This window comes from Arvicola amphibius, chromosome 10 (genome assembly GCF_903992535.2).
Source record: "Arvicola amphibius chromosome 10, mArvAmp1.2, whole genome shotgun sequence".
NCBI lineage: Eukaryota > Metazoa > Chordata > Mammalia > Rodentia > Cricetidae > Arvicola > Arvicola amphibius.
In genome coordinates, this window is record NC_052056.1 from 108,197,001 (window position 1) to 108,341,179 (window position 144,179).

The following is a 144,179-nucleotide window of genomic DNA, read 5'->3' on the forward strand; positions in this document are numbered from 1 at the left end:
TGGGAGGGCAGGAAAGTCTGGCATCACCGGGCACTGAGCCTTGGTATCAGACAGCAACATGAAACAGGGAACAGACTGCCCTAAGTCTTGGTTGGGTGACAAGTCAGAGATGGACTTAGGGCAGAGTCTTCAGCCAGGGTGAGGACAGTGTTTGGTGCCAGAGACTAGGGAAGGCAATGGGAAGGTTAACCGCCTAGCTTGGAGAAAGACTCCAGACAGGTTCTGACTCAGGTGCCATTGTTAAGAGGTGTGGATTAGAGGAGGGGCCTTTACCATGGAGAAATCCTGACTCACTCTGGGCACTTAGATGGCCACGTGACCTCATAATCTGGCACTTAGTGAGAGGTACCAGTGCCCTGAGCCATTTCCTGATGCACAAAACAAATATTTGAGTTTGAAGTGCTGAGGGAAGCTGCAGGATGTTTGGTAGATTTTTTACATTCTCTCTGCTGCATCTAGAAGCCTTTGGGGAGCTTGCTCTGCAGCAGTCAACACAACAACCTTGTTCTGCAGGTAGAACGATCTGGAAGCCAATGACTTCATACATTAAGAATTCCTCCCTGTCTGGCTGTTTTGTTCTGTCTGTGTAATCGGTTCCTAGACAAAATTTTCAAAAGCACTTCTACCCCAGCTGACATACAGCCAGAGGGTGTGTGACTGGGGAATAGCTCCTCCAGCTTCCTCTCGTCCTGATGCTAGACTGGACTTCTGTAGCTCGGGGACGGAAACCAGCAAACGGGGCTGTTGGCAGACATAGGTGCTGGCTCCGTCTCTGCTGCAGGTGATACGTGATCAAGGTGGCTTACTCAGCTTTCCGGAGGCATTGGTTTCTCCACCTGTAAAATTATTCTCAAGGTCAGGTCCCTCGACGCCATGAAGCTTAACTAGGTCCGGAGTCAACTGAGGGCTGGAACGTGTGGACACCTCCAAGTTCCATCTGGGATTGCATCTCCTCCTTAGGAGAGTGAGGGTTGTGGGGGATCGTATCCTTGACTGGAGTAAAGGCGGCCAGGTCTTGGCATCACCTTGACAGTTCATGAACCTTTTATGTAGATTTTGAAAGCACATGCCATGGTGGATTGACAAGAGGGCAGCAGATGTGAGAAGCCATCTCTGAGCCTTAAGAGTCTAAAAAAATGTAAGAGGAGGATGTCTAAGGTGAGCAGAGAGAGAAGGATGCCTGACAACTTAAACCCGCAATTTCTTACAATGGGACATCCATTTATACTCATTTCTACAAAACACCCCGCTCCCTTCTTCCCTCCTTCCTTTCCTCCCCCCACCTGCTCCCTCCCTCCCTCCCTCTCTCCCTCCCTCCCTCCCTCCTTCCCTCCCTCCCTCTCTTTCATCCTTCCTCACTCATAGAATGTTTCTTTTGCCTTGGACATTATCTGCCTTGTCTCAAATTCAAATTACTCCCTCCCCCCATATTGGCACTAGAACTACTAGGTTCAACTTCTGGAGTTCCATAAGTCCAGAGGGAAAACTGAGTCAGCAGAAAGGCCTTGTGTCAGCACTCCAAACTGGCCGCCATGGGGCTAAATTTCTCCAGTCTTGAATTTGGCCAAATTCCCATTGAAATTCAATGCCCGGTAAGGATTAGCAACTTCATACATATAGTTACAGATGGATCTTAAAGGGATAGAGAGCAATGGGCATCTCAATCTCCTAGGCCTTCACTATATTTACTGAGGAACCAGTCAGGTGCCACGGCTCAGGCAGGCACGGGCAGGCCGACTGCTTCCCATATGTGACCTGTCCTAATTCTTTCCCTCTCATGATGGTGGCATCAAGTCCATCTTTCACCGAGGGCTAGAAGGAGAGATGAGAAATGGAGAGTTAGCAGCGCTTGTGTGTCCATCAGTCCCGGCCACTCACTGCTACTTGGGATTTTTATCATGTAGCATTTTATGTGCTGAGTTAACTCTCGGCAAACTTTTTACTATTATGAGAATAAAGGGGGAACCAGAAAGCATTTAAAAATGCTGAGTCATGACCAGAAGCACTTAGAAGGGGTGATTGAGGAGAGCTTAGGGGGTGAGGAGAAATGCTCATTTCTGGAAATTGATGGTGGGGAAAAAATCTGGAAATTGGTCCCCTGCAAAATTATGGTTCCACAAATAAAGGGACAAAGGGGCTAGTGGCAGAAATGATTCAGAAGGACTCTTCATCCTGACTCTACTTGACAGTCCATGGGGATTAAATGGTCAGTGGAGACTCTCCCATTGTAGGATGTAGGACTCAGGAAATGATCATGTTTAGGGGCTTGTAACCCCCGCTTGGCAGGGTCAGCTATTCAGGGTCCTCTGAAGGGGCGCTAACCTGCAAGACATGAGCTGTAAAAGAGGAAGGAGACCAAGCAAGATTCTATTGTCAAGGTCTCCGTTTATTGGGGTGAAAGTTACAGCTTATATACCCTTGAATGGGGTGGAGGTAGGTAGGCAGGAACTCTGCCGGGGTAACTGAAGGTCATCAGCCAGCACCTGGAGTAAGCCGAAGCATGTGATTCATTTACATTGGAGTAAGGGGTGGGTTCCCTTAACAGATGTGATCCATTAGCATTGGAGTAAGGGGTGGGTTCCGTTAACGGATAGCTCTCAAGATAGTGGGATGAGGGGTGGGTTCTCTGTAAACATCCTTAGGACAATGACCTCTGCTATCCCTGTCAGGACGATGTTCCCTGACAAATCTATCCTTAGGAAAATGGTCCCTGACAGGGGCTCCCTGATTATTCTGCTGCACAAGGAGGGTGAAGGGCACTAAAAGATAGGGAGCTCTATTTTCTTTGCCAGCTGAGGAAGTTGGGAGGGAAAATGCTCCAAAGCTGAGAACAGCTAAAGATTTAAATAAGATGTGCTTTTCTTTAACAGTAGGAGGAACCACTGCACGAATGTGTCAAGCTGTGCACTTGGCGTTGTTTGTGTCTGACCGTGACCCCCGAGAAGGACACACTATTATTAGCCATAATTCACAGATAAGGCTTCGAGAAATACAGTTACAGTTGCTCTCCCTAGGCCAACAAATGAGATCTAAGATGGTGGGCGCCGACATCGGGGATGCATGGGGAATGTCAAGGTGAGCGGCATGGAGGTTGACCGTCAGTGCTGCCCTTCCAAGAGGAGTGGCAAGGTCTAAAGCGCCCCACGGCGACTGTCGCAGGACCACACGGTGTGTCAGAGCCACGGGAGTGGGAGAAGGAGTCCGACCAGCCCTCCCAGGATGAACTCTGGATCTTCTGAGACAGTGATGGTCATGAGGTGGAGGTGAGCGAGGGAGTCCCAGGGAGACAGCTTTGGATGCGGGGAACAAACTGAGGATTGGCAAAAAGCCCAGAAGATGGAAGGTTAACAGAAAAAGACAGTGTGGCTCTACAGTTACAAATGCCCTTTCTGCTCTTGCAAAGGACCCTGGTTTAATTCCCAGCACCCACAGCGTAGCTCACAACTGCCTTTAACTCCAGTTCCAGGGGATCTGTTGCCTTCTTCTGGCTTTCAAGGGCACGAGGTACTCACATGTACACATACATACATGTAGGCAAACACTCATTGAGTTTGTTTCTAATTTTAAAAAAAAGCGGGGAGAGGGGAGACTGATGAGATAGATGGTTCAGTGGTTAAGAGCGCTGGTTTTTCTTGCAGAGGGCCACTGTTCTGTTCCCAGTGCCCATGGGTTGTTCACAACCATCTGTAACTCCAGTTCAAGGGATCCAAGGTTTTCTTCTGACATCCAGAGCATCAGGCACACACGTAGCACACATCTATACTATACATGTAGGCAAAACACACACATAAAAGTAAATTTTTAAAAATAATTTTAATTTAAAAATGACTAAATCTTTTTTTTTTAAAGGCCATATGATTAGAAAGGTCAACTGCCGTAAACTGTGGGAGCAGTACTGGGGTTTAGGAGGTGACAATGAACTTCTGCCTATTCCTGAGTCGTGTGTGATCCAGCCAGTGAATTAGGAGGGATGGTAGCAGGCTGAGGACCCATGGGAAGCAAAGCAGGTCAGCCCACTGGGCTCCCAATGACTTCAGGAGGAAAGCAAGGAATCCTGAGACATCAGGAAGGCTCTTTACATCCAGTCCTTGAGGTGTAGGCTTGCAAGGTCCTTCTTTGCACACCGAGAACCGCAGCCCTGGCTCTGTTGTGCCTCTGAACCACCCTCAGGGGTCGGCACTCCTCACCGTGCTCGCCATGGCGATTCTTAAATGGAAAGAGTGCACAGCTGCCGTCTCTCCATGTTTAGGATTCCTATTGTTCATATAATTACTTAGACATTGGACTTTCTCTCGGCGTCTAGGATGACACATGTTACTTGATTCTTTCATTAGCAGGAGAGAACACAGGATGCTGTCCTGGGAATGGCTTCTTTGCATGTCCATACGGTAGAGTATTTCAAAATTTCCACTGGAGAGCTTCCATCAGAACCTGGAATTCTGGGACTGTGCACTTGGACTTAGTGAGACCGTCCCCCACCCTAATTGTTGAGAATTGGCTCTGCAAGGTTGCTCATGGCAAGGCCTGCTCTTGAACCTCCATACCACCACAGTTCTCCCATCAAGGTGGGAGATGTGCCCGGTCCTGGGCTCCTCCTGCTGTGGTCTCAGCCTGGTGCTCTCCATCATCAGGTATATGGCTGGTCATGGCAAAGGGCTCATTCTAGATGCTTCATTTGCCAGCCTTCGAATTTTCTTTCCTGGTCACATTGACTTACAGCAGTCCAAAAGATTAGCCAACTGTTAAATATTTCCCGATTTTGAGACGCTGCCACCAGAGACCTATAGTCACAGACGCACTAAAAACGTCAACCAGGAAGGAACACGGTGGGGCCGTCTGCCAGATCGCATAGCCTAGCATCCACTTCCGGTTGCCTACTGATGACTTAATCATCTTGTGCCTGCCAATGCCTGGGGCACATTAGAGCCACCTGAATCCAGAATAGAGGACCACTGTGACACGGAGAAGGAAGAGTTGCTTCTCTCTGCCTCTGGGGACAAATGTAGGTCCATCACTTGCCATTCTTGTCCCAAGAAGGAAAGTCAATTGGCTCAGAAATGCACATGGAAATTCACCGCTGTCGTCATCTTAATCAGCTAAGATTTGTTTATCTTATGTGTGTATTTTGCCTGTGTGTATTTATGGGTACCGGGTGTGTACCTGGTACCTACACAGGTCATAAGAGAACTGTCAGATCCATCGGAACTGGAGTTACAGGCAGTAGTGAGCCCTCATATGGGTACTAGGAGCCAAACCCAAGTTCTTTGCCAAAGTGGCCAGTGTTCTTAACCAAGAAGTCAACTCTCTGGCCCACACAGGAGCTTCTTAATACTACAAAGTATAATGAAGGAACCAACACTGCCGAGAACTGTCAGCTCTGGGGGCTGCATGAACCTCGTTGGAAAGTCCAAAAGGATCAGTCAGGGGGCACTCTCTGGGGATAGCAGCAGCCACAGTTGGATTATTACCTGAAGTCGAGGTTCTAGATGGGAAATAGTTTCAAGAAGTCTTGAAGCGAGAGAGAAAGCAAGGTCTCCAATGAGTGGGGTTCAAGGTTTGGAGAGAGGAAGGGACATAAACTCTCAGGGTCAACTCAAAAGAGAGCAGCTATCCAAAAGCCCAGCAGTGGAGGAAGAGCCCTGGGCCCTGAGCAAGCCTTTCAATTCCTTGCCAGAAGCACAGTGGCCGTTCTAGGAACAGGCTCTCTGTGTCAACCTGAGGCTGTTTGGTCTTGCAAGAATACCAAGGGTCTGGAGAGCCCTGGTGAGGTTGCTTTCCTGCCTAGAAGGCAGGAGTCCTGCAGACCCTCAGCTGTGTGGCCTTCTCTGGCTCCCAATGCCCAGGCTCTCCACCCCTAACAGCTGAACATAATTAACTAACGGCACAATGAAGAGGCGGTTGTGATATTTATACTCTCAGTGCCTACCTCCAGCCTTTCTGAAAAGCAGCTTCACCAGCTCTCCCTAACAATGAGAAATTGTGAATGGCCATGTCTTTCTAGAAATAAATGTAATTTCAGAAGGAGCATGCCCAGGGAAGCTTTTTTTCCCTGGGCTCCCTGCCTTTTCCAGAAGGCCCTTCAATGGCCCACATAAGAAGAGCCATTGTCAACGATGTTAACATTCTTCATGAAAAAGGGACCTGGGGTTGCATTGGACAAAGGTCTGAATGACTTGCTATTCTGTCCATGAGAATGAAATTTCTTGTTGTCATGGTTACAGTTAACAACTCAACATGACATATATACATACATCAATGACAACATCAGACTTGACCCCACTGTGTCTGAAAAGCAGCTCTGATGCTTGCCATTGGAGGTCCTGCTGGGGTCCTGTGGCCCTGTGCAGCCTTGGGTTTCTGTACATTCATTCTCTTTAGTTACTGGATCTCCCACGTGGCCGGCACTAGGCTGAACTTAGAAATACCACAGTAAATAACTCAGCTCTGCCCATGAAGAGTTTAGACTCTAAAAGGGAAAACAAGACCAATTAGCCTATCCCTGAGTATAAGGACCTGGGGAAGAAGAAGGTTCTGTGACACCAACTCTAATGGCATCCACTATGCAAATGAGCAGGCCTGGCTGTTGGAGCGACAGGAAATGAAGTGAGATGTGCCTCCTTTTCCTGTGGATGTCATAAACTGCTACACCAGTGACTTCATACAGCAGAGTCGTAGGTTGGCATCTGATAAAGGTATCTGTGGGCTAAAATCAAGGGCAAGTTCGAGCTTCTTTTTGGAAGATCCAGAGAACTATCTCCCCCGCCAACAAACACACACACACACACACACACACACACACACACACACTCACTTCCTCGGTCTTCACAGTTTCTCAAGGCTGCCCTTGTGCTTCGGCTCAGGGCTCCTTCCTCCATCTGCATAGTCAGCAAAATTGTGTGTCTCTCTCTGTACATCAGTCTGGCCTTGAATTCATAGAGATCCACCTGCCTCTGCCTCCTCTGCCTCACAAGTGCTGAAGGTTTTAGGATGTAGGATGTGGGCATCTTTGCTCACCATTTGTCCTGCCATCAGACAGAGGAAAGAACTGTCACCATTGGCTGGGCAGTGGTGGCGCACGCCTTTAATGCCAGCACTCGGGAGGCAGAGGCAGAGGCAGGAGGATCTTAGTGAGTTTGAGGCCAGCCTGGTCTACAAGAGCTAGTTCCAGGACAGGCTCCAAAGCTACAGAGAAACCCTGTCTCAAAAAAAAAAAAAAAAAAAAAAAAAAAGAAAGAAAAAAAAGAATTGTCATCTTTGGCACCCGCTCCTTTTCTTCTACAGCATTGGTACTGTTTTAGCTGTATATTTGGCTTGGTTTAGTTTTCCTAACCCTTACCCCTTTTGGTGATCCTGTTCAATACCTGTTGTGGGTGCAGACATGCGCCGGGCCAAGCTGAGGCGTGGGGCCACGGCTGAACCTCTGGATGATGGAATCTGGGGGAGCTGACTCCATTTTATAATCGAGGGTAATTGTTCTAAAAATTATGTTCCCTTGAAACCAGGTTTGGAAGGGGAAACTCACCCTGGCTGGTGCAGCTGTGGAGAGGGAATATGGCGTCTGTACTGGCTATGACTAGACACAGGGCTAGGGGGGAGTCAAAGAGGGCAGTCCACTCCTTGGGCTTCATGTTAGACTCTCAAAAGCAAACAGAGGTTGGTCTGATGGTAGTGGGTCAGTGAGGGCTATGGTTAAGAGCACACACCACTCTTGCAAAGGACCTGAGTTCAAGCCCCAGCACCCACAATGCGCGGCTCACAGCCCCCTGTAGCTCCAGTTCTAGGAAGAGCCAACTTTGGCCTCCATCAGTAGCTGCATTCACATGCACAAGCTACACACGGAATTAAAAACAATAAAAAACTCTTTATTTAAAAAAAAAGGCAGATTGAAAAGCATCTAGGGAGGCCAGGATGAAAAGCTTCTCACTAGACCCCCAGCCTCCACTCTCTCCCCAGTCTAACCTGCTTTCTGCTTCTTCTACAGTGAGCTCCTTTGGCACCACCCATGCGGGGGTGTCACATGCATTGCTGCAGTTCCCAGGCAGATCATCTCTGGTGTGGGGCAGATCCTCAATAAATATTTGCTGCATTAATCAACAGGGCTGAACGACTGCTTTGCATATGGCTCTTGTTCAGAAACCTGCCTTGGCTCCCATTATCCACTTAAAAAAAATCTATTTGTGTCAAATGTTCCTCATCTCCACAGACCCATATTTCACATGTCTAAATCCCCTTGTTCTAAGGCTCCACTAGCTGGGTGGACTGTCATAGCAATGTGGTTTAAAGAGCAGACTTTTATTTTCCTAAAATTGAAGATACAGATGATGGTTGAGGGGCTTGGGTGGGGTCCTAGATTGAAGATACAGATGTTGGTTGAGGGGCTTGGCTGGGGTCCTAGATTGAAGATACAGATGTTGGTTGAGGGGCTTGGCTGGGGTCCTAGATTGAAGATACAGATGTTGGTTGAGGGGTTTGGGTGGCATCCTTCTGAAACCGTGTTTGTAAAGTGCTTGTTTGCTCTCTGTGCTGTAGTGTTTGGATTTGAGGATTTGGGTGAGGTTTGCCCAACTAGTACGTTCTGTATGAATATACCAGAAATCAGAAACACTTCTGGTCCCACATATTCCAGACATAGTGTTACTCAACCAGAACCATCTCTTGATGGAAAACAGTACAATAATGTGTTATTGCATGTGTTTCAATTCAAGGATGATATATTTTTCTAGACAGACCCCCATCTGCAATTTCTCTTCCTTACTATGGATGCTCATCCACCATCTAATGAGTGAATGAAGGCAGTGGCAGATGCCATTACAATATCACTTGAGTATAAGATGAGTTAATAATAAATGCATTCATTTATTGATTTAAAAATGATTCTTAAAAGATAAGGGACCAGGGGGGCTGCAGAGATGGCTCAGCAGCTAAGAGCACTTGCTACTCCTGCAGAGGACCAAGATTTTGTTCCCAGCACCCACATGGCAGTTCGCAGCTGTCTATAACTCCAGTTCTGTAGGTACTAGGCACACATGTGGTGCACATACATACACACATACATGCAAGCACTCATACACAAAAAGTAAAATAAAAATACTTTTTAAAAAACTGGATGCAAATCTGAGGTTAATAAACGCTTTCGGAGAAGGGTAGTAATGTGCGCGAGGAAGGCTGTCTGTCTTGTTCAACAGAGGCACGTGCAATGTGTGTGTGTATGAGAGAAGGGTGTTGAAAACCACATGGCAGACAGAGCTGGTTGTGGCGTCAGCCAGCTGTGTGGCCCCGAAGGACTCACACAACTTTCTCCTCCATCGATTGAAAACAAGAACTACTTCTGCCTGATAGGCTCCTGCGGTCCTTAGACCGCAGTGACAGGCAGACAATAAGCACATGGTGAACAGCAACCAACTATTATTACCCCCGGTGACTTCAGGTATTTTTAGTGTGTCACCCATTAATGGAGTCATTATATCTCACTGAGGTATATGTATATTCATATATTCATATATATGAAAAAAACATAACACTTCATTCAAGAATCCACAGTCAGCACCGGGTACAGCTCTGCACACATTTCCAGACTGTATGCGTTGGGGAAAACAAGGGAGACCATTCACTCCGTAGTTGGGCCTTTGTGAAATATGACAACCTAGTCCTTAATTATTCTTAGAAATGTCAGAACTCCCTGGACAAAATTAGTCTTGACAGTTCAAGGGCTAATTAACTCCAAACCTGGCTTCTTGGGTTGCCTAATTAGCCGTGCTTGGTCACTTAATTTTTTTTTTTTTTTTTTTTTTAGAAATTCTTTTTCTGATCTTGTAGCAGGTAAGGGCACAGTGTGCAACAGACCTGTTTGGGGAAGGGGTTCAGCCAGCCCTCGGGCCCAGTGAGGGTGCCGGTGAGGTGTAGGTGATCTTGAGATGCCAGGGGATAGCTGCAGCCTGTGTGGGATGTCTGGAGACTCATGACAGCCCGTAATGAGTCCTGATGCTTCCCTTCACAAGACTGTCTTCCCCTTCCCCCACCCGTCTCCGATGACAAAATTCTCTACGGGCTCGCTAACCTCATTAAATACAAAACACAAATATGCTAAATGAAAAAAGGCAGATGCAAAAGGCATGCACTGAGTGATTCCATTTACACGAAACAGCCAGTGACAGGGACTAGATTAGAAGGTACCGGTGACTGCAGGAGAGTGGGCGGGGAGGTAGCATCCTTGCTTAGAGGGTGCAGGGCTGGCTTCTGCTTAGTATAGCTCAGCGGCACTCGGCATACACTTAGTACCACTAAATTTATGGGCTTTTTGTGGTAATGGGGATCGAACCTAGGGCTTCGCACACATCAGGCAAGCCCGCTACAGTATGAGCTGTGTCTGTAGCCAAAGTTTGCTTTTTTTTTTTTTTAATTTTGTGATAGGGTCTTTAAATTGCCTACACAGGCCCCCAAACTCTCTCCAAGCATAGCATCCTCTGGTCTCTATTTACACCACAAAGGTCCTGCTGATATACGCGTTTAACTGGGCTAAATGGCTCATTTTATGCTACCTCGTTCTTTTAAAGTTGAAAAGTGTCATGGTTAAGAAGTGGGGTTTTTAAGAAGGCATTAGACTAGCCAGAAACTTTAATCCCAGCACTCAGGCGGCAGAGGCAGGTGGATCTCCACAAGTTCAAGGCCAGCCTGGTTGGCAGAGCTAGTTCTAGCACAGCGAGGGCTGTTACTGTCTCAAAAAACAAAACAAAACAAAAAGACATTAATCCATAAAGGTTCTTCCCTCATGAATAGAACTCAGGCCCTACTAAAAGAGGCTCCATCCAGATGACAATATACTTGTGCTTTAACCTTCTGCTTCCTCCATCCTGGAGGACAGGAGGACAAAGCATCAAGCCTCTAACTTGGGAGTAGAAGGCATCCCTCACTGGTTTTTAAACCTGCCGGGACCTTGGCTGTGGATCTCTCAGCCCATGAGAATGCATTTCTATCTTTCCCAAGTTTTGACAAGTTAGTACACAGGCTGGGGAGGGGCATGGCTCCTTTCTCAAGCATCACCAAGGGGCTGTCCATGTTAGGATCCCTGTGGATGCTTTGGTACCCAAGGATAACAAAGAGGGTTTGCCTAAGTTCTATATCTCGCCTATGCTAGTCCCTCCTATCCTTCTCACATATTCCTGCCACTCTGTAGGACCACAAATCCAGTATTCCATTTTCTGGAGTCTCCCCAATCCACTTCCCCTACTCTTCCAGGAAGGGCTGGCTGCTGCCTCCTTTGTCTCTTTGAACATCAAAGCATTGTAACTCTGCATTCTGCTGTGATTTATTTTCTCTTTATATATCTATATCTATATCTATATATATATATATATTTTAAAAACAGCTAGTGACGGTACATATCATAACACTCACTCCCCAAGGATACATTTCTTAGAATACATGAGTTTGGAGAAATATTAACAGAACAAGAAACACCAGAAACAGATTTTTGTGTCCTCCCAAATCCCCCAGGCCCTGACGGCCACTGCCGTTTTTTTTTCATTTTTTGTCTTTAGTTCTTTTCCAGAATATGCCATTTGAGTGAAGGTATGTGATGTACAGTACATTGTGACTGAGTTTTATTTTCACACGCACCTCCTGCTCTCAACTTGATCTCCAAACATCAGAGATCTTTTTTTTAATCTTACTCAGTAGCAAGCATCATCAGGTGTGGTCCCTAGAGGCCTGTAGCAACACAGTGTGACCAGACATGACAGAGAGGTAATGCTTCCCTAACCCTTCCCCGAGGTGATTGACAAGGAGCAGAATGCAGTGGTCACGTGACTGCTTGGCATCAGCGCCCTCTCACCCCCTACCTGACATGGTCATCGCAGAACCAGTCCCAGGAGGCCACAACCAGGACAATACCTCTTCCATACTGGACTGGGCAGTCTGACTCCAACCTGAGCTCCTTCCTGTTGCCTTTGGGGATCCAGATCAGCCATCCAGTAGCTGCCCTGAGGGTTGCGCATGCGCACTCCATTTATGGCAGACAGGAGCCCGAGGAGTAAGAGAAGCAACAACTGGAATGAATGGGGCCGCTTTATCTCTACTTCACCCACACCCTCCCCTCTCTCCATCTCCCGTGGACAGTCACACCCATCCAGAGGACCCTTTCCTTGCTGTAATTCTAAGTGGTATTCTAAGTAAGAAGCCATGCTCTGTGGCCAGCTGAACTGTTATTCTGTGCTGGATTTTCTAGCTTGTTCTTCCTAAAGGACCCTGGGGACATCTTCACCCCTACCTTACAGTCTTGTAGTTATGGTCTCAGTAACAGCAAAAGTCTGCATGTTCAAGGGGACTTCTTGAAAGGAGCTCCTTGAGGGCCAGGGGCATGCTGAGGCCTCAGTGGTACGGGAACATTGCCAGTTATTAAAGAGGAATGCTTGCGGAGTAAGGGGCACATGGCAAACCAACACCAAATAAACAGCTCTAATTTTTTTAAAAAAATTGTTTTTATTGAGCTATATATTTTTCTCCACTCTCCTCCTTTTCTCTCCCCTCCCCTTCTACCGTCTCCCATGATCCCCATGCTCCCAGTTTACTCAGGAGATCTTGTCTTTTTCTACTTCCCATGTAGATTAGATCCATGTATGTCTCTCTTAGGGTCCTCTTTGTTGTCTAGCTTCTCTGGGATTGTGATTTGTAGGCTGGTTTTTCTTTGCTGATATCTCTTAAACAGATTTGGTGATCACAGCCTGCATCTTAGTTAGGTTTCTGTTGCTCTGATAAAGACCATGACCTAAAGCAATTTGGGGGGTGGGGTGGGGAGGGCTTATTTCAGCTCACATTTCCAGGTGAAGGAAGTCAGGGCAGGAATTCCAGGCAGGAACATGGAGGCAGGAACTGAGTCCGAGAGCATGGAAGGACACGGTTTACTAGCTTGCTTGCCGTGGCTTGCTCAGTCTATGTCCTCCTACATCCCCGGACCACCTACCCTGAGGAGGCACTGCCCACAGTGGGCGTGGTCCTCTCACATCAATGATTAGTCAAGCAAATGACTGACAGGTTTGTCTATAGGCCAGTCTGATGGAGGCATTCATTTTTTCAATTGAGAGTCCATCTTCCCAGATGACTTTAGCTTGTGTCAAGTTAAGAAAAAAAAATCCAGGACAGTCTCCAAGAAAGTTTCCGGTAGTTCTTTTGTCTCATCATGGAGCAATCAGTGCTTCTCCTCCGTGTCCTGATGTAGAGACAAGGGGCAAGGTTCCTCCTTATGGAGTTAACTTTGACTTAATGTGTAGGTGGAGCTCTTTGTTGGGACTGCCAGCGCCCCAATAACACAGAAGCTTATTATCAATTATAAATGTTCTGCCGATAGTTTGCATTTGTTACTAAGTAGCGCTTACAACCTGAATTAACCCATATTTCTTATCTATGTGCTACCATGAGTCTCAGTACCTTTTTTTTTTTTAACATGGCATGTTCATCTTCCTTCTCTCCATGTCTCCTGGCAACTCCACCTTTCTTCTACCCTGCTTCTTTTTTTCCTGCCCACAAGTCCCGCCTAACCTCTTCCTGCCTAGCTATTGGCCATTAGCTCTTTATTAAAGCCATGAGAGCAGCACATCTCTACAGTGTACAAAAGGATTTTTCCGCAGCCTTAATGACTGATACTAAGGTCAAGGGGTTGACGCCTATTGGCAGAACATCATCTGGAGAATGTTAGTGTGGCTGGTAACTATATTTCTTATTGTTGCAACGATTAAGAATTGAATTCCGATTCTGGAGAGATGGCTCAGCAGTTGGGAGCACTTGCTGCTTTTGCAGAGGACCCAGGTTCTGCTTCCAATACCCACACGGCAGTTCACAATCATTTATAACTCTAGTTCAAGAGGATCCGGTGCCCTCTCCTGACCTTTAGGGCCACTGAACACACATGGTGTATATACATACAGGCAAATCACCTCTATACATAAAATAAATTTTTTTAAAGAACTGGAAAAATTTAAAACACTATTGATCTGGGTTGAGTTTTTTGTTTTCTTTTTTGTCTTTTTTTGGCAGAAGTGAATATTGAAAACACAAAGGGAATTAGTATCATGGGGCAGAGATTAAGAATCTATTTCTGGTTACATTTGAAGTGGCACTTCTTTTTAAAAACTCTTATCCCTTGTGTCCTCAATCCAACAGTTGTGGCTTTACTTTTTCTTTTAATTCTCCGTACTGCTTAATGTGCAGAAATAGCAGAATGAGCTGCCTTTAGAACCTCGTGGGTGTTATCACACTGGGGCTTGGCGAGGCCCCAGTCACAGATGCCTGATGGAACTCTGTCCCCTCCTAGTGATGAGCAGCTGACTCCAGGCCCCTTCCTCAAACCACGCTGATTGCAAGTCCGCTCATTAGGTTTCAAGGGTACCAAGGCTAGAAATCCCAGGGGATAACTCCGAAGGCTTCACGGCGGAAGTGAGACATCTTTGAGAGCAACTCGAACCGGAAGAGCAGGAGCAGGCGTCATCAGCGGCTCCCATACACAGGGCTTGGCGCTTTTTGGCTTGTTCAGGGACTGAGCTATCCCACCACTCATCAGACACCCATGGTGTCGCACAGTTTGTTGCTAAGGTCCCTCCCATATCCAGGGGACTAGAGGGAAAGCCTAGGCTTTACAGAAGTGTGAGCCAGAAGAGCTTCCATTTAAGGGGGCGATTTGTGAGAGCAATGAATTTGTTGGCTTCTCTGAGCTTTTATCTTTCTTTCTTTCTTTTTGGTCTGGAATATGGGGTACAGATGAAACTGATGGGTGAAATACCTTACATTAAGGCCTCGTGGAGTACCCGGAAGGCATCACTTCCTCACCAATACAGAGAATAGAGAGCCTGGTCTAAGTGCACTGATGCAGAAGTCAGAGAAGGTCTGAAATATGGAACACCGCCGGGATGTGTGCTGTAGTTTGGAAGGGACCAGAGATGTCAAATGCTGAGGAGAGGGTTCCTAGGGCTCAGTGAGACAGAGGGAGAAACTGATGGGGGTGTCATTTGACACAGACTTGTCTTCCCACTGACCTTTATCTGCGGCTAGCCCATTATGCATCAACCCCCGGTCCTGCCTGATCCAGGTACCCATGGGAGTCCCTCCTCTACAGTACAGAGTTCTTAATTTCCCACCCTCGGCCCAGTCTGGCAGCATTCAGAGACAGGTCTTTCACTCTTCCCCTTGCTCCCCTCTGAGACCTTGACCCTAAAATGCTCCTAGCCAGATGCTCCGAAGTCCACGGTGAGCCAGAAGAGGTGGATCAAGGGAGGGACTGACTCATCAGGTCTCAGAAACGAATTCAAAAGCCATGTTAAGTCCATCTGCCCTCAGGGACGCTGCAGTGCAGAGGGGAATCTGGCCTTCCCAGACTCCTCCTCCACATGAGAGAGAAGCTGGCCATCTGGTGAGGAAGCAAGCCAGATGGGTCAGGTGGTTGAGGGGAGGCTCTGAGAGGCGCCATAGAGATGTGGGTGACTCGGAGCTCCTCATCACATTTGCCCCTGCTGCCCATGGGAGCTCGCTGTTCAATGCTGGGCAAGGGAACATTTTTTATTCTGCTCCTGACTGGGTTCTGCTTTGTGCTTTTGGCTGTTTCACTTCTGAATGCTGGGCCAGCTGTTTAAATGCATGTGTACTGCCAGCTGTGCTCTGCAGAAGCCATAATTGCTCTGAATGTAAAACATGGGAAGAAGCCGGGCGGTGGTGGCGCACGCCTTTAATCCCAGCACTCGGGAGGCAGAGGCAGGCGGATCTCTGTGAGTTCGAGGCCAGCCTGGTCTACAAGAGCTAGTTCCAGGACAGGCTCTAAAAAAGCTGCAGAGAAACCCTGTCTCGAAAAACAAAAAAAAACAAAAAACAAAAAACAAACAAAAAAAAAAAAAAAAAAAAAAAAACATGGGAAGAGACCTTGCTGCATAGTGGCACTCAGAGTGTCCTGATCACGGGACCCTAGAAAGCATTACCTCACTTTGATTAGACCCAAATGAGAGACTCGATCAGAAAATAGAGTATATTTCTGTCTTTCTGCATGTTAAAAGTGCGTGAATAAAGCTCATGAATGTTGAAAAATATACTTGATCATGATAAACTGAGTAAGTGCATGACTGATTGTCTCTCAATATAATCCAATCACATATAGCCAGTGCAGAGAAGCTTTTGGGTCACGCCAGCAATCTTTCAACAGCTCCGACTGGCTCACAGGGTAGCACCAATAGATATTAATTTCCCTGGGGAAATTTTCTTTTGATCATGCTTATTAAACACGGAGTCTTTAGGCGTATGCAGATTCTGAGAATTCATGTTTTACACCTGAAGCCATTCTTTCCCTGTTGTTTAACTCTGACAGTCACCGTGTTTATTACATTTGCTTGAGAAAATTGCCCTCTACTCTCCAGACCTGTGTCTTTGATCGTTTTGGCAAAAGGCAGGCTGTGACATTCCGTTGCTTCTGACACCATCTCTGGGAACTAGACATGGTCCCTCACAGGGAGCCTGCTGCCTTCAGTCCAGAGGTGACCCTGTGAGAGGTCCCTTCACAGATGAGGAGGTTTGAAGTTTGGGTCATTTGGTCTCCTCTAACGCTCCACACTAAAGAGGTTTTCATTTTAGTGGCACCCATAAATGATAACAACTGTTATTCAGAGATCTGTCACAGTCAGAGCTGATCCCTAGGCATCCACCATAACCCCCAAGGCTTGGTGATAGCATGCAACTAGCCAGAGAGAAGGGAGACGGAGGGAGAACCTGACTCCATTCTACACATTACATCCAAGTGTAAGTGCCTGAAACCTCTTCATATATTCAAAAAAAAAGTTTAGAACGCCTGGTGCAAAAGTAGATTAGGTCAGCAGAAACCCCCTGCGTCTGCCAGCTCGTCGTCCGCTGCAAGGCCAAACTAGCAGACTAATGGAAACCTGTTGCATTTGCACGGCCTGGGGAACTCACCTCACACCTGTGGCACCATTTGATCTGGATTGCAGGTAAGATTTGGGGGAGCAGTAACTAGCCTGATGGGAAATTAAGTCTAGATTTGAGGGGCCACCAGTTTAAATCCAAGAATAATCCCAACAGGACTGGGCACACCTTTCATCTCAGCACTTGGAAGACAGAGGCAGGCAGATGTGTGAGTTCGAGGCTAGCCTGGTCTGAACAGGAAGTTGCAAGCCAGGCAGGACTACATAGTGAGACACCATCAAACAAATGAATAACTTAAACAGTGACTGGCATTTAGCTTTCAGTAGGCACCATTCTGTTTGTTTTTGCATCCTCATAGTGTGTGTGTGTGTGTGACAGTTTTGCTTCAGCATTGGTTTAAAGATCAGCAGAGGTTGACAGGGACGATGACTCAGTGGTGCCCAGCTCCCATAGAACAGCTTACATCTGCCCGTAACTCCGGCTCCAGGGGATCTAAACGACCTTTTCTGGGCATCACAAGCATACACAGGTTATGTGTGCAGTGCACATATGTAGATGCACACAATCATTCCCATACGCAGAAAATAAGATAAACCTTAAGGAGGAGAATGACCAGGAGAAGCAGCAGGAAGCCATGGGGAAAGTTCTAGTTAAAAAGGCCAAGGGTGGAGACTGGGCACTTGTCCCCAACCATGTACTGTATGAAGTTGAAGCCGGGGTAACTTTAGGGCATTCGGCACTGTCTTGGCCCCTCTGCAAGGGTCTGTGGTGTAGGATGCTAAGGCATCATCATGTGTTTAGCCATCAGCTTTGCAGATGAACTGTTTCAACTGCTCATTGGCCGCTCTTTAGTAAATAGTGTCATGGATTGAACTATGTCCCCTGGAAAGATTCACTTGCCTCCTCACCCTGCATACCTCCAGATGTGAGCGTATATGGGAATGGAATCTTTGCAGATGCTATCGAACAAATGCTTGCTGGATATGATGGCTAATGTTGACGGTCAACTTGATTGAATCGGGAAGCTTCTCGATTGAGAGGCACAGCCTTGCATGTCTGTGAGGGGAGGACCTACCCTGAATGTGGGCACCACTCATCCATAGGTTAGGGGTATGGGTGGAATAAAAGGGGAGAAGCAGAAATCCATTCCACTGCCTCCTACCTGTCTTGAACTGAGCAGCCTCTGTCACAAAGGTCCAGTGTCACTATGCTCTGCCTCAGCATGGGCCCAAAAGGAACAGAGTCAAGGGATGGACTAAGTCAGGGAAGCCAAGGGCCACACTAAACCCTCTGGGACAAAGGAAGCAAAAAGATCACATTATTTTCCGCAGATATTTGTCTCAGTGGCCCTTGACCCATGCACTAGATTGGGGAGAACCCTGATCCAGCGACTGATGTCCCCACAAGAAGCATCACACTTGTACCCAGACACAGGAGGATACCATGTGGTGACGGGGCAGGGAAGGCCACCAGAGAGACAGGAACAATACATCGAGAAGCCAAGGAGCACCAAAGACTACTGAACAGCAGTCAGAACCTGAGCAAGAAGCATGGGGTGGGTCGACCCTCGTAACCCTGTAGACACAACTGACCCGCCTTCATGGTAAAGGGGGCTGTTATCTCAGAAGGAAACACTTTGATCTGGAGCATCCAGACTTTGGAGCTGTAAGGCAATGAACCTCTGCAGTAAAGCCCCCACATTTACAGTTCTTCGTCACAGGTAGGCCAGCCTCTCTGGAATGAGATGAAGGAGATCGTCTTCAGGTTCCAGGGATGGCAAGTTCTCATAGGACTTTTGGGCCTGCAGCTCTTTGCCTGGGTGATGCATGCTGATTTTGTGCCTGAGTGAGTAGAGATGCTTACACCAGATATTCATCCACTATGCTGAATTTCTTTTCTCTTCTTTTCTTTTCTTTGTCTTTAAGTTTTCTAGGGTCTAGAGAGATGACTCAGTGGTTAAGAGCACTCACTGCCTTTCCAGAGGACCTGGGTTTGGTTCCCGACTTCCATATGGAGGCTCACAACCACCAATAACTCCAGTTTCAGGGGGTCTGGGTCCTCTTCTGGCTTCTGAGGATACTGCAGGCACATAGTACACATATATACAAGCAGGCTCACACACATACGCACACACATAAAATAAAAAAATAATGGATTTTTAAACGTATCTGTGATGTTTTCAAATTATTACGAGATAGATGCTTCCTGTCTTTACACACACACACACACACACACACACACACACACACACACACACAAACTGATCAGTGTTTGCAATTCTCGCTTCTGATTTAATGGTGGCGACTTCAGCCTGTATGACGCCAGTCACTCCCTCCTGGTGCTAACGAGTGGCAGACACACTCTAAGCCAGCTCTCACCGGGAAAGGAAATTACCGTCTGCCTGGCTGATGAGGCCTGTTCTAATTTAAAGGTAATTTGAAGAAGAGTGATCGTTCATCTGTGTAGAGAAAGCCAAGTTCAGACACAATCAGATTCCCTGGAAATCCCACATCTCTGCCGAAGTGGAGAAAACTCCCACCCTGGTGAGTGCTACCCTGAAAGAAGTGGGCATCCATTCACAGCCTGGGGATGGTGTCATGAAGACGCTCAGACGTGGGCCTCAGAGGTGATTGTATTTTAGACTGCATTTTCTCACACAAGCTTCTGACTTGTCTGTATGTCTCTGTGTGTTTTACTTTTACTTTTATTTTATGTATATGACTGTTTTGTCTGCATGTATGTGTGTGTGTGCCATGTTAGTGCCTGGTGCCTGAGGAGACCAGAAGAGGATGTCAGATCTTGGAAGTGGAGTTGCAGTTGCGAGCCACCGTGTGAATGCTGGGAATGGAACCCAGGTCCTCTGAAAGAGCAGCCAGTGCTCCTAACTGTTGAGAAGTCCCACAGTCTGATTTTTTTTTTTATAACAGCAGATTAGAACAAGTTTGGAGTCTCATCCTGAACACAATTCAATGCCACCCTTCAAATCTTCAGTCCTGTCATCATTCATTTTCATTTTTGTGTTACAGGTCGTCACAAACCTAAGAAGAATCAAAAGAAGGCTTTCCTTTTTTTAAAAAAAAAAAAAATTGGGCACTTAAAAGAGTTTATGTTCTCACTGGAGAATAAAGATAATTATCATTCAGATGGAAACGACGGGTTCTAACATCAGCTTAGGAACGAGTCTATACAATCGCATTATCATTTAAATCTGCTTTTAAAACATTTCAATTCTATTTTATAAAACTAATCTGTTTTTAAAAGCCAGAAAAAGAAGGTTTCTGGCACCTTCGTAGCTGAGAATTTTCTGTACCCGAGAAATTAACAGAAGAGATTATTTATTGCAGGTCAATTGACCAGGCAACACGGAAAAAAATAGTCCCTAGATTGTTTCCTGCAGACATGATTTGCAGAGGACGTATGCATGTGTGTCTCTGTGTGTGTATGTCTGTGTGTGTCTCATATGTGTGTGTGTGTGTGTGTCTGTGTGCATGTATGTGTGTGTAACCATTTATACAAATATGCTTGAGCATGGAATCTGAACTGCAAAGCCAACAGAGAAAGCTTCTGGGGTTGACGATTGCTGTTCTTTGCCTTGTTCAGAAAGTGCTTGACCACTGAGCAGCACTGCCGCCATAATTGTGCTACTTGTAGGGAGAGGAAATGAAGGGTTTTGCCCTCTTTTCTACCCCATCTACAGCAATATGGAGTTCTATTATGATGACAAAATATAATTAATTATTAAAAGGATATGTGAGCAAACCTGATGCTACGAAACATGTCTCCAGACAGCTGGGAAACAACCACGGCCGGCAGGACCTGCTGTTACAGTTACCGAGCATGAGGCGTGGCCCAACTTGAGTGAGAAAATGCTCTCACTGGGGCCAAATGACAGGCAAGCAGCAGCAGGCCCTCCAGGCAAAGCCCCAGACCGCCAATGGCCCAAGACCAACCTTCTCAAGGCTAAAGCATCCTAGACTCCAGCCTGGCACCACTTCCTGAGCTGCAAGCTCATTTGTTTTTAATCCTGGTCTGCTTTTGATGTTCAGATGAAATGCTGGGCCTTCTCAGAGCAGGGAAGGCAATGAAGAGCCTGGCTCCCCAGTCTGTCCATCTGGATAGACACACTTTGAATCCAGAGAGCTTCTGGCACCTTCACAGTTGAGGACTTGGTGTGCCCTGAATCAATCAGCAAGGGAGACAGAGATATTTATCATAGGAAATGTAGTCCAGCAGGATGAGAAAGATTAACTTCAGATTGGGGAAAATAGACTTCCTTTCTTAAGGACGTATAAGTTGCTATAGGTAGGCTTAGAGAACGAAAACATTAGTCTTAGTGTTAAAGGGAACCACTAAGGAAGCCCGTGATCCGTCCATCCAGGCATGCCTTCATCATTCATTAATTCACGCCACAACTTGCCAATGTATGCACGAGTTTAAAGCAGTGCTTATCGAAGTCTGGGCCCGGGACCAATAGTGAAGGCATCTCCTGAGAACGTGCTAGAAATGCAGAATTTTAGAATTCTCAGAGTCAGCCTCAGAACTAAGGATCTGAAGGGTAGAGAGGTGGGACCCGGCTATTTGTGTTTGAACAAGTCTCTGATTCCTCTATGGCTGCTCGAGCTCGGGAGCCTGTGTTGTGATGCACAAGTGTGCATAGTGTGTTGAGTGTGTGTGTGTGGGGGGGGGGGGTTACTGACCATAACCTTAGCAAAGACAATGCTGTGGGAGAAGCCCATTGCTCCAGGGAAGCAGTACCTGGAGACCCTGTCCCTACCCGGGGCTTCCCAGAACTTCTCCACTGGAGGCTGCAGCATTCCTATGAGAGCCAGTAACATTCCTACTCAGGTGCCAAAAAGTATGTGGCCTTCTCTAGCCAGTACTGTGTTAATTTGGGCTGTTCCTTCCAATTGGCTTCTAGAATGAAGCAGAAAAGACTCATCTATTTCTTGCTAATGTTCACTGATCAGAATGTTTTTATTTGTGCTCTTATGAAATGGCAAAGGTCCAGTCCTTGGGGCCCAGAATAAGATTGCCAAAGGTGTTCTGGGAACCCCTAATGGTTACCAACAATGTCATCTGATAGGTAGCTTGAGCCATGTGACAAGCTTAGAGCAAACACTTCCTGCTCGCAAGGGCATTCTGTAATTTTCTCTCCCCCCCCCCTTCTCCCTTGCTACACCATCCTTAGTAGAGAAAGTGGTAATTCTGCAAGCCAGCCCTCCTATCAGATTAATGGGCCTGCACACAGCTGTGGGGGAGGCCAGGCTGCCTGGGATGTGAGCTGCCCCCAGAATCTGGGGTCAAAAGCATTTATGCTGCAGTCCAATGTGACACATCTCGGGTGTTTTTTGACTTCTCTGGAGAGGAATGTCCAAAGGGGTGTAACTGAGAGATTAACCACAGCTATGCAGACAACAGCTGTCTGCTTGCTTCATTGCCTCCTAAGGGCTCAGTTCTGGACCCCGTCCAAAGAGCTGCACTTTGGGTAAAGTTATGAAAATGGCTCAGTCGGGGCTGCTTTTGTTGTCTGTATGGTGACCATCCTTAGAGATTGCCCATGGAGGGTCAAGGTGATGTTTGCAATTACCAGACATGTCTTATTTAAGTGATTTGTGTACGTGTGTGCATGAAAGTGCTCGTGTGTGTGTGTGTGTGTGTGTGTGTCTGTGTGTGTATGACTGTAGAGGCTAAAGGCTGATGCCAGTTACCTTCCTTAATCTCTTGATGCCTTATTTTCTGTGACACAGTCTCTCAGTGGACCTGACACTAGCTGGTTCAGCTAGACTAGCCAAGCAGGAAGCCCCAGGGCCCCTCTTATCTCCACCTTCCCAGTGCCAGAATTATAGAGATATGCATTACCATGCCTGACTTTTTTACACGGATGCTAGGACTCAAACTCAGATCCTCGTGCTTTTATGCCAAACATTTTACTGACTGAGCCATCTCCTCAGTCCCTCTTGATTTAAATTCTTTCACCAAAAATGAACACTGACAGCTATTCAGAGGCACTAAAAATAATGCAATTGTTTATGATCACTAGAGATACTTTATCATTATACTAATATATATACATATATATGTATATATACATATATATATATGTGTGTGTATATATATATTTGCAGTACAGAAATAGAAACACAGAAAGGTTAGGTTAGGGTTGTACCTCAAGTAATGCCCAACATTAGAATTTGAACTCAGGCTCTCCTGTCCCAATGTATCTATAAAGCTGAGCTATTAGCATACTGTTAAAATGTGCATACTACCCAAATCATTGTGTAGCTTCAATAGACACCTTATGAAAATTATGCTAATTTACAGAGACAGAAGAGGCAATCCTAAAATTCCTATGGAGCCACAAAAGGCTAAATAGACATAGCAACCTTGAATCAAAGGTACAAAGCAGAAAATGCCGCTCTAACTACACTCAAGATGTACTGGGAATCAATAGCTAACAAAGCGGCAGACTGTGGGTGAAGGAGACATGGATAAGAAGAGAACAGGAGAGGAGAAGAAGAGGGGAGAGAAGGGGAGGGAAAGGGAGGAGAGGGGCATGAAAGAGAGGAAAGGAGAAGGGAGGGGAGGGAAGAGGAGGGACCAAGGAAAACAATCCACACATTTTATTATGGTCAACTGATTTTTGTCCAAGGTGGCAAGAGCACACAACGGGGAAAGGACATTCTGTTCATTAAGTGGCACTGAGGTAAGTGGCCATCCACATGCAGGAGAGTGAAACTGGACCTTTATCTCACCCCCAAACACAGGCGTCAAGTCACCGTGGGTGGAAGGTATGCATTTAAGACCTGAAGCTGGATGTCCAGGAAAAGGGATGCTGGGAAATGCTATAACACTGATCTGGACAATGGCTTTTTTTTCTTTCCTTTTTTTTTGGGGGGGGGGAGGGGTGTTAGGAGCCTAAAGAACATCTACAACAACAAGAAAACAAGCAACTTGACCGAAGAACAGTCTGGACAGACCTTTTAAAAGATAGACACACACCTAGCATGTGTTATAACAGCTACGACCCTCAGCCCGATAGAAGCAGTTTAGTTCGTTGCAGTGGAAGCATTGGGCAGAGATCTCTAGCTCATAACAAACAGGGGGGAGCTGCGCAAGCCCTGAGTGAGTGCCGAAAGAGTGGATGAAGTCCTGAGTGAAAATGTGTCGTTGACAAGGACCAACACCTCGGACCCCTGGGAAGTGACAGAGCTTTCTCCAGGCTGGGCTTGGAATCGGCAAAGCCTTCTTCCAGCCCTTGTGCAATGTTGGTTGGCAGTGCGTGTGAAAAAAACTAGCAACCAGTTTGCTCCTCTCTGAAGGCTACAACCAGAGACTGCTTGCCTCATAGACACCTCCTACTGAGGCTAGCCAACTCCTCCCCCTGTGTTGTGCACAATAAACATGCTCAAGTTCCAGGTTGCTATACAGTTGGTGCTGCTCCAGCAGAGAGACTGCAGCTCACCTCATTCCAGCCTTTCTGTACATGTGTCTGTGTGTCCATCCTTCCTTTATTCCCTTACCACCCCAGTTAGGTTTCTGGGTCCAAATCACACAGGACAAAGCAAAGGACCAAGAAACAGAAAGGCAATGTCTAACTCTGGTATACTGGGTAATGTAAATCTCTTATTATTATTATTCAGGGACTCACAGCTAAGAGTTGGCTTTGAAGAGATGTTGAACTTTGAACTTTTGAATACTGACTTTTGAACCATTAAGACTTAAGGAGATTCTTATGGTTGAACTAGCTGTCTTCTGCTGACTGTGAGCCTTCGATGGGCAGGGGTGGAATGCTATACTTTGAACGTGAAATGCCCCCACTCCCGACTGGCTCAGGCTTAATTCTTGTTTCCCAGCTGGTGGCATGGTTTGAGGAGGCATTGGAGCCCTCGGGAGTTAGACCCTTGCTGGAAGAAGTGAGTCGCGGAGGAGGCTCAGAGGGCTCTGGAACTATTTTCTCTGCCTTCAGTTCTACTGTGAGGTGAACAACCTCTACTGCATGTCTCTGCCACCATGAACTAAAGCTTCGCCAAGCCTTCCCTTCTGGGATAGACTGAAATTCTTTGGAATAATGAACCAAAATAGATGCTTCTGTCAGTATTGTTGAGGCAGCAACGTAAAACCAACTAAAAAAAATGTGGAGAGGCCGGGCGGTGGTGGCGCACGCCTTTAATCCCAGCACTCGGGAGGCAGAGGCAGGCGGATCTCTGAGTTTGAGGCCAGCCTGGTCTACAAGAGCTAGCTCCAGGACAGGCTCTAGAAACTACAGGGAAACCCTGTCTCGAAAAACCAAAAAAAAAAAAAATGTGGAGAGTGGAAAAGTTTGTGCAAAATGATCTGGACATAAATAAATACAATCATTCAAGAATGGAATGTTCCTCAATAAATTAAAAATTGAGCCACCGTATGAACCAGCAACCCTAGTTGGGGTGTATAGGCCACGGTCAGCATGAGACCGGACATCTGCACCCCCATGTGTGCTGCACGACCGCTCATACTGTCAATGGTGAGTTCACCCTACGTGACTTAACAGATGAAGAAAATGTAGCATGCGCACACAACAGAATAGTAGTCAGCCACTAAAAATAAGGAAATCTTGGCATTTGAATGGATGGGCCTTCTTATGGTAGGAGAAATGAGCCAGGCACAGAAAGACAACTGCTTTGTAATATCACTTACTTATGAACTCTTTAAAAATCTGAGCTCAACACTGGGCGTCGGTATCATACACCTTTAATCCCAGCACTCGGGAGGCAGAAATAGGCAGATCTCTGTGAGCTCAAGGCCAGCCTGGTCTACGGAGTCAGCTCCAGGACAGCCAGAGTTGTTACACAGAGAAACACTGTCTCAAATAACCAAACACCAATGAGCAAAACAAGCAAACAAACAAATAAATAAATAAAATCTGAGCTCAAAGAAGCAGATACCAAATGGCCATTGTCAAGTCCTGGATGGGGTAGGAGTCAGAAGACACACCACTTAAGGAGGAAAAAGCTCAAAGATCTACTGCACAACACGATAGCTACTGGCACGCCCTACCTATATCCTTGAAAATTGCTGGAACAGTATATGACGTGTTTTTACTCTTAAGAAGTAATAGATGAGGTAATAGGCCTTCTTTAGCCGTTCTTTAATTTCTACATATTTCAAAATGTTATATCACATGTGACAAATTTGTGTGACTTTTAAAATTAAATTAAAAATAAGTAAATAAGGGCTGAGGAGATGGTTAAGGGCACTCCCAGCACCATTGGCTGTGTAGCTGCCTGTGACCCCAGATCCAGGGGATCCTGAGTCCTCTTCTGGCCTCCTCAAGCACTGAGCGCATGTGTTAAACATACAGACAAATAGGCGCGCACACACACACCACACACACACACACACACACACACACACACACAAATAAACAACAACAACTAACTATTGAAGGGGCCCTTATTGAACAGCACTCAAAGACTTACCAAACTGAGATTGGAGCATCAGATAAAGCAAACTATTTCCAAGAAAGGCCTGGTCATCAGTAGCCGAGAGAAGAGGGAAAAGTTGATGGGGAAAAAGACTTTGCAGCCAACTTTTACAATCCATTCTGTGGGCAGGTTTTCAGATCATGCCCCTGGCCTAGGCAGATGCTGTATCCTCAGTAGCATCCCAGAGGCCTTTGGGCCCAGGGTGCCCAACCTGGAGACTTTGCCTGCCTCACAGGGGACTGCTGCCTGAGGCTGACTCTCAGGGCCACACTGGAATTTGATCCCATCTGTATAAGCATGCTAAAATTAGTGAGAGTTTTGTGTAACTCTGCTCAAGATACCATGGAAAATTGCTCATTTTTTTGTTTCTGGTTATTAGATTTTTCCCCCAGCTATTAAAACTATCCAAGAATTGCTGTTTACTGATTAAAGCCATAATTTCATATTGAGAACATCCTGGATATTCACAGCAATGTGAAGCCCTGTTTCTGTTCATTGAGCTTCCCAAGTGCATCTGCCACAGACTTTATCAGCAGAAGAATGGGGAGTGTGAATGACACGCTCCGTGAGTTTTGAAACAACAGAGTTCATTGGACATTTTGTTATCATTAATCCGGACTTGAGATCACTTCAGTGCATAATGACATCCTAGGTGTACCCTGAAGCACTCGGAACATGTTTTGCCAACAAAATACGATGGAGGGATGGGATATAATGGGTTGGAGGGTAGACATGGAGAGCTGAGAGCTGTATCAGCAGCTTTAGGGTGTCATTCTCCTTTGCTCCTCTGGAAAAGTAATCTTACAAGAGGCCATGTACGCTCACAGAAATTAACTGGTACCTATTATGAGTCTTTTGCAGCAAACATTAAAATGTATTAGAACCTGAACGTGGTCACACACACACACACACACACACACACACACACACCTGTAATCCCAGAACTCTGGATGTTGAGTTGGAGGCCAGCGTGAGCTACATAATGAGAGAGTTTTCCCCTCTACCCCCCAAAACAAACAAACAACAACAAAAAGCACAGACACACACACACACACACACACACACACACACACACACACACACCTGTAATCCCAGAACTCTGGATGTTGAGTTGGAGGCCAGCGTGAGCTACATAAATGAGAGAGTTTTCCCATCTACCCCCCAAAACAAACAAACAACAACAAAAAGTGTGTGCATGCACGCATGCACACACACGCGCACACACACACACACACACACACACACACACACACACACACACACACACACACAAACAAACTGAAGAAGGTGAGATGGGGAAATGGAGGGAACAGCTCCCAAACCTCATTCTTTTAGAGTTTTATAGAGCTTTAACTATGTGACTATGGTTTATGAGGCCACTACCATGTGGGCCTCTGGTCCCCTCTCTTCCCAGAGGTCAGAAGTGAAGGAGGGAAGCCAAAAGGTCTGCTCTTCTTATCAGCAGGGCTGTTCCCCACCCCCACTCCCACACCCAACCCCACCACCAGCTTCCATCCTGGGGTTGTCCAGGAGCTCCTGCTGCCATACAAACGACACTCACCACTTTGTAATTAATTTCCAGGACTTTTGCACTTTTGTACCATGGAACAGGACAAAATCTAGATATATATTTCATATCAAAACTGCAATACGAAATGTCACATCCGCTAAAAGAATGTTTGAAAGCAACCTCTGAGCCCTAAGTCGGTGGCAGATGCTCTTGCAGGGGGGTGCGCCAGTTTGAAGAACAGCGATGAAAGGTGCACAGTGTATCTCCTGAGCACCACCAAGTGTCTCTTGGCAAGAGCAGAGTACCAAAAGGTCTTTTCCTGTTCTCTACAGGATTTCCTTACATTTGCAACCTGGCTGTCATTGATCCTGCATTCTGATTTTTAATTTCTTTTTTTTTTTAAAAAAAATTTTTTTAGTGTGTGTGTGTGTGTGTGTGTGTGTGTGTGTGAACACATGAGTGCAAGTATCTCCAGAGACCGGTAGAGGGCATCAGATCCACTGGAAGTGGAATCCTGAGCCACCCTACATGAGTACATGGATCAAACTCGGGTCTTCTGTAAGGACAATAAATGCTCCCACTGCTGAACCATCTCTTCAATCCCACATACAGGTTTTGTAACACTCTCAGTCCACTGACCCATGTCATGAGTGGAAGAGGCAGATGACACTCTCCCCACTATTCAGAAGAGGCGATGAGGTGTTGGTTCACTGTGGTGAACTGAATCTTTCCCAGCTCCCAAACCCTGCTCTGAAACTCATGCGATAAAATCCTCACTTCCAAGGACGTGGTGTTATGAAGTGGCCCCTTTGGAGGTATAGGTCCTCAGGGCGGCGCTCTTATGACCAGGATTAGTTAGTTCCCTTTAAAAGTTCCTGAGATAGGGTCCTTTTCCCCCTCGAGATCTAGATTGTTAACTTCATTGGGCTCCAATGAGCCTAAGATTAGGAAAGCACACTGGGTGGAGTCGCCATTCCAGAGAAGATTGACTAGGAGGAAAGATACCTCTTTTTCCAGCCAATAAGTTGGACCTTGGATAGACAAAGGCGGGAAAGGAGAAGTCAGGTAGTCCCCCTGGCCACACCCCATCCCCACATCTTCTCTCTGCTTCCTGACCCCAGGATTGAGCTGCTATGCTCACACCACCCCAAAACTGTTACAGACGATAGCTCTGAATCCATGGGCAGAAGTAAACTTTCCCTCTGGCTCTGAATCCATGGGCGGAAGTTGATTTTGTCAGGTGTTTGATCATGGCAGTGATAAAGCAGGCTCACACGTCCTTTCTACACCGTGAAGCCACTAGGAATACAAGCTGTCTACAGACCAGAAGAGAGCCTCACTAGATACTGAATATGGCAAGACCTTCTCCCTGGACTTGCCAGTGTCCATGATTCTGACAAATAAAGTGCTATTGTTTGTAATCCATGCAATCCCTCACACTTCCCCAGATGACCAGCTAGTGAGGTTGTTGACGAGCCAAGTGGCACAGTTGATAAAAGATTCTGCACCTGCCCAATCAAAATAGGAGCAGGGTCCACCTTAGGCCTTTTCTTCCAGCCTAGCTGAGGAAGTAGTGAAATCTGATATTTGGAAGGGAAGGAGCTGCCTTCCATGTGACTCCTACAATCTAAGGCGACTGCCCCAGTGAATTCAGGCTCAAGTGTCTTGGACCTTGGAAACTCATGCTACTTCCAGGGGCTTGTGCTCACTCTAAAGAAATCTGCAGAGGTCTTCCTGAAGCTTTGTATTCACTTAGCTCCAAAACACTTAGTGCCCTGAGGCCTTGCCCAAAGAATTCTCCAAGGAAACAGCAACCAAAGGCATCCTTAATTGTCGTGGAACCCAGACCCACCCCTTCGCTCCAGACTCAGCAGCACTAACGCTGGGCCAGTGTTTCATGACTTAGAGTGCTCGTTCAGCCAACACTTACAGCACTGATAGACACCCAGTCCGTTCATGTGTGACCTCATCACTTCTTCCCAGCAACACCTCAAAGAATGCTATCCTCATGTGAGAATGGGAAGTGAGAGGAATCAAGATACCTATGTAGTGTCAGTGACAGGGCTCAGGATATCTGTCTAATGTCAAACTACCTGCAGGTAGCAGAACCAACATTCTGGTCTAGGGCCTCTAGCCATTGTTCTGAGACTATCCCCTTGAGTTACTTGGCTGTATGGGTGTGGTGACCAGCTGAGAGATCTTGGCTGTGTTATCGTGATCCTAACCTTGACACTAAGAAACTCAGAACAGCGTGACAGAGGAAGGATAAGAAGCAGCCACTTCACTAAGAGCTCACTCAGAAATACGGCTGATAATCTCCTCCAAGCATGGATGACCAGAGCTCACAGTCCTGCGTGTGGTCCCCAGCCCAACAGTACATCTCTGATATGGTCTGATATGGTTCAACTTCATAATAAGCAACAATGGTTATTATGTAACCGGCCTGGCCTATCAGACTGTTTGAAACAATGGACTCCAAAGAAACAGTAATTTTCTAAGGAGGTTAGGTGTTCTCTCTCTCTCTCTCTCTCTCTCTCTCTCTCTCTCTCTCTCTCTGGTTTTTCAAGACATAGCTTCTCTGTGCAGCTCTGGCTAGCCTGGAACTCTCTCTGTAGACCAGGCTGGCCTTGAACTCAGAGATTCACCTGCCTCTGCTTCAAGAGAGATTCAAAGTGTGTACCACCAACAACCTGCTTTACCCAGGAACTTCACACTGGGAAAAGGAAAATGCCCAGCCAGAAGGGAAACTTGTCTGCAAGAAAAAGATTGCTTGGGGTCTTAACAATTTCCCAGATCACCTTACAGGGTGAACATGAAGGCCAGGCAAGAATGGGTAGAGCCACAGCTTGAAGGTGACTGCCCCATGTGCATGTCTGTGGCCCCCTATTGAAACTTTAATCTCACCTCAGAACCCTGAAGATAGACTTGGGGAGTCACTGGGCCTCTTTTTTTTTCTTCCCAAAGTGGCCACAATGACTGAATCTCCCATTTTTTCTTTTTCCACTATTAATTTGCTTCTTTAATAGGTTTATTGAGGATCTGACTTGGGGCACAGAGTTTGACCTCCCCAAGTTTAATAACAATTAGATACATGAGGATCCTCTAGTCTTCTTGTACATATAACGCCTTTGAGTATCACAGTGAAGTTGTAATGTCATAGGATTAGAATCACGTCATTCAGGATGATTGACACAGGGCCCTGAGTCCCTGAAGTTGAAAGATATACTCTAATAGATTTCTATACACTCATTCATATACACATGTGCTTGATCTATCCCTATCTGAGGGAGCCTTGTAAGCTAACAAAAGCCAAACTGCTAAAGTATGACCTGAACTCCTGAACTCCAGTGTTCTCTCTCCAGTTTGCCGGCATCTGGCAACCAGATGACAGGATTTTCCAGCTTCATTCAAGTATGCATGAGGTAGATGATTAATCCGTTAACGAACCCACTCAGCCCTGGCAACGCTGTCGTCCCTGCTACGCAGCCAAGCTTGACCATTCCTGAAACGGATCCAAAGACGCTGAATGCCACTTTTGTCAAATCTCATTGACTCCACAGGCCCTGTGTCATCAGGTTCAGCTCAGTGATTATGAGATAGAATTATTAATGAAATCTGGAGTAAATGCAGACATTGCTCTTCCTTCACCAAAAAGCAGTGTTCCTTAAGACACAATGATAGACATTTTTCTCATCAGAATGAAGGGGGAGGGGAAGTCTTTGGTGGTTTTTCTACATATATATGTCACATACAATATACTATATTGTAGCTAAATATAGCGACTTAATTATATTTAATTCAAAGATACTTTTTTTTTCTGTGACAGGGTTTCTCTGTGCAACAGTCCTAGCTGTCCTGGAATTAACTCTTGTAGAACAGGCTGGCCTTGAACTCATAGAGACCCGCTTGCCCCTGCCTCCAAAGTGCTGGAATTAAAGGCGTGTGCCACCACTACCTGGCTAATCTACAGATACTTTAACAAAAATGTTTTTTATTATGTTACAAATACATATTACTAGTCTTTTAGTGTGTAAATGAATTGTAGCAGAAACTTCCAGTAAGATTTATGAAGACAACACCAATGGTCTATATGTGGCCATGGCTATTAATCTACACAGAACAAAGCAATTTTAAATTCACTTAAGAAAAACAAACAGGGCTAGAGAGATGGCTCCGTGGTTACGAGTGCTTACTGTTCTTGCAGAGGGTGTGGGTTCATTTGCCAGTGCTTACAGCTCCTAACTGCCTGTAACTTCATTTCCAGGGAACCTGGTGACCTCTGGCCTCCTTGGACACCCACATACACATGGTGCACATAAACTCATGCAGGCACACACGTATACACATACCTTTTTTAAAAAAATAAAATAAAAAGGAAAAAATAAAATGCTTAGAATTTTCTTTTTAAAATTTAGTCAGTAAAAGAAAACTAACAAACAGCAATAGATTGTTCATGGAGTTTGCCATTTATATAATAAAACTGATATGACATAAACCCCTTATAAGATGTGGTCTAAAGCTATTACCTTAGTCCAGTGGTTCTCAGCCTTCCAAATGCTGTCATTCTTTAATACAGTTCCTCACGTGGTGATGACCCCCAACCAAAAAACTATTTTGCTGCTCTCTCATAACTGTAATTTTGCTACTATTATGAATCATAATGTACATATCTGATATGTAATGGTGCCGCAACCCGCAGGTTGAGAATCACTGCCTCAAAACAAAACTTCTTGGTTTTCCTGGCTGATAAACTCAGATTTTCAAGTATGTTTTTGGCACGGCCAGATCGCAGCGATATTTGTGACGTATGTGGGGAGTGAAATAGAAGATAAAGAGTTTAGAGGAACTGTAGGTATCGCCGACGCTAATGCTAACCGTAGTGGCTAAGGAGAAGGCTTTCTCTGCCAACAGAGAGGAAACTGTTTTAACTGAGAATAGCTCTCACCCTGAGGGACAAAAGGGAACAAGAATTGGGCAGAATCTCCATGACGTGATAAGGGACCAGGGTAGTTGTTGAGTCTCTTGTTGCCAACGGAAACACTGCAGTTCAGAGCCAGAGGAAACAGCACGCCATCTGCCAGTGCAAAGCATGAGTAGCGGTAGCCCCACAAAGCGGACAATGGACAATGGCGCCTGTCAAAGCCTTCCATAGGCCGTGTTTGGCAAAGGGACTTATTCTGACAAACCGCTTCCACACACGGGCTCAGTGAAATCTGGAGGTCTCTGCTCTGACCCGAACTCCTCTTTCTTTGATTCACAAAGGGAATGAATGCTCAGGATTCCAAACACTATCAATGTGACATGGGCAAGAAATCGGTCAGCAACTGATGTAGCATCCTTTCTGTTGACATTGTTGAGGGGTCAGTAACATCTTTGTCTTTTGAGGGTTTTGAAAATGCAAATGAAGGTCAAGTATGGATTGAGATAAGGAAGTTCTTATGGTCTTGGCAAATCGCACAGACCTAGCATATGGTGGCAAACCACAGAGCAAGCATGTGGTGGCCAAGAGGAAAGTAAACCCTTCAGATGTTTTATTTGCAACTGGTTCAACTTTGAATCTTCACTTTCCATTTCCACATTTGATGTTTAAGACAAAGTCATTGATATGAGACTATGAAGGGTGTGAAGACTTCATCAAAAATGCCTTTTGATGTTAACAATTTCTTTCATATTTTAGAGTTTTCTCCTACGCAAGATTTGGTGGGTTTCATGTCTGTATAGGACAATATCAGCATCACTGGGACTCTTTGGAGCTTCAGCTAATCTCTATGTTTAAGAGAAAGAGAGAGAGAGAAGAAAAGAAGAAAGAAAAAAAGGAAGAAAAAAAGAAAGAAAGCAAGAAAGAAAGAAAGAAAGAAAGGAAGAAAGAAAGGAAGGAGGGGACAAAGAGAAAACAAATTGACAAAAGAAAGAAAGAAATGAAAGAAAGAAGAGAGAAAAAGATTGAATGAACAAAAGAAAGAAAAAATGAATAAAAGAAAGAAAGGAAGAAATGGGGGAGAAGCACAGACTAAAGCAAGCAATGTTTTTAGAATAAAAAGCTTTCTCCTGGTGGTTCTTTTCAGACAATAAATGGTTCAAGCAAAGTAGAAACAAATGCAGAAAAACTAAGATTAAGGAGGAAAAATTATGAAGTCAGAACTGGAATGATATCACTATAGTTTAGCTGCAAGGGAGTCAGGGAATATAAATATTCTGTTTTAGGAAGGCATGGTCCAGAGTATGGGAGGATGTCCAGTTATAGGGAATGCTCACAAAGGACACATGTCCACTACAAGCAGTGATATGATCGTTATGATTTGTTTAGAAAGGATTGGAATGGGAAAAGACTGGATATGAGTGACAAGCTAGGGGCTGATGGCTGTAATGCAGCAATGAGGTCTTGTCTTACATCTGGGAAACACAAGGAAGGGGGAAGCTTCTACAGTCACTAATGACATAGAATGACAACATCCAGCGATGATAGTTGGCGTCACCAACATACACAAGAAGGTTAGGAGTGGGTGCCATTTTGAAGAGGAAAGTTGGGTCTGAGCCATATTCATTTGAGGGGACAGCAGGCCCCTTGAGTAGACAAAGACAGCCTATGATTGGGGAAATTTAGTCACAGAAAATGGAACCAGTGTTGAGAGGATGGAACTTAACACCTGTCTTCTTTCCTCTTAAAAACTGGTTTCTAGCCATCTGCTCTAGTGAGAAGCAAGGCAGAAGCTAAGCAAGAGCCAGGTCTTATCCAAATAATATTCCTGTCTGTGTTGAGCCCTTTTATCTTTCTTTAGATGGTTTCCTATTCTTTCTATAACTTTGGCTTGGGGGGACAGAGATCTAATTGTTTGCATCTAGGTGAGAGGAGGAATATAAATAAGGAACCAAGCTTTGCTTTTATTGCAGTCATTTGTCACCTGGTCAGAGACAACATTAAGTCCTGTTGGTGGTCCAAACAGTCCACATCACACAAGGAAAGTTGCTGCATTTTTTTCATTGGCACAGACCTGTGGAAGGGGAAGGAGGGGCTTGCTCCCTCATACTAAAGTACTTGCTGCTTGCAGTCCCTCCTAACCTATATTACCCTCCTCCGGTCTTTGACAATGGAGCCCACAGAAAGGGGCTTGCCAGAAAGTGAATGGGCTGCTTGTCACCCACAGAGGGTCACCCAGAGTGGTATTTTCTTTTAAATCAAGGGACACTTTTGTTCTGGAGGACAAAACCACGTCAGAGCAGCCTGAGTTGCCCCCACAGAGGAGGATTCTCTGCCACCTCCTCTGCCCTGGACAAGATGACAGGCCTCTCGGAACTGACCACAGCTGAGGTCATTGATACCCCACAAAGGACCCCCAAGCCAGCGCCTCCCTGGAAAGTGGGAGCAATGAGCTCAGCATGACACAATGTCACAGGGACATCCTTTCCTTGGAGAACCTCTGCACGCACTTGTAGATAATACCAGAGTACAGGGTGCCCACACAGCCAAAGACCATGCAAGGGAAGGCTCTTAGCGTGCTTGCCTCTGCATCTCCTCCTCCTCCTTCTCCTCCCTCCCTCCTCTTCCTCCTCCTCTTCTTCATCCTTCTCTCCTCCTACTTCTCTTCTTTCTCCTCCTCCTCCTCCTTCTTTCTCCTCCTCCTCCTTCTTTCTCCTCTTCCTTCTTCCTTCTTCTTTTTCTTTCTCCTTCTTCTTCCTTCTCCTCTTCTTCTGAAAAATAGGAGGCCCTGATCCTGCCCAGAAGGAAGGACACCCTTGTTGTTTAGTCCTCAAGGCTAGTGAGGGCAGCTTCCTATAAAAGAGTTTGGTCTCTATGAGAAATGACACAACAGATTCTGTCTAGTCTTCCTTAGAACTCCCAAAGGATATGGAGAGAAGCAGGGTGCTTAGGATCCTGGGACACCACCACCATGCATTTATTTGAAACAGTTACTAATATGGTTTCTGAGACAAAATCCTTTACACAACCCCAAATGCATAGGATAGCTTGGCAGAGCCTGGCCAGCCAAGAAGAGCCAGGATGAGGGTCTCCCTCCATAGATCGCATGACTGCAGTCGGAGCTGAGAATCAGTGCTGGCATCTTGAAATTGGCTGACATCTGGACTCACTCGCACATGCATTCCTCCGACAACTAAGTACTAAGGTATGCTTCTGGCTCCAATAGGGGATGGTCAAAAACCAGCTTTTCAAGGTCGCTTGAGGGGGCTACAGACTTTCAATATCACAGGTTCACAATCTGTTCTGCAGTGTGTTAACTCCTTCCCCGAATGAAGCATATGGTGGGGGAAGAGGCAGGCTAAGGGCTAACAAAGTATCTGAAAGTTACAGCCAATTGACTGGCAGTTTCCCGTCTGTCCTTTCCTACCCAATACCAGCTAACCCAGGAGATAGATCTGAGGATCGTTTTTGGCAATAGCGCCTGACCTCTTTACCACTGGATGCCACAATAAAACTTGCTTTTTGCAAAAACTAACACCCTTGAATTGGCTTCTCTGCCACTCAGTAGCAAACTCATACATCAGCCCACAAAACTCCACTTTTATGCTTGTCTCTCTGAGAGGACATCTTGCTGCCAGAGGCTCTTATGAATGGTTCTAGATGTAATGACAAATTATCAAAGGGCAGAGCTTGTCCTTCTAAATTCCATCTGGGTTCTAGACTAGCAACTATAATTTTAGATGGGGACATGCACGGAGCAGAAGGACAAAGATGCTGTGGGCTTTGTCCTCAGGGCTGAAGGAAGATACATGGTCACAGAGCACCAAGGGTACTAAATGGGGACAAGGAGACATGGGCTGGCGGTGCTGACACCAGCATGTGTCATTCTGCCCCGAAACTGATAAAGAAGAGTCTGAAACCACCAACCACAGAGAACAGCAACATTCAGCCATGGTGGCTTATACCACTAACAGACATAGGAAAGTTGGGAGCAAGTGCCATGTTGAGTCCTTTCCAGGGACACTAGGAGTCCCCAACAGTAGTGGCACTTGCCTGTCATGTCAATGTACTTGAGGCTAAGACTCAGTGATAGAGAAAACATGTCATGTTTGCTGCAGACACCTGCAAAATCTCCCCAACAGCCCCAGTAGACCCAAGGTCCTGTTCCCTGTCCCTCAGGCACTAGACAAGGCCAAGGAGGAGTCCCTTGTGAGTCTGCAGAAAGTAAGATGGGTCCTGATCTATCTGGTGCAGGCTCTGGCAAAGCTTGTGTTAAAGGATGCTTCAGAGTGACAGTTCTGAGTCACCGGCTGACTGGCTCAAAGATCCTCTAAGACGGAAAAGTGAAATGAGAGAGTCCAGGGGTGGAGCGGGAACAGAAGGCAGGCTCCAGAATGGGGAGCCCTGCTGTGTTGGTTGCATACCAGCTGGAATTACACAAGTGTGTTCTTTACCCCCCAACCCCTAAGCAAACTAAACAAAGGCCACTTCTTGTGTGGTCTAATCCTGTCCTTGGGTGGAGGTTGAATGAGCAAGACAAAAGCCAGGATGACCTGGGCTACTGACCTTCTACCTTATCGCGTGTGCACTGTGCACACGCAGGGTGGTCTGACGGTCTCCAGCCTTCAAGGCAAACCTCGGTGGTCCAAACGTCTATCTGCGCACTTCCCCCTCCCTTCAGTAGAGGTTCCCCTCTTACAGAGGCTAGCTGCAAGCCTGGCCCTTGTGCCTGGCTCTCTGCCCTTGACAGACAGCTAAAGACTGCATCCTAGCATCTGGAGGGATGTCCCACACATCCTCTAAGCCTCACCTCAGCCCAGTTCCTACTAAGGATGGAGACAGGAGCCCAGAGGAGCTAAGAGACTTGTCTACCAACATCTCACCTACAAACAAACAACAACAAAATCTATCTAGCATGACTGGGCCTTTCTGACCTTCCAAAGCATCAGATACAATACTGGCCCCAGTACAGGGTGAGGAAGCTGAGGGGTGGCATTCCTCTTGCCCCCAGGCTTGGCCTTCAAAGGGCACCAGAAACATGAAAAGCAAACAGTCTGGCTTCACAGCCCTCCTTATTGGTCTAGGTGTGTTTCTGCCACAGATAGAAACCGACTGACATTCAAGGCCACTTTTCCCACAAGACCATTTCCGCGTCTTAACTTTGACTGTGTCAAGGAAGTCACCAGAGATCTCGGGATGTGGCCCAGGCTTGTGGAGTTTTGTTGCTGTTTTGTTGTTTTTTTGGTTTGAGGTTTTTTGTTTTGTTTTGTTGCTTTTATTGGTGTGTCTAATGATGTGGATCAAATCCATGCCAACCGCATGCTGAGCCATGGAGCTTCATCCTCAGCTCCCATTCTGCACTTTTTTGCTTGTTTATTTGTTTTTGTTTTTTTGAGACAGGGTTTCTCTGTGTAGCTTTGGAGCCTGCCCTGGAACTCGCTCTGTAGACCAGGCTGGCCTCAAACTCACAGAGATCCGCCTACTCCTGCCATTCTGCATATTTTACCCAGCCCCAGATAGCATCAATGCAGGTGGTCTGCAGGCTCCAGGCTCTTTTTCCTATTATCTCTGCCTGCCCAAGTCATCCTGCCCATCCATCTCCGCACCCACAGCTTCCGACCTGCTGCTAAAAGTACCTTTCTCTCCCCATCTGACTTGTTCCGTGGTGGTGACATTCATTTAACAGTAGCCTCTCCCAGGAATGCATGTATCCATCTATCAGCAGAGCAGCATTTCCCAGGTAAAAACTGAAGCCTACCTGAATAAGTATTTTGAGAATAGATCCGGGAGGTAGCACAGGAGCCTTTATCCTTTCACCAGGCTCCCAAAGGACCCACATAACAGATCCAGGGATTGGGCTACCCAAATCAGTTCTTTGGGGCATTTTCCCCTTCATTACGTGGATACGTTCATTTCCTTGCCAGTCATGTGCATACAAAGAATTGGTTCTTTTATGTCCAGCTCATCCCCAGTGATGACATCATCATCATCATCATCATCATCATCATTAAATAAACTGAAAACCACAGCTTTTTCTTTAAAGGAGATAAAAGATGGTTTATTCTGTAGCCAAAGAGGAGTTTCCATGGTCCCAGGACACAGACCTTTTGTTTTGTTTGATTTTGTTTGATTTTCGTTTTCCAAGGCAGGGTTTTTCTGTGTGGCTCTGGCTGTCTTGAAACTTACTCTGTAGACCAGGCTAACCTCGAACTCCCAGAGATCTGCCTGCCTCTGCTTCCCCAGTGCTGGGATGAAAGGTGAGTGCCGCCGCCGCCACCACCTGACTACTTCATGACGTTTTTGTAGTAACAGAACAAAGGAAGCTATAAAGCAACACATTTTTCAAATACATTGGTGGAAACGCCAGGAAATCGGGACATGGCAAAGTGCGGAAATCTTTGCTATAGGCCTCAGGTGCTATCTGTTGACTTTCATAGCTTTTGGGCTGGTCAAAGCTAGTGGCAAGATGCTGCATGTGACACTCACAAGGATCAGGCACAGAAGTGAGCAGTAAAGGCTATTAAGGTGGCTAAAGATAGCCCACGATCAATTGTAGCAAGACAAGAGACCTCTCTACACCCACTGACGGTCCAGTCAATCAGCCTGATGCCAGCTGATGGTGGGGACATCGGAGATGAATTAAGTTAGTTCCCACTCCTGGTCTTCCTTCTCCTGCCACAGGGAGACAGGGCCAACATGCATTAATCCGAGCCTTTCTGGGAAGAATCCCGTTCCTTTCTGAGTAAACTGATACGAAAAGAGACACAGTAAACTAAATGGTTTTTCTCTCCCAGGTCCTACACCGCTCTAAGATTCGGATAGGAACTGACAACTCCAATGGTTTCCTTTAGCTGTAAGGAATTTCAGAGACCAGGTCTGTGTGGGGTTGCGTTTTCCCTGCCCCCTCCCGACTGCTCTTCCAAAGACAGCCTCACATTGAGAACCAGAAAGGGCTGATTCAGAGCTGACAGCCGCTCCCAGGGTTCCTCCTTCCTAAAGTCCTTGTCAATTGTACTGGTATCTATACAGATAAATGTAAAGACACACCAAGCAGCAAGATCCCAAAGACACTAGGCTATTGTACTGTCCCATTAATTTGGAACAATGAGCAGTTTGGAGCCTGTCTCCAGGCAACAGGCAATGCCAATCACAGTCAGGTGGGATGGGCTGATGAAAACTGGAAGGCAGAGTTCCACTTGGTTATCAGAGAGTCAGAAAAGGTAACTTAGGAGGAGCTCCAGGGTGTTACAAAGTCTTTTAACTGGAAGTGGGCCCTTTAATTATAAAGGTTCTTGCTTTGTTTGCTTTCTTCTTAGTAATTTGCAGATTTGTAACAAAATAAACTTTCTCGTATCTGAATTTTAAAAGACCTCATGGAAAAAAACGAAAAAGAAGCCACGCAGTCTGTCCTCGCTATTCGTGGGTGGGCTCCACATGCAGCTACAGAATGAAAGGCTATGTATATATACCAAGCATGTGTGGCCTTCCCATTGTTTGTCCTTATTCCCTAAATAACACAACTCAGCAGCCATTTATATAGCATGTACTGTAAGTAAAGTACTGGGTACTGCAAGGAGCCAAGAAATGTTTGAAACCTTCAGGAAGACTTGGGTAATTTATATGTTAATACTACACCATTTTATATAAGGAATTTGCGTGTTCACAGATTTTGATACCCTGCAAGTATGGAGTTTGGGGTGAGGGGATGTGGAGTCAAATCCCCAGGACACCAAGGGACAGCTGTGGATGCCAAGGACAACTTATAAATATTTTATTTAGGTATCTATTTTAGTAGCTAAATAGCAACATAAGAGAAAGTGCTGGCCATCCACACTGATGGTCTCAAAATCTTGACCAGCAAACTTGTTCCGTTTGCTCTGATCATCAGGACTGGACACTCTAATAACCTCAAAGCAGTCAAATACAAGAACTGGTCAAAGGATGACTGCCAGTTCCTCCTCCTGCCACACACACGCACTCTGCCTCAGCCTCGCAGCCAGCCTCTCCCTGCCCTTCCTTCTTCTGTTCTTAGCGTGGACCCCTTGTGCCACCTCTCCTTCATGGCCACCTATTTTGGCAGCATTTGTACCGCCTGATGTCAGATTCTCCTTCTGACAGGAAGTATTGGCTTTCCTGGCACATCTGTGCTAAGTCAGGAGAGGAATATTCTTGAGTCCTACAATTGGATGCATAGTCACTAGCCACACGTGGTTTCTTATAGTACTTAAGTTTTAATAACATGTAAAGTCACCTGAGCCACGAAAGTTTGATGGTCACATGTAAATGACATAGAACACACCCATTGGGCCCAAAAAGTTCTGTTGACCAGCCTTGACTTAACTTGCTCACTCCTGCCTCAACCCCAAGGGGCTGAGGATCTTGACCAACATCTTCATTAAATCTCCCCCCAGTAAAAATGCTACAAAACCCAAACCGATGGAGATTGACAGGATCCTGCTAGCGTCTTGAGACAGCTTAAGTGTGGCTCCTTCTGAGGTCTCCACCGTGCCTGCAGCAGCACTCTAGATAATCTACATCGCCAAACACATGGACTCTGAGACCACACATGATGAAGATCTAAATCTTCTTTATTTTCCAACCCAGAAAAGTCTAGAGAAGACAAATGTGATATCCAGCAAGCAAGCAAGCTCAGGCTGCCTAGTACACACAGAAGACAATACTATGGAGAGAGAGAGAGAGAGAGAGAGAGAGAGAGAGAGAGAGAGAGAGAGAGAGAGAGAGAGAGAGACACAGAGACAGAGCCAGAAAGAGAGAGGCTTTGTTTCAGGGTCAACTGGCAGAGAGACCAGAAGATGAAAACTTAGCTTTGTCTATGGGATGGTTTGCCAGCGGGGAAATTGAAAGGAAGGGAGGGAGAGAGGAGATGTTGCTTATTGGTCAGGTGGTCAGAAGAGCATGCTAGCTTCAGCTCTGCACAGGCTCAGAGGGCCATCACACATCTCTGTAGATCTCTTGTTCTCTCTGGGAGGAGTTACTCTGTTTTACTGAGGAGATTTTGAGCTGGTGACATCAAAAGGCCACGGATGGGGTGAACTGGCTTGTTCTGCACACATCCACTGTTGAAGTTGGCTAAAAGCAACCTAAGCGCTTCTATAGTTAAAGAATGTGTGCCCTGGGAATGTCTAGACCTTAACTGATTTCACTAGGAACACTTGACCACCTCATCCGGGAGGTAGAGAGAACATGGGGCCAGGACAAGATATAACCCCTAAGAACAGACTCTCAGGGACTTTCTTCCTCCAAGTAGACCCAATTTCTAAAGGTTTCTGCCACATCCCAATAATGTCATCAATAGATCTACCCATTGATTCAGTCAGAGAACTCGCCATCAAATCATTTCCTAGAAGCCCACCCACTGGCAACTGAGCCTTTAACACAGTAAGCCTTTGGGAAAGGGAGACTCCCTTTCCAAACTCTAACCAACACTATTGTTACGGCCTGGGATGCTCATCACAGGAGTGGGCTTCTGGTGAAAAGATGAATTCAGTCTCCATCCCTCTCTTGGAAGATTCTGCCATGTTCAGATGCAGCAGAAAGATGCAAGACCAAGTTCTCAGCCATTCTAGCTTCCAGGATGAGGAATCAACTAACTCTGTTCTTCAGAAGGTCTGTGATGACCACAGAATACAAACTCGGGACAGTGCCTCATTGAGGAACCCCCAAAGAACAGTGTCCTGCCCAAGACAGAACTTCATTTCTCCCTTGGGAGGTGTTCTAGTTAGCTTTCTATTGCTGTGAAAAGTCACCGACCAGAACCAGACTGGGGAAAGGGGTGTTTGTTTAAATTACGTGACCTGATCACACTCCATCTCTGAAGGCAATGAGGGCAGGAACCTGGAGGAGGACCTGCAGCATGGAGGAGGAGCACTGAACACAGGTGTGCTCCCCTGGCTTGCTTGATTATCTTTCTTACATAACACAGAACCAACCTGCCCAAGAGTGGCACCATCCACAGTGGCCTGTGCTCTCCTGAAACACCCGCTTGATTAAGGAAATGCCTCCCAGACTGCCCTGCCTGACGATTTAGTGGAAACAAGCCTTCAATTGAGATCCACTTTTCTCACATGACCCGAGCACATATCAAGTAGTACAAAATAACAACAATGCACACGTGGAAAGATAAAGCTGGCTTCTGGAAGTAACACGAAGGTTCCTGGTCCTCCGAGATTCAGGACCTAAGATCTGCCCCACAGGAGACAGAAGGATGTGAGACCTGTAGAAGCTGCTCCCTTCCTCTCCCTGCACAGTGCTTAGTCCTATGGCTGTACCTGGCTTCAACAGAGGTTAAAAAGTTTCCTCCTTGTACACACAGGGCAGACATCTAGCGTCCTCGGTCACCTACCTCCTACTAGGCCTAAGGTGCTATGCTCCTCTAAAAAACTACCTACAGACGTAAAAGCAACAGCCCATGCCTGCTGATAATGAGAAGAGAAGGCATTAAGCCGCGGGTTTTATTCACATTGCCAATATTCTTTCCATAACGCTGACTGCCAAGCCCAAATCTCATCTCCCGAATGCTTATTATTTTTTTTACTGTAAGATAAAAGAAAAATTGCTATCAGTAGGCATGGCCGTTACAAATGTTCTTATATATTAAGATAAAGCCCTTGCAAGGCAATAACAAAGCCATAAAGCACTAAAAGCAGGGAATTAGAACATCTAAGTTTACATATAAAAATAACATTAGCTCAGTTGTATTGGCTATGGTATTGTAAATTTCCAATTACTCAGCTAATTGCAGAATCTTAGACAAGGACGTGGGAAATGGGGAAATAGATTAATGTTGGCATGAGAACCCTATTTTTTTAGATTGTAACATTGAAATAACTCCATGTCTTTCATTTTTATGCATAAAAAGGAAGAAAGAGCAGGATGGAAATGCCATCGAGTGATACCCACAGTGACAGAGTCCGTGGGGACTTTGATGCTGGAGACTGCAGAGTCAAGAAAGAACCGGGTCACATCTCACCTGCTGCTAATGCTCTGCTGGGGGTAATGAAACCTCTAAGCTGCAAACAGACATATTTTGCCGTGAATACCTTAAACACACCCAAAGAGCTCTTTTAAATTGGGACTTAGAGGTAACTGACCAGAGTCTCCCTGGCTTTCGTCCCAGTGACTGATGGCGGATCTGATCACAGGGTTCCCGTCTTGTGCCCACAACTTTCTGACCTCCCGTGTAATGGACACCACCAGGACTCATCAGAAACTGCCAGCAGAAAGCCACCTCGTCCATTTTTCTAAGGATCCCTGACACTTCCTGCCACGGGCCATCTCTGTGACTTGGCTCCCTGTGGTCCCTCAAACACTTCTGGTGGCTGACAGCCCCCAATTTCATTCCCCCAAGGGCACAAATTGTACACTTCAGCCAGCACTGTCTATAAAAATGGGGGGAGGGGGCTGAGGCATGGTGAGTCCCTACCCTCAATGGGAAGGTAATTCTATAGCAGAGACTTGTGTCCCCCGGCATCTTCGCTCACCTTTTCCTGTAATAATAGACCCCATTGTTTGATTTTGTTGGTATATTGTTGTTGCTTTATTTATTTGTTTGTTTGTTTGTTTTGTTTTGTTTTTCCGAGACAAGGTTTCTTTGTGTAGCCTCCGTTGTCCGGGAACTCCCTCTGTAGATCAGACTGGTCTGAAACTCACAGAGACCCACCTGCCTCTGCCTCTTAAGTGCTGGGATTGAAGGCATAGGCCACCACCACCCAGCAAGACCCCACTTCTTTTTTTTAAAGCTATGTATGTGGCTATCTCAAGTAAACACCACTGTTGTCGGGTCTTCTGCAATTAAATGTAAGTGCACATGTCTGTCTCTAGCCACTAAGCTATAGATAGAAACAGAAGCAAAACATTATGCCTCCCCCCCTTCCTTTTTTAGCTGTTGATGAGAAGGCAAAGGCAATGGCAGGAGCCCCAGCAGCTATCTTGAGTTAGGAGATGATGTAGAGGATGGAAATTCTACATGAGGTGAGGGGGAAGTTGGAGACTCCCTTGACACCGGCATACTGTAGCTCAGAACTCACCGCTCAGTACTATAGAACAAGGAATTTCCTGATGAAGCCACTGTTAGCATCCTATTAGCTAGAGTCAAGCTTCATCTTAACTATGCTAAAAATGTGCAGACAACCATAGTCCAAGTAGTGATGAGGCGAGTTGTTATTTTATCTTCTGGACCATTTTTTAAAATCTTTCCCACATAAATGCCTGCCTTCTGATGCTCTTGTCTCTGTACCAGCATCCTCCAATGCCTCTTCTGGTCACGGCTATTTCTTTATTTACCCATTTAGTTGCTTGCTTATTTGTATATTTTGGTGCTGGGATCGAGCGCACAGTTTTGTACATGCAGGGTATACTCTGAGCATTGAGCGTTGGTACTTGCATCCAGGCTTACTCATCCTATATCCCCTTGGATTCTGACAGCTGACTGGCTAGCTGATGTGATAAGAACAATTACATTACTATAAATGTGTGTGGGGGGGCTTGCTTCAATGAGTTTGCTTGCAGAATGGCTAACCCAGGCATCTGGCAGGCAATTACTGCTGGGGTTGTCAGGCAAGCAAGTTTCTTGGCATTTGGTACAAGAAATACAGTTCGGCAGGCTGTCAGACAGTGTCGAGCTTACATACAGAACATGTCAGACTCAGTTAGGGATTCCAGATATTTATCTCAACTTTTTCCTTACACTGCTTACCAGCATTGTTTAAAATGGGATACACAGAACTCAGGAAGTGCGGAACTCAGAAGGATTAAATAAGTGGCATGTGTTTTCCTTCATATACAGACTCTCTCTCCTCTCTCTCTCTCTCTCCCTCCCTCCTCTCTTTCTCCCTCCTCTCTCTCTCTCTCTATCTCTCTCTTTCTCTCTCTCTCTCCCCCTCTCCCTCTCCCTCCCTCTTCCTCTCTCTCCCCCTCCCCCTTCCTCTCTCCCTCCCCCTCCCTCCCCCCCTGTGTGTGTGTGTGTGTGTGTGTGTGTGTGTGTGTAATGTGAATAGGAGGAATTGAGAGTGAAAACAGATGTGAACAAACACACACTATACATACACAAGAGCGTCAGTCATATTGAGTCCCATTATTTTGTTACTTAAATTTTTAAAAGATGTATTTATTTTTGTCTTATGTCCGTGCAGTACATGCATACATGCAATGCCTAAAGAGTCCAGAAGAGGGCATCAGATCCTCTGGAACTGGATTATAAGCAGTTGTGAGTCACCGTGCGGGTGCTTGGAATCAAACCCAGGTCTTCTGGAAGAGCAGCCAATGCTGTTAACCATGGAGCCATCTCTCCAGCCCAAACCCCATTATTTTGGACAAAGAACATGTACTAATTAACTGAATGAACAAGTCAATGAGGACAAACGGAAGCTACAGCTGGAAAGCCTTCAAGTTCCCACAAATTTATCATGTGAGTTTTCCTCCACAGACATTAGAAACTGATTGAAAAGAAGGTCCCGTATCCAATATGCATGCAGGACGGTCTTAGCGCCCCCACTGTACCCACCAGACGTCTGTCAACCCCTGTACTCGGGCTTATAACATCCATAAACCACTCTGAAAACAATACTTCCAGACCACCCCTTGCAGCCAGTCCTCCCAAGCCAGTCCTCCCTACCCCTGTGCCTTCTGATTAAGAATTGCGTATCACTAGTAGATGGCACAGCCTCGTGTTTCCTACTTCTTCAAATCTACAAAACCAAAGAGAGTAATACTTACTAAAATGACAGAGTTTGCTTATAGGAATGGCTTTTCTCTAACATCAGAACTCAGGGTAGGCTGACAGGCCACTATACCAGGAAATACCGACTACAGCCCAGATCACCAGACAAACTGAACAAACACACGCCTTTTCTTAGCCTCCACCAGCAACCTCACTTCCAGTAGCAACAGTAATTTGAGCTCATGTCCCAGACCCCAAGGCAACAGCTTGTGAAAGACATGTAACTATAAACCAACTTCCTTAAAGATATCAGCGCCCTGAAACCCCTGCTGACCTTGGAAACCAGGGAAGCCAGCCACATCCACCCCTGCTTCCCCAACTGCCCTAAATCTTATCTTCCTTTCAACACCCCATTGTATCAGCTTCTTCTTCTTCTTTTCTGTTTATTTTTTACCCCGTTACTCTCTACAGTTACAAAGACAGAAACCTGGCAGAAAATAAAAATAAGTTGCTACCCACTATCTGTGTGCGTATATATACAAATAGATGTATATTATAGTATCCATACATAGCACATCAATCTTTACATATATAATAACTTCTCTCATATTCAAATTTACCTGTATATATATGTGTCTGTTTATCTTATTTCCCCCCCTCTTAGTCTTCCCATAAGAAATGTCTGTTAGGGGGAAATCCTGCAGTGGCCTGCCTCTAGATGAAGAGCTAAAGGCTACTGAAGGACCCTGACACCGGAAGAATTCATTTTCTCCAGGGATGAACCTCTAAACTGGCTATCCACTACCAAGTGGCCAGTCCTGCTATCATATCCACACAAGCAACACTAAACAGACTCAGCAGGTTCTATTTAGATATTTATGTATCTATACATAACACACATAAGATAGACACACAAACATATATATGCATATATGCATATATATGAGAAAGAGAGGTCATAATGGGGGGGTGGGTATTAAGGAAAGGACTAGAGAGGAAAGGGAAGGGGGAGGACATAATGTAATTCTATTTTAATTTAAAAAATTATATCACCAATCCCAAACCTTAAAGAAAGAAAGCAAATAATCTTATGTTCAGGAAATAATCTTGTGTTCCTGTTTTCAGCACTTGACTCCGGAGCTCAGCAGGCTAGAATGGCCCTTTCTCGAGGTCCGCGTCTCCAGGCACACAGAGCCGGGATGGGGGTCGGGGGTGGGAAACACACCCGCTGGTGTCATCACTCTTCGAGGCCTTGTGCAAGAGGCTGAGACACCCTCCGCCATGACTGTTAAGGCAGAGGCGTGGTGGATGAGCCAGCCCCAGAGCAATGACAACTGAAACTAATTAGCGATGGTGTCACGTTGTACATCAGACCTTGAGGTCATGACCTACACGGCTAAAAATAGATCCTAGGTTAGTAAGGACCTGGGCAGGCAGGTAAAGATGTAAGAAGCAAGCCCTGTGTGTGTGTGTGGAGGGGGGTGTGTGTGCAGGGTGAGCCAGGCCAACCACAGAGAGTTTTCAAAAGGACTCCAGGAAATTGTGTAGGTGGGAACCGGCTCCTGCCATGGGCCTTTGGTGATTTCACAAGGGGGACTCCGTGTGGGCCCACTTACTGTTTTCTAGGAGCGAGAAAGCCACTCAAGTGGCAAAATAATGACCCTTAGCTCTCAGGACACCCACCTGGGAAAGAGCCTGGAATGTCCTTTGAGATGCATTAAAAAAGAACAGGAGAAGAGGAGACAGGGCCACTAAGACTCTGCTGGAGGGAAAAATGAAGAAGAAATGAGATTTTAATCTTCCTTCTAAGGCACAGTATGCATAATAATGACTCCTTCAAATCTTTTTGTAAGATGAGCAATAATTTAGATGCACTAAAGTCAATATTTAATTACCCATGAGTTCAAATAATTTTCCCTTTGCTAATGTAAAATTCTCACCATTAGGATGAAAAATTCAGTTAAAAGGAGTAAGCTTAGTTTTAAATAAAGGCTGCTTTCAAACATGGTTTAACTTGTTGGGTTCATCAAATCATGGTTTTATGTTAAATAAGACAGAAAATGCCTGGGATATTGGCTCAGAAAATGTTCCTTTATTCTTTCTTCTGAAACAAAATGGTCAGAATTAAGCTCTGACATCTAGAGGTACAAGTCATTGGCCATTCCAAATTTGCCACGAGCTCACTTACCCATACTTTTCTCACTTGGAAAGAAATGGGAATTATTGGAAAATGTTTAGCTTTTAAATTCTGCTGGACCCTTTCCAGAACTCTCGCCTATCTCGGGGTTCTGGGTCAGAACTCATTCTCCTTTGCAGCGTGGAGAGACCAGATGGACTCAGCCAAGATCTCCGATATGCAACTTGGATTTAGCTTCCCATGCCAAGGGGATCTCCGGTGCTGACAAACCAACCTGCAGCCAACACAGTTCCTTAAACACACCTGCTGCCAACATGGTACATGCAATATGCCTGCAGCCAACAGAACTGTAGCCAACACAGCCTGTGCAACACACCTGCAGCCAACAGACCTGCAATCAATACAGTCTGGCAACACACCTGCGGCCAACATGGTACCTGAACACACCTGCAGCCAACAGACCTGCAATCAATACAGTCTGTTAAACACACCTGGAGGCGACACACCTGCTACCAACATGGTACATGCAACGTACCTGCAGCCAACACCGTACATGCAACACACTCACAGTCAATACAGTCTGTTAAACACACCTGGAGGCAACACTCCTGCTGCCAACATGGTACATGCAATACACCTGCAGTCAACAGAACTGCAGCCAACACAGTGCAGTGCAATACAGGGAATATCTGTCTGCCCTTTAGTGACACTGCCACCAATCAGCTGATCTTTGCAGTACTTACAGCAGCTGATCTTCTTTAGCAAGTGGGTAGTGTCTTTGGGCGTTTTGGCCGTTTGCAGGGGACTGCATGCTTGCCCAATGGGAGGCCTTCAGACAAATGCAGGCAAGGCCAATTATTTTAGATGCAATCGAGCTTTCTAGCAAATCCTCTTGCTGCTCCTCTGCAAAGTGAAGGATTCTCTTACAAAGCCAATAATTACTTCCTAATGCCCAGAGTTGGCCATGCTGGAATTCCATCCCCCAGGTTTGCTTAAAATGGGCATTTGCTAATCTAAGGGTTGGTCTCTGAGCTTAATTTTAATTAAAAGAATAAAACCAATCAAGAGAAGAGCGCTCTCGTTGCATTCGTATTTTGGAGGAATTAGTGATAGATGGCTAGAGATGGAAATGTTCTACTGGAAGGGCATTGAAGGTGAGGGATGGGCTGGTGGGTCAGCAAAGCCACCAAGAGTCTGAATGCCTGTGATCGTGGTTAACAGCACGGGCTGCTCTTGGAGGAGACATGGATTCAGTTCCCATAACCCACATGGTGACTCACAACTGTCTATACCTCCAGCTCCAACAGACCCAACATCCTCTTCTGACCTCTGGGGATACCAGGTGGGCACACGGTGCACACATATTTATGCAGACAACTACTCGTACACATAAAGTGAAATAAATATTTTAAGCAAAGACAACAAAACCCCCAGTATTCCACATCTCACCCAGGGATGGCTAATTCAGCAGCTGAGTGATAGCGTGAGCTGGAAAATCTATCTGGCAGGAAGTTACTTAGAGTTGGGCAGTCAAGCACATACCCCTCACCCTACCCCACCCACCCACCCACCCACCCCCATCCCCATTGATGTCCATCAAAACCATTAAGGTGGAAAAAGATGCAATTAGTTGGAGATACACATATCCCCAACCCAGAGAACAGAAAACTAAAAATAAAACCATCTTATCGAGCAGGGCAGGTCTGTGCCCTTTAAACTGATCCTTTGTACTACACATTCCCATGCTCCTGTCCTGTCCTGCTGCCATCAGGCCCTCTAGGGAGGAAAAGGATTCGGCTCTGTCTTTGCTAGACCTTTAAAAGAATGTGGCCCCTTTGTCTAGGGGCTGTTTCTCCTTCACAAAGTGCTGATAGAGTTTCTACAAACTAAAAGAAACCTGATGGTGAGAACACAAAAAGAATTTTCCTTCCCGGATCCAAGATAGGATGCATTGAACATCATTGTCCCAGGAATGAAGGGCATGTCCAGCTGATGGCCTAGACCCAGGATGTTTAAGGGGTTCCTTGCTGGGACCCTACTGTGAGAATTATGAGGAAAAGTAAGCCTGCCCCAATATCTGTCTAAACTGAGGGTTTTAGTTCGATGTTCTTTTAGGTGGTGTGTTTTTAAATGGAAACCTCCGTGCTGACTGCTTAGCTCAACCCAGCTCTTTGAACTTTCCTTTGGGTTTTCTAAACCCTCCATGGGCTGGGCCGCTTGCAGCTGAGCAAGAGGGCATTTTAGGAGATCAATGGCAGGAAATGGGAGGCCTCTGAGCATCTCCAGTGTAAAAGATGTTGTTTCCAGCAATCAGGAGCAAGAGTATTTGAAACGGTTCATTATTTCTGTGACTATGTTAGGACTGCCTCCATTGCTAGAATGCAATGGCTAAGACCATCTTCTAATGAAATCCAGGGAATTCCATGCCACAGAAATAAGACTCAAAAATCAGGCAGGCAAACAGTGGCATCTCCCTGTTGACTGAGGCTTCTGTCCCAACAGGTCCCCCAGCTGTTTAGTCCTAAAGAAATACACAGAGGTCTACATTAATTATAAAACTGATTGGCCTAGTAGCTTCTTATTAACTCTTACAACTTATATTAGCCCATAATACTTATCTGTGTTAGCCACGTGGTTTGGTACCTTTTTCGGGGAGGCAGTCACATCTTGCTTGCTCTGTGTTTGGCTTCCTCTGTGTCTGGGTAACGACTGCAGACTGAAACTTCCCTCTTCCCAAAATTCTCATTGCCCACCTCTAATTCCTGCCTGGTCGCTCCACCTATACTTCCTGCCTAGCTACTGGCCAATTAACGTTTATTTAAAATAAAAGTGACAGGGTACAGATCATTGTCCCACAGCATCTCCCCCTATGTTGCGTCTTCAAAACAGAAATGTTCCTGGCGTGGGAGACACGATGCAGACATAACTTCCGCCCCAGTCCCCAAGAACCTGCTTATGCGACTCCAAAGATATTGTGAAATCTATTTTTAATTTTTATTACATTAATTTATTTATTCATCTGTATATGTGTATATGTATGTGGACATGCACCCCAAGGTACATACATGGGGTGCATATACATACATGTAAGCAAACATTCATATACATAAAATAAAAAATAAATAAATCTTTTTTTAAAAAAAATCACAAATGCAAAAGGCCCACATTTGTATTCAATAAAGTTGAAAGGACATAAAACCAGAAAAGAAAATTCTACCCTGAGACCTGACCCTACCATGACCCCTTCCATTATGCTTATAAACTTATTTTAAATATTGGAGCTCCAGCTGCATGGATAATTTAGCATCTGGCCTTTTTGGCTACTGTCACCATTTGAGAGCATTGAAACCCTTTGTAAACAGCAGTCATGGATGACTGCATGCTATTTCATGGTAAAGCCATGTCACCGTATCTATATTCTTACATACATAACTTGCTCACTTAAAATTGGCAGAATAGTTATGTTTATATTGGTGATGCATATTTTGATTGGGAAATACCCTTCATTCCATCTATCTGCCTTTTCAACTAAAATATATTAAACTTTATTCCTTATTTCAAACATTTTTGCATTTATTTTATGTGTATGAGTTTGCCTGCATGTATATACGTATGGGTGCCATGTGTGCAGCTGCTGCCCTTAGAGACAGAAGAGGGCATCAGATCCCCTAGAACAGGAGTTAAAGAGGGTTCTGAGCCACCGTGTGGGTGCTGGGAGTCAAATCCAGGTCCTCTGCAAGAGCAGTCTGTGCTCTTAACTGCTGAGCTATCTTCCAGCCCCTGTATTTGTTCATTTTAACCAAGTTTTAAGAGATAAATTAATGTCCATGCCATGTCAGCACTGAGGAAGTCTCTGTATTATTATTCATTACATGTGTTTATTTGTAGGTTGTGTATGTGTTCATAGAACTTGCATAAGGCAGCAAGAGGACAATTTTCATTAGGTCCTAGGATGGAACTTTAGTTGTTGGCTTGGCAGCATCTGGCCAGCCCCTAAGGGAGTCTTTCTCCATCCTTTTGGCATTTTGCAAAGGGCTGAGTCAAAGAAGTCCTGTAGGTATCACACAGAAATCCCCAGGGGCTGTGGTGGTCGCCGTCCAGTTCCACGGAGAATAGAAACCAAAAAGTTAACTCAGGAGAAGTAACGCATCACGCTCCCTGCCATGTTGCAATCCACGGCAAACTACAAACGCAATGGCAGTGCCCCCACTGTATCGCTGGTGCCACCGGAACTGCTTAGTGCAATCTATGATGTTCCTACAATGACTGAACTGCCTGACCATGCGTTTCTCAGAACGTGTCCTTCGGCGTCACGTGACTGGACACGGTACACTGCACGCAACGTCAAATGACCATGTATCATTCAAGGTTACACTTTAATAGGAAGTACAAAGTTGTTCTTTAAAATATTATTATTACTTCAGGGAAACGCAGCTGGCTTCGCTCTGGCAACCAACAGCTTAAAGGGGACCGCGGACGGATAGAAGAGAGTTCCAAAGGAAGCTTAAGTACGATTTCAATGGAAGCCCAGCATCCGAGGGGACCCTGTTCTTGAGTGAGGGACTCTAGACTCTACCAGGAACTCTGCCGGAATTGAGACTAGAGCGGAGCTCCGGAGCTCCGGTAGGAATGCTGCTTTCCTGCTGAGGTTAGGATTAGCACAGCCTAGAAGGGGACACAAGAAGATCACGCTTGTCAGAGTCTCGCTGAAATCAGCCCTGGCTGACACGTCAAACAGACCCACCCTCACCTTGGGATCGGCGTCACCAGACCAAATGGAAATATTTTTTCGCCTGTGACTAGATGGTACCTTGCAGACCGGAAAGTCGTTTTCACTGCTGGATTCACACATTCCAGTCATGATGGCCTCCCCTGGAGAAAAGTGCAGAGACTTTGGCCAAGGGGAAAGGGATCATGCTTACGTGGTACTAGAGACAAAGGGAGAGCCCCGGACTCTGCACCCGGGCGGACCTGCAGGCAAAAGTGGTAGTTTAAGCTGGAGTCCCTCATCATGGCTTCAGGTGTTCTGGACATCTCTCAAATGTCAACAAATAGTCTTGAGACGTTACCATTGGCTTTTTTTCTTTCTTTTTCTTTTCTTTCTTTCTTTTTTTTTAATATTACGTATGTCAGCGTTTTGGCTGCATGTATGGCTGTGCAACATGTGCATGTAGTTCCCACAGAGGCCGGAAGAGGGCATCAGACTCCCTGGTACTGGAATGACAGATGGTTGTAGGCTTCTTCTATGTGGGTGCTGGGAACCAAACTCGGGTCCTCTACAAGAGCAGTCAGTGCCATCTCTCCAGCCCCCTCAAAATGGATGATCTTTTAGATTCCATTTTCCTCAGCCCAAACGTGAATTAAAATTCCTCTCTGTAATGGAGAATAGCTATAACCTAGGGCCACCTCCCCCACCCAGGAAAGAGCTAGTCAAAATGTCCCACACTTAAATTTACTTCTGTTTTAGCTTTCCTTGAGGCTTCCTGTCAAGTGGCCATGGTGGTGGTGAAACAAAAATTATACTTCTTTCTTACCCCGTTTTGGTCAAACTATAAATAACTTAATTTTCCTTTGCCAATTTCTGGTTCCTAATTTCTTTCCATACACAATGGGAAACCATGACAGACCTAGCTGCTAGGTAATATTGCTGATCAAGTTTTCTCTGCCTTAAACACACCCAAGTCACCTGTCCTCATCTGCTTCCTTCGGCCCAGTTAGTCATCATTATTTCCTTTATTAAAAAAAGTTAAATTATGAGCCAGGCGTTGTGGTTCGCGCCTTTAATCTCAGCATTCTGGAGGCAGAGGGAGGTGGATCTCTGCTGTAGATTATTATTTTAAGTATGCAAAAGTTGTGCTACGTTTGTTTATGCTGAGGAATATTACTTTAACTGCGTAAAGGTGCGTTACTTTGGTTTATGTTGCATTTGTTTCGCTGTGTAAGAATATGTGTTTAATTATGTAAAGTTGTGTTGCACTTTATTTCTCCTTGCCTGCCTAAGGTACCTGATTGGTCTAATACAGAGCTGAATCGTCAATAGCTGGGCAGGGAAAGGCTAGGTGGGGCCGACCGGCAGAGAGAAAATAGAAGGCAAATTCTAGGCTCACGAGGAACAAAAGAAGATAACAAGGAGAAGAAGGGGAGCGATATGCCCAGGTACAGAGGCCAGGCATCTGCCAGTCGGACATGAGAAGCAGTGCAGATAAAGATACACAGAAAGAAAGAAGTAGTTACTGTCAACCACCATTTTATTCTCGGCTCGGATACACTGACTAGCGGTCATAAATTCTCACTTAGAGTATGGTAAACATCTCCAAGTGCTCATATGTTGATCCAGACATACTGCCTGGCCACTACAGTTTGAATCCAGTGTGTCTCTCAGTGGTTCCGGTGTTAAAGACTTGATCCCTAACACAATCCAACTAAGACTAGGGTGGGATCTTTAAGGGGTTGGGCCCAATGCGAGGCTTTAGGCCAGTGGAGGTGGGTGCTGGAATGATAACGGGACAGCAGATTCTATCTTCTTTTTCCTATGAAATGAGCCTTGTTGCTTCACCGTACACTCCACACTGGGATGTGCTGACTCGCACAGACCAATGGCAAGAGAGTATGGGCTGAGAACTGTGACATCAAAAGCCCAAAGAAACCTTTTCTACTAGGTTTATTGCCTCTGGTATTTATTTCAGGGACAAAAGCTAACAGGCCAGTGCGAACAGCCAATGGCTTCCCTACGCAGGAGTATCAACCCAAACCTTTTGCTAGATTGCAAGGAGCTGCCTGACATGCTGACCTCTGACCTCTCTGGGGGTACCCATGCCCTTCACTCCCACTTTATCAAGCTCCTGCTTCTACAGGCTTCTGCCACATCCTGAGTGCACTGAGCCAGCTACTCAATTCCAATTTTATCCCTTGATGGTGGCTTTACTACTAAAATGTATACTTTTCTTTTTAAAAAAAAATTTAGATTGATTTCATGAGTGTTTGCCTGCATGTATTTAGGTGCACTGTGTGCATGCAGTTCCCACAGAAGCCGGAGGAGGGCGCCAGATCTCCTGAGCTGGAGTTACAGGTGATTGCGAGCTGCCATGTGAGCGCTTGGTCCTCTGCTAGAGCAATAGGAACTCTTAACCACTGAGCCATTACCTCGCTCCACCCTTTTTTATCTTTAGTAGATTTTTTTTTCAGCAACGAGTTTTAAATGACCATTCTTAAATACTTTGTAAAATCCTATCATTTTGCTAAGCCAAGTAATCATACTGTGCTTTTAACTGTGCATCAGGGCATGGGAAGGGAGCAGGTCAGGGTTTCCTTGGGAAGAACACAGTGACTGCCCCACCAGCAGGTTTGCTGGGTGACACTGTAAGCAGTCCTGGCAGAAAGGACAACATTCTACAGAGACATGTGTACCCTTCCCTTTAACTATCAGGGTGCCGAAGCAACAGACCTCGGGGAACTGAAATTCCCTAACAGTCTCTTCGTGGGGGAGGGGAAAGGCTGAGGCCTGCTGCTAGTCAAAAGAGTAACTGGCCTCCTAGAAAGATTCTACACAGTTTGGCTAACTTGTCTGACCACCTTGCAGGCGAGACTGGAACCAAGACAGGTCAATGATGAGTGGGACCCATCTTCGCTTAGGACTGCTTAGCTATCATAATCTTTATTGTATTACACCTGAACTTTATGTTAGATTCCTGAGGATGAACTTGGCAGGAGAGGGAACGTGGGGGGCGGGAGTGGAGTGGTCGTTCACTGGACCTCTTTGCTTAGCCTTCTTCCTGATGTGACCACACTGAATAAATCACTTTTTTTCTGGTTTTTACTATTACACATTTCTTCTACTAAGGATCTACTAAGGATGATGGGCCAAGCATAGCTTGTTATGCTGCCAGGACGCAGCCTCTATCCCAACAGCTTCAGCAACAATCTCACAGGAACTTCACTATCATCCAGGCTCTCTGGACCTCGGATTTCTCCTTCATCTTCCTGTGACTTGTCTTCTCGTCATAGTGTAGCTGTCCCTCTTCAGAGACGCCCTCCCAATTATTCGGTGTAAACTAACCTCCTCCATCGTTGCTTTTGCTGGGCAGGTTAATTAGCACAGCCAATTAGGTTAGCTGAACTAAAAATATAGGCTAATACAAACAAACAAAAATAACAACAACATTTTTTTTAAAGATTAAAAAAAAAATCCCCAGGGCTGGAGAGATGACTCAGTGGTTAAGAGCACTTGCTGCTCTTGCAGGGGATCCTGGTTCAGTTCTCAGCATCTACATGACACCTCACAAGTGTCTCTCCAGTTCTAGGGGATCTGATACCCTCTCCTGACGCTTGAGGTGCCACATGCACACGGCGCACATACATACATGCACGCAAGCCAACACCCATACACATAAAAATAAATATTTTTAAATGTCCTATTTTTATTCCATGGTGAATTATCCCATAAAACTTGGCCCTTTCCAAAACTGGTAGGTCTCTATCCTTGATACAAAAGCTCTGTCACATCTTGCTGTCAGCTAAGAAGTTTTTACAAGAATGAAAATAAACACATCGAGGCTGCTATAAATAAGAAGGGGCACGGAGCCAGTTCAGGGGCATTCCAGCGTTCTGAAAGCACAGAAGTTCACCCAGCAGCTGCTCAGGGGCATCACAGCACACCCTTCACAATGAACTGACTGTGGTTCATAATTAAGAAGTTTCGTTTTGTACTTGGGCCTCCTGGCTCTCATTGTGTGTCAACCTGAGGCTTCACACATCTGAACTCCCGAGGAAAACAAGACAAACACATGCCCATACTCAGATATAATTAGCATTTAATTTTTGGGAAAAGAGGAACATCTCCAACAATAACAACAGAACCCTCCTCAAAGTATTTTTGGGTCCGCAAATTGGCCCCTTCCAAAGGAGCGACCTTATTTATAGTAGGTGAGTCCGTTAATTTAATTACTGTGCAGTGCAAGCCCGGTGAAACCACCACGTCGGGGGTAAAGCACAGTCCATCACCTTTCAATTAGCTCAGTGGGCTGTGCAGAAGAAAACCTGAATGGGAGATATGACAGCATCTCCATTAGAACACTTTTAAGTGGCAAAAGAGCTACTTACTTGTGTCTTCGGGTCTGGGCAAGAGAAGAAAGGGTAAAAAGTCACTGGGTCTGCTGAGTTAGAATGCCAGGAGAAGTGCCAAAACCTGCCATTGTTTTTGGTTCTTTTTTTAAAAAAAATATTAGTGGTGTAATTCATTTTTAAATAAACAATAAACATTGATTACATTTTTTTTTATAAAACTACCTCAAATGCAGAGCCACCGAAGATCATATTTATATAAAGACGGAAACACTTTCCTAGGAAAAAGACAAGCCCAGGAGTGGATTTGATGAATACATCATATCCTTAGAAGAAGAGACGCAAAAGACAGCATTTCACTAGGTTAATAACTTAATTCTGGATCCTGGAAACTTCTTGTCCATTTCGTCCGTCTGCGACAGAGAAACACTTCCAGGCCTGAGGGACCAAATGGGAAGCCTGCGCTCTGAGGTTTTAACTCAACTCTGCATTACTGAGTCAGTACAAATAGCCATATGGCGTTTCTAAAAAGATTTTCATTTTCCTTTCAAGACAGTGTCTCACTCTGTTCTAGACTGTCCCGTAGGACACCATGTACTTCAGTCTGTCCTTGAACCCAAAGAGATCATCTTGCTTCAGCCTCCCCAGGGCCAGGATCACAGGCGTGTACCCCCATGTTCTGCTTGAATGGTATTTCTCCTAACTATGCCCTTCTCCACCATTCTCTGAGGGACAGAGACCTGAGTGTGAACTCCAGGATCTGGAGGGGAGCTGCCTGAGTCTCTAGCTGTCACTTCCGATAGACACACGCACATGTTAGAACAACATGTTTCCTGAGGAGACACAACACACTGTGTTCACTCACCCCAGACATGGAACCCACAACAGACCAAAGTACGGACACCACCGAGTCAAGCTTGGTAAACCAATGAGTTTCGTTGGGCTACTTAACAGGTATAGACATGACTCAAAGACCGCTGCATCACCAAAGCCCACCTGAGCACAGGTGACAGCCACAAAGCTGGGATCCTGAAGCACACTGCACAGCCTGCAGGCAGAGCAACCAGCTGGAGAGTGTCCTTTTCAAGTGACTCTGGCCTAAACCTCTTCCAGGCAGCTTGGCTTCTCCCTGGCAGCTTCTGGCGTCAAAGCCATCTCTGCAGCTCAGTTTCCTTCCATCTGAGGGAACTCTAAGCTTTTATTGCTTACTCTGGCAGGGGGTGGGGCCAGTGAATCTGGTCAGTTTCAGGAACTTCCTGAAGCTATTTTGAGTTGTCTGCCTTCTTGCTTAAGGAGCTTCCTGCAGGATGGAATATTTTAATCTCGGAAGAAACTGTTTTGCAACTGCCTAACACAGGGATATTGCTGAATTGGTTACATGAAACAGTTTGCAAAGCGCCAGGCACTATCAGATATAGGATGGTCACTTGGATCTAGTCAATGTCATCAACGTCCCTTCCTTTTCATCCTACTCCTCTTTTTCTTATTCTTAATTCGTCCTCACCACCTCCATTTTACCAAGACCTCTGCCCCCAACAGTTAGAGGGAGAGAGGCCACTGTTGATTCCCACTGCTTAGCCCCGAAATAATCACACAGAAACTATATTATTTAAAACACTGCTTGGCCAATCACTTAAGCGTATTGCTATCTGGCTCTTACATCTAGATATTAACCCATCTCCGTTATTTTATATTTTACCATAAGGCTTGTGGCCTACCGGCAAGGTTCCACCATCTGTCTCCAGCAGGGCTACATGACTTCTCTCTGACTCAGCCTCCTTTCTCCCAACATTCAGTTTAGTTTTCCCTGCTGAGCTCTGTTCTCCTATAGCTCTGCTATAGGCCCTAAGCAGTTCCTTTATTAACCAATGATATGCACAGCATACATATCCCATATCACCCAACACACACACACACACACACACACACACACACACACACACACGCACACGCACACGCGCGCACACACACACACACACACACACACAAGATGGTAAATCTGTGGTAGAATTCAAGAAGGTTTGCAGGGCACAGTCTAGGCCAGTGGTCCTCTGTTGGAGCACCCTGCATTTATGGTTACAGTCCACCATGTCCAGACAGCTCACACAATGGAGGACATTGGACACCCTTTCTACTAGGACTCCTTCCCTATCTGGATAGGGTCCCTAAGCTTGGAGGCCTGACCTATCTCAGGTGAGACCTTTGACACAGATCCCTGCGGACATTCTCCCTACGCTGCCCATATGATAGGTAGGTATTGTGCACCAGCTATATGGTAGGACCATGCTGTCAAAGGCAAATTAGGTGAAACCCCAGCAACTGTTCCCATCCTATACATTCTCCTCACTCTGGAAGAAACCTGAGCTGTAACACTGAAAACTGTCTCGCAGAAAGGGCAAGCCGTCTGAGCCCTGTTCCCCACCTCTGCTTCCCCTTCCCTCGTGGACAGGTGGCCAAAGATCCTTGATGAAGGAGACCTACAGTTCTCAACCTTCCTAATGCTGCAACTCTTTAATACAGTTCCTCATGGTGCAGTGACCCCCAAATATCAAATTATTTTGTTGCTACTGCATAGCTATAATTTTGCTACTGTTATGAATCATAATGTGAATATTTTGTAGTGAAGAGGCGAGCAGGCCTGCTTTTCATCCCGTCCGGATCCCACATGGTTAGCTTTACACCTGAAATAACAACACACAAATTGTATTCATTTAAACACTGCCTGGCCTCTTACTGGCTAACTCTCACATCTTGCTTAACCCATTTCTAATAATCTGTGTAGCACCACAAGGTGGTGGCTTACGGGGAAAGATTCAGCATGTCTGACCTGGTGGCTGGCTTCATGGCGACTGTCTCACTGCCTTCTTCCTCCCAGCATTCTGTTCTGTCTTCCCCACCTACCTATGTTCTGACCTATCAGGCCAAGCAGTTTTCTTTATTAATTAACCAATGAAAGCAACAAATAGATAGAAGACCCACCTACATTAATATTTGATATGCAGGATATCTGATAAGCAATCCCTATGAAAGGACCATTTGATCCCTCAAAGGGGTTGTGACCCAATAGCTGAGAAGCTCTGTTCTAGGCTCTTTCCTTTTTGCTGAAGCCTCCGAAGCTGCAGGAGGAATGGGAGGTATGCACAGGGCTCAAGCATTGGTTCCCATCCTTGCCCTTGGAATGGGTGTAATTTCTCTTGAAGGAGGTAACTAAGCAGTTCAGAAGTAATCTGAAACATGGGAGCTGAGGACCAGAAGACTGATGGAGAGAGTCAGCATCTGCCCTTGGGTCCTCAGAGGAGAGACAAGGCCGGCGTGGGGACCCATGTCCTTTTACCTCATGTTGGGTGCTGTTCTCCTCAGTTGACTTATTCTTCTGAAGCCTTCATGCCTGAATGTATCTCTCCTCACTATCTTCCATTTCTGTTAGTGTTCAACTTGGATTCAATGCTGCACCCTGAAGTTTCTGGGGTGAAGTGTGATCTGAGCTAGGAGAGGATAATTTGTTAAATGTTAACTATGGAGAGTGGAAATGCCTGGGGCTAAAGTTTTACATCTTCTGATCAGCATAGGATGCTACCTAATATAGCCTTGTGCAAATTGCTCTAGTGTTATAGGGAAACCCCTCATGTTGAATGGTCTATGAACAATAAAGAACCTTTACTCCTAAGTCAGAGGTTGGTTTTGAACCTGTGTGTTTCAGTTTCGAGGTAAATCTAAGCCTCTGTGACTTCTGGTCTGTTGTAGCACTGCTGAGCGTGGGTTCCCTGAATGGTGACATGTGCCTCTTGGCTTTTAAAATAACAGGGTTGGAAAAGGTGGCTCTATGGTCTTGAGCACTGGCTGCTTATGCAGAGGACTTAGGCCTGATTCCCAGCACCCACATGGCAGCTCACAGCAGTTTGTAAGTCCAGTTTCAGGGGATCCAAGACCCTCTCAGAAACTCTGTGGACACCAACTACACACATGGTACACAGATATGCACAGAGACAAAACCCCTAGACAGAGTAAAAATGAAATAATAAAAAAGATCAAACAACAGCAGGGACTAGAGAGATGGTTCCTCAAGACAGCCTACGGTGTAGCATAGGACCCGAGTTTGTCTCCCAATGCCCATGTCTGATGCCACACAATTGCCTGTAACTCCAATTCCAGGGGAATTCGATGTCTCTGGCTTTGGTGATCATATAAACATGTACACAAACCCGCCCGTATATATAATTAAATTTAAAAACAACAGAGAAACACCCAGCCACAATGCTGCCATCTCTTCCATGAGCACCCCACTAAAGTACACTGCTCTTTGTACTTTAATGTCACTTGAGTGTACAATTGGGGTCAGACAGGTGACAATAGAGAAAACAACATAGAAAGGAGCCTTTGGAGAAAAACCTCCCAAGTCTCTGCAGAACTTTGAAAGTGCTAGGCTGTGCCTCCTCCAGGGGCAGAGGTCACCTTTGATCCTCAGTCACAAACAGCAACCTCCCACCCACACCCCATTCCAAGCCCATCCCCACCCTTGCACCTCTACAACCTTATCCTCCACCCCACCCCTCCCCACTTCTGTTTTTCCTGCTTCCCCGAGACAATGCAACGAATGCAATGAAGGAATGCTTTCTTAAAGGACGACGTCAGGAGACTCTCAAAAGATGGGCGAAATAAAAAAAAAAACAAAGAACACACACACACAAAACAAACTCAACCAATTTTTAACACTTTCTTATCTTATCTGTTTAACAATCCAGTTTGCAGTGTCTCCTGAACAGTTACTATTACTTAAACCTTGACAGCAAAGTTGGGCTTTTAGATTCTTTCACATGGTTACCTTATAGGCTAGGATCTAAATATGAGGGAGAGCAGTCAGTTTTTTTTTCTTTCTGAGACTGGCTGATTTTGTTTATCATCACATCTCCACCTTTTTTAAATTATATATTTTATTTTAATGTTTCATCTGCATGTACACGCTTATCCCAGAAGAAGGCATCAGAACCCATACAGATGGGTGTGAATCACCATGTGGTTGGTGGGATTTGAATTCAGGACCTCTGGAAGAGCAGCCAGTGCTCTTAATTACTGATCCATCTCTCCAGCCTATACTATTACACCTTCTAAGCCCATTCATTTTGCTGCAAAGTTTCTGATTTGAGTTTGGAAGCACTGAGGAACTGGCTGTTTTTCACTCTGTTATAACTCTAAAATGTGTCATTGATGCTGAACCAATGTCCTTTCAGATAAAAAACAAATTGCATAATAGCATTTGTCAGATCACTGGGGGAGAGGCTGCTATCATGGATGTGAGCCACATGCAGACCACCAAGCTGGCCAGGGACATCCAATCCTGGGTAGGACCAGCGACGAGTACAGTGTTTGCAATGGGCTGTGGAATTTGCAGATGTGAAAGGTCGCAAGCTTTTGAAGTCAGATCAACAGAGAGGAGGCAGCCGTGAATTGGGACTGGGGTCCTTCATATAGATCATTTGGCCCACAGGATGATGGACATCTGTCAGATAATATTCTTGTATTCTGTGCAATATGTGTATTTATATGTAGGCTCAAGAAAATCTATAATAATGCCATACATATATACGTCTATATTTTAATCAGATTCACTTCCCCATTGCCCTCTCTTGTCTCCTTCCCACTCCCACTGAACCTCTTTTTCCCAATGTGTCTTCTACTCTCGTGTGTGTATATGTGTGTGTGTCTGTGTGTGTATCTGTGAGTATATATGTGTCTTTTTGTATGTCTGTGTGTGTCTGTGTGTATATGTGTGTGTCTACATGTGTGTCTGTATGTACATGTGTGTGTCTGTGTCTGTATTTGTGTGTATGTGTGTGTATGTGTTTGTGTCAATATATATGTATGTTTATCTGTGTTTATGTGTCTCTGTGTGTGTGTGTCTGTGTGTTTGCGTGTGTATATGTTTTTGGTTTTTTGGGGTTTTTTTTTGAGACAGGGTTTCTCTGTGTAGCTTTGGGGCCTGCCTTGGCACTCACTCTATAGACCAGGCTGGCCTCGAACTCAGAGATCCACCTGCCTCTGCCTCCCAAATGCTGGGATTAAAGGCATGCGCCACCACCATCCAGCTATGTGTGTATATGTGTGACTGTGTGTGTGCTTACATATGTGTATGTGTATATGTGTGGGTGTCTATGTCTCTCTCTCTCTCTCTCTCTCTCTCTCTGTGTGTGTGTGTGTTTGTGTGTGTGTGTGTGTGTGTGTGTGTCCCACTGAGGTTAATCAGGGTTTCTTGTGTGAACATAGGTAAGGAGTTCTTTATTGCAACTAACCAGCAGCTACACCACTGAAGAAAAAGTCTTCGCTTTCTCTGGCAACCATTAACTTCCACTAGCTCCCCTGGAAGGTCAGGCCTTGGGGCTATGAACCCTTCTCCCATCTCTGATGGACTGTGGATGGGTCAAAGCTTCAAAAGCAATTATTTTAACATTATAAAGACAGGAAGGAAGGGTTGTGTGTGTGTGTGTGTGTGTGTGTGTGTGTGTGTGCGTGTGTGTGTGTGCGTGCATCTGTCTGTGTGTGTGTCTCAGTTATTATATTCTTGCCTTGCAAGCAGGAGAATCTGAGTTCAAACCTCAGAACCCATATGAAAGGTTAGTGCTATGGCCAATACTTGCAATCCCAGCAATGCAAGGAAGAGATATGGGGATCCTGTGACTCACTGGTCAGCAAGCATAGCCTACCTATTGAGTTCCAGAGAGACAGAGAGAGAGAGAGAGAGAGAGAGAGAGAGAGAGAGAGAGAGAGAGAGAGAGAGAGAGAGAGAGAACTTTCAAGTAGATGTTGTTCCTGGGAACCCACACCCAGGACTGTGACTTCCATACACATGTGCACACACACTTATACACATATATACACATGAACATGTACACACATATACACACACAAATCAAAAAAGGAAAAATCTTTTTAAATAAAGAGAAGCTGTGTAAATTGAAAACGTTTTCTATGTGAAAACTACATTGCCTTATGTTCAACACTTTGCCACAAATTAGTGACCATTCTGTCTGGTACCTGGGACCTCTGACACCCAGACTTAACTAGATAATATGAGCCTGGGTACACAGGAGCACATTATAGGTGGTGATCGATCCCAGAAAAAAAAATGGTGAGAAAAGAAATTAAGGATGAAAAGATAGGTCTGAAATGCAATTGGTCAGCATCGGATATATCAAGAGACAGACTGGGTAGGATGTGGGTGCTGGAGTTGAGCCATGGGAAAATGCTAAGGAAACGGAAGTTGAACAACAAGGTAGAGAGGGAGGCTTAGGATAAATGTGGGCTGCTTTGCTTTGCAATGTGTTGGCTTTGGGATTCCAGCCAGACAACCTCATAAAAGGTCTAGTAGGAAGCCAGGGTGTCTGGCTGAAGCCCAGGGGGCTAGGCTATGCCTGAGTCGTGAAATCAGACAGTGTCAATGAGATATTGGCAGCTTGTGGAGTGGAAGATGTTCAGACTGGCAAAAAGAGGAGAAAAGAAGGGAGGGAGGGAGGAAGGGATGGATGGAATGGGAAGAGTGGACAATTAGCCACATGGATGGAGAACATCCACATTCAGGGTTAGCCACATGGATGGAGAACATCCACATCCAAGGGTCAAGCACAGTTATAGACATTAATGAAAATGAAGGAGAAGGGAGGAAGAGGTGATCTAAAAAACAAGAAAAGGGGGCCCTCATTTAAACCCCATGTCATTCTTAAAAAGATAATCACTGTGATGATTTAACATTTATCTCTCCTGCACCGTGCTGAATGCCTTCCAACCCACTTCTTTTGGCCCTCACAGCAGCCCTATAAAACAGAGTCGATTGGTGGCCATATTTTACAGCCTAGACGCTCACATTTCACCTAGATTCAGTAAATGTGTCCATGGGGCCAGTGAGTGGCAAAGCTGGAATCCATTCCGACTCCAGAGCTCATTCACAGGTGAGGGAGCGGCCCATGATGTCAAGAACTCAGGGCAATGATCCAAGGGTGACAAAATAGGAAAGACGTCCTTGGTATTTGGCAGTTGAGCATCTTAGCTCATGAGCTAAGTGAGAAGTCAGATGCTCCTTGGCATTTGGGGCTCATGGGTAGAGCCTCAAAGCATGGCTTTGACCTTGGCTGTTGCACTGTTCCCGGGGACACCATGCATGTGGGTTTCAGGGTGATCCCTCCTGTATGCCACTGTGCAGAGCTTTGAGTCCCAGAAGAATGCAAGGTGTTTCATCGTGAGTGGTTACAGAATCACCACGGATGCCCAAACCCTCAGATGCTCCCGTACCTCTATAGAATCTCACAGTATTGTCTCGCAAGCTACACACTTCTTCTCATGTACTTTAAGTCATCTGTTATTTATATGTAAGACCTCACATGGTAGAGCTACTGCCCAAGTAGATGTTCTGTGGTACTTAGGGAATCAGACAACACGGGGTTGGGGGGGGAGTGTGCAAATGCAACTCTGCGTTATTTTTCAAATATTTTTCAATGAATATTTGGTTGGCTCCATGAATGTGAAAACCTGGGATATGGAGGGTGGCTGATTGAGAGATTCTTGATGTTAAGGATAGGAACAAGAGCGGAGGAGAGCATCCAGAAGTAAGTTAGTCTGTTTTTTTTTCTTTTTGAGACAGGGCTTCTCTGTAGCTTTGGAGCCTGTCCTGGAACTAACTCTTGTAGACCAGGCTGGCCTCAAACTCACAAAGATCCACCTGCCTCTGCCTCCCGAGTACTGGGATTAAAGGCGTGCGCCACCACCGTCCGGCTGTGTTTGTATTTTTTTTAAAAGACAATTGCAATGTGTTTCCATTCTAGGGAGGAGTCCCCTAGTTTGTGTGGGGTTGAGCCAGCTTGCCCACTTTGCTGGTATATTTATCAATCGTGTTCCCTATTCCTCTACCATTTCCTTGGTTGAATTATGCATTCTACAGTCAACTCTCAGTGGAAGAGCCAGGAGAGAAAGAAAGCAGGCAGTTGTAAGAGAGAGGAAGGCTGGTTTGTTGGGAAAAGTTTCTGAAACAGAGCAGATCTCTAAAGTGAGTAGAGGGGAAGGTTCCCAATGAACTACAACATGTAAGAGTGGATGCCAATGGCCAAGCACATGCTCCGAATCCCTGACTTGATTCTGTCCTCTGTGAAGTGGGCATCTATGGGGCTTTCAGTTTGAATGTACGTTCCCAACCTTGTTTGCTCACTGCTTTAGCCCTGAGCTAATCTTCTCATAATACATTCTTATTGATCTCTACAAGGGAAGGCAGACAGCATGGGTAGAACTGTGCTGGGCTTGAAGGAGTGGGTAAAAACACAGTGTGAGGGGCTGGCTCGGCTGGGGTCTTAGCGCATGTAAAAAGCAGCAGCTTGCTTCATTAAGACGATTCTAACAGTAACTTATTAAACATTTATGTGGGTGCTGGGAATGGAACCTGGGTCCTCTGAAAAAGCAGTCAGGCCCTTAGCCTCTGAGCCATCTCTCCAGACTCAAATTTGTATGTTTTGAAGAAATGATCTATTTTAATATTTTTTTAAATCATTGATTGATGAGGAAAACAAGTAAGTTACCCAGCTTCCGCATCTAGTAAATGTCAACCATGTTTTGAAAGGCAGGCATACACTCTTAGGATATTCTCTCTCTCTCTCTCTCTCTCTCTCTCTCTCTCTCTCTCTCTCTCTCTCTCTCTCTCTCTCTCTCTCTCCTTTAAGTTCATTTCAGGTTCTTTCTTCTCTGTGGCACCAAGTCAAAGGTTGACATCCTGATCAATTAATCATCGCTGAATCTTTCAGAAAAGATGAGCACGTAATCTGATAGGCAGATTCCCGGCAGCCAGACTAGAGGGTGATCAGCTCTTTGTATCACTGCCCCGTGAGCTGATGAGGATCGGTTCTGAGCTGATGTTCCTGTCAGTGAGCTGGAGAAGGTGCATGCTAACTGGGTTATTCAGTCTAGGAAGCATGGTCATGATATCCACACATACACGTGGGCCTTGCCCAGCACGGCCTGACTGGGGAACTGAGTCAGCGGCAACAGAGAGGCCACTCTTTGACTATAGCCGTCTTCCAACTGCCATGACCCCTTGCCAATGGAAAACCTTCAAGAGTAAGCTGGGTTTGGAGAAATGTACCACAATTCTCAATGCAGCTCTTTTAAATGTCAATATAATTTCAGTAGCTTTATTTACTTACATATTGATTTGAGCTCAAGCTGGCCTCAAACTTGTAACCCTCCTATCTCAGCTTCTCAAGCACTGGGGTTATGGAAACTTAGAACTTGGTGTCCCCCTTGGTGACTGCAGAAGAACAGAATTTGAATGGGTGGAATAATGACAGATAATAATTTTATCAACAAAAACATAGAAATAAAACACAAAACTACATACCATGGCCGGGATAGAGTTTATTGGGGCCCAAAAGAAACTAATTACAAGCTTAGTCTTAAGGAGAATTTGTTTGCCTACACTGAAGGGGGTATATTGCTTATACAGAGTCTGAAAATGTCTTGAGAGTTTTACTACTTTTGGCATTAACATGCTTTCATGAAATAGCCTTATAATTGTGGGATGATTGCTTATGACAGTGTAAACCATGAATAATGACCGTCGTGTCTTATGATACTAATTTGGTAGTAAATTCTATACTTGGGGACATATTTGTCATGATTTTTATAAAGCTATGTAATAACTCAACAAATCCATAACACCAAAGGAGTTCCTCTATCTCTGCTTCTCGGGATATCTTAGAGGCAACACATTTTCAGGTGCCTTAAAACTCGCCAAGAAAATGTGACTGCTTCTCAAGAAGTCGTCATTTCCTCATTTGTTGTAAAGAAAAAGATGGAGATGATGTCACTGCTAAGCTTCCTTCCCTAGCAGGCACTGCTGTTCCGGTGACCCCACCGTGTAGACAAAGGTGGGGTCATGTCAGGAAGAAACGCATTGCAGGGCATTGGAATAGGACAAAACACAAGCAATCCTCTTCTAGTTCTGGGTTCTTGGACCACCCAGTTTAAACCATTATGTGTTTGTAAAGGTACCCGTGGCCGCAGCTCAGCGGTCCAAGGAGAATCAAGTCCCATCGCTCTTCCCTCCTCAGTATCTAAAGACAAGACATTGACCTCTTCCTGATACCAGCCAAGTCCCTGGGCCTACTGTCCTTTCCTGAGATCCAGTAGGAGATACAGACCAGGTGAAAATTCGAGCACAATGTCATGAGGGCATGGACGCCACCAGAGGAGTAAGCAGTGGCACTTGGAAGGGCAAGGGAAACAAGGCCAAGCACCCTTGAGGTGCCTGACATTCAGGCATGAGGAGGATGAGTGAACAGATGGCAGGCCAGGAAGAGAAAGCCTGTGCCAAGTCTCAAGGGGTCCTGCAAGTGGTGCGAGCAGGGGAAGTGGCCATTAGGAGTTGGGGTTTACACTGGGGTTAGGAAAGGCTAGAGCAGGGAGGCGACCACGAGGGACAGTGATTCAAATGAGCTGCTTGGGGGTCACTCTCTGAGAGGAATGGGGGGTATCAAAAGGTTTTGAGTGAGGTGGGGACTGTCCTGATAAGCTGGGTGCTCATAGTGGCATGGAGAGAGGCTTCCAAACCCATGGAATTTTTTTTTTTTTTTTTTTTTTTTTTTTTGGTTTTTCGAGACAGGGTTTCCCTGTAGTTTCTAGAGCCTGTCCTGGAACTAGCTCTTGTAGACCAGGCTGGCCTCGAACTCAGAGATCCGCCTGCCTCTGCTTCCCGAGTGCTGGGATTAAAGGCGCGCCTGAGCCACCACCGCCCGGCCCATGGAATCTTTTGTCTCTATGTCTTAGGTCATTGCATAAGCATGAGATGGCTTTACACTTAAATATTTGGAGTGACTCTTAGGCTGGCTCGACTCAGTGAGGAGACTTAAATCTTGGTCTGTGCTAGGTTCTGGGCACCTGTAGACTGGATCGCGTTGAGCAAACTCAGATAGAGGTGGCCCAGGCCATATTCCAAGCCCAGATCCTCCCAACCCCATAGTACATGATATGTCCACTGGATCCCCTCACCCCCAGGCACTGTGGAAGCCTTTCTCTGCATCTTGGGGGCTTGTCTTATTGTCCGAACCTTTTGTAAAAGACAGTGAACAACATCATGAGATGACTACATAAGAAACACTTTGCAGGAGGACGTGGTTCATTTGCCCCTTAATTCTATGTTTGTTTTATTTGCATATGCAAGCATATGTCTGTGGATACCACAGGGGTTTTCTTTAACCACTCTACACCTTTTTAAATATGTGTGTGTGTGATGTGAGTGTATATGTGTGTTTTGTGTCTGTACGTGCATGACATGGAAGTATATGTGTATGTGTGTGTACCCACGTGTGACTCAAGAGTTTATATTCACGCATGTGATATGGAGAGTGTGTGTGTATGTGCATATACATGATTTGTGTGCATGTGTCTGCGTGTATGTGTGCATGTGTGATATACAAGTGTGTGAGTATATATGCATATTCTTGTGATGTTGGTGCCTGCATGCCCTTGCCTGTGTGTGGCCATCAGATCTTTTCTAGCCAGTGTTCATCTTTCCACCTTGTTGAACTATCAACCGTTCCCAACCTGTGTGTTGGGACTATTTGGGGGGTCACCTAAGGCCATTGGAAAACACAGATATTTACATTATGATTCGTAATGGTAGTAAAAATACAGTGATGAAGTAGCAAGGAAAACAATTTTATGGTTGGGGGACATCACAATATGCGAAACTGGATTAAAGGGTCACAGAGAAGCACTATTTTAGATGGTCTCTTCCAGCTTATATAACTCAGGCTAGCTGGCTAGTGAGCTTCCAAGCTGAGTCTCCTACAGACCCTTAAGTGACTATCCATGGGTTCTGAGACTCTGAACTTGGGCCCCTGGGCTTTGTGGGAAATGCTTTTCCATACTGAGCAATCTCCTTACCCTCCTCTTTAGGTTTTGAGATAGAATCTCCAAATCCAGAGATCACCCATTGTAACATGAGGGCTGGCTTTGTTGAGGTTTCTGTCCTGCCTGGTTCCTGCAGCTGGTAAGCCCCAAAGAAAATCACACAGAGGTCTATATTAATGATAAACTGATTGGCCCATTAGCTCAGGCTTCTTGCTAACTCTTATAACTTATATCAACCCATTATTCTTATCTATGTTAGCCTCATGGCTCGGTACCTTTTTCAGCGGGGCAGATCACAACCTGCTTCTTAGGTGGTCTGGGCAGGACTGCAGAAAGAGCTTCCGTCTTCCCAGAATACTCCTGTTCTCATCGCCCCGCCTCTACTTCCTGTCTGGTTGACCTGCCTATACTTCCTGCTGGCCAGTCAGCATTTATTTAAAACATGATTGACAGAATACAGACAATTCTCCCACACCAACCCATTGACTACAGTGGCTGGCTAGAGGGTCTGTCTTTCTTTCTCCCCTGCCCCAGGGTTCTGTGAGTGCAGGTGGTCTAACCCAGGTCCCAGGGATGCTTTCCTGACTGAACTGTCTCCCAATCTAAGTTAAGTCATTCTTTAGATCCAGGTGGCTATCTGGGTCTGGTGGGCGTGTCCGGAAAGGTTCCAGGCCTTTGTGTCTTAGAACAAGAAAGCGACCAGAGAGATAAACTGATGGTCACACAAGCTGGGGCAGATTGTTAGGACCGTGGCAGAGGATGGCGCTGACTGGAGCAGAGCCGCTTAGAAACACAGCAGCTGCACTGGAAGATGGGCTAGAGCTCCCATGCCACACAGCAGAGGCTTTGTGGACCATTTACCCAGCACAAGCTTTTCCGTGAGCGCTCTGTTCGCTGAGCTCCGCGTATTGCTTCACGCATCGCATGTCTGCTCAATGATCTCAAATCTCCACCCAGGCACGTGCAGCTTAGTAGATCATGAGCCACAGGTCACCTTCAGACGCCCTGCAGTGTCTCTGTGACTGTGCCAGTGGCTCCTGCCATTTCTAGGCGGCCCTGGCTGGCAGGTTTTTCTCCTATGCTAATTTTGCAGCCTACTTGTAAGGCCTTCCGGACTTCCTTCTCCACCCTGGTCTCCAGCCTCACTTTCATCCGGTTTCCTTGGGAAGACCAAGAGTGGCTCTGGGATAAGACTTGCTTTAGACCCTACATGGCAGCCGGGGCTGACTTTGTGGAAACGGTTTTTATTGAGATATGACTTCGAGAGTGTTAAATCTCAATGGTGAGAGGGTCTGTCCATAGATGAGCACACAATGCAATATAGCTTATCCATAACGATGAGGGGAAACTTTTCACAGAGTACAACGTGGATGAACCTGCAAGATACTATGCCTAAGGAAAGAGGTCATTCACAAAAGCACTCTTTCCCTTCACAGGAGGCACTGAAATAGAGTTGAAAACCATCATCTAAAGAGAAAGTAGGGAGTGGGGTAGGGGAGTTATTGACTACTGAGTATGGAGATGAAGAGGAAAGAGGAGAGGGGTGGCGGGAATGAGTCCTCCACAATGAATGGACGCAACGTCACAGAGCTGCACGACTAAGGTGGTGATGGTGGTCAGGTGTTTTTATGTGTATATTGCTGCTATTGAAAACTGACTTTGGCTGGACAGTGGTGGCGCATGTCTTTAATCCCAAGCACTTGTGAGGCAGAGGCAGATGGATCTCTGTGAGTTCGAGGCCAGCCTGGTCTACAAGAGCAAGTTTCAGGACAGCCAGGCTGTTACACATAGAAACTCTGTCTTGAAAAACAAAACAAAACAAAACAAAACAACAACAACAAAAAAAAAAACAAGAAAAACTAAGTTCAAAGCCAACCTAGACTACAGAGCAAGTTCTAGGACAGCCAGGGCTACACGGAGACCTTGTTTCAATCACACAAAAAAACAAAACGAAACAAAAACCTTCTAGGGCAAGAGAGATGTCTCCATGGTTAACTGGCTGCTCTTGCAAAGAACCCAGACCCAGGTCCCAGCACCCACATAAGGTGGATCACAGCTGCCTGTAACTTTTTCAGAGGGTCTGATGCCCTTAAACAGCCTCCAAGGGCAGCCATATGCACATGGCACGCACACACAAACACACACACACACACACACCACACACACACACACACACACACACACACACACACACACGAAATTTAAAAGCTTTAAAAAGAACTTCTAAAGTGCCCAGTTCAGTAGTTTCTAGAATGTTCCCAGTTTTGCAAATTTTTGTTTTGTTTTGTTTTGTTTGAGACAAGGTCTTGTTATGTAACCCTGATTGTCCTGTTATTAATATGCAGCCCAGTCTGGCCTCAAACTCAAGGCAATCCTCTTGCCTAGGTCTCTGAAGTGCTGGGATTGCAGGCTGCTCTCACCGTACCCAGCTGTGGCCATTGTCATCGCCTCATTTTCTGACATTTTCTTCATCCCCGTGCCCCTCCAGAAAGCCCTTTCATCTCTACAAACTCGAGAGTGCTATTTTTGACAGACCACGGTGTCATCACAGATTCTTAGGAGGGCCCTTGGAGATGAGGCTCCCCGGCAGAGGTTCGAAAAGACAGAGCAGATCAGCAAAGGCCACGCAACTCATTTGTGGCAGAGTTAGCTCTTTGATTTCTTGTGAGGTTAGATTTCCATGTCAAAAATGCTGTGTCATTCACTTCCTCCCTAGTGATGCTGACAATAGATTCTCACGCAGACCATGTTACCCTTCCCTGCTGTGGACGGTCAGGCTCCTCTCGGCAGGGTCTCCCTTTGTTCTCTACAGCCTGGGTGCCAACAGTAAAGACAGCACAGTCTTTCATGCCTTAATTATGGTGAGAAAGGTTTCTATAAGTTTTGCTGGTAACAATACTTGAGTAATTAGAAATGCAACCAGGCTCAGTGAGTTCACTTTGGAAGGATGTGGCCTTATATAGAAGGGGCAGTGGCAAACAGCATCCTATAGCAGAAATGCCAGTCTTGGGCTCAAAGTAGGGGTCATTATATCCCTGGAAATGGGGCTGGTGGAGGGCTTTGCTTTGTTCTGCCACCTTCTGCCTCTTGCCTTTCAATAGCGCTTAGGTCTGACAGATCTATGCTCAGGGAAACTACGGAAAAAAATAGGTGTGAAATGGGGAATTAACTTTGGCGAGGGTCTTTACATGGTGGAGAAGGGTCCTATGGTTTTTAACCACAGAGAAAGAGAGACCATATTAAAAGAGGCTGTGGCAAATCATGGAACCCACAAATGCTGAAACAGCGAAAGTACGGAAGCCCCGGTGGGTCTGTATTTCTGTGACACAGGCCCCTAGAAGTACACGAAATGTCTTCGGCGGGGCCACTCAAGGGACAGGCAGGTACTCTTGTGTCCTGTGAGTTCCCGTCCGATGAGGAAAAACCTGACTGAGGAGATGGTTATGGGGATGACACAGGCTCCCAGACAAAGAGCTCCCTGAGGATAGGGACCGCATAGCTCCTGGTTGAGCTCTCAGTGGCCCAGGAGTACCTGCGGAGAGAGAGAATGAGTAGCAACAGTTCGCGTCAGAAGATGTGCTGTTATTTACAAAATGACATATGTGCCGTGCGTGAACGAACTCATCTTCAACGGCACTCAGACTTGAGCCCTGGAAGGTAGGCAAGGCTGCTTCACAGGTGAGGTCACACGGCTGGAGGTGGGAGAGGAGGTATCACGTTGAGACTGCCCTTCCAAAAGGCCTGAGATATGAATAAGGATCAACTGGATACCTGTGGTTTCTCTATCCTAATCCTATATCCCTGGTAGACATGTTTTTTGCCTAAATTTCCCAACACCAGCATTATATCGTGCTGTTTTAAACTCATAAGACAATTACATCACTGGGTTAAACAGGGGGTAGGCTGGCAAGTGGGTGAATCCACACGTAGACTTTGCTACAGATCGCGCATTGTAGCATTATTGTGCCCAATACAGTTTCTGGTCATTTGGATTAGATTGTAACTTTATGGCCCTGGGTCTTCGGGAAATGTGTTCAAACATTGCCTCTGCTTCATGAGAGCCTTGTTTCTATTGAACTTTCATGGCCTGATTGTAAATCGATGATTTCTTCAGATCTTCAAACTGTCATGTTGAGGAGATCTAAAGATTCACTCACTCAATAAAAATGGTTTGAGACTGCAGGATGTGGAGAACTTGCAACAATTAAAACGCATGCTCCTGCACCAAGGAGTGTCCTATTTTAACTGTGTCTACGTCGTGCGCGAGGGATTCTCTCCGTGCAAGTTGTTTTCCTCCAAAAAGTCCCATGATCATAGCTTTTCAGGACACTGGTAGAGCCTAACTCCTGGGCAGAGCTGCGAAGCTAAGGCGAAACAAGGGAGCTATCCTATCCTAGCAACTGTTGCTATGCGGGGGCGTGGCGTCGATGCGAGCGGGGACGCCCTTGCGGCCCCTTCCCCTCACCTGCACGAACTACATTTCCCATGATGCTCGGAGAGGGCTCCGTTGTGACGAAGGAAACGGGAGCGGACAGGGAGGGGGGTACAGGGTGGGGGCGCTATTCCCAAGTCGGCTCTTGGGCTCCGGCAGCCTACACAGCCGCCATGTTGGGCTGAGGCGATGACAGGAGGAGGCCAGGGCGTGTGGGATTGAGAAGTGGAGGAGGAGGCGGAGAGTCAGGGCTCTGAGAGGGAGCTGTTCCCTAGCTGAGGGAGGAGCCCCCGGAAGACGCCGCGGAAGGCAGCAGAGCGGAGGCGGCCAGAGCCCGGACGCGATGCAGCCCCAGCCGCGCAGCTGCGCTGAGGCGCCCGCGGCCTGAGCCCCCCGGCGCTGCGCTCGGCTCGACTCGGCCCGGTTCGGCTCGGCTCGGCTCGGCTGCCGGCGAAGTCGATGCCCTTGAGCGCGGCTGCGCGCGGCCCGGTTGTGCGGCCCCGCGGCGCGCGCTGAGCCTCTCGGCGGCCCCGGCCGCCCTCAACCCGGCGCTCGATGTGTAGCCACATAGTTATCTGTACACTTCGTCGCCGGGCTTTAATGAGGACCTGAGTCGCGAGCGCGTGTGAATCACCGCCTGGGCCCGGGAAGGAGGACGGCGCATTTAACCCCCTCCCACCCCGCTCCATGTCCGTGTGTCACTCGGCTCGGTCCACCTGGCGCGGCGGGTCCCGGCGCTGCCACTGCTGCTGACGATCGACTCCCCTCGCGCCTCTCGTCCCAGAACCTCTTGGACTCCCACGTAACTTCTACTTTTTGTTGTTTTTTTTTTTTTGTTTTCCCCTCCTTTTTGGAAAAGCTCAGCGACAGACCGATCAGAACTGTGAAGGGTCTTGATTTCCCGTAGCTCCAGCACTTCTGCTCTTTTTTTTCTTGTTTGTTTTTTTTTTTTTTTTTGTTTGTTTTCTGCGTAAACCTCTGGGCCACTCTCAAAAGGCAAGATGTCCAGTCATGTCCCGGCGGATATGGTAAGTGAACGATAAGTTCTGACGTTCGGATTGCATTGTGGTTTCGAATCTGATTTAATCCGAAAACGACACCGGCGTCGGGGCGAAGTTCCTGAGGTCGGGGGTGGGGGTTTTACGGCACTGGTGTCAAAGCCACCCCGCTTAGCTTGGAGAAGTTGGCACTTCTGGCCCCCTCCCCCTCATTTTTTTATTTTTTATTTATTATTATTTTTAGGAAACATTGGGTTTTGGTGTGGTTTTGCTTTTTTTTTTTTTTTTTTTTTTTTTTTTTTTTTTTTTTTTTTAAACCACAGGGAGTCACTGGCTCGGTTGTTTTCTAAGTCGCCGGAGGCAGGGAAATGCAGCTGGTAGCGAAGGAAATTCGTCTCCGGTTGCTAGAAGGCTCTTTAGGCTTGGATTTAAACGTCTCGGGGAAATATCAGGGCCAGTGTGGGCAGAGCCGGGGACGGGCGCCGTGCTGGATGTCTAGGGCAGGAGGAGGCGATCTCGCTCAGTGACAGACACAATCATTGGGGCAGTGGTGCACACCTGCTACGTTTCAGGGACCGAGGAGCACCTCTTTGGGAAAGTCTTGCAGTGAGCCCTTAGAAAGCTCTGGCCGAACAGTCTGGCCACCCGAGCTATTTAGGATGTTTTTCGAGTTCAGGCTGATCGCATAAAGGACCCCTTTTTATATAGATATCCCAAGGTTTCTTGGTAACAGATATTTAGCAGGGTTGCATTTTAGGGTTTTTTTTGTTTGTTTGTTTGTTTAAGCCAATGAAACATGCTTCTGGAGCCTGGATCACTGGGCGTCGAGAACTGGAAACAAAGTGTTCTTGTTTATTGAGGCTTTCCCCTTCAGTTTCTAAAGGTTAGGGGTGTGAGTGTGCTGACCGACAGTTACTTTGTAGCCCTTCGGTGCTGAGGGGTGGGTTTGTGGGAGTGTGGAATGACACTTTGCAGTCCCCAGGGCATTTAACAGGGAGGTGAATAATCCTGTTCATGAAAGAATTGAAGTTAATGTAATCATGCCCACTTATGTCAAGTTGACATTTAAATGTATGTGTATTAAGTGCAAAACCAAAATTGAACTTTGCTAATGATTACATTTTTAAAATGTCAAATATTTCTATGGGGGTGGGGAGACCTCTTTTACACGTCTTTAAAAGAAAAGGGACCCTAAACTGTATTTTGACCTTGGCTTAAAGACTTTTTGTTTGTTTGATTTTCCACCTAATACCCTATTCTAGTGCAAAGGAACCACTGGGTCTGTCTCCTGGGCGGCCTCACCGCACTCAGCCTTCGCTTCCGGGAGTCTTTAAACTCCGGCTCTGTCCTTTTAGCTGTTCTTCCTTCTTGACGTGCACGGAGGGAAGTCAATGGTCTCTTGCCTGCTAGAGTGGCTGCCACGGTTCCCTTTACACTGTTCTCAAAGTTGCCTGGAGAGGTCTCTGCACCGAACTGCAAATGCTATTTCCCCTGTTGGATGAGTGATCTGTGGGCTCATAGCCTCCGGCAAAGATCTGCTCTTTGTAAAGCCTCCATTTTACATCATCAACACAGTGCTGGCTACACCCACCTGAGTGCCATTTATTCTGTCAGAGAAGTTGTAATGAAATAGATTTGTGTCGTTAAAGCAGTGCCACTACTTTCTTTAGGCCCAGTGACTTAAAAAAAAAAAAAAAAAGCGGGGCGTACAGCATCTGGCACACATTGAGGTGATTTGGGGGAACGCTTTCTTTGAAGGTTGGAAGCTGTGTTGGGACTGGGGGACTGAAGTAGGGGCATGGTTTTATTAATAGCTGCAATTACAAACTATAACTACTTGTCTGTTCGAGATTGTGTGTTAAGGCCCTGATGACTCAGTGGTGCTTTAAGATCCCTGATTAAAGGTGATATGCAAGGGCAAAGCAGTATTATGTAATAAACATAGCATGCCTGATGATGCTCTTCAGAGGTAGCCTGCCGCTGTGCAGACTTCCAGGCTCTAAATGGGTTTTGTGTCTCCCGTTCGTCTTGCTGGAGATATGATTGTGAAGACCTTTTAAACCTCCATCTTACATTACTTCATTTTTACTTTTCCCTCAGAAGTGTCTTTGATTGAAAGTTCCTAGCCTCCCCAACTGGTATGTATGTATGTATGTATGTATGTATGTGATATTAAATACTGGCTTGAAGTTGTTGATTTAGTGTTTCATAGTTAAACTCCCCATGCCAATAACTGACAATTTGAGTTTGCATTAGTGACTTAAAGTGAGGACAGTTTACCACTTTTCAATTTGAAAGCCATCTCTTTACTCCCACAGATACTCCCACAAAGTAACATTTCCTTGCAAACTTACTCTAAATTGACTAGGACAGGAGCTGTCACAGAGCTCTGAACTTGAAACTTGCCAGTGCAGCATCGCCTTTCTATTAGGTGCTGTAATGTGAACCTTTCAAGTGTTGACAGCTTCTCAGTGCTACAAGAAACAAATGTTCTTCTGTTCCTTTACATCTTAATGGTGCTGTCAGCCCTAGGTACATCCTGCCCAGGAAGTGTGGTGGAGCCCCCATGTTAGAACCCCTGCTCTGTTTCATCTGCAGTAATTCCTTCCAGACAGATGATAATTGCTAAATCAATTGACAATTGGGTAGTCTTCTTATGGCTATCATTGTGACTCATTTTGCAACCCATATATTAACACCAGTTCAGATTTTGTAAATAGAATTGTCATTTAAAATTTGCTTTTAAATATTAAGTACGTTTTTGTTTTACTATAGAAACATTTTTATAATCCAAATTTAGAAGAACAAAGTGCCTCTTTAATGAGTACATTTGTTGCACCTTCCATAAAATAATTTGCAAGGAATCACCATTCTGGAGTACACACACACATACTGCGTGTGCACACGTGCACGTTCTAGAAACAAGTGTATTTACAGGAAATGCTGTTTTTTCTTGTCAATAATGATAAAGTTGGGAGTAGTTTACTAATATCTTAGTGTAGCAACCTCTCTGTGGGAAAAAAAGCTGAAAATATTGGAACAGAATTTCATTAGACTGCATCTTATTTAAATGGTAATTCCCCTTATGTTTTTAAAAACTAAGTTCAGTTTGTGGTCTTCCTTGAGCATTAGCCATTATTTATGTTTATGTAGTGACGTGAGCTGCCCCACAAAAAGACATTTACTGTGAAGAGAGGAATGGGGAAGGGATCAGGTGAAGGTGATAACCTCACTCTGGACTGGGAAATGTCTCAGCACGTATGCACATGTACGTAAAAATGTTTCTTCACTTGCAAGACTACTTAGGACTTTGAACTAGAATTATACTTTATTACTTTATGACATCTGTTACATCAAAAACTATCTGCAAACCATCAGTGAGCTGGGTGTGGCAGGCGCTGCCCTTAGTGCAGTGGTCTGGAGGTGAGGCCAGGCAGATCCTATGAGTTCGAGGCCAGCCTGGTCTACATAGTGAGTTTTAGGCCTATGAAGGCTACAATGAGACCCTGTCTCAAAAGCAGAAAGAAAAAGAAACTATCTGCAAAAGAAATTGTATGAGGACAGTGATCTCAGACTGAATCTAACTGCTTGCTAGGTTGATGACAGTTACTGATCAACAGATTGTAGTTTGGGGACAAAGATACCATGACAGTTTTGTCAGTACTTTTCATGTGTTTAATAGAATAATTTAATTGTAATGCTTGTTTTATTTCTTTTATTCACGAAAGAAATATTTTTGGAGCCCTCTAGTGGTCAGGAAATAACTAAAATAAGTTTTCCTTCACTGTGAACTTTGATCAGTTTCCTAAGTTAAAGTGAAATGACTGTGAGGAGGAGCCATGCCTAGAACAAGATCCTGAGAACAGAATTGACTATGGGAAAAGTATCTGAGATAAAATGTCAGACTCTCTCCTGCTTACGGTTCCTTTATTGTTTTCTTTCTCCTGCCACATATAGTGATTTTTTCGATTGAAGGTGAAAGCGACTCAAGCCCAGGAGTCAAATGAGTACAGCTCGCGAGTCCACAGCGTGACTTGATGATAGCGCAGTGAGCAGCATCTCTCTGTGGAGTGCTTCTCTCGGGGTTTACTTGACTGATTCCCAGCTTTTGAGTTGAAATGGATTTTGGTTCATTCTAGGTCCAAGTGGACTTTTCTTTCTCTAAATCATGTCTTTGGAGCTTGTGCTTTTACTTGGTCAGGTGTGGGGACAAGTGTCTTAGATTGTTATGTCTTCCTTGATTTCTAAATCAGATTGGTGTTTAAAACTTTCTGACTCATGGAGTGGTACAGTTTGTTGCCTAGAGAAAAGGAAAAGCATTCTACACCTACTAGTAGATCAGAAGTTTATTGTCTGCTGTGACTAGCACTTTGAATGTGGAAAGCACACTGTTAAATATTAAAGCTTGGATGTCCTTACATTAGTGATAAATGGTGTTGGCCCTTCTAGTCTTCATAATGTGGAGCACATGTGCTTTGGTTTTCAGGTTCATTTTAAAGAGGGGAGGGTCTCGAGACAGGGTTTCTCTGTCTCCTTGACTGTCCTGGAACTCACTGTAGAACAGGGTGCCACCAAGTCACGGAAGCCTACCTCTGCCCCGTAAGTGTTGGGATCAAAGGTGTACCACTGCCACTGGGCTATCAAGTTCTTTTCTTTGGGAGAAGAAATTGAAGTGACCTCAATTCATAATAATGCAGTCAGGCACCCTAGATTGGTGATTTTCCCCCCACTTAGTGAAGGTTGTGTTTTGAAACAGCCAGTGCGATCCTTTTGAGTTGCTGCTTGAATAAAATAGGATGTCATGTACTTTCGTTGTTTTGACTTTTTGAGTCAAGTACTGGCTATGTTGCCCTGGCTGGCTTTACAGTAGTAATCCTCCTGCCTCAGTCTTAGTGCTGTGATTATAATGTGGGCCACAAGCTTGTCTAGCTGAGTTTTGATGGCTTACAGCCAACATTTGAATGCTGTCACTTGTGTTCCGAGTTTGCTGCAGACTCTGTAATTGCCAACTTCTGTATGCAAATGTGAGGCCCTGAGCTTTCTGCCCGTTTTGGATCACTGCTTTATAAAGTGAAGTGAGGCAAGTCAGTCAAGGTCTGAGGCTAAAACGATTAGAACTTGCTGTCCATCTGGATATCTTCTGCCCCACAGTGTAGGTAAGCTTTCCACCTTCCTTCCTCTCTGCTCTCTAGATTAACTGTGAATGGAGTTTGCTGAGGAAAGTATAGGAACTCTTGGATGAGGAGGCCAGTAGGTGCACTATGAAGTGCAGCTGCTCAGAGGGTTTTGTGACTGATCACTACGGCATCTAGTTAATAGAACTGCTGTTGACTTAGTGTTTGAATGACGCAGAGCTTTACTTTCAAAGACTTTGAATCCAAAGTGAGAAAGTCTTACTGCTCTGAAGAATCCAGTGCTGTAGAGAGAACATTCCAAGAGCCTGTATGCTAAAAGGCCTTCTCTGCAAAGAACTCCAGTGAATTTTGACTCATCAGAAGCAAAAGGCAAAACTAGTTTGCAGAAATATAGACTGTCAGGAAAAATGAAATTTTACTAACAATTGCATTAGATAGCTGACTTCTAAGATAAAGTTGGTAACAGCATGGAGACTATGGTGACTTTGTGAGCTAGTAAGTGATGTGCTCTGCTCCTGATCTATGCCTCTTTGTGAGCTAGGGTTTTCATTTTGCCTTAGGACAGCTCTTAACATGTCATCCCAGCCAAAGGGAGGCTGAGGCAGGACAATCACAAATTTGAGCCCATCCTATCTATGTAGCTGTTACTTTCCCTTGATCTCATAACAATCTTAAGCTGTTGGATACTTGTTGTTTACTGAGAGGATTCTTAGTATTTTCATGGTAGCGTATCATTTACAGAGACACGGCATAGACATTCGTAGAGAAATTGTTTGTGCCCACCTGGAAAAGACCACCAGAGATAACATGTAATGAAAGAACTTAGGGTTTGCCTTTGCAGCAAGGACACTGCTTAAGGAACTACAGTCTCTGGAAGAGGGGAGGGACCTGGGCTGTCAGTGCCTGGGGACTCTCACTCAGTACTAGAAGAGAGTAGGGTTGACCATCACGATGCAGGAAGTGGAGGGAGGTTACTAACTGGGTCTTTCAGCATCCTGCTCCAATGGCAGGGAGTAAGGAGGCTGGGGAGACAGTGTTGAAAGTAGGGATCACATCTGGAGGAGACTGCTAGTCATTTTGAGTTGTAGTGTGGCCTTAGAAAACCTCACTGTCTGTTGCTCTTCTGCCTCTTCGTCCTCCAAACTTGCAGTGGGATTATCAACAGAGTTCGTGCTACTTTCTTACACCCTGGGATCAGAGAGGACAAGAAACTTGAGGTCTCATAGCTAGGAGCACTGAGTCTCGATGGGAATTTGGGTCTGATGGCATCAAAATGGACTTTCTGTGCCTTCCCTACCCGGGCAGATACTGCTGAGCTCCTCGGGCACTTTTCCTTCTGACACCTGATTCCTTCCCAGACCGCGCTTCGGATCACTGCTGTTGTTTAGAGTTGAGATGAATTCTGTGTTGTGCAGCATGCTTGGTGACTTTGGGGTTGGCATGAGTTTTTGTTGTTGTTTTTCGAGGACAGGTTTCTCTGTAGCTTTGGAGCCTGTCCTGGAACTAGCTCTTGTAGACCAGGCTGGCCTCGAACTCACACAGATCCGCCTGCCTCTGCCTCCCAAGTGCTGGGATTAAATGTGAGTCAACACCGCTGGGCAGGGTTGACTTGATTTTTGAGCAGCCTGCTGCATCGCTAATTGCTGGACTTGGAGCTTATTTTAAGTATGTTGGCACCTTGAGTCTTATGTTCACATTTGTTACATGGTAGAACTCTTCCTGTATGGTTGCCTGTTGGAATGCTTCATGTATGTAGCACATAGGTTGACATGTGAAGAGCTAAGTGCTACCGAGCCTTTTTCTTCTATCTTCATGCTATATAGTCTCTTATCTACAATGTGGACTGTCTGTTGACTGAGTCAAGCCTACTAGCATTTTTGTGTGGTCTCTCTTCTCTAGGCAGTATTCCATGACTGGATTTTCTTTTTGTAATGACTAGCTTTTGAGGAGAAAATGTTCTTCCTGGTGAAGAAAACTGTTGAAGTTTGGCATTATATTTCAATTTAGTGCTTAATTTAGGCAACACTTCACTATGTCTAGACAAAATGTTCTTATGATATGTTTAATTTCTTTAATAGAGAAGTAAATATTGTCTTAGAAATACTCTTTTTTCATGCAGTCATATTTTATAAACATCATCCATACCAATAAGGATTGAACCATACTGTAATTTTAAACTGATTCTAATAGATGCCAGTTTTTTTTAACTGATTGTATATTCGCAAACCTCACTTTGTTCCATTTCCTGTGGCTGTAAGACTAGAGAACACATGCATGCTGAGGAAGAGGAGGAGAATGGAAGGAGTGGGGAGAGGACCTAGTCCCTTTTTGAAGTCCCCACTTCTCCCAGTGCCCCATTAGTGGATGGAGTTCCTATCCTTGGCTCTTCAGGACACGTTGAGATCACAGCAGGAATTTAAAAGCTGTGGGAAGCGGTAGTATAAGGGCTGTTCCCAAACATGTCTCCTGTCTTGTGAGTAATCCTTAAAATAAAGTTCTTAGGAATGTAGTTACTGTGCCAAAAGACAAGCTAATTTATTGAGTCATTGATGGAGAGGGTACCAATTTCATAATTAAAAAAAATTTTCTAGGCTTCCAGATGATTCTGGCCATTTCACTATGCCTTCTCTCTTCTCACTTCCCTTTGGTTTTTTGTTTTAGACCAGATCTCCAAAGTGTCTGAATAGCCCAGACTCGATCTCCTTGGTTCAGCCTCCTGGGTGCTGGTATTAGAGAGACATGTGCCACCATGACTAGCTGTATTCTCTTTAAAAATACTTTATTTTCAGATTTATTTGTTTTATGTGTGTGTGTATGTACTTGAGGTTACAAGAAGACATTGGATCCCCTGGAACTGGATGTACTGATAGTTATGAATCTGATAGCTGGGAACGGAACCTGGCAAAGTGCTCTTAACTGCTGAGCCATCTCTTCAGCCTCACATCCATCACATCAAATGTTTACAACTTTGTTCATGGAAAAGGTTGATTATCAGTTTTAATGTCTTATGAAAAATCTTTGGGAGATCGAAGTGTCAAGGTTATATTTACCTCATAAGGTGATCTGGGAAATGTTTCTGATTTTTTTTTGGAAGAATTTGTGGGTATTGATTTTATTTCATCTGTAAATGTTCCAAGAAATTCAGCGGAAGGGCCATCTGGGGTTTTCTCTGGAGATTACTGTCCTGTTTCTTCAGCATATGCAGGTCTCTTAGTGTATCAGGTTTTGCTTTTTCAGGGTTCTGACCGTTCACCTCAATTCCACCTCACCTTGAATTTTTTTCAGTATTCTGGTCATTTTGATGACTCCTGCTCTTAAAATCTATTGCTTACTAGTAACTTGTGTTTCCTTATCTTGGTGATTTCAGGAAGCCAATTTAAAGTTCATTTTCTGCTAGTTTCTGTTTGATCTTTTCCCTTCTCCTTTAACAGAATTTACCTTGTTATTCTTAGTCAGTCATTCATTACCAGCCAGTCCCATTTTAGTACATACATTTGTTTATGTAGGAAATCTCTCTCTAAATACAAATTTAGCTAGATCACACAAGTTCAGTCTCTATTCTTTTTATTATTCTTTAATCAAAGTGTATTTAAATTTCAAAAAATAAGTCAGTATGCTTTAAGATTTCCACACTGATGTTTCTGTTGACCTATGAGTTACCTAGAAATGTGTTACATAGCATTTTAACATTGGCAACTTTCTATCTATGTTTTGTTTTTGACACCATGTTTAATGCTGTTATTACCTGGAGCCATTTGTCCTATGATTTCACAGAATGATCATTTGTTGAGGTCTACCTGCTTTGTAGTTTTTGGAACCTGGGTATGATGTACCATAAATATCAACTAAGTCAAATTTATTAATCATGTGTAATCTATTTTATCTGTAAATATACAGATTTTTTTGCTTTGTGATTTTGGGGTTCACACTCTGTAGCTTGCTATTGACTCCCCCCTCAACATTCAGTTGAAAGAAGTACATTACAGTTTCCAGGTTTTATTGACTGTATGCTCTCTCAATCCTCAGACCTTGTCTTGTGCCTGTGAGACTGGGTTATTGGCTGAGAATGCATTCATGGGTGTTCCATTTTCCTGTTGGAGCAGTCTACTTACAGCCTTTGCCATCTTTCCACTTTTATCCTTGGCCTCTACAACTTTCTTTGGCCTTGAAATAAATCTGAATATCATCACCCAGTGGGCTCTCTCTGTTCTAGTGTGATAACTACTAGCGCCTTCTCTGGGTTGGTTTTCCACTCCCACCGTCAGTCCTTCCTATTTCTTGCTTTTTTTGTGTGTGTAAAGTACTTTTCGTTCTCTAGTGTGTCTATCATCAGTTCAATCCTCTTACTGTCTTCACTGCTTACTCCGAAGATGACCATGTTCTTTGCCTTACTGGGACTGGGCTAAAGTTACTGTCTTCAATCCTAGATAATCGAAGGACTTTACTACATCTTAGTCCAGTCTATTCCTCTTTAATTCTTTGCTTTATTTTAAACCCAAAGACGTTGTTGTTGAAATAATAGTAACAGTGGCAATAGCAGTGATGCTGTTGTTTAGAAAGTCAGTACTTAAATTATTCCAGCAATTATACTCTGGGATCTTCATTTTTTTTTCTATGTTTTGCTACATTTGCACATGGGTGATTTTGCTTTCACTTAAAGAAGTCCTTTCAGTGTTGGTTGTATTGTACAAGTCTCCTCTGTGTCTGGCAAACAGTGCATCTTCTTTCATCTTTAAATTTAGGCTCTGTAACAGAGTACCCTCAGCGTAGTCCTAATGCATGTGGCCTGCCTGTGTGCCTCTCATCCCTTTTGTGGCTAGTGTTTCTCTTTGCTGCCTTTGAGATTATTATTTGTCTTTTGTTTTCAGGCTTTATGATCTGTGTAGCGCTGTTTCTGGTAGTTATTTGGCAGTTTGTAGATACCTTCCTTGAGTTTGCCTGTGGCTTGCTACCTTTTGTCACTTGGAAATTTTCCTAGTGTGTGCTCTCCTTTAGTTTTTGAGACAGTCTTTTTGTGTAGCTTTAGGTAGACTTAAATCCATGAGCCACCTGTCTCAGCTGAGTGCCACGTTTATAGGCCTACATTAAGTAATACTAAGTATATTAAGTCTTCTTTCCCCTTTAGACTTGCGTTATATGAATATTGGGTCCTTTCACTGTTTTCATTGTCTCTCCCCCCCACCCCATGTCAATTTGGATATTTTCTGCCAATCTGTCTTATGGTTCATTTATCTTCTCTTTCCAGTACCCAGTTACTCAGTTTTGTATGTGCAGTCCTAAAGCACATGTGGGTTCAGTTTCTCATGATGAGCTCATGTTTTCTTGGGTGCATTACTTGTTGTTATGAAACGTTTCTATGTTCTTCTTTTAATTATCTGTTTGTTTTTCCTTGGATTTTGATGAAAAATTATAGAAAATCTGAATAACAGTCTATTTCTCCAGGTAGGGTCTTATATTCTCACCTAGCAGTTAGAGACACAGTCTCAAGTGCATACATCTGTGACTGATACATGACATGTGGCCAAATTTAGCTTCTTCTGATATCCTCTCTTCTGGTGTGTGGCCCTATTAAGGTCTCAGTTAAAGTTTGGTGTATTTACCTCTTCTTAGTAAAGTCTGAATTTCAAGTATAGTGAGTGAGGCTAGGTGAGAGCCCTTCTTAGCTCACTCGTCCTTCCTTCCTTCTTTCCTTCCTTCCCTTCCTTCCATCCCTTCCTCCCTCCCTCTCTCCTTTCCTTCCTTTCTTTCCTTCTTTCCTTACTTCTTTTTTTTTCCTTTCAATTTTTTTGAGACAGGATTTCTCTGTGTAGTCATGACTATCCTCACTCTGTAGACCAGTCTGTTCTTGAACTCACAGATATCCACCTGCCTCTGCCCCCCAAGTGCTGGGGTTAAAGGTATGGGCCACTAACCATGGGGTCATCTATTTCTGCCTACTTTGGTAGTACAGAATCCCAGATCTTATATTTGTGGGCCAGTAAAATGGATTACGCTCCCTCTGGGGCCTTTCCTAATCATTGGCAAAGGTCTGGAGACGATGGCATCTTCCCATGCCTTTGTGCCTGCCTTCTCTGTCTCTCTGTCTCTCTGTCTCTCTGTCTCTCTGTCTCTCTGTCTCTCTGTCTCTCTCTCTCTCTCTCTCTCTGTGTGTGTGTGTGTGTGTGTGTGTGTGTGTGTATGTGTGTGTGTTCAAAGAGCCAGATTATTGGTGATAGTGATGGTCACAGAATGTTGTAGTTTTCAGTGGAAAGTTAGGTATGATATCACTGGTCCCTTATAGCCAGTCTTCACTGTTTCTTCTGCCAGTCCTTTAAAGTTTTGTTGTGTGTCCGGCTTTGTTTGTTACTAATATAAAGTGATCTCATTTTCTTCCTCATTAATTTGGCAGCAACATATTTAGATGCCACTGTGCTGGGTAGAGCCTATCAGTGATTGGAGCCAATTATTTTCCTCCAAGTCTCTTAAATCAATTCTCTTATGTTGTTCTTACCACCTTTAACCTCCAGGAGACTTCTTTCTGTTATTATATACCTTGCATCATTTCTCTAGGTTTTCTTTTTGAAAGCCTCATTATCTGCTGTTTTGCTTGACAATGACTGGTCTTCATTCACTGGCTAATAGGACTAGGCTCCCTGCCAGGGAAGCATTCAGGTTTAGGCATTTGGGGTTATAGTCCTGTCTCATGTCCTGCGGTTTCCCTGCTTGTCCACAAATCTTGCCCTTTGCTGTTCTGCTTTTCTTTCTTTTCTTTTTTTTATTTCTCTTTCCTCCTTGTAGTCTATTCTTTCCTTTCTGCCTAAAATGTGCCTCTCCTCCTTTGCAGTGTTAGTTTGTCTATAGTGTGACCAGGCATCAGTCACTTAGTACGTCATATGTTGTGAACTGTAATCCAACAGAGACAGTCGGTCAAGGCTGTCTCCTTGGAGCTGTCTCCTCGGAGAGAGAAGAAAAACACCAGAGTGGCAGGATCGTTTTTCCCCTCAGTATAAAGCGCCCGAGGGACAGAACGAACATTCTGCCCAGATATTGGCATCTCTGGTTCTGTTGGTTCAGGGGTATATATGTAGAGAGCAGTAACAGCATCACTTGTTGTGGAAGCCTGCATGAACAAAGTCCAGCCTGCAGGATGAAGGCAGGATCAGGAGTTGATAAAGGATGAGGATGGTGCTCATTGCTCTAGAAGTCAGAGTAGGTACCACAAACGATTGCTCTCAATACAGCTACCTTTATTCTAGCAATTGTAAATATTGCTGTTTGCCCATTAGACAGAGTGTACATATGCACTTTAAGGACAAAGATGCTTACCTTTCTGTACCCTGCCTGTGCCTACCATAGTACTGTTAATCCAGAGATTTGAAGAGAAAGACCACCAACCTAAATTATCATCTTCAAATTAAAACAAGCAACTAATTAAGCAAGCTTTTTTATTCCTGTACAAGGGCTGTTTTCCCCTAAGGCAGGGTTCGGGAGGTCAACATTGGATGTGTGGGAAACAAGGCTTTTTATAGCTCAGGAGTTGGGGGTTTCCAATTGGAGGATTTGGTGGGCAAAATAGGTGGGGTTACAGGAGCAGAACATAAGCATAACAGTTAGTTACAACCACCTCTTGCAAGGTGGTCATAGCAAGGTAGTCATAACCTTTTGAAACTAAGGTCACAAGATGGCCATTACAACTTTTGAAACAAAGACATGATTGCTATTCCTGGAATAGGTAGTACAGAATTATTTGTAGTTAAGGTTACAGGTGGGATAGTGTTCAATCCTTGAGAAACAGGTTTAATCATAAACAGGGGTGGACCTAGTTTGTCTTGATGTCTTTCAAGATGGAGGCAGACTGGTTTATCAGTACCTAGCACAGTGAATACTCAGAAATACTGACTAGCCCTGTCACTAGTTGCCTGAGACCGTTGATCACTTGTCGTTTGGCTAGTGTCGTGGAGGACTGTATTTAGTTAGAGTGGAAATAGGAACATGTAGCTGCTGGCTTCTTTGTTGGACAGGGTAGTAATGTGATTTACACAATTAGCCTTCTCAATGAAGTGAGTGGGCGTCTGACTTTTAAAGTGTTTTTAAGTGTGTGTGTGTGTGTGTGTGTGTGTGTTCGTGTTCTGTGTCACAAAGTTGGGTATTCCATTGTTCTCTGTGGTCAATTTAGTGGCGTAAGGGAGACTCTGTGATGCAGTTGCTGTAATCACATCCATGTCTTGTTAACAGGGTAAGGAAATGGTAAACGTTTCATAGCTTTTTGCTACAGATCCTTTTCAGATCTACATCTCCTTCACATTACTTTCAGCAATTAAATACATATAATTCAGTGAGCAGGTATTGCTGGGCCAGCAAGCACTAGTCTAAGTGGTTTATACATGTTAAGTTTCCTACAGTTCTCTGAGATAACATTACCCTATTTTACAGGCAAGGAAACTGAAAAGAGGTTTTTAAGCAACTTGCTGCTGTGTGATGAAGCCAGGATTGAAACCCAAGCATTGTTTCCAGAACTTGGTAGGACTCAAGGAAGGTGTACTGAACTATCTATTACGATCAGATAGGCAGCATTAAGCTGGGAGTAGTGCTGTCAGCTCTGGCATCTGAGCAAGGAGGACAAGAGCTGAACACTGGGCTGCAGGACATAGTAAGCCCTGTCTGGGAGAAGGAAACCCAAAAAGCAGAGGCAGTGCTCATGTAACACAGAAATGGAACAGCTTCAAGGCTCAGCCTGGGGTCTTTAGCGTGTGGTCAAGTCCACTGCACACGGGACTGTTTTCAGTGCTGTTCATTGTTAAGGCTTTAGGACAACGAGCCAAGAATAGAGTAGAAAATAGCTCACAAGAAAAAAGTTACACATATTTTTAAATATTAAATGCAGTTTCCAGTAATAGGAATCATGAGTGAAAAGCTCATGGTTGCAAAGACTGTGGAACATCTGATCTACTGTAAAGTGGCTGAGGGTCTCTCCCTGAGACTGTTGATCCTCGTGTACCTCATTGTAGGTTACTGACATACTACGGTCACTAGGAACTTTATTAGAACTCCCCCCACAAAGCAAAAAAGCAGGCTGTGTTAGTGCTGTGAGTTAAATAAGAGACCTTGTTAGACTTTATCTAAACATTGGAGACAGAACCTTTTGGGGTTCTTGAAAGACTGACATTTACTTTGTAGTTCTCTATAGAAAAGTTTGGGAGTGGGATGTCCTTGAGTTATCTCCTGTGACAGGTCTCAGATCTTGCTGTCTGTTCCTTGACATTGATGAAGATTGATTATTTGATTATTAATTCTTTGAGTGAAAGCACATCCTTGGGTTCTTTCTGAATAATTTCTAATTTGCCAATATAATTCTTTTCTAACTTTTTTTTTTTTTCAAAAAATGGTGGCCTTTTTGGTGGAAGAATGGTTTTGAAAACTGTGCATAAAAAGAAAGCTAACAAAATGTATGATTATGTAACTATGTTATAGTTATTTTTAAAACATCTATAATTCCTTGAAAAACCAAAAATATAATTCCCTAATCACGCCTTAAAATCATGAACATTAATATTATCAAGAATTTAGATACAAAGCTTATATAGTCACACTTTCTTTTAGCAATTTGAAATGAAGGCTCTGAAAAGTGAAATATTTGAGAATGTCTTTGAGTGGCTTTTGTTTAGGGAACATTGGAAAAGGGGGAGCCTTACAGAGGAAATTTCCAGTTCTTAGGTTTGTATTTAAGTCTGCTGTCTGAGTATGCAAACTGTTACATACTGTTAGTGTTGATCACAAAAATATTTGTTCCATACGTGTTGTATGAAATAAGGACTTTTAAAAGATGGTAACTTTAACAGTTACAGAAATGCGTCATTGTTGAGAAATAGCTCTTGGCCATAGAAATATTCTTAAAATGATTGATTGGCTTTATTTGAGAACTCATTAGGCCTCTGCCATTTTATTGGCAGGAAAAGGAAGGAAGCATACAGTGTTTATACTCTGGTCAAGTGACCTAACCCTCTTTTTTCTCTGCTCTGTAAGAGACTAGCTGTTTCTTAAATAATTGATGTGAAGTATCTCTGAATTCCTGTGGTTTGAAGCTTTATAGATATTAACTTTCTCTTCCTGACTGAAAAGGATGTGTGTGATAGTATCCTTTCCCTCAGTTTAAATTTAGATGTCTTGATCGTGAAGAAGAAAGCCTGTGAGGGGCGATCTGGTCTTGTTCTCTTACTTTCCTTGCTTGCCCAGCTAAGTGGTGGTGTAGTGCAGCTTCTGGGGAGTGCATTTGCATATAAGATGTGCTATCCTGGGGACTCGAAATGAGGGCCTCAGCTACGGTTTCTGAATGAACCACAATAATTTGCTAAACTGGCAGCTGTGGAGGAGGAATTGAACACATGTAATATACAATTCATTCATATATGTATGTGTGGATTTGTATTTAAATATTTCATTAAACAAACTTGATTCTAGTATTGATCTTCTGATGATGTAACTTTAAAAAAGCATCTATAATTATGCTCTACTATAAGGCTTGGGGTACAGATTACATTTTTTAAAATAATTGAAAAATCAGCCCCGTAGCATTGGTTGGGCTTTTGTGTTTGGGGAATCATAGCAAGCAGCCAATAAAACTTGAGTTCTACGTCTTAGAAGACAGGCTAGATGATTCCAGTTTACAGCAATCTCTGCTCTCCAGCAGCAAAACACAGATTCTTGTAACCAGAGTTATAAAATACACTCCTAGACGTTTTCAGAGGTTAACATGGAGTATCCTTTTCCCTTTTCCTTTTGACGTATTTGCTGGTAGTTTAGACAATTAAAAATTCAGCCCATCTCAAGGACTTTGCAGTTTCCTGACAGATAGCTTCTGTGAGAGTGGTTGTTTCCCAAGATAAGTACTCCACAGGTCATGCTGTTTTCCCAACCTCGACAGCATCCCCAAGGCCAAGATAGCGTGAGGAGAAGAAAGGGACTATACACAAAATAGCATAGAAGTAACACTAAAATTCTTTGCTATTGCAGTGTTTACAGAAGGGCCACAGTTCAAATGATTTCATTCATATTTCATTTACATGTCGTTTAGTCTAAGTCAACCCTGCTGACAGTAGGGGGAGGAAATCCAAAAAAAAAAAAAACTTGGCAGGGTTCCCAGCACAGCATCCTCAAAGTGTAGTGGAAATGTCTTAAGTGTCTACCTGGTAAGGACTGGAGTCATCATTGCATAATAAATGATGTCCGTGATGACTCCTCACACAAAAATGGTAACTATGGGAGGATGCTGAAATTACCTACATTATAAATGTGTGTAGATTATCAAACTTGAGGTAGCCCTGGAAAGGAAGGTAAGTCCCTTCCTTTACTGCAGGAAGGAGGGGCTTCTAAGATGTCTTTGGTAGTTTTCTCTTTGGACTGTAACCTGCTTCGCCAGAGTTGTTCAATATTTGGGGAACCCATCTGAAGCCTCCATGTGGGTTTATTTATGTGCAATCTGAGAAGTACACCAAGAATTCCTCCAGATGTTTGTACCCCACAAATGTTACTAGCTGCTGTTTGTGGTTGTAGACTGAGAAAACAGCCTGTGTTTGGGGCTAAAGTGGCCTTTAGATGAACAAAAGTAAAACGAGGCTTTTTGTTTTCTAATTGCACATTGTGAATATTGTTTGGCTTCTGGAGCTTTCAAATTTACTTTTTTCAGGATGTTAACACATTTAATGTCAGAAAGCATGAACTTGGGTACAGGAATTTTTGTGTTAGCATCTTGACTCTATAGTAGATTCATGGCCATTTTAAATGCTTGTGTTTGTCTTATAGCATTCCATCTATAGGATCTCAGAAGTCTGCAGTAGGTTGATTCATCAGGAGCGTTTCCCTCCTTGCCTTCTCTCTCAGCAGCTCCTAAAGAGGAGTCTCCCTTGATCCCTTTTCCTGGGGGTCTGCTGTGCAGTGTGCTACAGTTGACACAGCCCTTATCCTGGGGGTCTGCTGTGCAGTGTGCCACGGTTGACAGCTCTGTTTGGTTCTTAGTCACACTGGAGCAACATTGCAATTGCTCCTGAGCTTAGGGATGGGCCACACCATGTCATCTGGGAGCTAATAATAATGTTCTTTAAATATTTATTCAACATGTATTTAATGGAAGAGGAAGAAATTGATTTTCTTTTAATAACATTTCTATGCAGAAGCAGATGCCTTCCTGAGTCGTTCCTACCTACCAGTGTGGGCCAGTTCTCTAAAACAGGCAAGACAGCTCACAAGACATGACAGCTTTTTTTCCCCTGAAGTAGACATTAACATTGGGTAATAAAATGTATTCTGTAAAGACTGTTTTATTCTGTCTTGGGACTTTGTGTGACTGCCAGCACATGTGCCCAGTTACTACCAGCAGTGCTGCACTGTCCATCATAAAGCTTTCTGTGCAGACAGCAGCCCCTCAAGCCTACTTCACCAAATTTAGGCCATTGCCACAGGGCCTGGCGACGCAGGTGTAGCTCATGAATGTGTCATTCTTGAGTCCTGAGCCTGGTGCAGTGCTTCAGAGAGGATGTGCTCATTCGTGTTCGACTGACTATAAACTATCTTGATCTTTTCTCCTCTGCCCGTGTGCAGTATTTGGCCTGGCACCTCAGAAATGAAATTATCATTGTTTTTCATGATGCACCTGCTGTGTCTCTCGCTGTGTAGAAAATGGTCTCTTTAGGTGAACAACAGGGATTTCTGGTTTATTTTTAGCATTTTTACATTACTGCCATGAATTTCTTTTCTAGATTAAGCTTGCTGTCTGGTAAAATATATTTGTTTTTCTTGATAAAAATCTGTAAGTGAATACAATTTTAGGTAAACACTAAAATACGTAACTGTTGACAAACTTCATTGCTTGTAATATTTGAGGAACTAGGTCACAAAACCTGTAGCAAAATTACATATTCTACTTTTAGAAACATTATAAATGGGACCTCAAAGGTACTATTTTCCCTTAGAGTAGGCCAGTTACTCAGAATAGAAGTTAATCTTCTAGAACACATAGCTACTTTTATAATTCTGAACCTCATTTCATTAGATACTCAGAGAAGTGTCACTAATTCTGTGATGTCTTTTTCCTCTGCTGCTTTCCTCAGGATTCAGAAGGTGGCTCCAATTCACCTCCCCAAGCACACAGGCACTGCGCTGACTGAAGGCTCCTTTATTCTCATTTGAAACAGTGAATTAAAAAATAGCAACTTGATTTAGTGACTACAACTTTTTATGTTTTATCAAAATGTACTTGCCTTTGGCTTACATTGGTTTTTAGTATTTATTCAGATTTTGGTTCCTACTGACAGTAATTTGCTTCTTTGTTTAAAAAAACATATGTGAATTCCCACAAGTTGCTACTGTTGTCTGTTTCCCCAGATGTGCCAAGTACCTTCCTTTCCTAACTTGAAGTCTTCATGGCCTGCAGTATGGTGTTGTACAGTCGCAACTGCCTTCCTTTTCTGACCTTAGAGTTGCCTGAACAAAGGCTTTGTCCAGCTGCTCCCAAGTACCCTCTTCTAGAAGGCTGTGGTTTCCATTGGATCGCTGTGCGTGGTTGTCTGGCTAAAGGCTTGCCTTCCCTGCCACGTGGCCACACAGCATCCACAGTGAATGTGTTGACGGAGGCCTGTGGCTGCTTCTCATTCCGTGTTGCCAGTGTGTCTGTGACAGATGCTACAAAGAACTCCTGAATGGATGATGAATACTTACATTATTTTGAAGACAAATTGATACTGAGTTAAATATGCTGTGTTTTAGTGTTCTTTAGGTAACTGGAATTTTTTTTCAGTGCTGTGAATTGAACACATGCTAGGGAGTGTTCCACACTAACTGTGTCCCAGGCCCTAAAGAAATCTCTTTCCAATTAACTTTTCTGATAGAAAAAAAGATAACTCGTAGCTTGCAGTTTACATCTAGACGTAACTGGGGGTTGGAGCCACTGCTTCCTGCATAATCCAAATACAACTATTTGGTGAGTGGCCTACAAGCTGAGGAGTGAGGGGTGTGGCGTCCTGTGGGCTGACACTCATACAGATGTGTGCAGTAGGACGGTGGGACAGTAGCCACACATTGAGTGTTTAACTGGTCTTTTTCCATCTTAGGGGCCAGTGAGGTCTTAGTGGCTAAGGATGCTTGCCACCACATCTGATGACTTTCGTTTGATCTCTAGGACCCATATGGTAGAAGGAGAACCAACTCCTGAAAGTTCTCTTCTAACCTCCATTTGTACCCTGACATATATGTGCCCTCACATATGCAAAAACATAAATAAGATGTAATTTCTTCAAATTCCTAAGGACTTTGGGAGGTGATTTTAATGGTATAGAGTAAATCATTAATGATTGCCTTGTAAATTGGCATTACATAAATGGCCTTGCAGCACTATACTGTGATCATGGCAGGCATGACTATTAATCACAACTTGTTTACACTGACCCAGGATGGCTTCAGGATCCAATCCTTAATGGAGTAGTTTGTTGTGTTGCTTTTCTGGAAGCTATTATAAGTCAGTAGGAATTGGCAGAGTGTTGAACCCTGTTTTCCAGCCTGGCATTAGGTATTTTCTGAGTCTTTTCCGTTTTGAAAAAGAATGCAAAGGTTAATGAGTCAATCAGTCATTATTTATACATGAAAACTGTCATTAGTGGAATTGTTTTTCTCTACAGCAGTTTATCCATTGGATACCATGTATATAATTTGCTGATATAGGTATGTTTTGAAAGCCCGTAGTTTCTCAAATCTTTACTCTTATACACATATGCAAAATTATAGTGTGTGTGTGTGTGTGTGTGTGTGTGTGTGTGTGTGTGTGCAGGTACAACTGACTCTGTGTGCAGGCAGAGGCCCAGGGCCTCGGAGGATGTGTGGTGTCTTCTGTCAGTCTCTGCTTTCCTTCTTTGAGGCAATCTTCTTTATACCAAAGCTTCTGTTTTTGGCAAGGCTGACAACCAGAAAGACCCCACAGCACTGAGGACACAAGCATGACATGAGCCTATGCTTGACTTGTGATGTGGATGCTGGGCTCTGAACTCAGGTCCTCATGGTTGCACATCTCTCCAGCTACATCTTAACATCTTGAGTGTTAACACTTGTTCCAATCTTTCCATACAGTAAAATATGGGAAGACAGACTTCTGAAAAGAAGTTCTTCTAGTTCTTCTAGTTGCACTAAGTAGGGGAGATTCCGTAGGTAACTTGTTTTGAGAAGATACATACCACACAGCATGTTCCTCAAAGAGAAGGGTGGATCGCTGGGTTGTTTCCAAGGATTTAAATACCTTTAAAAATGCCCTCTATTGTGTAACAGCCCTGTCTGTCCTGGAACTCACTTTGTAGACCAGGCTGGCCTCAAAGTCATAGAGATCTGCCTGCCTCTGCCTCCTGAGTGCTAATATTAAAGGCTTATCCTCAACAATGTAAGATAGAGCTGCAGTGGATATTCCACTTTGAATTCACTGAAGCTGGAGTTTGCCGATGGAAAACAAGGGTAACAATCTTTACCTTGAATAATTATAGGCAACAGTTTCAAACATGGAGTAAACAGTAAATATTATTCCTGCTATTATCACCACCAATTAAAATACATCAAACATTACTAAAATAATGAAGTTTGGTGGATTCTTAAGTAGATCCTAAAACTTGGGGGTTTCTTTACAGCTTATTTGATAAGGTGAGCCTTCAGAAAACATTTTTACTAATTATTTATCAGTAATTTGTAATTGGCATGCCCCTGTTTAAAGAGAGGAGACATTGAACTGTGTTCTTTTTCTACAATGTGTGTCCCCTCGTCTAGGGGTTTTCTCTAACAACTTTCTTTAGTTTCTATGAATCTAGAATATGAAATCACAGGAATGCCAGTTGAATTCAAAACATTACCCAGTAAGAAATTAGAAGAAATCTGTAGGCTAGGTGGTGGTGGCACACACCTTTAATCTCAGCACTTGGGAGGCAGAGGCAGGCAGATCTCTGTGAGTTCAAGGCCAACCTGGTCAACAAAATGAGTTCTGGGACACCGAAGGCTGTTAACACAGAGAAACCCTGTCTTGAAAAAACAGAATAATTTTTAAAAAATAAAAAACTCTGCAAAAGACACCCCGTATCTCCTAAGTAATAGTCTTTATATCTTTGTGTGTTGCAGCAAATGAGACCACTAGAAGCTCTTGCCATCTTTGTATTTTCTAACCATATGTGCTTTGTGAATGCCTATTCATACTGAGATGGTCCAAAGGACCAGTATAGACTCTGTGAAAATGTGGGGTGCTGCTAGCTTCTTAAGAAGACCTTATATGTTTAGTATGGGAACTCACCCACTGAGGCTTGTGGGAGGCCCAGTCTGCCATGGCAATCATGGCGTTTCCCTTTCTCTCTAAATGGCCCCTGGTGATTTTATTGACGTACTTCAGGGAGGACTATCAGCTGGTGCAGCTCTTGTTTGAGTTTTCATGAGGATATTTATTGCCTGTGCTACCACAGATGCTGTGAAGAACTGGCTAATAGTGGGAAGAAGGGTAAAAGGGAGCAAAGAACCAGGAGTCAAATGCATTGTGATTCTGCCCTCGAGGGGTTTGCAGTCTAGTTGTGGAGGTTTAATGTGCATGCCTACTTAATTTGCACTCAGGTTTTCCAGGACTAAATGTATGCTAGACCAGGAGAGTCAGGTAAGAATTAGCATTCTCATGGATACTAATTACACTTCACACACAAATCTAGACTCACAACACTCTGAAGATGTCAGCTTTACAGTAAGTTTCTTATGGTTTTCAGTCTTTCAGTAGACACACTTATATAAGTGTTCCCAAGTGCGTGTGGCTAGTGTGTGATATCAACGTTGGAACAGTGACAGGTCATTGCTTCGCTTACTCCAGCACAGCACAGCGGTTCTTAACCTGGGGTACGCGTCAGATACCTGCACTTCTGTAGCAACGCAGATTCATAACAGTGGCAAAATTACAGTTGTAAAGTAGCAGCAAAATAATTTTATGACTGATTACCACAACTTGGGGAACTGTATTAAAGGGTCACAGCATTAGGAAAATTTTCTAGCATAAGAATCGTTCTTTCTTCACTTTCGCACCCAATGGGAAGAAGTGCATTGGGAGGCTCAGCTAACCCTGTCAGACTGACGGCAGCACACAGTCACAATGACTTCCTTAATGCTGGGTTTCTCTGACCCCACACACAGCTGTGCTGACTGCGAGCATCACGTCTCATCTGATGAGTACCTCACTCTTAGTTTTCTCTCAGCCTCTCTTTATCTGACTGACAGATGAGTTTTTGTGTCTACAGCAAACAATTACAGACCCACAGAAAACAGGAAATAAAATATGGAGAACAAGAAAATACATTAGAAACATTTTCTTCACAGTTTATTTCATAAGATGTGTCTTCAGAAAATATTTTTACTGTTTGTTAGTAATTTGTAATTGCTATGTCACTGTTTGAATAAAAGGCACCAAACCATTTTCTCTTTCTATTGTACATGTTCCCTTACATGATGTTTTTCTGTAATTTCTCTATATCTAGAAAATGAGTTCTGGAGGGTACTAGTTAAATTCAGTGTCCTGTAAGAGGTTACAGTCTGCATATGATACCTCCTCTGCCCTGTAGTGATAGAGTTCAGACCAAGTTATGATCAGATCACTTGTTATTTTTTAAGATTTATTTATTTATTATGCATACAATGTTCTGTTAACATATATACACCAGAAGAGGCACCAGATCTCATTACAGATGGTTGTGAGCCACCATGTGGCTGCTGGGAATTGAACTCAGGACCTCTGGAAGATCAGTCAGTGCTCTTAACCTCTGAGCCATCTCTCCAGCCCCGATCACTTGTTATTTTACCTAAGAGAACTGAGATCCTGGAAGATGGGAACTATTAAAAACATGTATATTCTAGAAAATTCAAAGTGCTTATATGTACAGTTTTATCAGAAAGTGTTTATATGTCTTAAGATTCAAATGAATATCTAATTAGTCAGTGTAATAGACAAGAGAAGTCTATGAATTTCCTTCAGTCAGCAGAGAAGTTTGTGCCAGTATGTATTCGTGAGTATGTGCAAAGTGGGTATGAGTGTGTCCCTGTGTGTGTATGAATAGTTGTTCACAGTGAGTAGCACCCATAGCGAAGGAGTCTTTGAAAGATTTTGTTCATAGCTTTCTTACAGTTGTTGGAAAGTGTGATTCTGACAGTTCCCCTGCAGCTGGTAATCGGGTTCTTGTCTATAGCAGGGAAGACATTGTTTGGGTTCATGGCAGGTACTGGGAACCTCTCTCTTTTAGGGAGGGAGTCATTGACATAACAGCTGTACAACAGCTGGTTTTGAGCAGGCAGGAATCTTCTTTATCCCAACAGGCCTCCTGAATCCTGGAGACACTGTAGCAATCTAAGAATTCCATAGAAAAAGTCCCTAAATTCTGATAGAATTATTTTCTTTCTAGAAAAAGGTCTTTTCCTCCCTGGGAAATTATCAGCCACCTTCTGACAATTTTCAGTTGTTTTCCTTGTAGAAAGTTTCAAGTGTTGCTGGAAGTGGAAGTTACTCTTATGAACCCTCGTGTCACCCACAGCTACAGCAAATGCCCTTAGCCTGCTCACTGTCTCCCTCCCCCTTTTTTGTTTTTAATTTGCTATTTTAAGAAATTTAATCTGTCTTGTCATTTTACCCAGAGTCATCAGATAAAGTAAACAAGTAAAGGTGTCTGTGCCCTCTGCTTTGTTACCACAGTCAGGAGAGTGGACTGCACAGACGAGAGGTCCTAAATCACGGGGTGACTGCAGTTGTTGTCGAGAGTGTCCACTCCATCATACTCAGCAGCATTTGAGGGCTATAGTTTCCACATCTGCGCCAACTCTTATTTTCCTTTCTCTGTGATTTGAGCCGTCCTGGTGTGTTTGCAATGGTTTCTTTTTCCTCATGCTCAGCCATCTCTTCTTCTGCTTCCTACTCTGTGTACTTGGAATGTTAAACAAATATTGGACTGTCTTAGTCAGAGTTACTGTTGCAGTGATGAAACACCATGACCAAAAGCAAGTTGGAGAGGCGATACTTATTTCATTCACAGTTCCATATAATAGTTCATCATCAAAAGCAGTGAGGCCAGGACCCTGGAGGCAGGAGCTGATGCAGAGGCCATGGAGGGGTGCTGTTTACTAGCTTGCTCCTCATAGCTTCTTCAGCCTGCTTTCTTATAGAACCCAGCACCACCAAGTCCAGGGATGGTACCATTCACAATGCGCTGGACCCCCCCCCCCATATATCACTAATTAAGAAAATGTCCTACAGGCTTGCCTGCAGCCTGAATTTATAGATGCATTTTCTCATTGAAGCGCCCTCTTCTCTGAAGACTTGAGTTTGCATCAAGTTGATATGATGGCAGTACAACTATTGATCTTTTCAGTATGGTTTCAATGCTGTGTTTGCTAAAATTTAAGATCTCCTGTGCTCTTAAATTTAGTTTATTACATTGGAAAGAATCTTCAGGTATTTGGGAAGATTTGGTCAGAACATTAAAATATCTGAAAAGGAAATAGAATCTCAGTTTATAATTGTAATTTAAAGTCTAATTACAACTGTGGTACGGGAGAATTGTCTGTATTCTGTCAATCACCTTTTAAATAAATGCTTATTAGCCAGGCAGAAAGTATAGGCTGGTCAACCAGACAGGAAGTAGAGGCGGGGCAATGAGAACAGGAGAATTCTGGGAAGGAGGAAGCCCATTCCTCCCAGTCCAGTCCAGACCACCAAGAAACAGGATGTGATCTGTCCCACTGAAAAAGGTACTGAGCCACATGGCTAACATAGATAAGAATAATGGGTTGATATTAGCTACAAGAGCTAGTAAGTAGCCTTAGCTAATGGGCCAGTCAGTTTATAATCTTATGGAGTCCTCTGTGTGATTTTCTTTGGGGCTTGCTGGCTGTGGGGTACCGGGCGGGACAGAAACCCCAACAAGCCGGCCCTCATGTTACACAACTGTACTTTGGTGTAAGAGGGGAAGTTTCTGGACCCCCAGTGGGACTCTGAAAATCTGATGACCCCTATGAAATGGTGGTACTTGTGCATAACCTAACACATTCTCCATGCAGTGGAATCCCCAGTAGATGCTTGCAACAGCTAATGGGAAATGTATAAATAACTGCTGTGTTCTATTGTTTAGGGAGTAATGACAAGGAAAAATGCCTGAGTATTTAATACAGATGCAGTTTTTTCTGAATATTTTTGGTCTATAGTTGGTTCTGTTCATGGAGGTATGACTAGCTAATCAAAGCCCCGATCAGTGATAACATAACACAGACTGGAATAAACTTAGAGCTAACTTTAAGACGAGGACTATGTCACAGTTTACAACTTTTCTTCTGTAAGTCAGGTTTTAATTTAAAGGACCAAAATTAAGAGAGACTTGGAAGTGACATTTTCTCTGCACAGAGGCAGCCTTGGAGCCCCATTTCTCGTGTTTCCTCTCCTGGGCCAGTTCTGCCGTGCACTTCCATTTGCAGTATCTTTGAGTCTTCCTTCTTTTGTCTTTGCATGGCTGTCGTAAGAGCTAGGGAACAACTCATTTCTTTTGAATTAAAGCGTTAAAGCTATTTCTTTTAGAAACAGACACCTTTCCTACTTAGTATCACTCACATGTACAGAAGTGATCCTAGATACTGATGGTGCATCCTTGCTAGAGACTTTGGAGCAGTTTGGGACAAGTTATTCACTTATAAGTGTGATTTGAAGATACCAACATGATCCAAAAGGGTTATACACCACTTTGAGAGTTTGATTATTCTGAAGCCAATGCAGGCGGAGGTGGCACCCCTCTGTTCTCACAGTGCGCATACATACCCTTTTGCTCTTGCACTTCTGGGTTGGGAGTGGAGGGGGGGGGCAGATTTCTAACTGTGCTGTTGTTCCATCTTAGTCAGAGGGCAAGCCACTGCCTCACATCCTGCTCTTATATGGAGTGGTTCAACTGGAATTGCTGGCCTCAGTTGTCAGCAACTTAAGGGGTCAGTCAGGGAGGGTCTCCCTGCTTCTTTTCACTTGGAGAAGTGTCTTCATGTCTTACTTTTAGCCTTCATTGTAGGCTTTTACAGATGGAGGAACAGTAACAAACCTGCTGCCTCCATTCAGCTCTACTTTAGGATGAATGCTGTTCAGTGCTGCTGAATTTGTCTGTAGCAAGAATGACTTTTTGTTTTGTTTTGTTTTTCAAGACAGGGTTTCTGTGTGTAACAGGCTGTCCTGGAACTCACTTTGTAGACCAGGCTGACCTCAGATTCACAGAGCTCCACCTGCCTCTGTCTCCTGAGTGTTGGGATTAAAGGTGTGCACTATCGCCACGTGACCGCAAGTATAGTTTATGATTCAGGGATCTTTAAGTGATAGTCTAAAGCAGTCACCTCCGCTGACTGGCACCAGTGCTCATACTGGGCAACTCTCTTAGCTCAGGAAGCTTCCACCGAAGCACAGTTTTATGCTGTATTTTTCCCAATGATTGTATTTAATATTACATGGTGACATTGATGCGTCCATTATTCAGTTGTTTCTGTCCTTGTTTGTGTCTTATGAGCCTTCCTGCTGAATAATTTGTTATACTTACCCTGAGGATATTTGGGTTTTAAATTTTAATTAATGATAATAAATAAAACACCATTGTATTAAAGATAGAATTCATGAATGTTCCAGAGACATTAATTAATAAATAAGAGCCTCAATATTAAGAGCCCATGAGGTCATAGCTATCTGGGGCACCACTAAGTGACAGTATCACTAGTCATAGGTTGATGCAAATTGTTCGTGTAAACTGAATAGGACTGCAGAGCTCAGGCAGCGTGAAACAATTGCTTTCTTCATAGCCAGACAGAACATCTTCATAAATAGGAGTGCTTGCTAGCACTGTGGAATAATAAGTTGACAGATGTAATGTAAAGAATTAGATGGTTTTTAAACTTCTCAGAGCAACTTTCTCTATTATCACTGTGGTCTTTGTCAGAGTTTGCATCCTAGAATGCATGTAGAATAGTGAATCTCTTTTTACCTAATCATGCTTAATAGCAAAGTAGTAGAAAAAATTACTTTCTTAGTGATTTCTAGTAGATTACTTTCTTATATATAAGGCATATGTCATTGAACTGTGGACACTGAATCCGGCTGTAATCTCATACCCTGGTCTGTTATTGATTCACCCGTCCAGTCAAAAACTGGTGGTATATGCCTTTAACTCCAGCATTTGGGAGGCAGAAGCAATGATCTCTAAATTCCAGATTAACCCAGCCTACAATGTGACTTCCAAGACAGAAATTCTGTTTGTTTATTTTTTAAAACGTCTTCTCTTTACAGGCAATGACTGTATGGATTATTTAAAATGCATTTCCCCCTATTTTGATCTAATAGCAAGATTTAGTCAAGAAACACTGTGGTCAAAGGCACCTCATCTCCAAAATCCATGGTATAGATGATAATTATGCTTGGTTACCAGAAATAAATTTTTAAGATTGAGTTTTCAAAACTGATAATGCTAAACAAACAAACCAAAAAAACTAAACTTACTTTTTTCTAGATAATAAACCTTTTCTGATACTCATTTCTGTGCATTTCTCCTGGCTTCCTCATACACTTTACACCAAATCTTGGAACTTTGTTAATGATTTTTAAGGGAGTACATTTCTAAACTTCTTTTACAGTAAATAATCCTTTTTCTCTCAGAATTTATTTCTCTGAAGTTTCATGGTTCAGAGAAATGCAAGACTAGATTTTAGTTTGTATGTCACAAATTAAAGAGGTTTGTTTGTTTTGCTTCAGAACTCGTTTTCTTAGAAAACAGTAAGCCCTCTGTGTTACTGACGACTGAGGTCAGGTACTGAGGAAGTCATAGGGGATGGGGAGAGGGCTGGGCCGTAGGTAAGGAGCACCGGAGCAAACCCTCCTCTGGGAGAAACCTGGGGTCTTCATTATGCTTTGCCATTGATGGCTGGCCTCTTAGTTCCCCTATTGTCCAATCTGATGCAGCACTGCGAGCTTGGTGATGATCTGAGTAGGTAGGAAGAGACGGAGACAAAAGGACAGACACCCCAAAGGGAATGGTGTAGACCACCCGATGATGGAACAAAACCAAGACAAATTTAAGGCTGGTTCCTGAGAGCTCTCCCCCATGTCATGCCAGGATTTGCCTGTGTGGCTAGGTGGCTGGAGATGGACTGGAGAAAGTACACCAGTACAACCTGCTAGAATCATTTGGGGAATACACAAGGAAAGCCTCAGTGCCAATTGACAGTATTTGATTTCCTTTCTTGTGATTTCAGACCAACCTACACAAAAAATTGGACTGCTGTGTTTCTCTAAGAGGAGGCAGGCAGGAGAAAGAGAGTTGTCCCCTTTCTGAAGTACATGACAGTGTATGACGGGGGAAAGCCTGTCTTGTCCCCAGGGTCTCTCTACTACCATATTTGTGCTAACTCCCTTCCCCCTACCTTTACTTAGTATCTTCAGTACCTAGCTGTCAGGGACAGCTGTCCTGAATACACAGCCATTCTCTAGTGAACTGTGGGACGTCAGAATCCTGTTTAGGACAAAGGCTTCCTTATATGTCCCTCGCAGAGCAGGTAAGTGTCTCTTACATCTGTTCCTCAGTTGACAGTATATGTAAGAGCCATGCATATTAAAATCAGTTTGAAGCAGCTAGTTGGTGTCCTGTGGGCAGATTTTAAAGGAATAGCCTGTAGTCAGGCTTTAATGCACTGCAGAACCAGAACTTGATTTCAGAAACATATTTTATAAGTTTATAACATTGGGAACTTTTAAATTTTACATTTCCAGTAGTAATTTGCAAGAATTTTCAAGCATTGAGGCTAGAAGAGATATAAAATACTTCTAAGAGGAGGCATAAGAAGAAGTTAGGCTGTTTGACATACTTCCAGGCCTGGGGGGAGTTGTAGACAGGCAGGCCCGCTAACTGGCCAGGCAGCCCAACCTACCCTGAAAGTGCCAGGCCAATGAGACCTGACCTATAAAAGGGAGCAGATTGTATTGTCTTTCCCTGTCCTGCCAGCTCCCAAATAATGACACGGAGACATCCTATTAATTATGAAAGCTTGGCATATAGCCTAAGCTTGGCACCTAAGTAGTTCTTGTAACTTAAGTTAGACCATTTATATTAATCTACATTCTGCCATGTGGCTCATGGCTCTTACCTTTCTTCCTGCACATCCTGCTTGCTCTGCATCTTCTGGTATCTCCCTTGCACACCTTGAATATTTCCTACTTCCTCTCGCTATCTGGAAGTCCCACCTATACCTCCTGCCTAGCTATTGACCATTCCACTTTTTATTAAACCAATCACAGCATTCCATCTTCACACAGTGTACATATCCCAGTATGTGCTGTCTCCCTCTACCCTCCTTCTCTCCCTCTCCCTCCCCCCTTTCTCTCTCTCTTTCACACACACACACACACACACACACACACACACACACACACACACACACACACGAATACCCAAGCCTTATGCACTGTCAATCTTCTCATAGAATTTTAATTTTACCAGAGTTCCCCAAACTTATTTCAAAATAAATGTACATTATAAAGTACTTAAAAGAAGAGTATTTTGTAGTAATGGTTAGAGACTTGCTAGGCTGAATATGGTTGTTACAATGTCCAGAAATCTATGTTGATAGCGAATCAGTACTTACTATGTAACACATTAGATACTTTATTTTGTACTGCATATATAAATTCTAAACTACATATAAAAACCTCTTCTTTATTCTGGCAATAGAAAAATAAATCTACATATGAAAGCAAGTAAGCTAGTCACTGTTACCATCAGTTCATCTTCACGGCTTCATAGCTTCTTGTTTGTGTTGTGATTGGAATTTTTATAAATCAATAAATAGTTGAACAATTCAGGAAATATAAAATACTGTTTGGAATGTGTTCTGGAAGTACACACTCCAAGGAAACATGGTTCTCCACCTTCCTAACGCTGCAACCCTTTAATACAGTTCCTCGTGTTGGGACCTCCAACCACAGAATTATTTTTTTTCCTACTTCTTCACTGTAATTTTGCTACTGTTATGAATTGTAATGTGAATATCTGATATGCCACTCTGAGGAGGTAACGAGCCACAGGTTGAGAACCATTGTTCTAGAAGAACTTGTTAAAGACCTTTCTGATCTTTTATCTCCACTTACAGTAAGCAGATGTTTCTAGAATATGAAACAGGGTACCTCACTGAGTGAGCATCCCACTTTCAGGGCTTAATATGCAACGTATGATTAGAATCTATGTCACCTAAGGTGCTAACAATGTTGAGAAAATCCAATCAGCAGGTGTCAATATGATTAGTCATGACTCTGGGCTTTAGTCTGCCAGAAGGTCAGTGAGTCCACAGGCAGGAACTCGGGTGTATTATATATAGCTTAAATACATTCATAGATATCATGAGTAAATAAACAGCACAAATATTTTTGCTGCTGCTTTTCAATATAATATAAACACTTACTGGGCTTCTCCAGTTCCTCCTTGAAATTCTTTTCATAACATGGTTTTAGTGTTTCATCTGCAGTGATTATACGTTTTGAGACTGGGTTACTTATTATGCCCTCCCCTCTGAAGCGCACAGAAGCAGTTTGGTCGTAGGCAGTGGAGTCTGGCAGAGCTGTGCACTGATATTTAGGTGTGCCCTTGGGGTGGGAAATGCTGAGCATCCCAGGTAAAGGACGACCTGTACGGAGGCTTTGAAGAAAGTAGGACCTTGGCGCTTTCAAGGACTGAGTGAAGATGCCTGTGCTTTAAACAGGAAGAATGAGTGTTTAAATAAAGAATAAAAAGCAGGGCCCTGGGGACCGAGCACTGTGAGGCACTGCCTCTAGCCCTCCCATATCTGTGAAGTGGGGCTGTGGTCTCTCTCTGCTTTGGCAGTGGGCAAGGTGGGGTGGTTAAATACAATGTGAAATGTCCCAGTAAGTGGCACACTGTAGGCTTTTCTGTGCTGTGCTCTACTATGGACTTAACCCATGAATGCCTCTTCTTTGGGTCCTATTAAATCTCACTCAACCAATCCTTACTGAGCAGTTCTACTTTTACGTCCTGGACAGACCTCCTTCCTCTCTTCACTCCTTGGTGTGTTTCTTGTCTTCATGGCTGTGACATCAGGGGCTGGAGAGATGGCCCAGTGTGTAAGCACTTGTACCACTCTTGAAGAGGATGTCTGTTGGGTCCCTCGCACACACACCAGTTGCGTCACAGCTGCTGTAACTCCAGCACCAGGATATCTGATGTCTCTGGCCTCCATGGGCACCAGCACTTGTGTGCACACACCCACATAGACACTCAAGTACATAGAATTAAAATAACTTTTAATCAAGATTAGGAAATTCTACTTTCATACTAAAGTTTTCATGATGCAAGCACAAAACAGTGTGTTCCAGATGTCTGAGTGGATGGGAAATGAGTTTGTTAAATACATAGCTTTCATATTTTAGTACTATAGAAGTATTTGGATAATTTTTATTTTAAATCAATCTTACACTCTCCCTCATTCTTTGTTGCTTTTATAGAAGCATTAGCAAAATTTAAAATCTGCCATTTATTAACCTTCAGTTCTGGAGAAAGGAAAACCACATATCTATTTTCGATTTACTATATTGTCTTAAGTCACTGATACAGGCTTGCATCTTTTTTTCTAAATTAAGTAGTTATTTTAATATAATGTATACTTTTAAAAATACTGTCATCTTCAAGTGGAAATAAGAAAAATAATCAAAATAGATGCATGTTAAATCCCATGTACATGTTTAAGAAATTGGGTACTTGCATTATTTGTTTGATTTTTCACCCAGGCTAGTCTCGACTGGCCCCCTCCCTCCCTCAACAGTAGGCAAGACTAACTGTAGGCACCACTGGCATACCTAAGTGAAGAAGAACCTTTTTATTTTGAAATAATTTAAAACTCACATGCATGTGTAAGAAATAACAAATCCCGGGTCTCCCTAATGGTAACCCTTTCATATCCATGACATCATAACTGGAATCAGATATTGGTAAGATTCACGGAGTGTTCAGACTTGCTATGTCACAGGGATGCGGTAGATGAGTGTATTTAGTTCTGTGTAGCGTTCTCACATGTATTTCTGGGACACTGGCACATCATGACCTAGAGCAGGGAGATGCACAGCTCCCCCTGCCCAATTCCATAGACACAGCTCTCTCCTCAGTCCTCCCCAAAGCTGGCCTGCTCTCCTCTTCCAGTTCTGTCAGTAGAAGAGGTCGTAAGTGAACTCACACAGTGTAGACCTGTGGGGTCCTTCCCTCACCCAGCAGAATTCCCCTGAGCTGTGTTGAGTGCCATTGAAAGTGACTTGCTAAGAGGTCATCTAGGGTCTTTCCACTCACCACTTGGCCATGGCCATTTATCAAAGAATGGTGGCAGGGTACGGCACATGGGTTCTGGAGACCCACAGCACAGAGGCAGCTGTACTTCTCCTAATCTTGTTCCCCAAGGGAAACTTGGGGACATAGCCCAGGCCTTACTGCTTACCCCTTCAGGCTTTCAATCAGGAAGTGTGAATTCCTTTTCTGCTTCCTCTTAAAGGGGATTGTCTACCTCCATAACTGTCTCATTTCCATTGGTCCTCTCTCTAGTCAGATCGTCTTCCATTCTTTGACTCGCCTAATTTTTCTATACTGATCATTTTAAACAAATTATGTGATTAAACCTTAAATGAGGTGTCTCCAAATTTATGTTATCTTAGAGAGGGATGGTGGTTTGAAAGTCTGGGGCCTCTTGTTCCATTGGCCTTGTAGTCAGTGGCTGTGGACCATGAACAGTCACCAGTAGTCACAGTCATTTTGCCTTGCTTTTCCTCAGATGTAGTTTTTCAGCGTGTAGTTCGTCTGGAAGCTCTAAATGCCACCTCTTGGAAATTTCTGGTACATTTTGCTCCATTCATACCAAGTCATTTTGTCCTGATAACCATTTATTCGACATGTGCACAAAGTGTGTTGTGCATAAGCTCTAGAGAAGAGTCTTTACCCTGTTGCCATGTAGAGGACTCTGTTACCTCCAGCGGGTGGTTGTTCCTGAGTAGATTCTTATTACAATACAGGAACGGTTAACTGCTGGCCAGCTTGTGTGCTATGCTCATCTGAGTGGTTGGAATTCAGTATTTTCCTCTGTCGGTGTTAACAACTCCAGACTATCTGGCCGTGTACTAGGCAGGTTACACTTCTGGTGTGGGGCCAAGTTGGCTATATTAATAAATCATTATGTCTTCATTTAGAAGCTGGGTCATATACATGCATGGTAGCATAGAAATGGATTTACTTCGCAGAATATTCATTCAGTGACAGCATGCAGTCTAAGGCATGTCACAAACTCTGAGGAGTACCCATGCATCCAGAGCGCTACCCAGAAGTTATTACTCACCCCTTTGCGCTCTGGAATCAGGAACTCTGAGGCATGGCTTCCTTCATGCCTTCCTTATGATCTTTCCAGTTTGCATCTCCGTGGGGATCCTTAAAGCCAACTGGCTAGGCACCCACACATGCCAGGCACCGCAGGTGCTTCAGGCAGCGAGTTACTTTATGCCTCCCATTTCTTCTTTTGTTTCTAATTTCCTTGACGCAGCCTCCATCAGGTTTAGCTACTTATAACTGTGAGACTGATAAATTCCTGGCCTTGGAGTTGTCATATTCTCTTGCTTCTCTTCTCCAAGATTGAAAAACCATACTTGTGTGGTTTTCCCGAGCCACTCTCGGACTCCTCTAGTTTCAGGTGTTTTCTGAAGGGAAGCAGGATACGAAAGGTATGATTATGGCCTAGACAGGTAAGGAGGGTTAGTAGGGCCATGTAACCAAAAATGTGGGTCCACCCATAAATATCCAAGAAAAGTAATTCTTTTAAGATGGTACCAAACACATGTAAAGGGCAGAAGATTCTAGTATTGTGAATAGATAATAGATAATTGTGAACTGTTGAAAAGTATATTATCAGTTTATTGGCTCATGATGGTGCAAGTTCTAAATGGGAAGTGCTGAGAACATAGTGTGTATTTGTAGAGTAAGTGCGCATGTGTGTGTTGTGGTTTCTTCAGCCAGAATGTCTAATTTAGGCTCGGTGAAGAATCTTGAGAGGACACGAGGAATATTTTATAACTTGGTGTTAAAATGTTACATTTCTATATTCATATGCATAGCTCTTTAAAAAATCAAAACAAAACACTAAAGAGCAATTTGAGTTGACAGCAAAATTAAGAGGAAGACATAGATTTCTCATGTGTATGTGTCCCCTCTACCTTTTAACACCCCCCTCAGTGGGGCAGTGATAGCTTTTTACTTTTCCAGTCTCAAGAAGAATATCTTCTTAGGAAAATGCTGGGGATTAACTAGCAGATTAAGTCTTGTAGATGGCCACCTGAGCTTGCTCCAGTGAGACAGTTTCTGCATAGCACAGTTGAGAGGACCCTGATTTGAATGGTGGGGTCAGAGGTAGTTAAGAGTTTGAAGCATGCCTGAGATTTGACTTGTTGAACATCCCTAAGCTGAGGATCCACAGTCTGAAATGTATTCAGAAAGGTTCAGGTTTAGGGAAGGGATGTTCAGCATGAGCTTCTTTACAATAGTGCAACTCATTTCTTTTCCTATATTAAGAGTTTTAGTCTAAGTTCATTTTTAAAGTAGCTCTAAATTCTTACTGATATATTGAAAGCTTCTCACTGTACCATAGAGTTCCTTTTTCTCTTCTGTTGAGTCCATACAGTTAGAGTACAAATTCTAATTCAGAGCCTAAGTCCACTCTGTCTAAGAATCCAGTTGATTCTGCATTGTTGGTGAGTATCCATTCTCAAGGGTAGATATTCTACAATTTTCAGCATATTTTCTGTGTGGTTAGGTACTAGAGGTGGTGTTGCCGTGGCTGATTTAAAGGGGAAAGCAGGAGTGCAGTCCTGTGGTAGTGCTGATCTGCTAATATTGACTCCGGGACCTAGAGAATTTCTGATTGCTTTAATTTTAAAAAAAGTACATATTAGTAACTGAAGAGGAGAGAAAGTAACCCAGGCCTTGTCACAGTTGCCTTGATGAGTGACATTCTCTGGTCATATATAAAGAAGCCAGGCTAGAATGTCTAATGTTCAGCTTGGGACCAGACCCAACTATTTAGTAAGGCCTTTTTAAAACAAAAGTGTGCATGCGTGCGTGTGTGTGTGTGTGTGTGTGTGCGTGTGTCTGTGTCTGTGTCTGTGTCCATGTCCAGAAAAAGAAGGCATTGAAATCCCTGGAGCTAGAGTCACAGTCAACTCTGAGTCATCTCTCATGGATGTCAGGATTCAAACCTGGGTCCTCTGTGGACCCAGTATGTGCTCTTAACTGCTTAGCTTATGTCCAGCCCCGCTAAAGTCTTTAAAATAGAGATGGGAAGATGTAGGAAACCATACTTATATCTGTGTCTTATAGGGAAACGAGTCGATACAGTGAATTTAACAACAGCAGTAAAATAGTGAACTTTTCAGAATATTTGCTTAGATGGAATACGTATTGGCTTTCGACAAAATCCAAGAGATGCAGAACAAAATTGTTGGATTCTTCTTGTTTGCTTTCTTGTTTAGCACCAGGTCCTCTAAGGCTGATGGTTTTTTTAATTAAGTTTTAAATTAAAGCAAATTCTATAATAGCAGTCATAGTCTGCAGTTTAGTTGTGGATGTTGTTATATATTCGGAAGCATAATGGCTTTGGTTTTCTGTGCATGTACATGTGTATGGGTGTACATGCACCTGTGTGCATGCCAAGGCCAGAGGTCAGTGTCAAGTGTCTTCTTCCATCCTACTCCCTTATTTTTTGAGACAGTCTTTCACTGAGCGCTGACTCACCATTAGCTTAGACTGGCTGGACAGCAGCCCAGGGTCTGAATCTAGGTCCTTATGCTTTTGCAGCAACCAGGCCTTCTCCCCAGGACCCTTGACTTTGGTTTTCTTTTACTCACAATTGTACCTGCGGCATGCTCATTGTAAATAACAGGAAATAAAAGTTATATACCAATTCCTGTTATAAGAACTACTCTGAAAGAATTTATGTAAGTATTTTGACATGAAAGTAGAAGGGGTAAGACTTTTGGAGAGGAAGGAGACCTATTAGAGTTTCAGGGAATGGCAGGAGGTGGGGCAGGGACATTTCAGCAGGAAGCAGAAGAAGAATAAAAAGTATAATGATGTATTATGAAAAATGCCATAATGAAACTCTTACTCTGTCTGGTGACTTAAATAATAATTAAAAATTGAAATGAAAAACCCCAAATGGCACTGGCAACAACTGAGAATGTTGTCAATGAAAACCTGTACAAAGCATCCTGTTTTCAAGTTGAGACATCTATTCAGGGCATCGCCGTCTACTTTCAGATTAATTTGCGCCTCATCTTGGTGAGTGGAAAGACGAAGGAGTTCCTCTTCTCCCCAAACGACTCTGCCTCTGACATTGCGAAGCATGTGTATGACAACTGGCCCATGGGTGAGTGCTGGCTGCTTGGTTCTTTGTCCCCAACTTGCTTGACACGTTTTGAGGAAGTGCTGAGGGCATGAAGCCACTCCCCTAGACTTTGCCTTTCTCACCACAAAGCAGTGAAGGAGCAAGGGATACAGAGGCCATGTTTGCTTTAGTGCCAGCAGAGTGTTCAGTGCACATCCACCTCCATGTGAATCAACTTCATACCAAAACACGGAAAGAGACTTCACCATGGCCGCAGGCCATGTGGGCTCCTCCATGTGTGGCCTATTGAAAAAGAAGCTTGAAACAAACTTGAAACAAAGCTGATCTGGAGTTCATGTTGCATGCCTTCTGTGAAGAAGGTCCAGAAAGAGCGAAATCTTTGCTTTCAGCTCCACCACAGTGAACACTTTGGGGGAGTGTCTGTGGTAGCTCTTCCCTGTCTAGTGATGCTCTGCCTTCAGTAAGTCCTTAGAGTTTGCCCATAACGGTTTCCATGGCATGTGCCATCTGGTACCACTGATTTAGCCCATCTCATTGAACTGTTTCCAGTACAAAAGATTGAACCCAGGACCTTGTGCATGCTAGGCAAGTACCCTATTACCAAGTGGTATCCCTTGCTCCATTTTTTTAGAAAGTCTTGCTAAATTCCCCAGGTTGCCCTCAAACTTGGAATCCTCCTGCTTTAACCTCTCCAGTATCTGGGATTACAAGCATGTGCCACCATACCAAGCATGTATAATATGTTTAGCAAAATCAATTCTAGCCTCTTTTCTGTTTGGATTAAAGTTACCGTCACTAGTCTGTATAACAAAGGAATGCTAGGCCATACATACTCTGTAAACAATGGTTTTAAAGGCAGTGCATGCAGAGTAATTCATACTGAAGCAAAGTGGATCACCTGATCTAGAGGATCCAGTGCAGTCAGAATTCCCAGGAAAAGAGGGGGCCTAGGAGAGGACAGGCATAGCACAGGTGCCTGGAAATGAGTAAGAGTTACTCTCTTGTGCTTGAGTTCCTGGATCAAGGTGATGTTGTCCAGTGCACGCGCATAAGTTGTTTTGAACACTCAACAAAACAAAACCATGGTAGACGCCTGCCTCCTCTCCTCTCCTTCCCATTCCTCTAGACTGTGTCTTTGCTTCCCTTATCTCCTACTGAAAGCAAAACCTAGAGTTAATGAGAAACGTAAATAGGACTTCACAAATCTTCACTAAACGCAGAGCTTCAGTTGTTGCAGCAGCAAGCTGATGGGAACTGCCATTGGAAGCATATCCTGCCTGAGCAGCCGTCTCTGTGAACTGAGATGGTAGTCCGCAGTAGCTACTGGGCCACCCATACTACCACTGGTAGCAGTTTGTCCCAGCTTCCATGTCATGTTGGTCAGTTGGCAAAGACAACATGACAATACATCCCTCAGCACCTAACATAAGGAGCCCTAAGAAAGTCTTTGAGGAACTTGTTACTGCCCTTGAGCCTGCGTTTCAGCAGGTCCAAGCACTGAGACATTGTAACACTCCATTAATTACTGATAACGGAAATCGATTTTCAAATGATAGATTCCTTTAACTAAGACAAGATTTTCCCCAGCTCATTGTCTGGCTGCAGTGCCTGGGCGGTGGACACTCTGGGCCATGGAATGTGACAGTGCACATTCCCCTGCTGTGCTGTGGGCCCCTAACCACTTCATCTCTTTCAGACTGGGAAGAAGAACAGGTGAGCAGCCCGAACATCCTGCGACTCATCTACCAAGGCAGATTTCTACATGGGAACGTCACGTTAGGAGGTAATTGACGTCTTCTTCTGCCATTGTTTATTTTGAATGACAGTGCCTTTGCGTTTACTAAAAAAAGATGACTTGAGAATCAATCTGAGGTCCCCTGCTTTGAGTGTGCCTTCTCCCTGTGAGATGAGCCCTGCCTGCCAGTGTGCGGACCTACTGTGTTCCAGGTGGATCTCGTTGAGCTGTCGGATGATACAGTCTAGATGTGATGCTCCTAAGCTAAAACCTATCACAGACCAGGACACACTTAGGACAGCAGCTTTTCATGTGAATTGGGAAATTGCTTATTGTGTGGGAATGAAGTAAGTAGCTGCTGTGGACACAGTGATCCTCACTCAACACAGGCACTTTGTCTTCTAAGCCTAACTTGAGAGCTGCACTCTCTTCTTCCTCAGGCAGATTGTTCTTATTCATTTGGTTACTGTGTGTTTGTTGAGCTTTTTTATGCATCTGCACTAATAAACCTCGACAGCATTGAATATGACCAGACACCTACCTGCCCCCTCTTCAGGTTGCTCTGTTACATGGGACAATAAAGTCCACTGTAAAAAGACTTGAGGGTTAGAGCTGGTGACTTCAGTGACTGACAGTGGCACGTTAGTGGACTGCTTCTGAGTCTAGGCTCACATGTAGCCTAGTTTGTGACAGGGTTAGATCTGGTCCAAAAACTACTGTAGTCTATAAGAAGTAACTGCCATTTAGATGTAGAATTTATTTGGCTTGTTTCTCTGTTTGTACTTTTGCCTAATTAGATCAACCCTCTGGTGAGAGTTGACTGTTGTTAGCCTCCTGAATGCTTTATGCATCTATTAATGGTGGGGCCATCTTTTATTTGTTTTAATTCCTATTATTCAAACAAGACCTTGAATTAAAATTAATAAATAAAAAAACAAACTGATTGTTGTTTGGATTGACTCTCAACTATGAGTGAGTCTTCATCTCCCTCTGAACATTGGTCTCTTAAGCAGTTTCCGCCAGCCCAGTGTCCCAGCGTCAGGTTAAAGTTCACAGGATTTGTGCTAAAATCAAGATGGTTCATTCATTTTCATTAAATTACAGTTTTAAAACTATTTTTTTAAAAATTATTTTAGAATAATCATCAAAATGACTTTTCTCATTGTGACTATTGTGTGTCACCAGTCTTTTTGGAAGCAAATTAAAGGCCTTGCTGCTTTTGTGATTTAGACAGGTGGTGTGGGGTACAGTAGCCCTTGGTTGGCCAGTGTCACCTGGGACCTGGTTAAGGCCAGATGCTAGCCCTCCACAGTTCGGTGCTGCTGCGTGCTTGCTTGGGCCACATGCTAGCACTCCGCTGGCCGCTTTCTAGGCTGCAGGCTTCTTTTTTTGTCATCTGTACAGCAGTGGCAGGTGTTTTCCAGTATTTTCACAGCTGCTCTGAAAGTGTGAACTTGCTCGGTAACTTGTGAAGTAGATTTAGAACCCATAGCTGCAGATCAAAGGCAGAGGTAATTGTAGTCCTTTTAATAGAATCAAAAATACTTGACAACAGTATTTTTAATTTTTTTATTTTATTGCAATAGGGGACAAGGTCCGGTTTTGAAGGACAGGGAAACTTGATAGAGTCAGTTCTCTTCTCCAGCTTTTCCTGGGATTCAGGATCAAACTCAGATCGGCAGGCTTCTTGCTGAGGTACCTTTGCCTGCTGAGCCATCTCACCAGCTCAGAGAAAAGGACAGCCCAGTTATGGGAAGAGTTGGAGTCCTTGTTGTAGGTGCTGTTCAAGCAGTGGGGGAGGAGAACTTGTGAGGCTCCAGGCAGGTGGATAGCCTTCCCTCTGGGCAGGCAGACATTGGAAGAGGACTGGGCCTGCTCATTCTTTGCCTATCCCCACCCACGTTAAGACCTGGTTTCACTGTGTTGTGCAGCTTAGCCTAGCACTGCTAGGCTCTAGCAACCCTCCTGCCTCAGCTTCTTGAGTAGTCAGACTACAGGTCTGTAAGTAGAGACTGTGCATTCGTTTCCCGGCTGCCCAGACCTGAATAATCACACAAAAACTATATTAAATACACAACTATTTGGCTGAGGCAAATATATGGCTCAGGCATATTCCTAGCTAGCTCTTACATCTTAAATTAACCCATTTCTATTAATCTATGTATCACCATGAGGCTGTGGCCTACTGGTAAGGTTCCAGCATCTTTCTCGTCTGCCATACCATAGGCCAAAGCAGCTTCTTTATTAACCAATGGTAATAAAACATATTCGCAGCGTAGAGAGGGGAATCCCACATTACAGGTCCATACAGCTGGCTCTGTCATTCTGTGAATTTCTGTGATTCACTTAATTTCAAGTTTAAATCTGTGGTCATCAGGTCTCTTTAAACATTCCTGAGTCCCCTTCTTTTGAGTTGTAACCTTGTTAATCACATGGAATTTTACTCTGCTGAAGGAGAGACATGATGATAGCTCCGCTGAGAGGATGATCATCAGCTGACACTGACAGTCACTGGGGACCACAGAGAGTGGGGCATCACTGGGGCGTTCTCCTTCATTCTCATTCACTTACTTACTTTTGTGTGGCTAGGAGTGCAGGGCCTAATGCATGCTGTTCAAGTCCTTTGCCTCTAAGTTACCAGTCCAGCCCCAACCCAATACTCATTAAAATGCAGTTTTCTGCACTTAACCATTTCCTACCAGTGTGACTTTAGAGTTGAAATGCTGGTGGTGGTTGTGTGTAAAGGAAAAGTTGAAATGCTATCTTCTGGACGTTGCCCTGTATATAGAAAGGTCTTCCGTGAAGGAGGGCATTCCAGTTTCTGGCTTCTCCTTCACCTTCTGCTGCCAGCAGCTATGCCTCCCGTTTGCTGTTGAGTTGGGTGCAGAAGAGAAGTGCCAGCTATGCAGCTGTGAATCAGTGACGATGCCCGGACAGCCAGCAGTCGGTAGATCTGCATAGAGATGCCTTGAAAAGCGGGGCAGACTAGTGCGAGTTTATAGGTAGAAGTGTGTGCTTTCTCTCAGATCAGACAGATTCCTGAGTCTTCCCAGTGCTGGGGTGAGGAAATGTCTCCTTGTGGAAGAGCCACAGCCTGAAGCCATTCAGAAACTGGCAGCGTGTCTAAGTGCTTTCATCCCTGGCTAGTGATTTTCCAGAATGACGTGTATGTAACAGTCTGTCCCTTCTTCTTCTACATAGCATTAAAACTTCCTTTCGGCAAAACAACAGTGATGCACTTGGTGGCCAGAGAGACCCTTCCAGAGCCCAACTCACAAGGTAAGCCCACCCTGGACGGTGCCTAACTTGAGCCATCAAGACATCATGCCTGCCTCCACTTAGACATTCTGCTGAGAAGGAAATTTTCATAGCATATGAATTGAGCTTATGGAGCAAGTAACCAGGTGGTTTTTGAAGCATGCCAAGATGAAAAGATTCCTTATTTACAGGGTTGTAGTATTTTAAAGCAAGCTTTGAGCCAAGCTCAGGCTGTTTTGACTATGCCTCTGCATTTGCCTCTCCACCCGAGACCCAGCTGGCTAAAGCAGGCTGCCTTTGTTTCCCCAGGCCAGAGGAATCGGGAGAAGACTGGGGAGAGCAACTGCTGCGTGATCCTGTGATGCGTCGCCAGCATGTGCTGCAGTCTGTTGATGCTGCTGGGACAGAGGAGGTTCAACAGCGTCCCACACCTGTAGGACAGTCGCCTGCACATCCATGGGGCTGAATTACTTGGGAACTCTGTCATCTCTTCTTATAAAGTAAAAAGAACCAAGAACACTCTCATCTGGCCCTTTATTCCTGTCTCTCTTGTCTGTGTTGAGCAGTCTGAAATGCACAGTGGTCTCCAGGGGAAGTCGCCTTGCTGCCACAAAGGCTCATCCGCAGAAGTCAGAAATCAAGTGTTGCAAGTACAGTTTGCAGTGAAAGAAGACTATCGTTATTTTCCTCATCAGCAGAATCTGCCAGCGCCTGTGGTACCCAGAAGTACCCAGTGACAGTCCACATTGGAGGACACTCAGCATCACTGAAGTTTGTAACCAGGCCAGTCGCACAGGGAAATGGGAAGGGATCTAAAATGCTGGGTGAAGTCTACCAAAGTCAGCCACCGTGGCTGTCCTCACAGGATATCCAAATAGGCGTGACTGTCCTCACTGCAGCAAAGGAAAAGCCATGCCTGCTGCCCCCAGCACTCTGCAGAGGATACCTCTGCTGCCTGTGCCCTGAGTCCTCTTGGCAAGGGGCTCATCCCAGACAGCACAGAGGCCAGGCAGCAGTGTGTCCCTAGCCTTAATGTGGAGGGCCAGTCGCTCAGAGGCTGTCACTGCGCAGAAACGGTAGGAAGCCTCAGCAGCAGACCCGAGTGTGTATTTGAATATCAGAAAATTGGAAACTTCCGCCACTGTCACTCATCCGTAACCACGCCCTGCATTCTGCTTACTCACTAGGACAGAGGAATCCTTTTAAACAGTCTCCAGATACTAATTTTGTTACTTTATGTAGTTTGCATTTGGAATCAGTGCTTGCAGTTGTATTGAGATCACAAGCTGATTTTTGAGGCATACATGATTAGTAGCACCACTCTTATTTTTACCAATAATTTAAAAATTGATATGCTATAAATAAACAATTTGCACAGCACTAAAGCATGAGCTAATTTCATCTAAACCTGTAAAAAAAGATTTTATATTTTTTTCACTGGGAAGAAATCTTCCTGGATGAAATTACAAATATGTGTAGATTATATTTAATAAAAAACATAAAATATCTAACTGTAGAGCGCAAATATAGATTGGCGTGTAGCATATAGACCAGTATTCCATATCAATAACTTTATCCAGCCTTTTTAAAGATGAAGTTGCAGACTGCGTTGTGTTCTGTATTTAATGAGGGTTCTTAGCTCTCAGCAGCATTAAGTGTCAATGGTCTCGATGGTCATCTTTGTTTAAATGCAATCAGGTTACTTTATTCATTGTTAATGCGTTGATAAAGAGGCTTTATATGCAGTAGATCTACGAAAATATTGTTCATACTGATCAGAATTAAATTTGTATAGAACAGAGTTTTAAAATGAATGTAAATAGTACTAAACCTTTTCTTTCTGCAACCTGTACTTATTAGATTCCTTCTGTAAACTAAATAAAAAATTGTAGTGCATTTTGTGAGTGATTTAAAGGTCAGTGATTGCTTAAGCCTTGTTTCATCTATTTTACAATTAACTTTCTACTTAAATCCATTCACTTTCCACTCCGTTGCTACTTGGGTGTGCCCGTGTCTTCATCACTTGACCAGCTGGTGTGTGAAGCACAGCAGCGGGGGTTCTGTCTCCGTCACCACTGAGACGTTGCATTCAGAAGATGTTGCGTCCATCCGCTGTGTAGGCACTGACTGGAGAAGAACCCAGCAGGTAGTTAGCTGAGCACTCAGTCATAATGACTGTATTTTGTAAATCAAGCTACTCGTTAATCATTTTTAATACTTTGATTCTGGTTACTCTCTGTCTTCCCACAGTTAGGGGCTTTCAATGAATTGTGGTTGAATTTGGACAGTTACAAATATCTCTATTGGCAAGAAGTAAAATCCTACACTGAAAACACCAAAAATGTGCTAGTGTTTACATGGAAACACTGAATTCTCCCTACCGATGGCTAAAATGGGATTGATCATACTCAAGACCGAGATTGGAGGTCTCTGCCTAGAATAGCCACAGCTTCCCTATGGGTGAGCGGTGCCTAGACCCAGTTGACCCAGTGTGTCAAGAGAGCCTGAGTCATGGGCCTGACCCCAGCCCTGTAACTCTCATCTGCAGCCTGCAGTGTCCTGATTTAAGTGCTCCAACAATGGGGTCTTCTATGTTAAACCTCAGTGTGCCTTTCTGCTTGAAACCGTTAGCTCTCTCTCCAGGAGAAGTTGTATGTGACACCCTCATTCATGCAGAGGTTTTCACATGGCCAGACAGGTCTCTGCTGCCATCTTGACCAGTGCTGCAGCCGTTTCTGTTAGCCATGTAGATCTGAGTATCCTGCACTTCCACCCAGGGCCATGGTGCTGCTAGGGGCCATCTCTGGGTTCATGACCTTGCAGCATCTGTGATCTGTGCTGATGTCTGTTTCCTGTTACCACCGAAAGCAGTGGGGATAGGGCTGCACAGAGTTGGCCCTGCCCTCCACCAACCACACGGCTCTGGAGAGCAGGCCCTGCACCTTCCCAGGGCAACACAGTGGGTTGCAGGTTGAGCTGGCCCTGAATATGCTACAGTGGGAGAGTTAGCTCCACGGTCTGTCACATGGTGGCATGCGCAAGAGAGAGGTAGCCTCTTGTCCCTTGCCCCCTTATCACCTACTGCAGGCAGAAAAGCCGGTTCCAGGGTCACAAGTGAGAGAGCTGATCCTGCCCCTCAAAGGCTACAGCACTCTGGAGAGTGGGCCCTGCACCTGGCTCAGGTAGCATAGGAGAGCTGACCCTGTGAGCAGAGGCCCAGTGCCGTGAATGCACATGGGAGATCTGGCCCCACCCTTCATCTACCATATGGTGGCATGCAGCGTGAAAATGGTCTTGTACCCTGTAAAGATTTGTCAATTGTATTGGTTTAATAAAATGCTGATTGGCCAATAGCCAGACAGGAAGTATAGGCGGGGCAACCAGAACAGGAGAATTCTGAGAAGAGGAAAGTCTCAGTCTGCAGTCGTCACCCAGACCAAGAAGAGGTAAGGTAAGGAAATCTGGCAGGCTGACCAGCCCAGCTACCACCCAGGCCCAGAACCAGGACTATGAGGCCTGCAAATCCAAAGCTACAGGATCTCCATAACACAAGGCAACAATAGGATATCCAAGAGTCTCAGAGAGGGCCCAGGGCCAAGGGTGTAGCAGAAGCCAGAGGCCTTGAATAAGAACAATGACTCAGTGCAATGAACACTCGTAAGTAAAGATGTATGGACTAGAGGGTGTACTGGGGGACTCCCTGGGCACGCTACAGCTTCTATGCTGAGGTTTTTCTTATTTTGTTGGTTTGGTTGTTGGTTGTTTTTTGTTTTTTGGTTTGACTTTTAAATTTTGTTTTTGAAGGGAGGATGTAAGGGCAGAGGGTGGAAGCGAGGGCATGGGGAGAGGAGTAGGATCAGATGCATGATGTAAAAATCCACAAAAAAATCAGTAAAAAGTTTTATTAAAAAAAGGAAAAAAAACAGGCAAGATAAATCAGTGACTTTGTGATCTGATGACTCAAAATCTTGCTTGGCCAAGGCTTCTGATAATCTTTTAAAACATTACATTGTTACTGTGTGTGTGTGTGTGTGTGTGTGTGTGTGTGTGTGTGTGTGTGTGTTTGTAAGTCAGAGAAAATGGTGGGAGTTAGTGCTCTCCTCCCACCATGGGTTCTGTTGTGAGGTATCCACCAGAGACGATTTTTCAGACACAGGTTCAAGCCAATAGAAAGTCTTCATTAGCTGACTAGCAACTGCTGCTGGGTGTTCAGAATCCCAGGGTAGCCCCAGCTTTTCTCAGGGTGAGCCTGTAAGCGCAAAAACCACATCCTGGGTTGACATACTTAGCTAACAAGAACAGTTAGCCAGAAGAGGAACTTCAGAAGCCAGAAAAGCAAGGCTAGTACATTTAGAGACTTTTCCAGAACTGTGGGCTTTGCCGGGTTAGGACTTTGTCATTTGGCAGGTGGTACTGTCTGTGAATTTCCGTCATGGCATCAGGTGTACTAAGGTCTGTGGCTTAATTCTGTCGGGAAGATTTTGTGTACACACACACGGGCATGCTCATCCCTTCCCGTCTTCTTCCTCTCCCCTCCTTTCCCCACTTTTCCATTTTTCAGATAATGTTGACCTTGGACTTCTAGGCTAACGCAATCCTCTCTGCCCCACCTCAGTCTAAAGTCCATAGAACCGTAAATTCAGAGCCAACCAGGCCTGCCTTTTGTACACAACTTTGTGACTGTCTCGTGTCCCTCTTGCCAGCCCCTTCCTTCATGGCCTACCCCCAGTTTTTGGGTTCCCTTCCTCCTCTGCCTGTCTGCTCTCCCCTCTGCTTTCGTGAACAGTTCCGTTTTCTTCATTGGCACTCATTTTCGTCTCTATAAGTTTTTCTTCTGTCAGCAACTTTGATTTTCAGCTATGTCTAGGGCTTTGATTTTTTTAACTTTACATGCTGGTTCTTTGATTGCAGTTGACTATAGTTTAAAGAAATGGCGTGGGTAGAGGGGGAAGGGCAGCTGACGTGAAGGCTCCCTGGCCAAGGCACACCCTGCAACCTCTGCTGGTGCAGCCCGGAACCCATCCACCTGGCTGGAGGAATGTAGCAAGTGTTCCCACCTGGGCTGGTCCTCAGGCTTCCGGTTGTCCTTCACACTCAGGGATTGCTCTGAAACCTTCGTTTCTGCTAGAAAGCCCCTTCTCCCTTTCTGACATCTCTCCCGATGTTCTACACGTCTGTCTTCTCAGCGCTCACCTGGACTCCTGGAACGTGTTCTGTTTTGTTCATTTTCTCATTCTGCTGGTCAGGAGGAAGGGGATGTGGCGGAGCCTGCAGATGCACATGGTTCACAGTTATTTAGTCACTTGCCTTTTTCATTATTTTTATTGGAATATATTAATTTCACAAAACAGTAGGTTTCATTTGTGAGATTCTCATACAAAGCACATACAGATAATGTACTTGGATCACTTTCAGCATGCCAAACTATTCCTCAGAAATCTCTCCCTTTTATGTCTTGTGGGGAGCCAAGGAGGTCCTGAGTGGATGAGGAGAGGATGGGGTCCTGAGTGGATGTGTGAGAAGATGAGTCCTGAGTGGATGAGGAGAGGTTGGGGTCCTGAGTGGCTAAGGAGAGGATGGGTCCTGAGTGGATGAGGAGAGGATGGGGTCCTGAGTGGATGAGGAGAGGTTGGGGTTCTGAGTGGATGAGGAGAGGTTGGGGTCCTGAGTGGATGAGGAGAGGATGGGGTCCTGAGTGGATGTGTGAGGAGAGGATGGGGTCCTGAGTGGATGTGTGAGGAGAGGATGGGTCCTGAGTGGATGAGGAGAGGATGGGGTCCTGAGTGGATGAGGAGAGGATGGGGTCCTGAGTGGGTGAGGAGAGGATGGGGGTCCTGAGTGAATGTGTATGACTCAGACTCATGGAAATTGGTCATCTTCAGGTGTGGATATTGATAGTGTGTGCAAAAAAAAAAGAGTAACTGCAGCTTCCTGCTTCCAGATGACTGCTACCTGACTACAGACACCTCACACCAAGGTTAGCTCTCCCCTGCCCCTGTGCTGTACATAATAAACCTGCTCAGGCTCCTGGTTTGTTGCAAGGAGAGAGCTGCTTGTTCTTCCTGGCTGCCCAGAACTGAAATACTCACACAGAAACTATATTAATTAAAACACTGCTTGACCTATTAGCTCTAACTTCTCATCGGCTAACTCTTACATCTTAGTTGAACCCATTTCACCATGTGGTATCATGTGTATCATGTGAAATCATATGATTTCACCATGTGTATCACCATGTGGTAGTGGCTTACCAGCTAAGTTTCAGCAGCATGTCTTACTCTGGCAGAAGATCCATGGCATCTCTCTGGCTCTGCCTTCTTCCTCCCACCCAGAATTCAGTTCCATCTTCTCTGCCTAGCTAAGTTCTGCCCTATCCAACAGGCCAGGGCAGTTTCTTTATTCATTAACCAATGAAAGCAACACATAGACAGAAGGACCTCCCACACCACTGGTCGTGTTGTTGCACCATATAGTTAGTATACTCCATCAGAGTGAACCCAACCAACCTGGTCCCAGCTTTCCTCTCTGTGTGTCTGTGTGTCTGTCTTCCAGCGTCAAGTCTGTGGACATACGGTTTTGACCACAAGAGCCTGCATGTAAGAGAAGACATTAATAGTTGTCTTTCTGAGTTTGGCATCTTTCACCTAATGCAATGACTTCCAGCAGCATCCATTTTCCCACAATTTCACTGTTCAAGATGGCAGAATAAAATTCTATTGTACGTATACCCTACGTTTTCTTTACCCACCCAGGTGTATAGGCTGGTTCCATATCTTGGCTCTGAGCATGGATGTGCAAGCATCGCTGTGGTAGGTTGGCTTAGAGTCCTTTGGGGGGATACCCAGGAGCAGTGTGGCTGGTTCCTGTGGCACTTCTGCTTTGAGTTACCTCCATGCCAGTGTCCACAGTGCCCCGTCTGACTGTTGTCATTCCCTGGTAACCTTGCACTTGCCCTTCTCAGTGCTAACCATCCAGGGGGCGTCCGCCATGTGCCAAGTTGTGAAAGAGAACCTAGGAATCTGAGGACAGGCGACAGGGTCTCTCCCTGTGGAAGGTGGACTTCTGCAGGCTCGTTGGCACTGCAATGCCCTCAGCTCTGTTCCTGACTTTCCTCTCCTCTCACACATTGCTTCTCCTCTAAGACCTCTCGTGACAAATGTAGTACACATGACATGTCCAAAGAAATAGTTCCAAAGTTATTTTCTGATGTGGCCCTTCTCTAGCCAAGAAACGAGCCGCAGCTTCCTCCTTCTGACCATCCGTGGGTTCCTGAGCGTGGCTCCTCCTTGTAACCATATTTGTGAGCGCTGAATGCTTCGGTTTCCCTGATGCCTGCACACAGACAGGGTCCCCTCTCAGATGGCCCCAGGTGAGATTTCGATTCACAGCTGAGTGTGTGGGAAGTGTAACTGAGCAAGAAGCATTCATTTTGCTGCACAGCTAGGCCGGTGGTTCTGGCTGGAAAGTGGCAACTTCCTCCTTAGCAGGCGACTTCTCAGGGTGGTGCCTGGTGCTGGTTACAGGGTCTGTCCAGGAGCTATAGTTTTTGTTTTGTTTCATTTCCTTGCAGTGAAGCCATTCGAGACAGTGTGCATGCTGGGCAAGTAGTATACCGAGTTCGACTCCCGGTGATACTGTTATTTCTCAGCAAATGGTCTACAGCTATTTACACGGCATTTGCCTTGGCTTAGGCATTATATAGTAAAACCCGGAGGTGACCAAAAGCCCCCAGGATTTGTGGAAGCTCTATGCAGCCCTCTCACACTTGGTGCCCGTGGGAGATCCTAGAACCAATCACCAAACACATTTGGAGACCAGATCATCTACTCTGACCAGTGTACCATCCGACCTGAACTCTAATTTCCCACGAATGCCTCTCAGTCCAGGTTCCTGCTGGCTTCAGGAACACCTGCTCCATTCCTGTCCTGTCATAAGCCACCTTTCTGGGGTGACTTCTACTGGGCTCCTGCCTGTGGCGGGTTGTTACTTTCCAGGATAGGAGTGTAGGGATTAGAATTATTAGGCAAAAGGAATATAAATATAGGAGAAATAAGAAACAAACATAGGATAGTATCAGGAGGGAGTTCCTGTGACTACTGAAATCCACCCGCATTTCATTTCCATTTGCTTAAATACCCAACCCCAAAAGGTAGGAGTAAGATTAAAAAAAAAAACTGCATTCACATGATACAAAGAAATGAACGGATCAATTGAAGGATTACGGGCTACATGCTTAGTTAGACATTCTGTTTCCAGAACAAGACAAGTAAGGCTCATAACCTAGACCAAAACATTCTAAAGGCAAACCACTCCCTGGGTGGGATCCCTAGTTATCTCCCTAAAAGAGTAGGAATCTAGTTGGATCCTTGGAGACTTTTGTTTGAGGTAGAAACAGATCTACTTCTCAATACCTGAAATACCAGGTCTGGATACTAGCCACACCCGTTGACCATAACCTCGAAGGAGCAGAAGTTCCAACTCTCGGACCTTCTCATACCTATGAGCCTTGTTAGACTCGGCTTTCCCTTCTCCAATACCCATCTGCCTCAGGTCCTTTAATGCAGCGTTAGTGCTACCCCGTCCCCACCCCGGAGCCTTCCTGTGGATCTGCTGACCATCACATACGGACAGGAAACAGACACACAGCACTGCGTGAGGAGCAGGGTCTCACCTCCACCTATGTGCTGATTGGCTATGACACCCACGGCTTCCTTCGCTCTGTAATGTGCTGGTCGGACTAAGGAGCACAGTGCTCCTTCCGATATTAGCATCGTCACAGGGGCCAAGAAAAGCCCCTCCCCTCAAGAGAGCCTCGCTGCTTTTGAGCACATTTTCTTATTATTATTATTATTTTATTTTATTTTATTACTTTAAAAAAATACCAATCCAGGGCTGGAGAGATGGCTCAGAGGTTAAGAGCATTGCCTGCTCTTCCAAAGGTCCTGAGTTCAATTCCCAGCAACCACATGGTGGCTCACAACCATCTATAATGGAGTCTGGTGCTCTCTTCTGGCCTGAAGGCATACACACAGACAGAATATTGTATACATAATAATTAATAAATAAATAAATATTAAAAAATACCAATCCAAATTCCCACTTCCTCCCCTCCTCCCACTTCCCTCCCATTCCCTCCACACACCCTCTCTCCAATCCCCCTCCAATCTTAAGAGAAGGCAAGGCACCCTGCCCTGTGGGGAGTCCAAGGCCCTCCCCACTACATGCAGGTTGAACAAGGTATACATCCAAAGAGATTAGGATCCCAAAAAGCCAGTACATGCAGTAGAGACAAATCCCAGTACCATTGTCATTGGTCCCTCAGTCTGCCCCAACTGTCAACCACATTCAGAGGGACCAGTTTGATCCCATGCTAGTTCATTCCCAGTCCAGTTGGTCTTGGTGAACTCCCATTACCTCAGGCACAAAGCCTCAGTGGGTGAACCCCCCATGGTCTTGACTTCCTTGCTCATACTCTCCCTCCTCCTGCTCTTCAACTGGACCTTGGGAGCTCAGTCCGGTGTTGAACACATTTTCTTTCAAATTCCATGACGTCTTTATGTCCAGATGCCTTTCCTTCCGAGGTTGACCGCACACAGGTGAAACGGCTTATTTGGTTGCTGGAAAGTGAGTTCCCACCACCAGCTGAACCCTCCACTGAGTGATGCGGGCTGGTGTCCTCTCTGTCACATGGCTGCTCCCCCGTAGAGCTGGGCTGTGCTTTATGGATGGAGTAAAGAGCTTCCATATTTTCAATTACTACTCTGTCTACTGAGCCCTCCTCATCACAGCTAAGGCTGACTGGTGACAGACCAGAGCAAGAGTTCAGCATAAGGTCCAAAGGCAGCGGCTGAGCAGGCTCAAGGGACAGAGTATGGGCCATGGTGGGTTCATTAGGGGCCCTGCCACTCACATCGAGAGACAGAGGCTCGTGGAGCCTGCAGAATGATTGACTTGGCAGAACTATTAGGTCATGGTGTGAAATCAGGCTCTGCTTCTTCCTTTATAGTGAGCTACATAACACAAATGCAGTTTGTCCTCGTTCTTCAGTCAAGGGTCTGAGGAAAACCCACCAATGTCCTCTCCAGAGGGTCCCCTACAGCCCCCCAACAAAGAACACAGGAGCTGGGAGATGCACCACCACGTTGAAAAATGTATGTGTATGAGTGTTCTGCCTGTGTGTGCGTGTGTGTGTGTGTGGGTGGGTGTGCGCACACGCGTGTGTGCATGCACACCATGTCCATGCCTTTCCCACGGAGGTCAGAAGAGAGGGGGTTCCCGGAACTGGAGTTACTGATGATGTGGGTGCTGAGAACTCAGAAACCAAAGCATGTGGCAAGTGGTAAGTCAGAAAGGGTTCCAGACTTAATGTGTGCACATCCATCCACTTTTACCTCTGCTAGTGTGTGGTGCCTTCTTCCACAAAAGCGCACACGTGGACCTAGGCCCACGTGACTTAGCAACCCTGCTGGCCTGCTGCTTTGTTCTGACCCTCGCCTGGCCTTTCTTTAAGATCTTGTTTTAGATAGTGGCATTCCATTCCCATCTTATATCCTAGGATGCCTCCCACAACTGGGCCACATCACCTCGGCCCCACTCTAAAGAAGAGAGTTTAGGTGGTTCCCAGATGTGAGAAAACTGGGCATAATTATGTTGATCCTACAATTTAAAAAGATTTTTGTAGCAAATTTCTCAGGAGCTTACTTTTCATGGTGTATTGCATATTAGTTCATTTTTGTGACTATGACCAAGTAGCTCAGACAGGTTAACTTTATCCAGGAGAAGGTGTACGTAGTTCACAATTACACAGACTGGCATGGTCCCGACCTGAGCTCTGGTGAGGACCTCAGCCAGTGACAGAAGTGCAAAGGGAGAGTTGGGAGGAAGGGGAAGAGTGGGAGAGGAGAGAGAGAGAGGAGAGAACAGGAAAGAGATGGGGGAAGAGAGTGGGGGAGGAGGAGAAGAGGGAGTAGAGAGGAGGTAGAGGGGAAGAGAGAGGAAGGGGAAGAGGAAGAAGAGAGGAGGGGAAGAGAGGCGGGTGGAGAGGAACATCTGATGCCCCCCTCACCTCTGAGGGTGCACAAATGTGCAACACAACATACACACAGGCAAACACTTATACACATAAACGTTAAAAACAAAGTATTTTTCAATTAATTAATTAATCGACTTTGCTATTGAGAGCTTGAACCCAGCCCTCGTATTTAAGCTGTATGCCCAGAGCTCTCATGCTTCTTTTTTCTTCCTTTCTTTTTTGTTTGTGTTTCTTTGTTTTTGTTTAGAGGCAGGGTTTCTCTGTGCAGCCCTGGCTGTGCTGGAACTCACCCTTTAGAATGGGCAGGCCTCGAACTAAGAGCTTCATGTGCTGCTGCTTCCTGAGTGCTGGGATTAAAGGCAACACCACTTAGGTCATGCGTCCTTTTTATTGCTGGTGCACATTAGTTTAAGCAAATTGGTGTGGGAGGTCCTTCTGTCTATGTGTTGCTTTTATTGGTTATTGAATAAAGAACTGGCTTGGCCTATAGCATGGGAGGAGGAAGGCAGAGTAAGGGAGACGCCATGGAGCCTCTGCTGGAGATAGATGTGCTGAAACTTTGCTGGTAGGCCACGACCTCATGGTGATGCACAGATTAATAGGAATGGGTTAAATTAAGATGTAAGAGTTAGCCAGTAAGAAGCTAGAGCTAATGGGCCAAGCCGTGATTTAATTAATACAGTTTCTGTGTGATTATTTCGGGTCTAAGGTAGACAGGTGGCCGGGACAAACTAGCAGCCCCTCCTTTCAACAGCAAATGGCAACCTTAGCTGCACTCTGTTGTAGAGTATTATTTTAACTAGGCAAAGATGTGTTACCTCTGCTTATGCTGCAGAATATTACTTACTGTGTAAAGGTGTGTTACTTTTGTTTATACTGCATTCGTTTCACCTTACTTGCCTAAGGCACTTGATTTGTCTATGAAAGAGCTGAACAGCCAATAGCAAGGCAGAGAAAGTATAGGAAGGGCTGGGGTGGCAAAGAGAATAAATAGGGGGAGCAATCTGGGTTCAGAGGAGAAGAAGGAGCAAGAGAAGAAAGATCTGTTGCCTTGGGATGCTGGAGGCAAGAAATCTGCAGGCTTTGTGCCTTCTGAGAGCAGCAAAGGAAGCTCGGCTTGGGGCTTCCCTCCAGCTCCCCATTGCTGGCTGGCAGTCTCTGACAGACACACAATGCTAATCTGCTGTCACGTTCTCATGGCATCTCCCTGTCTGTCTGTCTATTTGGGATCCACAGTAACTTCCTTGTAGCTAAGGTAAATGCAGTGAGTGACCCTGTTTTCAAGCATGCTCTGTTGGAGGTACTGGGGGTTAAGACACGGACACATCAGCCTGGGGCACAGGAACCAGCTTCAGTCCCTAATGCCTGCTGTACCAGTTACTTTCTGTTGCTGTAATGAGACACCATGACTAGGAGTACTTTAGGGATAGAAATGGTTATTTTGGCTTAAATTCCAGAGGGCCAAGAGTCCATTAGGGCAGCAGCATGGCGGGAGCAGGAAACAGATCACAGCTCCAGCAGGGAGCAGAGAGTGAACTGGGAGAGGAAGGAAGCTAGCTCTCAATGCCCACCGCCACGGTGATGCCCCTTTCCCAGCAAGGTTGCACCTCCTAAAGGTCCCTTAACTTCCCCCAAAGGTCTCCACTCACCGGGGACATTTCTCACTCGGGTCCCGGGACCTGAGGCTGTGGGGACATTTCTCACTCGCGTCCCGGGACCAACATCCACTCTGCATCAGGACCTTGCTAGGTGCTGAGAGCTAGCGGGAGGAGTGGGTGAGTTATCCATACACTACTCCAGAGGAGTGGCCTGTGTCTGTAGGACAGCAGACACGTGAATAAGGTTTTACAGGAACACAAGGAATGCCTCTCAGGGAAATGGCATTTCCAGGCTGGGTAAATAACCCCCTTTAACCCTGTGTCTAAGGGAGACTCTTTCAGGGCTGTGTTTAAAGTCAGGTGCCTGAGGTGTAAGATTACGCGGTTAGGGAGAAAAAGAGGAAGCCTTACATACTGTTGGGAGAGTGTGTATTGATGCAGACTCCATAGAAATTAGTATGGGGGTTTTTCAAAAGGGCTAAAAATAGAACTACCATGTGACCTTGCTATACCACTTCTGGGCATTTATCTGAAGCATTTCATGCCAACATGCTACAGAGACACTTAACACGCCCATGTGTATTGCTGCTCTATTTTCAATGGCTAAGAAATGGAACCAGTCTATATGTCCATCAGCGACAAATGGAAAACAAACCCTGGGGATTTACTCACATGTAAAGAGGAATAAAATCATAATATTTACAGAAAAATGGAATGAGCGGCAGATCATTAAGTGAAATACAGTAGACTAAGAAAGACAATAGCTTATTTTCTCACATATGCAAAATCTGTCCATCCATCCACCCACCCATCCACCCATCCACCCATCCATCCACCCACCCACCCATCCACCCATCCATCCACCCACCCACCCATCCATTCACCTGCCCATTCATCCATTCACCCACCCATCCATCCACATAGGGCATGAAAATAGAACAGGGCTTCTGTGAACGGTGAAGTGAGCAAGAAAAGCTACTGGAATACATTGTGTCCTAAAAGTGTCAGGGGGAATAATTGGGGATGGGATGGGGGCCAGCAAGCCAGCAGAGAGGTTTGGGGAGAGCAGAGGGATATACATACATACATACATACATACATACATACATACATACATGCATATATAATAACACAGAGATTTATTAATTATGAGAGCTCGACCTTAGCTTAGGCTTGTTCCTAACTAGTTCTTATAACTTAAATTAGCCTGTATTTTTAAATCTACATTCTGGCACAGGGTTCCTTACCTCATCTCTGCACTGTCCGTCTTCCTTCCTCCATGTCTGACTGGCAACTCCGCCTTCCTTCTTCTCAGAGTTCTCCATCGGCCAGAAATCCCACCTATGCCTCCTGCCTATTGACTGTTCAGCTTTTTATTACACCAATCACAGTAATATGTATTATCTTCACACAGTGTAGAAATATCCCACAACACTTGGCTGGTCTCTGTTTCTTTAGTCTTGGCTTTAATTCCTGAACCTTACCAGGCCTGGTCATCATTAACATTTTATTGTGACCCAGGATGAGTCTGGATCGTTTTTTGAGTTAAAATAAACCCCAAGGCTAGGAAGGCTGACATAATTCATTTTAGGCTTTGAAAAATATACTAGCCAAGGCAACCCCTCCAATTTGCCATTGCTATTGAGAGGTTTGATTCTGGCTGTTTTACAATGTTTGGGGGACCAAACAACCTCTATAAACTGTTTCCAAAGGATTTTTGCTTTAAATATCTCCACAAATGATTACATTTGTTATCTGTATATTTTACCCAACTTAGCAGCAAGTAGCCTTTATTAGAAGCTGTAAACAAAAGCAAACTCAATACTCTGATGGGCCACATGCACAGTGCGACAAGCCTGAATCTGAAGTTGTATTTAAAATTCAGTTTGAGACACACAACATTCAAAACACCTTGATGCAAGCTGACACACAGCAGTAAGTACCTATTACCTTGTACTTAGAATATACAACTTTAAAAATAGTTGTGATTTAAAGGTAATTCTTTCAAATATTTATGATACTCTTAAAAAATCTGAGGTTGCTGGTCAGTGGTGGCCCACGCCTTTAATCCCAGCACTCGGGAGGTAGAAGCAGGCAGACCTTAGTTCAAGGCCAGCCTGGTCTACAGAATGAGTTCCAGGACAGCCAGGGTTACACAGAAAAACCCTGTATTGAAAAAAAAAAAAACATCTGAGGTTGGCAGTTCTGAGCACAAAAAGCCAGGGAGGTCTTCCCAGCCACACTTCTGTCCCTCCTCCAAAACCCACTGGCTTTTTGTAGGTGTAGAATCCATCAGAAAGCTGCAACTGATGACGGCTGAGAAGGCTCCCTGGCCATTGGTCAGCAGCAGCAGCAGCAGCAGCCAATGGCACTGGCTTTGACCATAGTAACAGGAGCTCTGTCTAATTTACAAATGAGATTTCCGCAATTGAAAATGCATCCTTTGTGTTTACCGGAACGAGAACTTTGGAAAAACCCTTCTGCTCTCACGTTCAGCCAGGAGCAAGCACGGAAGGGAAGTTCCCAGATCGGTGCCCTGCTCAACATCTGGAAGCACCGTTCGGTTTGTGCAACCCCGATTTTGGTTCCTAAATCCAGCCCAGCTCTGTCACAACCCCAGACCGCTTTGATCCCCTTCCTTCAGGAAGTACAGAGCTGCTGAGTGTGAAAGCACCGTTTCTGTCACAAGAGAGGAAGGCGAAGAGGAAAGGACTTTGGTCACAGCCTTGTGACCTTCATGAGACTTGGCTCTTGGTTCCCACACCCACTACTGAGGACTAGAGAAAGCACTGGATGGTCCACTAGAGTAATGGCCATCTGCCCTGCGAGGACTCCTTCCCTTCCCCCTCGTTAAATAACTACTGACTGCAGTTTGGATCAGAGTCCCCCCCACCCAGTCGGGAGGAGAGGCAGTTAAGGGGGTTGGGATGTCCTTCAGTGTGAAGTGCTTACCTAGTTGATGTGAAGCTTATGTGTGAAGCTTTGCATACTCACACCCACACTGGAAGGGTGGAGGGGAGGAGCAGCAGACACTTTGATGATCACACCTGGACTGACACGAAGCATCGTGCGGACCGACACGAAGCATCCTGTATCAGAGCAACCAGGCCCAGGTGGCCATCTCGTAACCAGGACAGAACAGCAAGGTGACCATGTTGTCAGCTTCACCTTAGATTTATACTGAACTTTGGACATCAATACTCATATTTTATACATAAAGAAGTTAGTCAAAAATCAGTGGAAACAAATATTTACTCCTTTAGACCTCAGAGATTATAAATACACAATAAATAACATAATCGTTATATTTTATTATTCAAACATCAAGTTGTTAAAGACAGACTCATTAAACATGAAGAGTTTGGGAGCTGGAGAGATGGCTCCGCGGTTAAGAGTATAGTCTGCCCTTGCAGAGGACCCGGGTTCAGTTCCCAGCACCTATATGGTGGCTCATAACCATCTGTAGCTCCAGTTTCAGGGAATCCCATGCCCTCTTTGAGCTCTATGGGCCCCAGGTACATGGTGTGCATATGCACATACAGCAAGCCATTAATATACATAAAACAAATAAAAGAATGACATGTTTGAAAAATAAAGGCACATGTCACAAGGTAAAAAGCACTTAGTTTATAAATGAAAATAAAATGCTCCAATCTTTTCCCAGGTGAAATCTGAAAACATGGAGTGGCTCACGTATATTATTGTTCAGTCATGAACATACTTTTGTTGAAACGTTTTAGCCTTTGGAAGGGCTGGAAAAGGCCTTATTATGAGTAGAGAAACCGTGAGGAACTAGCTCACCCCACACACCATTGAGATTCATCTTCAAAGAATCCCATCTCCTGCCTGCAGCAGGCTTTCTGGGACCACCAGCCCCCAATGACGACACGGAAGCTTTACTAGTTACGAGTGCTCAGCCTTGGTTTACGCTTGTCCCATTAGCTCTTATAAGTTGTTTTAGCCCATTTCCCTTCATCTATGTTTTGCCTCGGGGGCTTCCCCCCCCCCTTTCTTTCATTCTGTATGTCTTACTTTCCTGCTTCCTCTGTGTCTAACTGGCTGGTGGCTGCCTGGCTGGCTGTTCCTGGTATCTCTCTTACTTTCTCCCTAAAAGCCTAGATTCCTCCACCTACTTATTCTCTCTGCCTACCAGCCCTTCCTATCCCTCTACTGCCCAGTTATTGGCCATTCAGCTTCTTATTAGACCAATCAGCTGCCTTAGGCAGGCACGGTAAAACAGATGCAACATATCTTTGCGTGGTTAAACAAATGTAGCATAAACAAATGAAGTGTCTTTGCATAAACATACATTCTGCTCCACAACGCCTCCCTGGTGCTCTGCCTAATTCTCTTTGCACAATTCCCTGGGGTCTTTGTGGAGGAAATCTGCCCTCAAGCGGAATTGATGGCAAGCTAAATTTTGTTTTAAAAGGAATATGTTAGCCAGGATGGTGGTGGTGGCGCACACGCCTTTAATCCCAGCACTCAGGAGGCAGAGGCAGGCGGATCTCTGTGAGTTCAAGGCCAGCCTGGTCTACAGAGTGAGTTCCAGTACAGACAGAGCTGTTACACAGAGAAACTCTATCTCCAAAAACCAAAAAACCAAAACAAAAAAAGGAATATACATTTTTATCTTTAGCCTTTTTGTTCACTTACAGATGTGGCTTCCAAGGAAGCTTCCATTTTCACTCCAATACTACTCTGCCAAGAAAATTTTTGATGGCCGTTTTGTAGATTTGTTTTCCTCTTATATCTTCCAAAAAGTAGGTTGTGCTGGAAGCGTAGCTCAGTAGGAATCCCTAGGTTCCAGCGCTGAGCCACAAAATGTGAGGACCTGAGTTCAGATCCCCAGAACCCACAGGAAGCCAGATGTAGCAAGCACCTCTCTGTAACCCCAGCATTCCTATGGTTGGCGTGGATGCAGGAGAATGCCTGGAACCTTACATACCAGCTAGCCTCATGTATGTAGCAGCAAGAACCCCTCCCAAAGGTGCCCTCTGACCTCCACATGCCTGCTGTTGGCAATATGCATGTGCACACACAAACACACAAAATAAAGTTGGGTTTTTTATGTATTTTTTTTTCTATTTGAAAACAAAAGTGAGGTGAGATTTTCTGAGCATGTCCTCAGATATAACATGTCCAGTTCCAGATTATTTGTTAGGAAAGCTTCTCTCTCACAATACACACACACACACACACACACACACACACACCACACACACACACACAAGCAAACAATGACAAAAAACCATACATAGTTAAAGACTCAAAATCAGAGCTCTGAGTGACATATTATTTTTTTTATTATCAGTGTTGTTTTTATGTCCTCATTCCAAAACCACCATTCCTTTTGTACATGTCTACAAATCTACAGTTAACTGTTGAGGATGTATGGAAAAGATAACATGCTATTATCCCTGACTTGGGATAATATGAGGTACAGTGCATAAATGAATACCAATGGTCATTTGTACTGGGGAGAAATAGCCATTAGAATAGAGAATAGAGCAGTCAACAATGGTTGTCTGAAGACCCACTTCATACGTAAAAAGAAAAATAGCAATAGTCAAGAAAATAAGATGTGGTCTTCACAGAGGAGTGGGTGGATACAAAGGCCTTGGGGAAAGGGAGTTCTCTGAAAATTCCAGAAATATCTGGATGGCCCTTGTGATGGGTGTGAGGGATCTAGCAGACGGTCATGGGATGCATCTGGGAGGTGAAGAGAGAGCAGAACAGACAACACTTTGTTAGCGTTTCTCCTTAGGGTGGAGGGACATCACTGAAGGATGCTAAGCATGAAAATGACATAATTCTGCTTCTCAAAGAATCTTTGTGGACTACTGGTGGGAGGAGGCAAGCAAGGCAGAGGAGAGAGCAGCTAGGAGGCTGCTGCTGTCAACGATTTAGACACCATGGCTACTTCCATGAAGAGCAAAGGACTTAGAACGTGCTAATGGGTTAGGTAGAGGAGAACAGAACATAAGACTTAGTGCTGGTACCTAGTGACAAGGGACCTCAGGTACCAGGTGGATGCTGGTTCTGTAGCTGGAGAGAGAAGGGGGGCTGGAGAGATGACTCAGAGGTTAAGAGCACTGCCTGCTCTTCCAAAGGTCCTGAGTTCGATTCCCAGCAACCACATGGTGGTTCACAACCATCTGTAATGGGGTCTAGTGCCCTCTTCTGGCATGCAGGCATACACACAGACAGAATATTGTATACATAATAAATAAATAAACAAACAAACAAATAAATATTTTAAAAAAGAGAGAGAAGGGCCAAGTGTAAATGGAGGCTGCTTGTTCATTTCCTGGCCATCCAGACCCAAAATAACCACACAGAAACTATATTATTTGCAATCCTGTTTGGCCAATAGCACAAGTGTGTTTCTAGCTAGCTCTTATACCTTAAATTAACCCTTTTTTATTATTTTGTATTTTACCACGAGGCTCGTGGTTTACTGGCAAGGTTTTGGTATATCTGTCTCCTGTGGTGGCTACATGGCATCTCTTTGACTCCGTCTACTCTCTCCTCCTCTATCTGTTTGGAATTCCTGCCTTGCCCTATTCCGTGCTGCAATATGCCCAAAGCAGCTTCTTTATTAATGGTATTCAGAGCATACAGAGAGGATTCCCACATCAGCCAAGTCTTGCCAGTTCAAGAATTAGGATCAAAATCATGACAGTGTATTACCTCCGATGCCGAGAGAGTTGCTCAGATGGTGCCCTAGTTTGTCTATGTTGCTGTGAGAAGTACCACCATCAAAAGCAATTTGTGAAGGGAAGAGGTTTATCTGACTTATTGGTTGCAGTGCATCATCAAGGGAGGAAAAGGCAGAAACCTGGGGCAGGAGCTGATGCAGAGACCACAGAGAAATGCTGTTTACTGCCTTGCTTCCTCTGGCTTGCTTAGCTACCTCTCTTATATAGCCCAGGGCCACCTGCCCAGGGATGGTACCACCCACACTGTCCTGGGCCTTCCTATATCATCTATCATTTAAGAAAATGCCTCCTAGGTAGCCATGGGCCAGTTTGAGCAGGGCATTCTTCAGCTGAGGTTTCTTCTTCCTGGGTGACTTTAGGTTTATGTCAAGTTGGCATCTGAAGCCGACTCAGTGCTGAGGACATAGTCATGTTGAAAGAAGAGTGACCCTCAGTGTCTAGTCTTGCAGCCTAGACACCCCAAGCTTCCCTTGAAGTTGTCAACATGGAGGTCTGTCCCATAGTGCCAGTGAAGAGGTAAGTACATGGATTGGTCCAGGCCACATAGACATAGGCTGAAAATGGGGTAAGAGTGGCTTTTGCAGACAGCTCTCCCTCTGAGGTACCTTTTCAATCATTGAGCCTCTTTGGCCAGGTCACCCTTGCCTTTCTCCCATCTCACAGAGTAAATAAAAAAGGAGCTACTTGCTTAGATGTCTGTGGATTGTGCTGCCCAGGACCACTCAGTTGGTCTGTTTTTGTTTGTTTTGTTATTCTTCTTGCTGGGTTGGGAATCGAATCCAGTGTCTTACACATGAGAAACAAGAGCTCTATTACTGAGCTACCTCTCCGGCTCTTTTTGCTGTTTGTTTTGTTTTAGACAAAGTCTCCCCGTGGAATCCAGGTTGACCTGGAACTCATTATGTAGCCCAGGCTGGTCTCAAGCACACAGATCTGCCTGCCTCTGCCTCCTTGGTGCTGGAATTAATGTGTGCCCCACTTGGACTAATTCTTGGGGGTTTTGTGGTTGTTGTTGTTTTCTGTGGTTTTGAGACAACATCAGGCTACGTAACTTAGGCTGCTCTAGAACTCTCTATCCTCCTGCCTCAGCCTCCCTGGTGCTGAGGTGTGCACCACCAAGCTCAACCCTGCCTGTGGTAGTTTGAATGTCATTGGCCCCAGTAATCTCATAGGGTGTGGCGCTATTAGAAAGTGTGGCTTTGTTGGAGTGGGTATAGCCTTGTTGGAGGAAGTGTGTCACTATGGGGGTGGGCTTTGAGGTTTCCTATGCTCACAGTGTCTCAGTCAACTTCCTGTTGCCTGCAAGATGCAGGATGCTCACCACTTCTCCAGCACCATGTCTGCCTACATGCCACCATGTCTTACTATGATGATAAGGTGCTGAACCTCTGAAAATGTAAGTCACCCCGATTAAATGTTCTCCTTTATCAGAGTTGCCATGGTCACAGTGCCTCTTCACAGCAAGAGAAACCCTAAGAGAGAATTTGTCCCTACTTTTTTATGACGTTCTCCATCTCACTGAGTCTCCATCATTTATCCCCAAGAGGCTCTTAACTAATTTCTCCTCTTTTTTTTCTTAAATGGTTCAAAAGCCACTTTTCTGGCTTTCTCATTTAGCCAAAAGTGAGGCGAGACACTGGAAACATCCCAGAGACACCAGCGGGAAGGGGATGAAGAAGAGCGCTCGCTCAGAGTGCATCTGCTCTTGCAACGACTTTGATTTTTTTTCCCCAAATTGTATTTTGTTAAACTAACCACATTATAGAAAACTGCCAATGGAGGAATATCGGCATTTTGAAGCAGAGAGCTGCTTTCGAAAGAGATTACATGGCTTTTATTGAAATCACAGAGTAACTCTGTGTTGTTTGTGCCCTCTGTAATGGCCTGAGGAGAGGGAAGGATACTTAATGGATACAAGGAACAGAATTTCATTAAAGGGGGGAGGCGAGGGTGAGGATTCCAGCTCTTAAATAACTTAGGGGTAAAAATGGGAGATTGGGAGCAAGAGGGAACAAATGAAACAATACACAGGGAGGTGAGTGGACTGAGTCTCCCACCACCAAGCAGTTGCCGTTCTCAGCAAATCTGACATTTTCTCTTCTAGTGGGGCAGAGCTTCCGAGGCCCGGGATGGCTCTGAGGTCACTGCAAACCACAGTGGAGATACTCTTGGACCATCTCCTCTGCATCCCTTCCTGCCTCCATCAGTTAAGTCTCACCTCCCAAAGCCGGGGAAATGGGAAAGAGAAATGGGGTGGAGGGGAAGAAGTGGGGAAGAGAATGTAGTTTCCTTCCTTTCCCCTTCAGTGCTCCCCACACCTCCCCATGATACACTGTATCCCTCACCTCTCCCCAGATGCCGGTTTCTCACTACAGGGCAGCTAGAAGCCACAGGGAACCCAGGGAAGTGCCTGTCTTCTCTCAATCACTTATAGGGAGTTCCCAGTATTCTAGGACAAAGCAGGATCTGTTTTGTTCATTGTGTGCTCGGGTGCCTGGCACACAGTAGACTTCTCCATAGTATTTCTGGGATGAATAGATGAATGCATGAATGAAGGCTTTAAAGATGGCAGATTCGCACATTAGCTCAGGCTCCTTGTTCCCATGCTTTCATTGGTCTCCGAAGAAGTTTCTCTTGTTCATTTGTTTGTAGCTTTGCTCCTTGGGGTGGGGGATGTAGATGATGAGGGATTTGTGGCTGGATCCCGAAGCACAGAAACAAAAAGATAAATCTTGGAAAGTCCTCTAACCTGATGGTGCCTTTGATTCCTTCTCAGGGTGGAACCCTCAGCCCCATCTCCTCTTATTCTTGGACTCCCCCTCCCCATCCTACATCCTGCCTCCCAGCCTCCCCGTCTTTACTTGATCTCCATTAATTCAATTTATCTGCAAAGCTCTAGGGATTGAACTAATTGGGCTATTGGGGGAATGAAGAGGGGACAGACACAAAAGAAATGACAGACACAGAAAAGCTAGGATCAGGTGGCTTGAACTCAGATGGAAAAGTCGCAGCACCCCGGAGCTCAGTGTATTTATTATATGCAGTTGAGCTTGGATGCAGGATTATCACATACAGCTGAACAAGGAGGAGGCATTATTACATACACATAGTCAAGGAGGCAGGACTGTTATATACAGCTGAACAAGGAGGTGGGACTATTGCACACAGATAAACAGGGAGAAGGGGTTGTTATAAACAGCTGAATAGGGAAACAGTGTTATTACATATAGCTGAAAGAGGAGGCAGGATTAATTAATCTTGGTAGGCGCTGTCTCTGTAGGGGGACAGTATTCAGGTCATCAAATAAGGAGGTGGCTAGGGTTGGGGTAGTGCCTTAGTTTGTAAGTGGAGACTGTGCCTTTGTTTCCCAGCCGCCAAGACCCGAATAATCACACAAAAACTATATTAGTTACAATATTGCTCAAGGCATGTTCCTAGCTAGCTAGCTCTTATATCTTAAATTAACCCATTTCTATAAATCTGTGTATTGCCATGAGGCTGTGGCTTACCAGGAAGGCTCTGGTGGCTTTCTCCTTTGGCAGCTACGTGGCATCTCTCTGACTCCGCCTTTTTTCTCCTTGCATTCAGTTTAGTTTTCCCACCTAGCTCTATTCTTCCCTGTCATAGGCCAAACAAGTTTCTTTATTAACCAGTGGTAATAAAACATAGTCATAGCATACAGAGGAGAATCCCACATCATTCATTAGGTTTTTCTTGCTGTGAAGAGATACCATGATCATGACAACTCTTACAAAAAACAAAAAAAAGCAAACATTTAATTAAGGTAACAGTTTACAGTTTCAGAGGTTCAGTTCATCATCATCATGAAGGGGATGAAGGAGAGCATGGTCGCATGCAGACAGACATGGTGCTGGCTACGTCTTGACCAGAAGACAGCAGGAACTCAACTGACTGTCACACTGAATGAAGCCTGAGAAAAAGACCTCAAAGCCTGCCCCCACAGTGACATATTCCCTTCAACAAGACCACACCTCCTAATAGCACCACTCCTTGTGGGAGGGCATTTTCTCTTAAACCACCACAGGGTCAAAGCCACAGTGAACATTTTCTGCACACACTATCAACCCGTGCACCTGGTCTGGAGAAAAACTCTGCCATCGGTCTGAGCCTCACCCCAGGAAAGCTTTGCCACCCCCATGGGTCTGAGGTCCTGGGGTCCTTGGCATGGCTGTGCCTGTGTCAGATAAAACACACTAACTCTGGACTTAACAACTCCTTGCAAACTACATGTAGTTTCTGAGGATTTAATTTGGCGAGAACGACCTGAATTTTCATAGAAGGTTCTTGAAGACTACCCAAAGGAATAACAAGTTTCTACACAGAGGAAAGCCCAGGACTTAGGAGGTCTTGATTCTTCCACTTTAAATCATCCCCACTCATCAGGCTGCGTGTGAGTCTTCGTGAGATCGCACTTGCCCACGGGTCTCTGTCACGAGCTACACTGACTGCAAGGTTGTCTTTCATGAGACACAAATGCCCCCACCTCCATCCACTCATCCATCGGTTCCAGGAATTCATTCACCAAGAGCCAGTGATGAAAGAGAGAACTGGGCTTTTAGTCCGTCAGCAGCTCACAGACTGGAGAGGACCGCTCAGACAAACATCCAGGGAGCAGAGAGAGAAAGAGTGCCCCGGGATGAGCAGGCCAGCCAGCGGGGAGGGCCAAGGGATGCTTTCCTGAGGAAGGAGAGGAGATGCAGAGGTTGTGGGGCGCGGCTCCACAGAGCAGGGTGGGAGGCATACATCCAGCTGATCAAGTAGCAGAGACAGAGAAAAAGTCAAACAATTTGATCTGTGTTTAAGGTTACATAATTTTAGATCTATTATCTTTTGAGAAAGGGGCTCACTGTGTAGTCTTGGTGGTCCCGGAACGAGCTCTGTAGGCCAAGTTGGCCTCAAAGTCACAGAAATCCACCTGCCTCTGCCTCTGGAGTACTGGGATTAAGGGCATGCGCCACCACACCTGGATTAGGTTTATTTTATTGGCTGTATGTGTTTACAGGTGAGTGTGAATACATGTACATAAGTGTGGGTTAGGAACTGACCTTGGGTCTTCTGGAGGGGAGGCATACACTTGCAACCACTGAGCCATCTCTCCTGCAACAAGACTGCACATTTTGATTCTGTATTAATCAGCTTCCCGCTGCTGTGACTTGAGATATGAGACTTCTATGAGAAAACGTTTATTTGGGGTCATGAATGAACACATTCTGTACCACAGAAAAAGCTCTACGACGTCTGCCAGAGACCACACGTTTGGATTAGCCGCAGGTGACTTAATCATCATGACGAGAGCTCATGCGCAGAACTTCAGCTGTTGTTCGTCAACAAGCATAGCATTTTTATTTACAAAAGCAGGACAACTAAATAGCTAGTCAAGCAATGAAAGTTCCCAGTACTTTTCTAACGTCTGGTCTGGTACGGCATAAAACCTTTTCCTCTGAAGTGGGGCCGAAACAAAATTCAGGTTAAGTATCTGGATGCGCTCTTTTTTTTCCACGAGCAGCACAGATTCCTCAGGCTCTCCTAGGAAATGCTTTCTTTCCACTCGCCAGAATACGCACAGGTTCACGCCGCTTCGTCTCGCCTGACAAACTTTCCTGCAGATCTTTGCTCTCCCTGCATCCCCAGCTGAAGGGCTGGACAGATTTGTGTCTGTTTCCTGAGAGCCTTCATTAATGTCATCTGTTACCCAGTCTCTGTTACCCAGTCTCTATTACCGAGTCATCTGTTAGCCAGTCTCTTGCCACCGATGGTAGAAACTTTTTAGATTTCACTTTTGCTTGTGAATTGAGGACATTGTACCGGCTAAAGGAATTGAAAAGTCCACAGGTTATAAGGTATAGCACTATTTCTTTTGTTGATTTCACTGCTTGCCTTAGAATGAAACAATGCGGAAGGAATTGATCCACATGGTCAATGCCTTTCATGTGGGCATTGTATTCCTTGATGCAGGTAGGTTTTACAATATTTACTCCCATTTGTCTTTCTTTCTTTCTTTCTGTCTTTCTTTCTTTCTTTCTTCCTTCCTTTCTTCTTTCTTTCTTTCTTTCTTTCTTTCTTCCTACCTTCCTTTCTTCCTTTCTTCCTTTCTTTCTTTTTTTTTCCTGTTGTCAAGACAGATGTGTCATGGATGGATCATTGATATCATACGGACAACCATGCTAGGAGGAGAATATCACCTTCTCTGGAAAACATCTTTCTTCATTCTTGATTTTTTCATATCCACATTTGGCAGTAACCCTCTCCTCTCCCTGATAGTCCCACAGACTCTAGTTTTGTTCTGTAGCAGAGATCCAGCAGAAGATGTAGCATTGCAATAATTATCCTGCTAAATGTGGTGCCGTATGCTAAGATAGGATCCAAGGACTAAAAGGATGTTTCTGTCTGTCTGTCTGCTGCTCATCATTTTCCCTGCAAGGATGGTATTATCATCTCCTGTGCACACTCAAACCTCCGTCTAACTCAACAGTTCATGACCCAGGGAATTTCCTACTCTGGGGAATAGTAGTTATGCTGGGTTACCCAGAATGGGCAATGTCCTTGTTTTCTATCTGTGGATGAGCAGAACCGCACCACCTGGGCCAGGGTCACAGGCTCATACCCTTGTCGCAGACAAGACTGGCCTTTCTCTAAAGTTCAGGCTGGCTCCTGTGCAGAGAGCTGATTCTGTGACCATGGGAGTCCATGCAGATGGCAGTCGCAGCATGGACTGGGGGGGTGGCCCCCCGGAGACAGAGAACCAGGGATTCCCAGATATCCCTGTGACACAGAGGGGGGATTTAATAAGATGGCAGATGTGAAAGCAGAGCTCTCACTCACTCTGTCAACTACGATGCTGAGTAACAACCCCACCCTCAGGGGCCTACAGCAGCGGCATCCTTGACTCTGGGTCTGAAGGGTACAGACTGCAGGAGAGGCTCAAGTGTCTCGTTCCAGGCAGTGGCTACCTAGGGGAAAGTTGACAAACAAAACCATGCACATGGGCAAGGTTAATACATATACCTTAATGTCCCAGGGCAGGTGGCAGCGAGGGGTGAAGCCCAAAGGCAGAGGGGCAGAACTTTAACTCCATCCCAGTCAGTCATGGTAAGAATGTGTATCAGTGGGGAGAGGAGGAGGGAAGGAGATGGAAATTTTTAAATATAAAAAAAAATCAACCATGAGAAAAAAAAATAAAGAAATCAAAGCAAAAAAAAAAAAAAAAAAAAGAATGTGTATCAGTTACCGTTCTCATTT

At 44.8% G+C, this 144,179-nt stretch overlaps 1 protein-coding gene across 1 annotated transcript; it reads left to right on the forward strand.

Moving 5' to 3' along the window:
- Positions 1–75,898: 75,898 nt before the first annotated feature.
- Positions 75,899–119,463, forward strand: Ubl3 (ubiquitin like 3). The gene is made up of 5 exons (XM_038345915.2): positions 75,899–76,017; positions 112,487–112,595; positions 114,271–114,357; positions 117,511–117,588; positions 117,877–119,463. The coding sequence occupies exons 1-5, from the start codon at positions 75,991–75,993 to the stop codon at positions 117,927–117,929; spliced, it is 354 nt and encodes a 117-aa protein (XP_038201843.1). The 5' UTR covers positions 75,899–75,990; the 3' UTR covers positions 117,930–119,463.
- Positions 119,464–144,179: the final 24,716 nt, after the last annotated feature.

Bases quoted from the DNA above. Each gene is read 5' to 3' on its own strand.
- Ubl3 (XM_038345915.2), top strand. From the start codon at position 75,991: ATGTCCAGTCATGTCCCGGCGGATATG. The intron at 76,018-112,486 runs GTAAGTGAACGA...GTCTACTTTCAG, and splicing joins GTCATGTCCCGGCGGATATG to ATTAATTTGCGCCTCATCTT. The intron at 114,358-117,510 runs GTAATTGACGTC...TCTTCTACATAG, and splicing joins TGGGAACGTCACGTTAGGAG to CATTAAAACTTCCTTTCGGC.